The sequence below is a fragment of the Watersipora subatra genome, chromosome 5, assembly GCF_963576615.1.
Source record: "Watersipora subatra chromosome 5, tzWatSuba1.1, whole genome shotgun sequence".
Classification (NCBI taxonomy): domain Eukaryota; kingdom Metazoa; phylum Bryozoa; class Gymnolaemata; order Cheilostomatida; family Watersiporidae; genus Watersipora; species Watersipora subatra.
In genome coordinates this window covers 48,070,621-48,214,799 of record NC_088712.1, presented here as the reverse complement: position 1 = coordinate 48,214,799, position 144,179 = coordinate 48,070,621, and the positions used below count along the sequence as shown (strand labels likewise).

At 36.9% G+C, this 144,179-nt stretch overlaps 4 protein-coding genes and 1 pseudogene across 6 annotated transcripts in view; 3 read left to right on the top strand and 2 right to left on the bottom strand.

The window, feature by feature from the left end:
• Positions 1-32,235: 32,235 nt before the first annotated feature.
• LOC137397627 (alpha-mannosidase 2-like) lies at positions 32,236-71,857 on the top strand. Of its 3 annotated transcripts, XM_068083924.1 has the most exons (22): positions 32,236-32,286; positions 33,341-33,421; positions 34,107-34,231; positions 36,625-36,762; positions 37,301-37,519; positions 38,201-38,355; positions 42,927-43,115; positions 47,106-47,228; positions 48,682-48,848; positions 54,680-54,835; positions 55,498-55,677; positions 55,913-56,028; positions 58,766-58,910; positions 59,323-59,502; positions 62,423-62,548; positions 64,060-64,218; positions 66,760-66,996; positions 67,711-67,859; positions 69,809-69,969; positions 70,240-70,348; positions 71,111-71,177; positions 71,405-71,857. In XM_068083924.1, the coding sequence occupies exons 3-22, from the start codon at positions 34,145-34,147 to the stop codon at positions 71,434-71,436; spliced, it is 2,895 nt and encodes a 964-aa protein (XP_067940025.1). In that variant the 5' UTR covers positions 32,236-32,286; positions 33,341-33,421; positions 34,107-34,144; the 3' UTR covers positions 71,437-71,857. The 3 variants fall into 3 exon arrangements, with proteins under 3 accessions (XP_067940025.1, XP_067940023.1, XP_067940024.1); XM_068083922.1 differs by having other exon boundaries at positions 71,111-71,857; XM_068083923.1 differs by having other exon boundaries at positions 67,711-67,872; positions 69,819-69,969; positions 71,111-71,857.
• Positions 71,858-73,377: 1,520 nt separating this feature from the next.
• Positions 73,378-127,133, bottom strand: LOC137397629 (flotillin-2a-like). Its single transcript, XM_068083925.1, has 12 exons — positions 127,080-127,133; positions 110,114-110,192; positions 108,243-108,339; positions 106,242-106,359; positions 103,355-103,472; positions 100,233-100,347; positions 90,923-91,042; positions 86,769-86,899; positions 80,842-80,925; positions 78,109-78,292; positions 74,553-74,745; positions 73,378-73,514 (listed from the first exon to the last, which is right to left on the bottom strand). The coding sequence occupies exons 1-11, from the start codon at positions 127,126-127,128 to the stop codon at positions 74,581-74,583; spliced, it is 1,260 nt and encodes a 419-aa protein (XP_067940026.1). The 5' UTR covers positions 127,129-127,133; the 3' UTR covers positions 73,378-73,514; positions 74,553-74,580.
• Positions 91,659-93,028, top strand: LOC137396665 (uncharacterized; annotated as a pseudogene).
• Positions 127,134-132,532: 5,399 nt separating the features above from the next.
• LOC137397429 (circumsporozoite protein-like) lies at positions 132,533-133,054 on the bottom strand. The gene has a single exon (XM_068083717.1). The coding sequence runs from the start codon at positions 133,052-133,054 to the stop codon at positions 132,533-132,535; it is 522 nt and encodes a 173-aa protein (XP_067939818.1).
• Positions 133,055-138,265: 5,211 nt separating this feature from the next.
• LOC137397428 (uncharacterized) overlaps positions 138,266-144,179 on the top strand; it is a 19,993-nt gene continuing 14,079 nt past the window's right edge. The window contains exons 1-5 of the mRNA XM_068083716.1: positions 138,266-138,325; positions 139,641-139,807; positions 140,870-141,002; positions 142,957-143,108; positions 143,540-143,649. Of these exons, the coding sequence (XP_067939817.1) occupies positions 138,266-138,325; positions 139,641-139,807; positions 140,870-141,002; positions 142,957-143,108; positions 143,540-143,649 (622 nt within the window). The remainder of the gene's footprint in view (positions 138,326-139,640; positions 139,808-140,869; positions 141,003-142,956; positions 143,109-143,539; positions 143,650-144,179) is intronic.

The following is a 144,179-nucleotide window of genomic DNA, read 5'->3' as shown; positions in this document are numbered from 1 at the left end:
TTATTACGCCTCCGCCATTTGATGAGTATGTAATTTAAACAAGAAAGTATATAAGTATCGGCATTACAGAGTGCAACGTGCAAACAGGCAATAAGTAAATATTGAAGAATCTTTTGCACGTATCATATTGCATAAGTTGAGTAAAGTAATAACAACTCACAATTGAGTTACTCTGCTCCTAGACTATCAGGGAAACTCAAGGTTGTAACATCACTGTTGAATGATCAGGCCTCGAACTATCACCATGAATATTAAAAACGCAGAAACTCGAAAGTGAGCCATTTAATATGTAGCGTTTGAGAATATTGAGCATGTCACCAATATGCATCAGTTTCAGAACTTCTTCTTGCTTTGGAATTGAAGAAATTGTTGTGGTGCTCGCCCGCGCGACGGGGGACAACTCCGCAAAAACAACAGTTTGTCAAGACAGGCTACACTATTGCCCAGTTCACTTACAAACAGGTTAAGGTCCAGCTTATGTCATAGCGACGAAACAGCGACCAATCGTGTGCAAATGTTGAGGATTTTTGGATGGGAATCCTGGCTGACACTCAACCATCTACCGTGTATGAAAAGAAACTGCACTGCAACCAAACCTTTATGAATTAGCACAAATATACATATATCTACCAATATATAATGTCATTTGTTAGTTTGTCATCCATATATCCAATTATAGCAATTCAATTCGCACTAGCATTGAACTCTGAAACAACAGTTCTGCAGACAAGCGTGCTATCCACTACACCACACGAGCTACTTGCGATACTGGCCGATACTGTAGAATACTTGTGTACATACTTATTACATGTGCTGATCTTTAATGGCAATCGATTAACATACGCACCCTTAACATTTCAGTAGCACCCTTGAACTACTAAGTGCCCAAACCTCCCCATAACGCTATAAATATTAAGTATTTATAGCATAAACATAATTAAGTCGTAACACACACAGAAATAAATAAAAACCTTCATTTAAAAGTTACAATGGTGAATGTTGTGTATGTTGATTGAAAATAAACTTTCTGTGCAAGATCTTTTATTGCAATGTATTTCTTGTTTGATATTATTTAATAAGGCAGAATGGAAGTACAGAACATGTTTTTACATATCTGACTTTGTTGCACACTAGCAGCTTATCGTATTCAGCATTCACTTCCTGAGATTCAGAAGGTAGTTAGGGAATTCATCATGTATGTCATTGATGCTCTCATGGTTGACAGGCGTCGTTGGTTCTTTTGATATCTGTCCAGACTTGCCAACCCAAGAGTGGGGCAATGCGTGAGATTTGGTTTTGGGGCAATTGATGTATCAATGATAGTATATATAAAATTGTGGAAATTGGGGCAAAAATCTCACGCATTTTCATTTTTTCTTTTGAGTGAGTCTCACGGCCAAAGCGTGAGAGTTGGCAGGTATGTATCTGTCCCAAACTTACTTTAACAATTCAGTGAATCGAAGGCTCGATTCATCTAAAAATAGCAATTCGATATTGAAAAGATACCTTGGTATCTTTTCAAGAAAAGATACCTTGGTATCTTTTCAAGAAAAGATACCTTGGTATCTTTTCAAGATATGTATTTAGGTATTCAAACTGCAAACAAAATCTGTTTTGAGTTTTTGGAGGTAATCAGTGCAGAACAGAATTATATTGGGTAGAAACCTACAAACCGCTTAAATGGCACAACAAAATAGAGTGACAGAGGAAAAAAATGCGGAGTAATTTTTCATCTTGTGTGTCAATCGTCCCGCTTTAATCGAATGAACAGCAATTGTAGCATAAAACATGTTAGAATATGGCACCAGTACACCTTAATCTGTATCAATGGTAGTTAAGTTTGACATTGACAGTAAGCCATTAACACAAACATGCAAATGGTCCAGCTGTCAGTAACCTCACTATTCTCAGAGAGATCTCCCATCAAGTAACTATTAATTCAACCACCAGCTGTAACCCAATAGGAACAAACCAACAGTGGCAGTCAATTCTGGATTATTGATAAAACTCTGTCCTCACACTTAAACCATCTGCGGTTCAAACATACAGAAAAGAGCTGCAAACAAAGACAGTAAAATGTTCCCTAAAGAAGGGCAACACTGGCTAATCAAATAGCATGCCAGCAATAGCAAAGTAAAGAGCAAGGCTGAAGAAACTCATTACCTTCCAATATATTCTCAAACAATAGTTAAAAAGGAAAAGCGATGTATACGTAGTAGTTAAGTAGTACTAGAAGCAGTAAGTAATAATAATAAATAATAGTCATAATGATAGTGAAGAGACAGCAATTCCATTAAAACCATTTATAAAGTTTATGAATGAAAAGCAGATGAAAATAATGAACATTTGCAATGATAACTAGACACATTCTGCAGTGTTTAATATACGTATGTATTGAAGCTATTTAAGCTCTTTAGATCTGAATACAAAGCGAAAACAACAAACATATTAGTAGAGCAGGAACATAAACTTATCTTTCAGCCTTTTCCTTCGGAGGGTGGGCTACTCAAACTAAGATGTTTTATAGTCAGAAATTTATGCTGAATTCAATTATAATGTTTCTACACTTATGAGCTTGCACATTTCTGAGCTAGAGAGCACTTTCGAAATGGGAGGGGACAACTCCAAGTTTGCTTAGAAAACCTTACATATCAGACAAAGAAAACTATTTTATAATCTCGAAAATTAATAAATGCTTTTATTTGAAATTAGGTGAGTCAATTCTCAGCACTTCTTAACCCATGCCAAGGATGCAGCAAGACTGCTTGTTTCACCGTCTTGATCAGTCTGTGAATGAAACCCTAGTCAGAGTGACTAAACTTCAATATGAGACAGCCAAACAGTAATCAAACAGATGGTTGATATTGGATGAAAAGAGCATTCAATGTGAAGTTACTCAAAAAGTGCTTAGCATTGAGAACTTTGATGGGAGTTCAGACTTGTTATGTCATTATGCCCGTTATAAAAAGTATTGTAACAAACTCGTTATGGAAAGAGCTGAGAAAAGACATGAGAAGAAACAGAAAGAATGTGATACAGCAGAAGAGGCGAGACTACATATCTATTACTTTACAAATTCATGATGATTACTCCATGATGATGGTACTTTGGTGAGAGAAAAAGAAAACATTTTCATTTTGTCTACACATTTTGTGAGCAGCAAAACTAACTCTTTGCAGTTTACATGACGTGTTATAGCCTACAAATTGGACATAAATGTATAGATAAATTACATGTATGATCCTTCCTTGGTTTTTTGCATATGACTACACAAACTACGCTATATATGGCACGCTGTACTATGCAGAGATGAGTAATCTGAAAGTATCGCAAAGCGAGGTGTATGAGGCTCTTATGAAGAAGGAGTATTTTACTTACCTATCAACCACGACACCACTGTCCATTCAGCAAGTCAACTGTGAAGCAGAAACTAGATCTTGTAACAGCTTTTTCTCAAGAATGCCACTTGATCAGCTATGACCTTGATGGATTAATCGCTGTAAGCCAAATAGATAATTTGACATCAGACCATGAGGAGGCAGATACCACTTGTTATCACTGGCACGTTACCACTTATCGCAAAGATAATGGAAGACAAACCCAGCTCAAGATTTCTAATCAAGTGCCAGGACACAGATGTTTTCCTAAGCTGTCTATCTTTAGTGGATGAGCTGCTATCACAGAAACTCATTTACTGCTGTGGTAAGTAGAGGTGGAACGAGACAGGTCTTTTAAGCTCGAGACGAGACTCGAGACACTGTCTTGTAAAAATTCGAGACTCGAGACACGAGACAGTAAAATAATGAGCATTTGGTGATGATTTCACTACACAAGTACTAGCTACTTGGCAGATATAAAATTAATAAAACTCTTTTTAAATTGAATTTTCACCTGGTGTAAACGATTTAAATACAACATTTTAATAGTGATATTGTGATGGAACGTTAGGTTGCCATCCTTATGTATAAATTTTAGTGGGAGTTATATTCCCTTTTTGCTCTCTCTGTAGCCACGCCCCTAAAGAAGGCTGGTCCTTGTACTTCATTTACATAATCTAATGTATTTAAGGCAGGGCCTCGGCTCTTATTAGTTGTTCAAATATATGCATTGCATTTGGAACCATACTTCTTCCGTTACCTTGAGCGATAGCAGAACCACACCAAGCATATAGCTAACTCCATAGACCTAGTCTATGGGCTGTGCTGGGGTGATAAATTCATAGAAGCATCGTCGACCCCGTCGACCTTGTCGACCTGGTACAAAACCCACTCTGGGAGCTATCCCTTGTGCAAGGTGGTTGATGTTGACCGGTGGTGTAAGTCGACCTAGTCGCCTCCGCGTGTTGGTCACGGGCAACCCGCACACAGCCCCTGTGAAGGGTGAATGCAGACCGGTAGAATAAGCCGACCTAGTCGCCTCTACGTGTTGGTCGCAGGATCCAACACACTGGTGGCAGCAGTGGGATCTGACTGCGGTAATTCGGACTTATAAGACAAACCTTGTAACCATGCCAAACAGCCGACGGAGTGCTACCAGAGATCTGGCTGAGGCAGAGTTACAGCAGGTCGACCAGATTAGTCAGCTGACAGAGGCTATTACTAGAGCCTTACAAATGCCGAAGAAGGAAGCTAGCTTCAAGCCACCGAAGTTCGATGGGAATGAAGATGTGGAACTGTTCATCTCCCAGTTCGAGGAGGTTGCCGAAGCTAATGAGTGGAATGAGAAGGCCACTCTCCTCCACCTGCGTGAGACATTGAAGGAGGGAGCCAGAGGTTGTAGTCGAGGAGACTCGCCTGCCTCCATCTTCTCGGCCTTACGCACCAAGTACGGGCTCTCCCCGAGAGAGGCTAAGAGCAGGCTCCACCTCAAGAAGGAACCCAAGACTAGCCTCCAAGAACATGCAACGGAGATGAAGCGGCTAGTGAAGATAGCATACGCTGACCTTCCGGATTCCTACCAAGCTAATATGGCCATGGATGCGTTTTCCCTGACTCTGGGAAACACGCACCTCCAATGCCATCTTTTAGCAGTAAGAGCACAGAGCTTAGAGGAAGCAGTGTAGGCAGGGAATGGGTTCCTGCAAATTCAGCCCACTCTTCCTCGGTCTGGTGCTCGACCCATAGTAATGACAGTAGAGGAGGAGGAGACTACCCCTGCTACAGTCGCCCCCGTCCACTCAGATCCTCCATCAGCCACCCTGAATGACGTCTTAATGGCTATAAAAGGGTTAGCAGATGGACTAAAAGAAGGAAACCGACTGGGGCAACGGGGAGCCGAGAAAAGGGTCCCTAACTGTTGGGGTTGCGGCCAGACAGGACATGTACAACGCCGGTGTCCTCAAGTTATCCAAGGACAATCACCTCAAGCCATGAGGTCGAGAAACGGTTCCCATCCACAGCAGTAGGGAGAAGTGCTGACTGTGGATCTACCATACCAAGGCAAGGCCAGTGGCAACGGCCACGACGGACTAGGCGACACAGGCTCCCCCCCTGCTCGCCACCGGTCCCCTTGCATAACCAATATCAGCCCTTACCTGAGTGCGCAGGTCTCCCACCCTCAGAAACCAAGGAGGAAACATACGTCTGGCCAAAGCCATCTTGGCCTTCCCAAAAAGGCCCCCAGAGAGTGAGTAAAGCCAGACGAACTCATGGAGATGAATCGTGGAAGCCACATAATAGCAGCTATTTCTTGCCAGGTCGCATCGGAGGGCAGCCCGTCCAGTTTCTCGTGGACACCGGATGCACATCTAATCTGTTGGGACGGCATGTCTTTGAACGCTTACCCAAGGATGTCAAGAGCCGATTAGAGGTTCGAGAAGACTATGGGCGGATGGCAGATGGTACACGGCTGCAATTTCACGGACTCATCACTCTCCCAGTCAGAGTCAGGAGTGTCCAAGTCACTGTATCTCTAGTGGTGTGTGCCCTGAAGGAGGATGCCATCCTGGGCATGCCATTCTTGGTCGACCACCACTGTGAGATGAATTTTCAGCAACCCACGTTGGTGTTAAATGGGCAGAAATTGACTTGCACTGACAGAGAGGGTCGACCCCTGACAAGTGGGGTTCAAATAATGCGAGCCACAACACTTCCCCCTCGAACCGAAGTCCTGGTTGCTGGGCGTCTCACGTCCTCATCCTATCAGCCGGTCGGGTTAATCGAGGGAGTACGAGGTAGTTACATGGTGGCCGCCAGCCTACATCAACCCGGTAAAAAGGGGAGAGTGGCCATCCGCTGCATGAATCCTACCGACCATCCAGTCAGTGTCACGGCAGGGACGATTGTAGGACAATACACTGGAGTAGGACCGGACGAAATAGGGGTTCCCTGGACAGCGAAAAGGGATGACGAGACCCCTAAGGAACCTCCCCCTTCTCCTTCAAGCGTGCCCCCCACATGCAAGACTTGCTCCAACAGGCGGCACCACATTGCTCGTCCCCTACCGAGCATCGAAGGATGGAAGACCTTTTGGTCCGTTATGCGGATGTGTTCAGCCAAGGAAGCGAAGACGTGGGGCGTACCACCCTGGTACAACATGAAATCCCCCTTCTCCCAGAGGCACAACCCATCCGTCAACACCCATACCGAGTAGGACACGAGAAAGAAGCCGAAATCGAGCGACAGGTTTCGGCCCTGGAGAAACAGGGCATGATTGAACCCGCTCACGGGGCCTGGAGCTCTCCAGTGGTCTTGGTGAGGAAGAAGGATGGGGCGTGGCGATTATGTGTGGACTATAGAAAGCTCAATAGTGTCACCTGCCAGGACGCCTACCCCCTTCCCCGGATTGACGAGAGTTTAGATGCCTTGTCCGGCAGCAAGTTTTTCAGTACCCTGGATATGATGAGCGGGTATTGGCAGGTCCCTCTCTCTGCCGAGGCCCAGGAACGGTCAGCATTCACCACACGCAGTGGATTATGGAGATGGAAGGTGCTCCCCTTTGGGCTGACCTCCGCTCCGGCTACCTTCCAGCGGCTAATGGAACGCGTCCTCCAAGGGTTACACTGGAAAACCTTGCTGTTATACCTAGACGACATCATCGTCATGTCGGCAGATTTCTCTAGTCATGTAACCAGGCTGGCAGAGGTGTTGGAACGATTGAGGCAAGCAGGGTTAAAATTGAAGCCCTCTAAATGCAGTCTGTTCCAGACCCAAGTTAAGTACCTGGGCCACATAGTCAGCGACACTGAAGTGGCTACCGACCCTGAGAAAGTTCAGGCCATCAGTGAATGGGCAGCACCACAGGATGTGACTCAGTTAAGGTCGTATTTGGGTACCACTGGGTACTACCACCGATACGTACCTGACTACGCCTCGATCGCCAAACCTCTCACCTTGTTGACAAGCGAGGGGGTCCCCTGGAAGTGGGAGGAAGACGAACAGGAAGCTTTCCTTAAGCTCAAGTGGTCACTGACGCACGCTCCAGTACTGGCATATCCTGATCCCTCTTTACCCTACGTACTCGATACTGATGCTAGTAACGTAGGGACTGGAGCTGTGTTATCCCAGGTCCAGCAAGGCAAGGAGCGACCTATAGCCTACTATAGCAAGACCCTCTCCCCCGCCGAACGCAACTACTGCGTGACGAGAAGAGAGCTGCTGGCAGTCGTGCTAGCTGTCCGACATTTCTGGCCCTACCTATACGGCAGAGAGTTTACTATCCGGACAGATCATGCCTCCTTGGTTTGGCTGCACCGGAGGAAGGAACCCTCTTGCCAGGTGGCCCGGTGGTTGGAGAGCCTAGCCGAGCACAAGTATCGAATCATCCATCGAAAAGGCGTTAAGCACGGTAACGCCGATGGGTTGAGTCGACAACAGTGCATCGACTGCCGGCAGTGTGCTGCCATTGAGAAGCGGGATCGGGGGCCCACTAGGTCGCAAGTGTGTGACTCTCTAGTAACCCCTGGGACAAATTGGAAAACTACTGTACCAGTGGACCCAATTACGGTACAGCCACCAAGAGGCACAGGAGGACCCAATCCTAGCGCCCACCAGTTGGACGAGAACGAATGGCCTCGACTACCCAGCCTCAGACATACAGGGCCCAGTCTCCCGACTCCCACACCAGCCAGCCTAGTTCCAGTACGGCTGCCATGCGGTGCGGGGTCACCGAGAGTGCTGGACAACCCCCTCAGGAAGTCTCAAAAACCTCGGTTACGGGCCGCCAAGGTGGCAGGTGAACCAGGGCCTGTGGTAGAGACTGATGAAATCGCGGTACCAGCAGACGCTAAAGCCACGAATGTAGACCTCTCACCACCAGTTGTCCCAAAGGCCCCGGAGTTATTGACAGTGGTGCAAACTCCGCTGGATGAGGTACGAGCACTGCAACAGAGACCCGCTACCGACCTAGAGATAATTTACCAGGCCGTCAGGAACCGGCAAAGAATCGAAGAGGCCGTACTACAAGTAGGTAGCCCCGAGTTGCAGCGATTGGCCCGGATGTTCCATCAGCTCCAGATTGACGAATCAGGTGTATTGACCCTTCATCTCATTCAGAATGGGCGAGAAAGGGTGGTGGTGGTATGCCCCCAAACGCTGAGACAAGAGATTCTGTGGAAGGCCCACGAACAAACTCACTGCGGTGTGGAAAGGACCCTGAAGCGCGTCCAGCTGGATTGGTACTGGCCGGGCATGACTGGAGATATCACGAGGGCCGTTCTCTCTTGCGAAGTTTGCCAGCGAGCTAAGACGGGAAAGGGCCGGACCTCCGGGAACCGACAGCGGCTGTACGCCGGGCGGCCATGGCAGCGTCTAGCCGTAGATTTGGTGGGACCTTTACCTCAGACACCTCGAGGAAATAGCTGGGTGTTGGTACTCACTGACCATTTCACTCGGTGGTCGGATGCCTTAGCCATCCCTGACGCTACAGCCCCAGGTCTCGGATGAGTGGCCCAGGTCTTGGATGAGCGAGTATTTAGTTACTTCGGTCTGCCCAAAATTATTCACACCGACCAGGGGAGCCAATTCGAGTCCTCCTTGTTCCAAGAGCTATGTGACTTATGGGGAGTCGACAAATCTAGGACCACTCCGTACCACCCCGAAGGGAACGGTGTGGTTGAAAGAAACAATCGGGTATTGGGTGACTCCCTACGAGCCCTTTTACTGGACAGAGGACAAGAGGACTGGGATCAATTACTGCCACAGATCATGCGGACGTTGCGAGGGCTACCGCACTCCGCCACTAAGGAAACACCAAATTATTTAATGTTGGGTCGGGAGCTTCGTCTTCCTGACCAGTTGCTGCATGGAAACAGGATGGAATCATTTAAGAGCACACACGAGTACGTTCAGACTGTTCACGACCGGTTGATGCAGGCCCATACTCTCCTCCGAGATAGACAGAAGGAGATTGTATCAACCGATGTGAAAGAGCCTCCGCTATTCAATGAGGGTGACCTCGTATGGTTGCTAAGCAAGAGGCGAAGAAGAGGGGAAAATCCGAAATTAGCGGCCAAGTATGTGGGGCCCTATCGCGTACTAAGGAGTCACGAAAACCATACCTACGAAATAGAAAGATATGGACAGCGATCCACTCAGGCTGAAGGAAGATTAAGGCTCTGTCGCCCTAGCCCGGTGCAACAAGGACGAGCCCCAGCTGAAGTCGAACCTGTCCGACGTCCCAACATGAGAGGTTACCCCCGGAGACGAGTACCGCGAGAGAACGGTAATCCAGAGGCCGTTATTTCAGAATCACTTCTGCCTAGTCGACTGATGGAATTACCAATACCACAATCGTCGGGAAGATTGGAATCACTTCGGCTTCCCAGCGAGGATTTTTTGGTCTCTCCAGGGGAACACAACCCTAACTCGAGGGCTGGCCCCGACCCTGGTTGCGAATTGGCAACCGAGGAAGCAAGAACTACGGGGAACGTAGGAGCCCAGGCTAGTACCGCTGGGGCTGGGAACACCACACGGCCCCAACGAATCAGAAAGCCCCCTGCGTATTTGGCAGATTATGACACCAGTACTGTCCAATCAGGAGAAGCCAGAAGGGGTCAAGGTCAGAGGGCGGCCATTTTGGAAACTAAAGAAAGCGCGCTCATTGCTTGTTATCAGCTCGATACGCACACACGCACGTATCTACACCCTCCAGCCATGGAAGTGACCAAGGAAACCGTCAAGGAGGCCTCTCCAATTACAGGAGCCTTGCCTCTACTATCGGAGTTAGTGATCCCATTGGAGCTACACCCGGCTCCCAATGAAACATTAGACGATATGGAGTCCGACTCGATGAAGGAAGAGTCCTCCCCGAATTCTTGTCTGCCGACCAAGTAGATCTCAGAAGAAACGGCCAAGAGGATCCTGAAGTTATGCCGGGAAGGCGGTATCAACTGTCCGTTATGCCAACAATTATTGTCCACCCCCGACGGCGCCGGATTCATATTGCGCAACATTTTACCAGATTCTTTTGTAAATGCGGTAGAAACTCGACTTCAAGGGACACTATCGCTAAGCATCAATCCAGAATAAAGGATGTAGAAATCCGGAAAGCCCACGGTGGAACAGGCATTAAGATTTATGAGGTCGACCGCACCAGCTACCCCGCCTGGAGCAAGAGAGTCCGATTGGTCAAACCCCCGGCCTTCGATAAACCTACACCCTATGGTCCAGTTAGGACGAAGCCACCTGTGAGGAGGGGACCACAGGCATCCTTTCCCTCTCCCCCGAAGAAAAAGCAGACAGCTCAGAAAGGTAGTCCGCCCAAAATGGGGAGACCCATACCGGCTCCCAGAAAGACATTAACGATGGTCGGGAGCATACAGAGCCGACTGGGAGACGTTCGACCCCGAGTCACGGTAGATACCCTTCGGGAGGAGGCCTCTAATCTCCGACGGACGGCCCGTCGCCTAGAAGAATTGGCCAATCGAATGTCGACCCAATGAAGATTACGACCGAATCCGTTAAAGACATGGACTGTCTCCATTTTATGGTGTGTTCTAGTTTGTTTGTGTTTCCTTATATTACTTTATTCTTTTTTTTTTGGTTTGGTTTTTATATAGCCGATTGTCGTCTATAGGGGCGGCGTGTGTGATGGAACGTTAGGTTGCCATCCTTATGTATAAATTTTAGTGGGAGTTATATTCCCTTTTTGCTCTCTCTGTAGCCACGCCCCTAAAGAAGGCTGGTCCTTGTACTTCATTTACATAATCTAATGTATTTAAGGTAGGGCCTCGGCTCTTATTAGTTGTTCAAATATATGCATTGCATTTGGAACCATACTTCTTCCGTTACCTTGAGCGATAGCAGAACCACACCAAGCATATAGCTAACTCCATAGACCTAGTCTATGGGCTGTGCTGGGGTGATAAATTCATAGAAGCATCGTCGACCCCGTCGACCTCCGGTCGACCTTGTCGACCTGGTACAAAACCCACTCTGGGAGCTATCCCTTGTGCAAGGTGGTTGATGTTGACCGGTGGTGTAAGTCGACCTAGTCGCCTCCGCGTGCTGGTCACGGGCAACCCGCACACAGCCCCTGTGAAGGGTGAATGCAGACCGGTAGAATAAGCCGACCTAGTCGCCTCTACGTGTTGGTCGCAGGATCCAACACAATATGCATGTAGTTTTTGTAAACAAAAGTGACACAAACAGCTCTAAAATACCGAAGTTATATATTCTAAGAATTTTGAGCTTGATTGATCATAATTATTATAAACATATTGCTTTGTACATGTATATTTTTACCATCTATTGAATAGTTCTTACTTTTTAATGTAATGTGTAATGAAACCGATAGCCGTCACTCTACAAAGAAATACCGCAACTAAAAGAACACACGATAACACTTTCATTCTTATCGTTTCATTAAAGTTTTCTTTGTGTATTAGCTGTAGTATGTGAATTATATTTAAATTGTACTCATGAAATTATATTAATTACTGTATACATGCACATGTATATTCTTACATTGAGCTAACAAAACGTCATATTTAACCGAGCACGGACTATGGTCGACACGGCCTTTCGTTCGTTTCTCCGTGTCCGGGCAAGTTTTACCCGCGATTGGTAGTATATACGTAAAAGAGGCCCGAATTTTATGAAGGGCAGTTGGTGTTTAGACACGATACGATAAAATACAGACATTTTACCCGCAAGTCTTATTTATTAAATTGGATTGTCCGAAGAGTAATTAGATACGACCCGGTATCTGTTTTAACGACACAGAACCGAACTAAAAAATAACAGGGCCGTTGTCCGGACTACATGATTAGACTCAGTGGCCAACATAATCAGTAGCAACAGGTAGTAACGGACCGGGTATAACTTTAAAGGCAGTTGCCCGCAATCCATTACAATATATGGAGTTGTTGCTACCGCAAAAAGCCATGTTTTAACAACCGTGCGCAGGCGCTTTAATTCTACTTCCTGTCTCGAGTTTGGCAATAGTTAAGTCGAGACGAGACCGATACGAGACAGGTCGATACTCGAGACGTCTCGTGTCTCGTTCCACCTCTAGTGGTAAGGAGCAGTTGAGATATGTAAAAATAGGCTGTCTGTCTATCGTCCTCACGCCCGAACGATGCAAAGCACTGCTCGGGCACCATGTTCTAAGTGGATGCGACAGTGTAAGCGTATTCTATTCCAGAGGGAAGATAACTTTCTTCAAGCTGCTAATGAACCATCCTGAATTCTGTAACACACTGAAATCATTGGGAGCAGATTTTGAAGTTGATGGCGCAATAAGAGAATCTATTGAGACATTCATATGCAGATTATATGGTGAAGAGACAAATCCCATCAATGAAGCACGGTATAAGATCTTCTGATCACCGTCTCGCACATCACAATCAAACCTACCGCCACACTAGATGAGTTAAATCTCCATATATCTAGGGCTGCCTATCAGGTCGCAATATAGAGAAGAGCCAAGCAAATCATCATCAATGCCCCATCCCCCCAGCAACATGGATGGTTTATGGAAGGTGGAGAGCTTAAAGCTGAATGGATGACACAACAACCAGCACCTCCTGATGCGCTCATGGACATGTTTTGTCGATGCAAAGCTAGATGCCTGTCTCGTTGCTGTCAGTGCAACAACACAGATCTCAAGTGTACGGACATGTGCAGATGCAGCTGCTGTAGGAATAGAAATAAAGAAGATGGGGATGAAAGTAGTGATGCAGAAGACTCAGATGACTGTGAATTAGAAGGTTATTAATCGAGTGGTATTGTAACCAGAAGTGTGCTTCATGTTTGATTAGAATACATATGTGTCATACCGTATAAAAGACTGACTAATTGCAATTTCACTTGCATAATAAAGTACACGGTTCAACATAATAAGCATTAATGATGAATATATGTATATTGTACTCAAATATTATATATACATGGTCCTAGTCTTTAAAAATACTTTTCATTTTTTTTTTCACAAAAATGATTTTGTTTTGTAGATTTGTAATGATATAGGAGTTGTGGAATAACAAGGACAAACTGTAAAGCTGCCATAATATCAACCAAACTGGAAATACATATTATATAATACGCCTTTAATATTATTCTAATATTTGAATAATAAATATTTTAGTGTTATTAGAGATGATTTGCACTTAGATTATTGCTAATCATTTAGTATTTATATGCCATTTCATTATCACATTGTTGGCAGAAGCACATAAAACATTACAGACATTGATTTAATTAAAATAATATATTAATTATATTGCTCAAAAATGAACAATCTGAGAGGTGTAGAAACCAAATATTTGAAATCAGCTCAAAATTCGGACCTAGATACCACTCTTATCACATAGCCCACCTTCAAAAGGAATAAATCACCCTTTTGGACAGCTTTTTGATGCCCTGCTGCTCTACTATATGACTTACCATCTGAAATGGCGACACAGACGAGTATTGTGTTAGTAGGGAGAGTAGAGAGTATTCACCTTAGGTCGGCTCTGATGCAGGTCTCGCTTGTCGCCCTTCGTATATCCCAAGCCCCGTCGTTTCCGGTTTTTCTTGTCCTCCGTTTCCCTCGCCCGATCCTGTATCCGATTCCGTAACTATACACTACACCTCCTCACCAAGTCCCATTCAAGATCACATCGACTGGTGCAGTTACATCATCCTGCCATGACCTATGTGTATTTTTTTGCTGCAACAACGGCATTAAACCAAGTCCAAAACGACGATGTATCCAATCTCTCCTTTTGTGTATCTCCCTTTTCTTTCTTTTCCTTTCTTTTGTTTTCTTCTTTCTTTTACTTTTTTTTTTTTTAAACAGGAAAATGCTTCAAACTAAGGAACGTATGTACATTTCACTCAAAGATTACTAGCCACCCCAACACATGATACGACAAGAAAAACAAAAATAAACAGACACGAGATGAAGACATTAACATATGTAGTTTACAAGTCCAGCTTATCTGGAGCTTTGACCAACCGGCCACTCCTAGTTGTTTTTCTGCTGGTTGAAGGGCTCGATCAGACTCTGGAGGCCAGTACCTCTGGCGGCTGTCTAGAGGTAAGTACTTCTCGCAGTTGTCTGGAGGCAAGTACCTCTGTCGACCGTCCGGAGGCAAGTACCTCTCGCGATTGTCTGGAGGCCAGTACTTCTGTCGGCTGTTCAGAGGTAAGTACCTCTGGAGGCTGTCTGGTGGCAAGTACTTCTGGCGGTTGTCTGGAGGCAACTACCTCCGGTGGTCGTCCGGAAACAGGTATCTCTGGCAGTTGTTCGGAAGCAACTACCCCGGAAGGCTGTCTGGCGGTAAGTACTTCTGGAGGTTGTCTGGAGGCAAATACCTCCGGAGATGAGGGTCCCATCTTATGCACTTGAGATCGGTTCCTGCGAAGAATGTTCCCATTTTCAGTCTGAAGCAACAGTTCTCTACCATTCATTGCGACAATAGTAGCCTGCCTGGCTGGCTGCTTTGGGTCCTCCTGAATTCTGACAGTCTGTTGAGTCTAAAACGGGCTGTGGTCCCTGGCTGCATGCCTGGTATTATAGTTGAATTTTTGTCGCAGCCTTATAGCCGTTTCTTTCTTTTGCATGCGCTTCTCATCAACAGACCTGTGCGTGAATATCCCCATGAAGTTTAGCTCCCTGTTCATTAACAGCTGGGCAGGAGAATATCCATTTTCGAGTGGCGTGTCCCTATAACTGCAGAGGGCTGCTTGCAAATTCACGTTTTTATTCAGAAAACCCTTTATCGTTGCCACCGCTCTTTCAGCCGCCCCATTGCTCTGTGTATACCTAGGCGACGATGTGATGTGCTCGATGTCCCATCTCCTTAGAAACTGACTGAACACTTCCTCCTTGAATTGGGCTGCATTGTCACTCATGAATGTGTGCGGGATACCGAGCATGCAGAATATGTCCTCGAGCTCTCTGCAGACCAATTCCGCCTGAGAGTTGGCCAGCGGTCGAGCTACTATGTATTTACTGAAGTAATCGAACAGCACTAGGTAACGCTGATCATCTTTCTCACACAGATCGGCTGCCAAACGCCACCAGGCTCTCTCAGGCAAAACCGTAGTCTGCATGGGCTCATTCGGTATCCATCTAAACTCCTCACACTTCGGGCAACGCTTTACCAGCTCTCTTATCTCTGCAGTCATTCCAGGCCACCATACCAGCCCACAAGCTCGCCTTATACTCTTACTTTCACCCTGGTGACCCGCATGAATGTCCTTGAGTATTCTCTCTCTTTCCGCTACCGGAATAAACACTCGCTCATGAAAATAGACCAAACCACCAATCAGTGTCAGATACGCTTTGAAGGTATAAAATTTCTGAACTGCAAGGTTCACCCTCTTGTAGGCGGGCCATCCCCGTGTAATATACTCCTTGAGACAGCTCGCTTCCAGATCATCTACGGTGGCTGCTAGGAGTCTCGCCATTCTGCCTTTGGCAATAGGCAGTGCACAAACTAGTTCAGACACAAGGCTCTCAGTATCATCATCTTAGACTGGCACTGAAGACAGAGGAGACCGAGAAAGGGTGTCTGCGAGAACGAGCTTCTCCCCTGGTGTGTACTCGATCCAGTACTCTTATTCCCCCAGTACAGGCACCAACGGCTTATGGTCTGTCTCAATCAGGAACTCCCTTCCAGCTAGGTAGTAGTGGAATTTCTCCATGGCCCAACATATGGCCAGAGCCTCTTTTTCAATCTGGGCATAGCGAGTTTCAGCCTTGGTCATAGTGCGTGAAGCAAAGGCCACTGGTCTCCATTTGTCCTGTATTTTCTGAAGAAGGGCTGCCCCCAAGCCGAACGACGAAGCATCAGTACTGAGAAGAGTCTCCGCTTCCAGATCATAGGGGATCAGAGTGGGAAAAGACGAAATCCTTTCCTTGAGTCTCCGAAAGGACGCCTTCTGCTGTGGACCCCATAAGAATTCTGCATCCCCCATGAGTAGGCGGAGAGGAGTCGAGTCATCAACGAGAGGAGAAAACTTTCCCAGGTAGTTAACCATTCCCATAAATCTCCTCAGCTGCTTAGTTCCTGTTGGCTCAAGAAATTCTAGGATCGCCCTTGTCTTCTCACGGTCAGCGTGAATACCTTGTTGATCTATAAGGTGACCTAGGAATGTTACTTTCCTCACGTTGAACTCACACTTGTCAGGGTTAAGAGTGATCCCTGCCACACGTAACCTTTCGAGAACGGCTCGCACGCGGCTATCATGTTCCTCCTGCGTGTTGCCAACTACCAGCACATCATCCATCTGGCATACTACCCCTGGTAAATCTAACAACACCTTCTGCATCTCCCTGTTATAAATCTCCGGTACACTGGAGATGCCAAACGGCAAGCGTTTACACAGAAATCGACCAAAGGGAGTTATGAATGTGGTCAGTATCTGGGACTTCTCGTGCAACAGCATTTGGCAATACCCACAGTTGGCATCAAGTTTCGTGAAATGCTTTGCCTTTCCCAGCATGCCTAGTGTCTCTTCCGTTGTTGGGAGTGGATGGTTCTCTCGCATGATGGCCTGGTTGAGTCTCGTGAAATCAATGCACACTCTTATTTTCCCATTTTTCTTAGGTACTACGATGCATGGTGAACACCACTCTGTTGGGACCTCAACCCTCTCTATCACTTTCATTCTTTCCATTCGCTCCAGCTCTTCTTTGAGTGGTTGACGCCTAGCCGCGGCAACTCGTCTAGGGACTGCCTGCGCAAATGGAGTGTGATCCTTCTTAAGGGTGATCTTGACCTGCGTTTGCATTCTACCTAGACCTGTGAACAGCTCAGGGAACTTCTCTTGCCATGCCTCCACTTCAACTTCATCAGTGAATGACACCATTTCTAGTTTTGTGATCGCTGGCTTACCCAGAAGTGGAGTGACAAGGTCTTCCACAAAGTACACTGTCTCTTCAACAACTCTTTTTGTTGTTTTCAGCGCAACTTTGGCTTGCCCAGTCACCCTTAGTCTCTGGTTACTCGCTGCTCTGAGCACTTTGCTTGGCCTCTCAGGCTTGACATTTACCATTTTAATCATTGATGACGGCAAAGCTGTTACTGCCGCTCCTGTGTCTATTTTAAATCTGATGGGCCGACAATTTACTCTTACTGTTCCATACCATGCTTTGGTAGTTTCAGTGATTGAATGTAGAGCTTCTAATTCTAGTCATAAGTCTTCTGCTAGACAGAGACCTTCCAAATCTTCATCCGACTGTGAGTTCTCTTCTCTAGAGCCTACCTCATGAACAGAAGACTTCCGTTTTCCTTGGCATGCTTTCGCTTTAGCCCAATGACCCTTTTCACCACACCTTTTGCATACCGATCCGACTGCTGGGCACTTCCCATTTCTATGAAAGGTTTTTCCACACAATTCACATGGGTTGTCGCGGTTGGGGAACTTTGGTTTTTCCTTCTTGCTCCCGTACACTGCATCCATATTTTCATCTGCATATGTCAGCATGGATGCTGCTTGCCCATGATTGTTCACAAACTGCTTAGCTTTCTGAATGCACTTTGCTAGCGTGAGATTTTCTAAGTCAACTAGGTAGTCTCTCAATCTCGCATCTCGTACACCTACCACGATCCTATCACGAATGAGCTCATCCTTTACTAGACCGTAATCACAATTGTCTGCTTGCTTTTGAAGCTTCACGATAAACTGATAGATTGACAACTCTCCCTACTTCATAGAATTAAATTTGACCCTCTAAAAAATGACATTTTTTACAGGCTCAAAATAATTGTCAAAGAACCGCTTGGTGTTTTGTAATGTGCGTTTCGTCTCTGCCTTTCCTTCGTCGAAAGGGAATTGCTCATAAATTGGCACGCTCTCACTGCCCATCTTAACCAGCATATTGCATATCTGCTCCTCTTCTTCCATCTCGGAGAATTTCTTGGCAACAGCATAGACCCTGAACTGGCTCTTGAAAGTTTTCCAACTCGTAGCAACATTTCCACTGGCAAAGTCAATCTGTTTCAGAAATCCATCTGAATTGTCCCTGGATGCCATCGTTACGATTTATTCGAGGAAGAAAAATACAATACCCAGCACGGAACTCTGGCAATATCTCACCTGACTATACTCTTAGAGTCGACTTCAACAAAGGAGGAAAGAATGTCCGACTCAGAATTTGAAAGAAAACTCGTTGTCAGGTTTATATTAAACTACACTGGTGATCGAACGCAATGCAGGCACGAGTCAATTTCTGACACCATGTGTTAGTAGGGAGAGTAGAGAGTATTCCCCTTAGGTCGGCTCCGATGCAGGTCTCGCTTGTCGCCCTTCGTATATCCCAAGCCCCGTCTTTTTCGGTTTTCCGTGTCCTCCGTTTCCCTCGCCCGATCCTGTATCCGGTTCCGTAACTATACACTACAAGTATAACTGGAGTGGCTCATAACCTGGTCACGTGATGGGGGAATTTTCGGCCAGAATGCTAACATCTTAAGTCCATCTAAAATTCATCAGCAGAAATACACAAAGCAAAAATCAGAAAGCCAAGGAGGCAATGAAACTATATTCTATCACAGCAATATTGCAATAACCCACTACTAATAACCCAATACTGCTAGGAAATATAAGATAAGATATTATGCAAAAATGTGCATAAATCGTTGCAGAATCTTTCATAAGATTATTGTATTACAGAATAAGTATTACAGAAAAAAAACAAATAAGAAGATTAGTGCCCAAACCAAAAATGTTATAGAACCACTAGATAGGACACCCTGTACAAAAGCTTCATAAGGCTTTGTTACTCCTAATTACGAAAATTCCCCGTCACGTGACCAGGTTCTGAGCCACTCCAGTTATACTCGTCCTGGCGACACGCCCCTTCAACAAAAGATCTAAATCTGCCCGCTACCACGCGTAACGAATTCGCTTGGTTCTACTTCATCTACCTCTATGGAAAGAGCTATTCGAAGCTTGTTGTAACTTAGGCTATTGTATCGCTTTCTCTTATTTAGGAGAATCGTTTGACGGGTTATTTTTGAAAAGAAAATGTACCAATATTTTAATTAGTCCAAAGGAGAAGAACTAACATTTTGATTAGTCAAATCCTTTTTGTCATCAGACGTGAAATTTAGCAATTGGCCGTTCGTGTCACCTTCACTGTAGCGAGCTTGTTGCAGTGTTTGAGAACAAGTATACTCACCTATAATTCTCATGTTTTTATATTGCTTACTTTTTTTAATAGAATATGCAGTCATGTGTAAAAGTATGACTTCTAAGTAATTTTTATACAGTTGAACTATAGAATCAACAAGCCTAATATAGTAACCTAAAGTAAAATAAATATGCATCATTTTAATCTTTAAAGTGTACACGCTTCTGTGATGTTGTTCAGTGATATTGAACGTAAATTCAGTAATTTTTGCCATTCTAAGCCCTCATGTCTCAAACTAAGATATAGTAAAAACATTTACATTTAACACTGCTTAGCAAAGTAAATCCAAATTATTGCTTTAAAGATTAGTAAATAAGAACAACAGATGGAGGAGATTCGGAGCATTCAGATTCGGAGCATTTAAATAATACAAATTTTCTGCATTCTTGTCTTTTCTTAAGATAAATTACAGCTGGTAATATATTTCAGGAATATTAAGTTATTGTAGGCAGTCTTATACTTTTGGATATAATTGTAAATGTTTATTTTGTTTCCTTCATTCCTGTTTCAGAAACAAGGCTTAGGTAATCAAATTACGGTTGTGCTTGAATAGTGGATTAGTCATATAGCTTCAATGGCGTAAGTGAATAATAGTAGTGAGAGAAAATTACCTATTGAATGATATTTGGTTATGGTTGTTTTATGATCATTCATCATGTCTTCATTAGCTAGAAGAACGAAGAACTATCTTCAATACGCCCTTGTACATGTATACTTAAGGGCCTTAATAAGCTGAGGAAGTTACATAATCTGATACACCTGTTTAAGAGGCTTTGACTTCTAAATCCGATCTGGTGTCCTTAGCCCAAGTTCCTGAAACATAGTCTAGCGCGAGAGATGCCTGCATATACAACATACCCTTTTTTATTAAGTCGTTTAGACTGGTGTGATAACACACCGCATACACTAATGAGCATGTAGGACTAACATGCAGTGAAGACAAAGAAAGCACCTGTTTTATTCATTTGAGCTTTCAAACCATTCTTACCATAACCTTTAAGGGCAGTATTTCACTACCCCTCTTGGTCTTGCTTGTTCAGGGGCCTTTCTGCAAGGGCATCCAAGTCCACATCATGAAACCCTTTAGGAAGTTCTTTTAATTTGAAGCCATAGCCTTGCCGAAGCTTGACCCTCTAGGCATAGCTTCCGTTATACTCTCACCAGAATGAGAGCCCATCTCACTCTCACGGGAGTGAGAGTCTACTGTAATTGTTGCTGCAACCAGTTCATGACTACTAACAGCAACCATCAACCCCTTGGGATCAACCTCCCTGAACTGGTCAGCCTCCTGACCAGCATACGGATCACGGGTATCCTTAACCTCATCAGCGTTTTCCTTGATGCCCTCCAAGCTGATGTCTGCACCTCTGCTTTTGCCAGTGTTGCCACTTGCAATAGATGTGGTGACCGTAGCTACCTTGCCAACATACCCACTGGTTTCATCCTCATCACTGCTGACTGCGGTGTAGGAACATCGTATGTTGCTCATCATCTCGGTCAGGTGCTCAAGAGCCTCGTACACCTGGCTGTCCTTTTCAACCTGTTTGGAGAAGTCGTCCTCTTTCTCCTAAAGCTTGGTTAGAGTTCTTTTATAAGCTGTTCTCTCTATTGTCATTGGTCTCTTTCTGCAACATAGAGCCAAACTTAATGCTGCACCATATTGACCTCTGGCCGCCTCACCACATTACCCTTAGCTGCAGTTGAGTAGCTGGTGTTATGAGCAGGCCCTTTCACTTCTGGACCAGCTTCTTCTGAGCTGGTACTAACCCTCATTTATCCCTTTTCTAGTCTGGTCAGCCTTCGTTCCTATCCTTCCTATCTCCCGGAACTCTACCTTTTCCATCTGATTTATTTGTCATGTCTTGCGACTTGCCATCATCTGAAAGATGCCAACATAGACTAGCAGTAATAGCTCTAGGAGGCAACAATGTAACTAGCTTGAAACATTTCAGCTTATTCCCGAACATCTTTTGGTTAGTATTCAGGTCCTCCTTAACTGGCTCAAGTTCTCTTGTACATAATGCATTTAAAACAAACCATTATTTCACCTGCTCTAACACATTTATGCCTAAAAAGTTTTTATTCAGTTCTTTTACACAAGAACCTCGATTACTATAGATCTGTATTTACTTTCCAAATGAACCTCAACTTTACACACTACCTTTAACTCACAACCATCTACTCCAGTCAAAACAGTTGATGGCTTCCTAACTGTAAATATAACCTGTTGGCTGGTTTTTCGGTTACTGTTGAAATTTCATTCCCACTATCAAGCACAAAATCGATCTCATTACCATTTACCTTTAAAGTCTTTACTTTCTTATCATATAGCCATTTAGGACCAGATGAAAAAAATCTCCCACTTCTGCTAAGATGACGGGAACATGTGTAGTCCCTGTCTCTTCTACCTGAACATTTGCCCATACTCTTATCACTTTCGCTACTGCTACTTCCATCATAGTGGTCTCTGTTAAGATCTTGTCTCCGAGAGTCCCCAGAACCATTTTTACCAGTTAATACTAGTATGGCCTTTCCTTATGCAAGTAAAGCACCTAGCAGCAGAACAACTGGTAAGCCGGTGCTGCCAACTTACCACAGTTGTAACATTTATCATCACTCCTAGAAAAAAGTTCACCTTTAGATCTAGTACGCCAATTATCTTTATCAGTACTTGAACCTTTAGAAGACCGACTAGAGTTTCTATATCGGCTTCTACCTTCATGTCTAGTAGACTCACGACTTGAAGATCTACACCCAACCTTGGGGTACCTATCCTTCCACCTATTATCATAATGTGTCTTGCTTTCTTTTCGAAAAACTCTATGAATTTCGACCCTGTCACTGAAGTCTATTACTGAAAGTACCGACTAGCACTTCTAATTTTATTTTTTGATTGCCTAGAAACAATGGCCGCTGCTTCTAAAACATTACTACCATTAACTTTAGTCTTAGCACCTTTTAATATAGTTTCTAAATTAAGAGCAAGTTGTCTAGCTCTGAGAGTATCAGATAGCTTTGCCCAATCTAAAATCCTTTCCTGCATCAATTGCTTACGATTTTCCAAGTCTATTAACAGCTATCGCAAGAGCAAAATTTTTCCTGCTATCATCACCACCAAAGTGTAACTTTCTGATAAGTTTCTCAACTATTAACATATAATCATTTTCATCACATGCTTGAGAACAAGTAATAAATTTCGTAGTCCTAACATATACTCTTTCCCACCATAAATGTTGTAGGTGCTCCATGCTCTGCTCATAAGTAGAATCTGGCGACTCTAAACTAAATCCTGCAGATTATAAAGCCTCACGGCCCTCCTTACTTATAGAATTCACCAACGCAAGCAGTTTAATGCGACCACTAAAATTATTCTGACCCCCCCCCCTTTAGCCTTACCTATTTGCAGGGTGATAAGTTTTACATATAAGCCAAATTTTGTTAGCCAAGACCTATAAAACTGGTTACATCACTAGAGCTAATAGCTAACTTAGGGAGATCATTAACATTGAGCCTGAATGTGGCCTTCATTAAAAACAACGAAAGCGCCTTTATCTTGATCACCACACAAAATTAATCAAACACTTACCCTCGCTATCCCTGAAATGAATGGGTTTATAACACAACCACTAAACCTTATCTTTACACCAATCTCATGACACTTTCTACACAACAATTCAAGTACTAAACATTGTCAACACTGTCACTAAATTAACTTTTTCTCGCAAACCAAGTTTGCTTATGAGGCCATGTTCTATGATCACTAGCGGAAAGAACAAAGAACTCTTGTCAATACGCCCTCGTATATGTATACTCGGAGGCCTCAATAAGCTGAAAAATTTGCATAATCCTATATGCCTGTTTGCGAGGCTTTGCCTCCTAAAGCCGACCTGGTGTCCTTAGTCCAAGTTTTTGAAACAGTCAGGCGCGCGAGAGACACCTGCATGTACAACAATGGTCGGATTTTTATAGATTTGCTTTTAAGATTTGTTGAGCTGAGTCTACTCCAAAGACTATTCATCATGTACAGTAATAGTTTGTACACTATGGTATAGTGGTCATGATGCGCAAAATCATGCACTGTAATAAGAATTGTCACATGCACCTGTTTAGAAACAGAGAACTGATGACAACCGAAAGATACATGAACTTTAGTTCTGATAGAAAAATCCATTTTGTGGTTTCAGTTGGGTGCGAGTAGCCATGTACGTGTATTCGTAAAGCTATGTTTGACCCACGCTCCATTTTCACTGTCACCCTGTGCTGTGATGGGTTATAGCTGGGAATTTATTATTGGATTAGATACTTATATTTGTTATCAAAAGATTCTAGATATCTAGCATCATGGTGCATTTGAATTGGAACACATGTCAAGGTCAAAGCCACGAATAATAAAATAATAATAATGTAAATATGAATAATACTAGAAATTCCACTGTCATACAGCCCACGACCAAAGTGATATTGGAAAAAAGAAAGGGTACTGATGGTTGAGAAATGCAATATTAGCAGTCAAATGGCACTGCAGTGCAATAGGATAACTGCAATGGTAGCTGTAATGTACTGGGTGTGAGTGTTATTATATACAACAAACAGCAATAATGAAAGGAAAAGATTATATGTTTATATCTCTCCCCTGCAATAGGAGAAATGCAATATTGGCCAATATTAGAAGTAAAATGCACTGAGATTATTAGAATAGCCAATATTATTAATATAGTAATAATAGAAAACCAATGCACAATTTTGTTTACATTTCAAAACGTCCTAGCTAACAATATCAAGAGGTATCAAAAAGAATATCCAAGCTTAGTAATAGTAATACAGTAATAATAGAAAACCAATGCATAATTTTGTTTACATTTCAAAACGTCATAGCTAACAATATCAAGAAGAATATCCAAACTTATAATTAAATATCGTAATAATCTCATAAGAATCGTTAGAAAAAAATATCGTCATTTCCTTTACTTACACTGCATTGGACATCAGTTACAATACCGAAGTACTCAAAATTGTCTAAAATGTCAGTTACTTTGAAATCGGCAAAAATGAAACGATTTCAGTACTCCTACGTAAATTACAGAAACCTTCGGCAATTCGACAATGCTGTAGACTGGTGAAATGTGCACGTTATTTTTTCGTGAAATGCGCACGACTTAATCGTTCTATTCTCTGCCGCTCGGCGTTTCAATTTCCGGTCCTAAATTTTATAAAAGTAAGGCTTAGTAAGTTTTAATAACGATTTTCGTCCAAATAAATCTGTCTATTTGTGTATAATCCGATCAGATGGGTAAGTTTTAAGATAATAACGACGGTATACAAAGACTTGGTAACATATTTAAATGGGCTTATATGTGATTTGTATCGTTATTACACTTTAACGACTGTACAAAACGATGTTTAAATTTGTTGATGAAACTTCGAGACAAGGGTTCGTCTCATTGTTGATGAATAATTTTCGGAAGTTGTGTGCACATGTGCATTTATCATAAATCTCCCAACCAATCGCTTTGCTCGTGTTTGGTCGTGGGATAATAATGTATACGATATAAAATAGCCTTGACTATAGCAAGTTTGAATTTGTAAACAGCTATAAAAAACTATATATGGGAATATTCTAGTGCGTATTTAAATATTATATATACAGTATATGATTAACGATTCCGCCAACACATAGTAGGTAATCATGACATTGCAGGAACGAGTACTCCCAACTAGGAAACTTCAAACACAGATCTTTCGCATTAGAAATGATCTTGTATGCAGACTGTGCAATGATGCATCATAGACCCACCATCCACCACATCATCTGTGGGTGCAAATAGTTGGCAGACAATACATACACTGAGCATCATAGTCATGATGCACGTGAAGTGTACAGAAAGCTATGCGATGAGTATAGTCTCAATAAACCTCAACACCGGTGGAAACCCGTGATAAGGACAATGAATATGCTAAGCTCTTCTGAGAATTCTACATTTGGACAGACACATTTTGGCAAACCAGCCAGGTATCATTGTACCCGATGATTACAGCGTAACCAGTAAAGAGAAGGACATTGAGAGAATTATTTCCACTCAGAGAGGAGATTGAAAAGTGCTGGTACCTGGGGACAACTGTAATTGCCGTAGTCATTGGAGCATTGCTTGCAATAACACCTGCACAGCCAATGTGTCTTGTCCAGATACTAGTGTTACTACCTACACTAACTACAACTTAATTGCTTTTTCAGTTTACAGACTAGAACAACTGCATTTAGGTCAAGTTGTGCATTTGATTAAAGTTCTTCACCAAGCACATCACCACTCAGCCAATAAATTCACTTGTCTCTAATCATAAATTTTCCGAGTTGCCATTTGGACAGTGTTCAGTATTATACTGCTTGAGCTATTCTGTAGAACCAATCACTTTCAGAGACTATGTCTTACACGAAAGTACGCATTGAAAGCTGCTGGTACCCTCTTATGAATCTGCATTGAAAGCTGCTGGTACCCTCTTATGAATCTGCATTGAAAGCTGTTGGTACCCTCTTATGAATCTGCATTGAAAGCTGCTGGTACCATCTTATGAATCTGTTCAAAAGTGTTTTTACTGATCGTAACATCTCAGGCTCCATCTCAAGATTGTAAATGATTGTTTATGAGTTTCATAAGCCTGGTTTAGCTCACTGATATCCCGGTACCCTTCTCATCTAGTAGCCCCACGGTATTACTGGCCAGTATTGGAAAAGGCTATTTACAGGCACATCGGAAAAGGCTTGGACGATACATGGTCCAAGCTAACAATATGCCTGCATGTAAATGTAGTGACTAAAGAAGCTGATAAACCTTCATCTCTGTTGTTTTTCACTAACCTAGCAAATTAAGGTATGAAATTCAGGTCTGAATTTATAAGGATTTGATTTTTATCTCACATTTGAGCTGCTACGCTGTTTCATGGGTAACTCTTGGTATCAAGACCTAGCAAAAGTGTGTCATAATATTTGATTATCTTACTGCCTAACTGCTTCAGTATTGTCAGATCTGCTTGATCAATTGAAGTGCATTAATAATCTATATTAATAAATCCCAATTTGTCATTGTGTGTGTCTGTCTGTTAGTCTGTTGTGTCTGGTAGTATGCGTAAATGTTATATATTTCAACATTTTTTGACTGATTTCATCCAAACTTTACACAAATGTATGCTCCATGCCTTTTGCCAGTTGCGATGATGATGTTGCAGCTCTTATTCTGCTTACGTATTTGGCCTTAACAATCACACTGCATCTCGTGCAAGCTATCTGGATCAGGTTGACTTTGAGGTTATTAGTTTGAGATTATTAGTTTGAGAGTTTTCCCACGACCAAATGAGCAGAGCGAAGTTTGAGAGTTTTATGATAAATGCATGAGCACACAACTTACGATAACTATTCATCAACAACGTCGCAAACCCTCGTTTCGAAATCTCATCAACAAATTTAACCATCGTTTTGTAAAGTCGTTTAAGTATAATAACGATACAAAACACATACAAACCTATTCAAATATATTACCAAGTCTTTGAAAAGTGTCGACAGTATCTTAAAACTTACCCATCTGAACGGATTATGCACAAATGGACAGATTTATTTGGCCGAAAATCGTTAGTAAAACTTGCTAAGCCTTACTTTTATCAAAGTTAAAACCAGAAATTAAAACGCTGAGCAACAGAGAATAGAACGATCAAGTCGTGCTCATTTCACGAAAAAATAACGTGCACATTTCACCTGTCTATAGCATTGTCGAATTGCCGAAGGTTTCTGTAATTAACGTAGGAGTACTGAAATCGTTTCAATTTTGCCGATTTCAAAGTAACTGACATTTTAGACACTTTTAAGTACTTTGGTATTCTAACTGGTGTCCAACGCAGTGTAAGTAAAGGAAATGACGATGATATTTTTTTCTAATGATTCTTATGAGATTATTACAATATTTACTTATAAGTTTGGATGACTACAGAACAATGACTACGTAGTACAGATTTTCTAAAAATCTATATAAATATCACAACTTTTTGATATTGTTAGCTATGACGTTTTGAAATGTAAACAAAATTGTGCATTGGTTTTATATTATTACTATATTAACAATATTGGTTATTCTAATAATATCAGTGCATTTTACTTCTAATATTGCATTTCTCCTATTGCAGGGGGAGAGATATAAACATATAATCTTCTCCTTTCATTATTGCTGTTTGTCATGACCAAACATTTTTTTAAATAGATTTTCTAAAAATCTATATAAATATCACTTCTTGATATTGTTAGCTATGACGTTTTGAAATGTAAACAAAATTTTGCATTGGTTTTATATTATTACTATATTAATAATATTGATTATTCTAATAATATCAGTGCATTTTACTTCTAATATTGGCCAATATTGCATTTCTCCTATTGCAGGGGGAGAGATATAAACATATAATCTTTTCCTTTCATTATTGCTGTTTGTTGTATATAATAACACCCACACCCAGTACATTACAGCTACCATTGCAGTTATCCTATTGAACTGCAGTGCCATTTGACTGCTAATATTGCATTTCTCAACTATCAGTACCCCTTCTTTTTTTCCAATATCACTTTGGTCGGGGGCTGTATGAGAGTGGAATTTATGGTTTTATTATTTATTATTATTATTAGTTGCGTCTAACTTTTGAAGCACTGTGTTTTTTGAACATCTAAAATTAAACAAAAAACAAACAGATAGAATATGAGTAGCTTTTACCAAAGTCATGCGAAGTTATGGATAAATAATATTCACCACAGTGATGCTTCCATTCTGTTTTCTTCTAGTTATTAAGCTATAGTAGTAATGTTTATTTTATATTATAGTTTGCATTGTTTATATTTTATATTATGTCATTTTTAAAGTATCTGGATTTGACTTGCTCCAATAACCACTGTTTTAAAACCTTTTGCCGAAAATGTTTCCAACAACCATACTGATGACAATACATATGTGATTGATCGTTATGACAGCCTGGGTCATTTACTTGGCTCAAGCCTGTTTCAGGCCAGTACTAAACTTATAACATAGTTTTACTGGGTTCACAAATTGGCAGCATGCGATGCAATACCATGTTCAAGAAGAACTTACTAAAACATACATGTACCGTTAGTAGTTTCGTTAAGCATGTTATTGTATTATTTCAGCCATGGCTTATTGAAATGGTGAATCGCAAGACCGCTAAACTCTTCCGTCTGCTCATTGCAATTTGTCTTACGGTGGTAGCTTATCGACAAATCAGACACCTTTGGGAGAAACCGCATACAGAGCTTATACAACCCCTGTCATCTGTTGCTCAGCACCCTGCCCATGTTGAGAATGGTGAAGCGCTAATACCTCCAGTCGGTCAGTTGCCATTGTTTTCTTGTGCTATTGCTGTTATGGCAAAACTTGCTGTATGTTCATTAAATATATTTGAATAGCAAAGGGAAAAATTTGCATAAAGTGTATGACTCTCTCAGAAGAGATCTGGCTTGTCATCAACAACTCAGGTGCGAAAGTGACGTCTCAATTTATGAGGATTTGATTTTGCTTTCACATTTGAGCTGCCATGCTGTTTCAGAGGTAACTCTAGGTTTCAAAACCAAGCAAAAGTATGTCATATTATTTGATTATCTTACTGCCTAATTGCTCTAGTATTGTCAGATCTGTTTGATCAATTAAAGTGCATCGATAATCTATATTAATTATTATCTGTTAGTCCGTGTAAACATTAGTTTTGACTTCGTCTGTCAGCCTAAACGCTATAAATTTCTACAATTTTTGGCCGATCTCATCCAAACTTCATATGCATATTCTCCATGCCTTTAGTCAGCTGCGAAATATATTTGGTTTCAAAACTCCGTCTGGTTCCTGAAAACCAGCCTCCTAAATACCCATCTGCAGGCTATCATATCGAAAAGAAAAAAAAACCGTGCATCACCGACCTTACTGCTAGCCTGAAATATAGTCCGCTTGAAGTGTTTTTGTTCTCAAACACAAGTTGTTTTACAGCTTGCTGGTTTTAATTTCACATTTTAAATAGATTTTTTTAGTTTAGAGGTTGACTTTTAGTGAACAATTTATATTCATATACATGTCCTCAACTCACAATTGCTTATGTAGTGAAGCTGAATAACTTGCTCAAGCCGGAGAAATGGGCATTCAAAGTGTAATTTAAGATACATTGTCTGTAATTAGTTTAATTTAATCAGTAATTCAAAACACCATAGTCAATAATTAGTTGCTATTTCATACAATTCACTATTGACATAATTTTTGGGAAGTCTTGAGACTTCTATTTTTAGCGTAATAACAGCAATGCAGTTTTGTTGATTTTAATTTTAAAGCAACCTAACAACAAACAATATCTCAAATAGTAAAAAAATATCTGTACTTTTTGATAAAATCTTTTAAAATTTTAACTTTAATGATAAAGTTAAAACTTTTCATAACTTTAGTGATGAAATCTTTAACTTTTACATTGTAGCCTTCAGTTTTGGTAATCTTGTTAGATGTATATTGCTATGACAACGATATTGTGGGAACCACAAAAAATCAATTATAAGGAAAGTATTAAAATGCAAAAAACATCCAAATCTTAGTAGACTAGACTCGACTGAATATTAAAATGGTAACTTAAACATCTCAGTTAGTTTCCTATCTATTGAGCCACTGTTGGTCATATGTTGACACAAGCTGGCAGTTTCTCCATAGCTGATCCAAACTCTCAGCTTGTATGCTTTACCCCTTTTGTATATCCCTTTAGGGCTGAAGCAGACGCGTATCACGTCAAAGAAACTAAGAGATGGCCATCCAAACCTGAGAGATTCTGACACGGTATGACTGTGATCTTGCGTCTTGTAGAATGTTTTGTTTCCATGTATGACTATCTGCTCTCTTGTTGTCCTATACAAAATTCTTGGAATATCAAAATAACACTCATGTACAGCCCTTAATTTAGTGCATAATCAACATGGCTGCCATGCATATGTGCTAATAAACCGGCTTTGACAACTCCAAACACTTGGCAGTACATGTACTAGTAAAAAGGTTTTAAAGCTATAAAAATTGCTGACAGAACTCCAACCAACTTGTAAGTTTATACTATATACTAGGTGTGATGGAGTAAGATGCTCAGCTCATTAAAATGACCATAGCCTTTTATTGAAATTAATAAATTTAATTAAACAATAGAATTATTAAAATTGACCGTGTCTTTTATGAAATGACAGGCGCAGTATTGCTTGGCAATGTTTTAACACTTCTGCAGTTTATCATCTTTGTAACCTAGTTCCTCTGGCTGAATGTTGTCTTACCTAATAAGCTTCACATATCTTTTACTTGTCTTTCTGATAGCCGTTGTCACTAATGTAATATGTAGACATAAAAATAAAATGTTGGTGGTGGGTTCCGTTTTGGATTTTTTAATTTAATGAATATTTCTACAATGATCATCAGCAGCCCAACTCTAGACTATTTGTTTCCTAGGAAAGGCTATGTTACAGGCTTCAATTCTAAAACAACCATAAACTTCCAGCCGCAATCCTCAGGTTTTAATATCCTTCAGGCTTCAAGGCTGAATTAATCCTTAAGGCTGGTTCACCCTGTGTCACAGGATGTCGGTATTAACTCCATAATGTACTGGTGATGGTTTGTGATAAGGTTGTTTAGACTATCACAAACCCATCTGCGCATACATAGTGCTCTCATTATACAATGCGGCTGCTGAATCGATGAAATACTAGTCCCGCAGCAACTGTAACGAATGGAAATATCAATTAAGCAATCCGTGACAGCCAATCACCATCTTTGAAGCTGTTCACATTGCATGGACTGTTGTGGATGCTCGGCGAAATATCGTGCAAGTTTGACAGCTGGAACGATTTTCGATATATCTGCATTGCCTCGGATTATGCATATCGTGCATTGTCATCTGGTTACGGACACATAATCGATGAATAATCGCCAAGAGGGCAAGCCTGACATACGACGATACAGCGCGAACCAAGCTTTTGTACGGTACAGCATGAACTAGCCTTCAGCTATGACTGTATGCAACTTTGCAGCTCAATAGAAATTGTGTTGATTAACTGATGGGAGTTGGCCCTGAGGGAGTGAAGGGAGGGAGGAGTGAAGGGAGTGAAGAGAGGGGGGAGGGAAACGAGGGGGAGTGAAGGGAGGGAGGAATGAAGAAAGGGAGTGAAGGCTATGACATTCATTCTAGATCTTTCTACATCTCACCATTCTTGATATCATTCTAGATTCAGAAAAATTCCTCATGTCCAAAATATTGACAACCACTTAACAATCCCATGTTCAATCTTCTCTCATACCTGAACAGATAGAATATTTCTACTAACAACGACAGTGAAATCAGAATTCTGTTGAAAGGGAGTTTGTAGCTAAGACTGCAGTCAGTCCTGTGACAGTGCTATGGATAACTTGTTTGTAATGTGGCCCTTTCTTTTAATAACCCAATTGTTAGTCGTTGTTAAATTATGAACTTGGTAAACTGCGGGTCAGTCGAATGTTTGATATTTTACACTATAAACTTTATTATTATGTGAAGCTGTCTGATGCTAGGTTGATGCTAGTATTATAGTTTGTATAAGAATTCCTTCCGGATAATACTTATAGAAATGGCTGGAAGATCGAAGAAAAAGTGACCACAATAGAAGTCCAATACTGATACAGGATTTGGTTGACAGTGTTTGTGAGTACTTGAGTTCACTTCAACAGTATTTAAGCGGCTTTTTAGCTTATATTGTTGATATTATATATGCATATTTATGTTTAGCCATAGAATTACTTTTAAACAGGGACATAGGATAATTAACTATTTATATATATAAATATATATATTTCTCGAAGTTTGTCGTCGTTGAATATGTCCAGCTATAGCTATTTAAATTTTGGAATAAAGACACCATATTGAAGAAGATTATATGTCGTAACCTCCCGTTCGCCAGTCCGACAGCCCTGCAATTTAGCCACACGAGCTTGATGGATTCATTAGGCGATATATGTCGCTATACGGGAGCAAATACGTTACTGCTTTTGGTCATGACAAGCCGTAGCTCTTATTAATAAGCTTACTCAAATTATCTATTAGCATTGTGCCAGGCTAATAACAAGTGGCAGGCAATTCTCATTACCTCTCATTGTTTAAAAGCTGACTTTTAATACCCGGGCAATGGCGGGTAGCACAGCTAGTATATATATATATATACAATGGATATATGAGACAATGTATAGGAGACAATGTATATATATACTAGCTGCGCTACCCGCCATTGCTCGGGTATTAAAATATAAAGATATATATATTCATATATATATATATATTCATATATATATTCATATATATATATTCATATATATATTCATATATATATATTCATATATATATATTCATATATATATTCATATATATATTTATATGTATATAATTATATGTATATAAATATATATGTATATATATATAAATATAATATAATATAATAACTTATATAAATATATATATACCTCACTCTGAGGTCCAAACCATATATGTCAATGGTTTAGACCCTGAGTGAGGCCGAGGCATGCTCCACTAAGCTCTTATAAAACGATGTTTTAGTAGACCAGATTAGACCAGATTACACTAGATTGCAGAATATGTATCGTAAAGATGTCAGCCAACAGAATCATGTTTTCCACAAATAAGCATTGGTTTTGATTATATATACACGTCAAACAAAGCTGATCTGATGGCATTTGTGTTGCAGATAAAAAGGCTAAATCGAAAGAATACAAAGAGAAGTTAGCTAAAGTTGATAAGAACTATAACAGGTTTACTCATGGTCCAGGTGAGTGGATTGTTGGGCAGGCAGGGCATCAGTCTAAGATCTGGTTGGCTTACAGCCTTCTGATTTGAAATGCGCTTTACCATATCAAAACATGAAGAACCATTGAATTTTTCCTTGCTCCACCGCGAGGTTGCATGCAGAATGAACATGTGTTCAACTGAAAAGCTATGAAAGAATTCATGTTTAATGTTAAAGAAATGTAATGTTGCGTTCTGAATTGATCACTCACTGGTCTTTACAAGCATCAATGAAGCATGTATTTGTTGCAATAATAGCAACTCTTCAGATTGTATAAAACAGGTTTGTTCAAGTGGAAGGATTAAAGATAGTATAATTTAGTATATTATAAGTAGATATGGTGCAGGTAGAGAGAGAGTATAGTAGATATATAGTATGTAGTAAATATATGTATGTAGTATATATATAGTGATAGTAAAATGTAGCATATTATATATAGACCATGTTACTAGTTTGACCATATTTATCACATATGTAACATAGTTACTCATTGTGAACTACTATGTTGAGTGTCTTATCCCCTCCTCAGCAGCACTTGTCCTTGACCTCTTGGCTGATCATGTAACGTCTTTATGCTTCTGTAGCAGATGTAATTGCTTATCTTTTGTCTTTCTGTTGTTGTCAACTAATCAGCAATAGTGAGTCGAATCCTGGTAACTACTTGTAGAACACAACAAGTCAGAAGACGTGGTCACTGTCATTCTCATGCCTCACTCACACAATGACCCTGGCTGGCTATGGACTTATGATATGTATTACCAAAGCAGAACTCGTACCATGTTTGATTACCTGGTAAGTTGATAAATAGGGAATTAGACATGTTGATATCTATAATATTACTAGCGGAATGCTCGACATTGCATGGGTATTAAAATACAGCTTATCAACAGTGGTAGGTAATAAAGTTGCGTGCCACTTGCCATCAGCCTGGCACATTGCCAATATTTAATTTGAGTAAGCTAGTATTCGTATTGCGAAACTTACTAATAAGAGCAGTGAGAGCAAGCTTTAGTGATGTTGCGCCATAACATAATGCAGAACCACTATATGTATTTCAACCTACATGAACACTCATATCGCCCAATGAATCTAATGCATCTCGCGTAGCTCAATTGGTTTGGTAATCTCTTGGTGATTGGGATGTTCCGAGATCAAATCCACCGTGATACGGATTTGTCATTGATAGATACCAATCGCCAATCGCCATAGCTGGACAAACCGAAGCACAGAAAACACACAAACACTGAGATTTATATATTATTATTGGTTGTTACCTACCCATCTGTTCTCTTTTTTGTCGCAAAGCAATTGTTAGTTTCTCAATTGACACTATTATTTTGAGGTTTCAGATGATGAGATTAGTTAAGTTTGTTAGCACCTCATGTTAGCCAAGGTTTCACTCCTGTCATTAGTTGCATATGCAGAATTTTGTGATTGCGTGATAGTTCGTATATGTGAAACAACTGCTATCGTAACACAAAAAGAAAAGGCTTTCACATCCATGCTACACTTCATTATTTCTGATCGGTAACATCGATCCAAAAGTCACAGTTTATTAATAATAATTTTGTAAGTCATCTTAAATGAATCTCAAGTTGAAGCTGATTTTAAATAGAAAAAGTTACACGAAATTATAATCTGACCAGTGAGGCCCACTCATTTCAACGAATAAAGCATATGTATAAACTAGCTGTGCTACCCGGCGTTGCCCGGGTAATAGAAACGCCTTTTTGAACAGAAAATTGATTTGTATTTAACATATAACAACATTTGCCATTTTAACTTTCAAACTACATATCATGAGAACAGTGTTTTGTCTTATAAACAATGAGAAGTAATGAGAGTTGTTTGCTATTAGCCTGGCACATTGCCAACGGAAAATTTGAGTACGTTTAATAATGTGAGCCAACAGCTTCTCGTGACGTTATGCTATGACCTACGTCGTATGCAAAGCCATTGGGTACTTGGTCTCATATCATGACTTATATCAGCATGCTGCCAACTCAATCTCGCTGGCCTAATGGGTACTGCGTTGAACTGGTGTATGGTAGGACTGAGATCAAGTCTTCTTCGGTACGGATTCCTTATTCCAAGATTTTAAGATCTACAGTTGGAAGGACAGACGTACTTTCACATTTATATATATAGATTACTTCTCATTTGTCAATTATGAAGGCTTCCGAACGGAGAGAACGGTAGCTTTATTTTAAAATGACCAATGGTGCTAAAAAAAGTACACTACTTCGGATAATCTATTTGGTTTTAATTTTAATTATGAACAAGCTGAAGGATATACGATACAGGATATGAGATATTATATAAATAGACTTATTGATATGTACTTGCATAAAGAGATATGTAAGTTCATAAGCAAGCAGCAGGTGAATATAGATACTACAGTGCTTATTTATTGTTTTTAGTGCAAACATGAATTTTTTTTCTTTTTTGTTTTTCCGTAGACTTATCATCATGTTGAAAGCAAATGAATAACCTTTTCTACAGAATTCAATATATTTGTAACAAAATATATTTAGTTGCATCTGTTGTGGCATGCATATAGGTCATGCATATAGGTAATGCATATAGGTCATGCGTATAGGTCATGCATATAGGTCATGCATATAGGTCATGCATATAGGTCATGCATATAGGTCATGCATATAGGTCATGCATATAGGTCATGCATATAGGTCATACATATAAGATGTGTGTACAGATATTTTTCAGACATACATGTATATGCGTGTCCTATACATGTCTGTATACACGTCTTATGCACAGATGCACGCATGCTCTAAACACATATGTACCCATGTCTTACACACATGTGTGCACATGACATGTATACCTTTATGTACTATCCTTTACACTTGTACACCTATCCTAAACATATTAACACATACGTACATATGTATACATGTGTACAAAGTTGTACAAGACATGTGTACATATGTGTATAAGATATATGTACATATGTGTATAAGGCATGTGTACATGTTTGTCTAGGACATGTGTACATATGTATACCAGACATGTGTACATATGTGTTTAAGGCATATGCGTATTGGACATGTCTATATACTTGTACAAGGCATGAGTACATATTTGCATAGGACGTGTATACATATGTGTCTAGGACATGTGTACATATGTGTATAGGACATTTGTGCAAGCATGTGCTATAGATTACCTTCCTAAAAGAGGGGGAGAGTGACATGCCCTTCCACTGGAGTGAATCAGTGAGTCTTCTCAGGTGGTATAGAACGACATCAGAGGAATCAAGACAGCTGCTCAAGTCAGCCATCAAAAGTCGGCGGGTTCTGGTACGTTTTCCCTGAAACCTGTTTAACCCTGTCGTTATACAACTAGTATGAGCTGTTTACTTGTATCCTTCTGTAAGCATGATCTTGTGTTTATGGTTGTATTGTAGATGGTGCTACAATGTATCTGCTTTCATTGTCTGTCATATCTCTTCATATTATCTCTATTAAATGTTATGTTTCTTGTTGGGAGTTGTTCTTTCTTTGCGTGCTTTTAATCTTGACTGTTCCTGACTTGATTTAATACATTTGATTTTACTCTAAAAGTTCATCATTTTTTAATACACATTGTCTGGAAAATTTGAATGAGATCCTTACACGTGGGACACGTGTAAGGATCTCATTAAATGCCCCTATTACACTGTCAAGGAACTATTAAACGCATCGTCAATAACTCCTCATTCATCATATAGAATGAACATTAGCTCTCAGGGACCACAAACAGTGTTATGAAGTGGCATAACTGTAAATACTTGCCATTTAAAAATGTAATAGTGACCCAACTAATAAGTAATTTATTGAACCTATAAAACTCTTTTAGATTGACCATGGCTCATGGTCGATGCCGGATGAGGCTTCCACCACTGTCTACTCACTCGTTGAGAATCTCATACTTGGCCATACATGGCTCGAGCATGAGTTTGGGCTGTTTCCTGAGTACAGCTGGGCCAATGACCCATTTGGCCATTCGTCTACCATGCCATACCTTCTGAAGCAGTCTGGTCTTAAGGGAATGGTGATTAACAGAATAGACATGCTGGTTAGTTGTATACATCTGCTGGGCTCTGTATGAATGAGCTGGTTTATATGATAAGACTATCTCCATATGGATGAGTTGGTTTATATTTGAATAACTTGGAAGAGTGAATATGATGAGTTAGCACAGAATAGCAGTAGCTCATATTGTCTACCTGTGTGCACGTATATGTAGCTCATATTGTCTACCTGTGTGCACGTATATGTAGCTCATATTGTCTTCCTGTGTGCACGTGTATGTAGCTCATATTGTCTACCTGTGTGCACGTATATGTAGCTCATATTGTCTACCTGTGTGCACGTATATGTAGCTCATAATGTTTACCTGTGTGCACGTATATGTAGCTCATATTGTCTACCTGTGTGCACGTATATGTAGCTCATATTGTCTACCTGTGTGCACGTATATGTAGCTCATATTGTCTACCTGTGTGCACGTATATGTAGCTCATATTGTCTACCTGTGTGCACGTATATGTAGCTCATATTGTCTACCTGTGTGCACGTATATGTAGCTCATATTGTCTACCTGTGTGCACGTATATGTAGCTCATATTGTCTACCTGTGTGCACGTATATGTAGCTCATATTGTCTACCTGTGTGCACGTGTATGTAGCTCATATTGTCTACCTGTGTGCACGTATATGTAGCTCATATTGTCTACCTGTGTGCACGTATATGTAGCTGAAGAAGGAACTGAGAGAGAAACAAATGCTTGAGTTCTACTGGAGACAGGGAATGGAGGAAAAAGACAACTCTAGTGACATGCTCACCCATATCTTGCCCCATGCGCTCTATAGTACCAGAGAAGCATTTGGACCACAGCTTGATTTTGCAAAGTTAGTAGATCACTAAATTGCTTTTCGCTGACTCGTTAACTAATTATTAGATGGTTTTTATAAAATTGAGTTTTATAAAAATTGAACTTTGGTTTAAACTCGTCACCGCTGACTTTTCGATGACTTTAATCACAGTTGGGTCAAAATCAACAAATGGAACAAATGATTTTAGTTGATTTACTGATAGTTCTGTGATTCGCTTGGCTTGATCATAAAATAACTGGAATTCATTTGGTCTGCTTTGACTTTCTACTCTTCTTTTAGATATTATTAGGGTTATTATTATTACATGTGCATCACACTTACTCCAATTGCCTTGAGCTGCTCAAATCTTTTGATAGAATCTTATTTTTAGAACAGTAATAAGGCAATACAGCAAATCCTTGACATACGAAGCTGATCTTTTCTGATAGTTGCTGTTATATGTTCGAGCAAGTTTTCATATAAAAATACTTTGTTTAATTTACTCCAAATGTAAAAGCTTTCATGGTAAATACCTCAAATAATTATGCATAATATTAAAACAAATATATTGTATGATAAATTTAATAAGATGTATATCGTATGTATTATATTTATATACTTTATATGCAAAAATAAATTGTGTAGTAATAATCTATATTAATAAATCTGACTTTGTCATTGTCTGTCTGTTAGTCTGCATGGGCTATGCTTTTCCACATTTTTTGGCTAATTTTATCCAAACTTAATACACGTGTTCTGTAATGTTGGTAATTGGAAGTTGTGTCTAGTTGGTAATTGGAAGTTGTGTCTAGTTGGTAATTGGAAGTTGTGTCTAGTTGGTAATTGGAAGTTGTGTCTAGTTGGTAATTGGAAGTTGTGTCTAGTTGGTGATTGGAAGTTGTGTCTTGTTGGTAATTGGAAGTTGTGTCTAGTTGGTAATTGGAAGTTGTGTCTAGTTGGTAATTGGAAGTTGTGTCTAGTTGGTAATTGGAAGTTGTGTCTAGTTGGTGATTGGAAGTTGTGTCTAGTTGGTAATTGGAAGTTGTGTCTAGTTGGTAATTGGAAGTTGTGTCTAGTTGGTAATTGGAAGTTGTGTCTAGTTGGTAATTGGAAGTTGTGTCTAGTTGGTAATTGGAAGTTGTGTCTAGTTGGTAATTGGAAGTTGTGTCTAGTTGGTAATTGGAAGTTGTGTCTAGTTGGTAATTGGAAGTTGTGTTTAGTTGGTAATTGGAAGTTGTGTCTAGTTGGTAATTGGAAGTTGTGTCTAGTCGGTAATTGGAAGTTGTGTCTAGTCGGTAATTGGAAGTTGTGTCTAGTTGGTAATTGGAAGTTGTGTCTAGTTGGTAATTGGAAGTTGTGTCTAGTTGGTAATTGGAAGTTGTGTCTAGTTGGTAATTGGAAGTTGTGTCTAGTTGGTAATTGGAAGTTGTGTCTAGTTGGAAGCGATAATGGATACAGTGCAAATTAAATCATGTGAACTTCAAATTAACGTATCTTATAAATATATTTGTTTTTATATTAGATTAGGTGAATGCCCGGTTGCCCGAGTAATAAAAGTTTTTGCACAGAAAATATACTTTTATTTATCATATAACAACAGTTACCATTCTGACTTTCAAACCTAATATGATGATTAAAGTGTTTTGTGCAGTTTAAATAAATTAAGAGAAAAAATTAAACAGCTGTAAAGGTTTTTAAACTCTGTCAAACAACTGTACCTTTCAAACTTCATATCATGAGGAGAACGTTTTGTGCAGGTCGAATAAGTTAAGAAACAAAATAGAACAACTATAAAAGTGTTTAAATGTAAATGTGAAATAATTAGCAAGTAATATGCTAAATTAAGTCTGTTGTACTACGATTATAACGAAAGATGGTTTGGTAATGATACAAGTAATATGAACTGAGCAAACAATTTAAAAATCCTGATTGTTTTAAATTTATGATAACAAATCGTGCATAGAAGTGTGTGTGTATAAAAAGGGGTTACTGCTCCAGCAGATGTGTCCATCAAAACTTTGAATACGACGATACTGATACAAATGAAAACATAAGATATCGGGCTGTTTTTGTCTAGTACTTTGTCTGACCGGATGGAGAGAGAATGTAGAGGCTATTCCTACTCGATAATACAATTGTCCACTTGAAATGTATTAGCTTTTACCGATTCAGCGATCAAACCTTACGAAAACCGGAAATAGAAGTGTAACGGCTCATTTGAAATTGAAACGGCACATTTAAAAATTACAAATTAAACAAATAGGTAATGGTAGCAAAAAATTAGTTTTTAAACAATTTCAAAAAATAGCAAATACAAAAGGTAATATTAGTTTATAATCAAATGTGCACATTTTGTGTGCGTATACGGTATAGGGTATATAATAAGAGTGAGTAAAAGCTAAGGACTGTGGGCCTATAGCTCAGTGGCTAAATGCGTAGTTTACAACTTGCGGATGCAACCTTCGTGAGTTCAAATCCAGCATAAAGGGAGCTTTTCATTTCAAGATTTTAATAGCTAAAACTGGACAGGCACACTTCTGAATAGACGATGATGAACTTTGAGATTTATATATCGATTTTTTTAAAATGTCATCATTAATTAGCACAGCTCATTACAGTCATACTTCAACTTACGAGCTTAATGCGTTCCGAGACTGAGCTCGTATGTCGATTTACTCGCATGTTGGTGCAATTTATTTATATATAGACCAATTAAATATATATTAATTGGTTTCCATACTCTGTAAAATGCAAATAAAACACTCAAAACAAGATATTGTAACAGAAAGAACATGTTGGTTATTGTCCTAACTTACCACATGCTTTCAAAAAGCAACAAATAAAAAATAATGCAAGGAAATGTGTTAAATTAAAATGTAAAATTAAGTACATACAATAGCAGCTAACGCTAGCATTTGCCAGAGAGAGATATATAAGTTATCCTTCATTACAACAGTTGACTTTGATAAATTTGGATTTTATCAGTCTTAAAAGACAAACTTAGAAGCAAATCTAAAAGCAAACTTTCATTTTTAACTTAACGTAATTAAAATTTCTTCGGCGTTCATAGTTTGAAGTTTCTCGCTAGTTAGATAATTTTTCCTTTGTTTCGCTTTCACGACTAGCCGGCCGTTTTAAGATGAACCTATCTAAAGACGTTTGCCTTTGTCGTCCTTTCAACATGTCGCGATTAGGACGAACACAGGTGTCGTGACAAAGGTTTAATACACGACCACTAGCCAACTTGTCCGAATGTCTATTTTTATAGTTTTGATAGATAGCAACGGCCTTTTCAAATAGCTTTTATTAGCCTTTTCAAACGGCCTTTTCAAATGTTTATCTTATATCCAATGCCTGAGCGGTCTCTCCATCAGCGGTCATGAAGATCGCTGCGCTGTTTAGAAACTACGGTTAGTACTTTTGCGAGCTAAATGCCCTGAATATAATCCTTCTGTTTGATAATTGTGGATGTATTTCTGTCATATTGCTGACCTAACTCAATCATGCATACACATTTCGCATATTTTTCAATAATTTTCCGTTTAATATCAATTGTTATCATTTGCTTTTTCTTTGCATTATTTTTTATTTTACTGGCAAACTTTCGGTCTACGCACAGTACTTTTAATTCACATAATTCTGCACTGAAAAGCGTGCACAAAACACGGTACAAAAGTATAACCTGTGCAGTTGAAAAATACAGATTGATGCTGTTGGCATAAAACACCTCCAGCATGCTTGGCAACTGACTCACGAGCTCGTATCTCAAATATGGCTCGTATGTTAGTGCTAAAACTTGCTTAAAAGCTGGCTGTATCTCAAGTTTCTCGTACGTTGGAGCACTCGTAAGTTGAAGTATTACTGTACTGATGAAGCCCAACTTTCACTCATTACAGCTAATTAGCACAGCTAGTCGCCCAGCTTTCACTCATTTACACTTCTTTTTCTTCACATTAATTTCTCATCTTCATGTTGTTCCTCTCGTTAATTGCTAGACGCTTCAGGAATCATTAAACGATAAGCCTGAAGATGATTGATCACGTTTTTCTTTTTTTATTTTACTTTTGAAAGAAGCATTGCTTTCTTCCCGCTACCACTAGCACTAGTCTTCCTGGATCCTTGATTTTAAAACACAAAAAGAAGATATGAAGCACTGTTTATTATTATTATTAATTATTGTTAAAGCAGGAAAAGGCGAAACATTGTGAAGGAGAACTGTGTACATACTTGCACATACTCACATGTACTTATTTACTTGTACTTACATGCACTTACTTACATGCACTTACTTACATGTACATTTTTAAATGTACATACGTACATGTACTTATTTAAATGTACTTATTTGTACTTACATACATGCACTTATTTACATGTATTTACTTGCATGTACTTACTTACATGCACTTACTTACATTTACTTACATGCACTTACTTTCATGTACTTACATGCACTTACTTACATGTACTTACATGTAGTGTTGCAAGGAGGTGTTTATATATGAGCTATAGTGTTGCAGGGAGGAGCAAGGTAAACTCACTGGAGAAAACTTGTAATGGCCCATGCAGTCGCATAGCTTATGAATTTGCTTTTCTTCTAATTACAGAACGTTTGACTTCTCACCTAGTGAGATGCAGTACCTACCGCTGGTCAACATTGACATGGAAATGAGAGGGATAACCAATGGGAAGGCCAAGGTGGAGAGGAGGGCCTATCTGCTCTCTCAACAGATTCATCATCGGTCTGCCTATTTTAAGCACAACGTCCTCCTCTGTCCTATAGGTGATGATTTCAGGTTTGTGTGTTTACAGGTTATTGGCATTATTGTAATTAAAGCTTTGTCTAGCTAGAGCTTAGTCTAGTTAGAGCTTATTGTAGCTAGAGCTTATTATAGCTAGAGCTAAACTTGTTGTAGCTAAAGCAAGGCTTATTCTAGTTAGAGCTGGTCTAATCTCAGCAATAAATTTAGCTATTATTAGTTGGCTTACTGGAATTTTCCATTGGCATTGTGCCAGGCTAATAGCAAGTGGCAGGCAACTCTCATTACTCTCTTCTGTTTATAAGCTGATTTTTAATACCCGGGCAACGCCGGGAAGCACAGCTAGTCTAATCTAGCTTTGATTACTCAACTTTGAGTTAACAGTTTTCTTTTATACTGTATCTTCAGTTACCACATTCAGTCGCACCACCTTCCTCATTTTAGATTTTATTTCTCTTTGACCTCCTTTCCTTACAATCACTGCTAAATAATTTAGCCAATGATGTTTCTTCGTGTTTTTCAATAAATTAATGCTTTAACTCTGATTCCACAATATTGGAAAGGAATAGATTGACGCAGGGTTAGAGTGTAGGTTCCTAATCTGAATGTCGTAAGTTTGAATATCGTAAAATGAAAGATCTTGTTTTTCACCTCCAACCGTTGCTTTGGACAGATGGACAGACAGACAGACAGACGAAAGGGCTCTTATTATAAGAAAGACTAGGTGAATGGCCGCCGTTGCCGGGAGAATAAAAACAATCTTCGGACAGAAAATTTATTTTCATTTAACATATACGATATTTACCATTCTAACTTTTAAGCTTTATATCATGAAAAAAGTGCTTTTTGTGCAGTTCAAATGAATTAAGAGAAAAATAAAACAATTGTAAAGGTTTTCAAACTTTTTCAAACAACTAACTTTTAATTTCAGATCAGGAAAGAAGTGTTTTGTTGAAATAAATTAGGGGGAAAAATATAACTGTAAAGGTGTTTAAATGTAAATGTGAAATCATTAGCGAGTAATGGCTAAGTATAGTCTGTTTTGCTATGCTTACAATGAAAAATTGTGTGGTATACAATTATATAATGTTAGCACCATAGGACGAAAATATTGTATAGAGTGACCATATAGAAACTCGTATTAATTATCTAATGGTAGCACCTGGTAAAATCATCAAAATCGTCATCGTTAAAATTAGTAACAAAACAAAATGTTAACCTTAGCAACTATAGTTACCTACAATAACTTTAATGTATTTAGTGGTTATGATCTGCAAAAAAATGTAACATTACAGTGTACTACGTGCAGTCCGTACCGTGGGGAGTTCTTACCTTCAAGACAGATGTGTAACATAAACGCTGAATCTAACTTAAATGAATTTATTGTGCTGAACAGATACTTAAAGGAAGTTTTAGTTTATATTTAATTAAACATCAAACTTTTAACTAAAAATTTATCACTTATCGGTTTGCGAATCCGTTTTTACTATAATGAATAAAGCTGAACTGAGATGACAAGCAATGCATATCTCTTTACGACGTTGTGATGGTATTTCGGCGAATAGCATATCAATATTTTTGTTATTTCGTCATAATCAGTACAATCGCCAAATTTTGATTTCGAAAGAATTTTTTGTTGATATCTTATGGCAGAAAACAAATTCACCCTAGTATGGCGAGAACGAAAAGTCATCGTGCTTCATAGAGTTAGGGGAAAAATATTTTATAACAAGGGCATCGTAACCCGTGGGCGTAATGTATCATTTATACATCATTTAGCATGTGCAATCGGGAAAAGGGTATACGGTATATGGTAAGAGCAATGAAAAGGGTATACAGTATATGGTAAGAGCAATGGAAAGGGTATACGGTATATGGTAAGAGCAATGAAAAGGGTATACGGTATATGGTAAGAGCAATGAAAAGGGTATACAGTATATGGTAAGAGCAATGGAAAGGGTATACGGTATATAGTAAGAGCAATGAAAAGGGTATACAGTATATAGTAAGAGCAATGAAAAGGGTATACAGTATATAGTAAGAGCAATGAAAAGGGTATACAGTATATAGTAAGAGCAATGAAAAGGGTATACAGTATATAGTAAGAGCAATGAAAAGGGTATACAGTATATAGTAAGAGCAATGAAAAGGGTATACAGTATATGGTAAGAGCAATGGAAAGGGTATACGGTATATAGTAAGAGCAATGAAAAGGGTATACAGTATATAGTAAGAGCAATGAAAAGGGTATACAGTATATAGTAAGAGCAATGAAAAGGGTATACAGTATATAGTAAGAGCAATGAAAAGGGTATACAGTATATAGTAAGAGCAATGAAAAGGGTATACAGTATATAGTAAGAGCAATGAAAAGGGTATACGGTATATAGTAAGAGCAATGAAAAGGGTATACAGTATATAGTAAGAGCAATGAAAAGGGTATACAGTATATAGTAAGAGCAATGAAAAGGGTATACAGTATATAGTAAGAGCAATGAAAAGGGTATACAGTATATAGTAAGAGCAATGAAAAGGGTATACAGTATATAGTAAGAGCAATGAAAAGGGTATACAGTATATAGTAAGAGCAATGAAAAGGGTATACGGTATATGGTAAGAGCAATGGAATCGTTAGAACTGCGTAAACTTGTGGTTAGATGAGTGGTTTACAAACTTGGCGGTTGCAATCTTTGTGAGTTCAAATCCAGCACGAAGCAAGCTTTTTATTCAAAGAATTTAATAGGTATAACTGGACAGACAGATAATGACACCAAACTTTGGGATTTACATTTATAGGTTGGTTGGTCAAATTGATAACTAGCTACTTTCTTTAACAACAATACTTCCTGTTGCTAATTGGCTGGTACTACTACTGTTGCTTTACAAATGATTACAATTTGCTTAACGGATAAATTATTCCTGGTTTTAATATAGTTGTCTTTCCTATAATTCTTTTTGCTGTTTTTATACCTCCTTGATTGACAACTCATACTGTTTCTATGAAAGATTGCATTTAATAATTGAGTGTAATCTACGTCTGCTGAACTTTCATAGTGGTCTGCCATGCTCCATCCTTCGAAGGTACAGTTGTACTTATATAGGGATACATGTTTTAAATTCTTCTTTTAAAATTTATTTTAAAATGAGAACTTATACAAGTGATGAATTGAGAGATATGGTTATTGACCATGAACATAGCACTGAGTTAAAAAACAGCGATGCTTTACATATAAACAAGTTTAGGACAAACAAAGGGCAGAGATCAACGTTGCATTCAGCTGCAGTACTGTATCATAAACATCTTAAATATTTGACAAAGAAACATCTTAAATATTTGCCAAATTTGCCTCTAACTGCTCTGAAGATTCGACTGGCCGAGCGCCTGTAGGAATGTTACAGCTTGAATGGAGTTGCATGGAGTGAAGAGATAAAGAGAGCGGTGTTTTTTTCTACTATTTATAGATGCTACTGGTCTGCCTTGTCTCTAGTTTTAAACTATCTGGCAGTTCCTTTTGCTAATATTTTGTGTGTTTTTATATTTTGATGTATTATCTCATTGTAACACAGTAAACCCACGCACTCCCCATGCATATGCACGCACACGCACGCACACACACACACTAATGACAATTCACTGTTCAATATCTATTTATAGACCATTTTAAGCTGATAGTGTTTTAGTCTACCTTCATTGCTTGTCACGTCGCTCACCATATACCAGTTTTTCAAGCAAAAGTGTGCTAGTGCCATGGTAACAGGTTCCTCTTGTCATTTATCATGACTGTTTAGAAGCATCACAAGTAGCATGAAATAAAAATGTCGACTGCATGTCTGATAAGGGGTCATTAAGGTACTTGTGCTTACTTTGTGTCTGTCAGTGTGTACTTACTTCGCTACTTACTAGCTAGTAAGTCCAACTTTACCAGGTCTTTGTGTACATGACAGTTTTTAACTGCACATTGTATTTTCATGGGAGAAATTTTTATGATTGTCTGCATTTTCTTACTATCTGCATTCTCTTCGCAGATACATCACTTACGAGGAGTTTATTGGTGTTGACAAAAACTGGGGCTTCCTCAAGAAATATTATGAAGATAATCCTCAGCACAAAGTCCGACTTCAATTTGGAACTCTTGCTGACTACTTCAGGTTTGTGTTAGTTAACTATCTAGTTCAGCATACTTATCTATTACTACAGGTTTATGTTAGTTAACCATCTAGTTCAGTATACTTATCTATTACTACAGGTTTATGTTAGTTAAACCATCTAGTTCAGTATACTTATCTATTACTACAGGTTTATGTTAGTTAACCATCTAGTTCAGTATACTTATCTATTACTACAGGTTTATGTTAGTTAACCATCTAGTTCAGTATACTTATCTATTATTACAGGTTTATGTTAGTTAACCATCTAGTTCAGTGTACTTATCTATTACTACAGGTTTATGTTAGTTAACCATCTAGTTCAGCATACTTATCTATTACTACAAGTTTATGTTAGTTAACCATCTAGTTCAGTATACTTATCTATTACTACAGGTTTATGTTAGTTAACCATCTAGTTCAGTATACTTATATATTATTACAGGTTTATGTTAGTTAACCATCTAGTTCAGTATACTTATATATTATTACAGGTTTATGTTAGTTAACCATCTAGTTCAGCATACTTATCTATTACTACAAGTTTATGTTAGTTAACCATCTAGTTCAGTGTACTTATCTATTACTACAGGTTTATGTTAGTTAACCATCTAGTTCAGTATACTTATATATTATTACAGGTTTATGTTAGTTAACCATCTAGTTCAGTGTACTTATCTATTACTACAGGTTTATGTTAGTTAACCATCTAGTTCAGTGTACTTATCTATTACTACAGGTTTATGTTAGTTAACCATCTAGTTCAGCATACTTATCTATTACTACAAGTTTATGTTAGTTAACCATCTAGTTCAGTATACTTATCTATTACTACAGGTTTATGTTAGTTAACCATCTAGTTCAGTATACTTATCTATTACTACAGGTTTATGTTAGTTAACCATCTAGTTCAGTATACTTATCTATTACTACAGGTTTATGTTAGTTAACCATCTAGTTCAGTATACTTATCTTTTACTACAGGTTTATGTTAGTTAACCATCTAGTTCAGTATACTTATTTATTACTACAGGTTTATGTTAGTTAACCATCTAGTTCAGTGTACTTATCTATTATTACAGGTTTGTGTTAGTTAACCATCTAGTTCAGTATACTTATCTATTACTACAGGTTTGTGTTAGTTAACCATCTAGTTCAGTATACTTATCTATTACTACAGGTTTATGTTAGTTAACCATCTAGTTCAGTATACTTATCTATTACTACAGGTTTATGTTAGTTAACCATCTAGTTCAGTATACTTATATATTATTGCAGGTTTATGTTAGTTAAACATCTACATGTAGTTTAGTACACTGTTAGTAGTGTTCTCTCTTTTATTCAAATGTCAGTTTTCAAGCATTTCAGATACTTAGACATCTGAATATTTCATCAAGTAGAGTAGCCAAGGCAAAAAGCAATACACAGCTATTTATCCTATTATCTTATTGATCAGGTTACTGGAGGAGCATACGAGAGATCATGAGTATCCTGTACTTTCCGGAGACTTCTTTCCTTATAGCGACAACAGTGATTATACTTGGGTTAACTCAACCCCTTCTAACACAGACTCTGCACCTACATACTGGACTGGCTATTTTACTACAAGGCCGCTTATTAAAGGTATAGCTTTGTTAACACTTAACACTTAGTTAACACTTAACACTCAGTTGCTAAACTAAATTGGCTGCAATTGTTAAAAGGCCAACCAAAACAACGCTTTCCAACCAAAACAGTGCACACCAGGTAGTTTATATTACGCAACATAAGCTTGAAGGAGACAGTCGCCCGAGTCAGGGCTAAACTAAAAAATAAACATGGTTGTAGTTGTATCCTGCTTTAGATCTGTGTGATGTAAAGATGAATTTGCTAAAAGTATTGGTATTTTTCTATCATTTGTGATTGTTTTGATGTTTGAGGTGATTTGACTGCCAGGATGTTTCAAGATTAAAATTGACACAATTTGATCACGGTTAAAAAGCTCAGAAGAAAAATACGTTTCCAAAAATGATGTCATCAGTTCATCTTTACGCTGTAGTGGTTTGAATCACGATTGGAACTACTATTTATCAAAATATAAAGTAATTATGGCATTCGCTAATATTAACCAATCAAATGTCAGCTTCAAACTGGGCTAGTCAAGCTGGATTGGGCATAGCTGAAGAGAGGCACTTGAAACCTTTGGTTTGAAAGCAAACCAAACATTTTGGTTTGCTTGCTGTGTTGTCACTCTGTTGCTGTGTTGTTGTTGGGCTTCATGCAGCAAGTAAAGTTTCCAACAGTAGATGCTTCTGTGGATAAAAACAGTGGAAGTAACCAAAACCTAAACTCTTGAAACCAAACAACTTCAGTTGTGCTCAATCTTGGTTCTATCAGCACAATCAACACTCGTGTTCAAGTTAACAATTTTATTAGCATTTGCAATATTTATTTTCATTTCTTCTCAAATGACAGAAACTCTTTGTTCTCGACTTTGAATACAGATAAGGCAATAGTACCACCCAACAACAGCTAATAGCTATAAACAATTGTTTGAGTTTAATTCTGGCCTGTTAGACAGCTTCTAAAGGACTTTGGATGCTCTAACTTAGATATGTGCATTTCTGAAGATTAATTGTGGTCAATCATGTGACTTTCATGTGACCAAGACTCAACTTGCTTTGGAAAGGCACAACCGATGCTCGCATTTGGTTAGACAAGATATTATTAATGAATACAATATTTACTTTGCTTAGTCGTAAATCACTGATTAATTTGTAAATCAGACGAACATAATCCGATTGACCGTAACATAAAAAATAGCTGAAATGACGTCTATTTTTTCTAATTCGGACTTCTGTAGCCTCTTCATACAAACACCCAATGCTTTGGCCGAAATATGCCACTTTAAAAGCTTGTTTAATTTGCCATGTGGTCACAGCTTCCGTGTTCTCTTGACTTTAAAAACTTATCACGCGCTGAAATTTTTATCTTTCACCTTAATGATTATTTTAGACACCAAGTTTCTTGGTATATGTTTTTAGTTGTTCTCAAGATGTTATTAAAATTGTTATACTCACAGTGTGTAGTGAGTATAAGGGTAAAAGTGGTATACACTGTGGTACAGTGTGTACCACTGTGGTGCAGTGTGTACCACTGTGGTACAGTGTGTACCACTGTGGTACGGTGTGTACCACTGTGGTACAGTGTGTACCACTGTGGTACGGTGTGTGCCACTGTGGTACGGTGTGTACCACTGTGGTACGGTGTGTACCATTGTGGTGTGTACCACTGTGGTACAGCGGTACACACTGTACCACAGTGTGTACCACATTTTTTTCTTGCATGAGCTGGGTCACTTGTGATTTACTTATTTAGGCATAACAATAGCGATTTTCATTACTACAGCCTCAACTGTCGTATTCAGAGCTGTTACCGGCTCATCTCTAATCTCAGTGATCTGACAAACCAAAATCAACTTATCAAATACTAACAATCACTGTCTGCTTACTCCCATTTGTGACCAATTGGATGCTAAAACTGTTTTGTTTACTTATTTTATCATCGACTACATAAATCTTTTATCTAAAACTGTGTCATAAATTGCACTTCTGGTAATTGTCATCAAGTCTTCTGCACTTGATTGAAATGGCTTTTCCGAAGTGAACAACCAATAGTTGATAGCACCGGTTATTTGGGAATTAGAAAGGTTTTATTGGTTAATTTTCTTTTGCAAAAATCTTGAAAGCAATTTGGCTATGTTATAACAAACTGTGAAATTGCACAAATATATTGTGTACTAGCTGTGCTTCCCGGCGTTGCTCGACTAATAAAAAAATCTTCGGACAGAAAATTGATTTGTATTTAACATATAACAATATTTGCCATTCTAACTTTCAAACTACGTATCATGAAAGAAGTGTTTTGTGTAGTTGACATAAATTAAGAGAGGAAATAAAAACAACTGTAAAGGTTTTCAAACTTTTTCAAACAACTATAACTTTCAAACTTCATATCATGAGAAAAATTTTTAGTGCAGGAGAACTGAATTAAAATTAAATAAAACAACTGTTAAGGTTTTCAAACCAATGTAAATTTACAATTTCATAACTTTCAGCGTCCTATATCTTTTAATTTGTACAGTGGAATGTCGGTTTGAAAATGACTTCTGTCATATTGAAAATATGACAGAATATCATAGCATTTTGTAGTTGAAATTTTATTAGAACAATGTCTGCCCAAAATGGTTGAATGAAAAATTAATATTAGTAATAAAGATTGGAAACTAACCAAGTAATAATAACAGTGATGGGAAAATGAATAATGTTTAAACTTCAAACACGATACTCAAATTATGTTTAAAAGGATGCAAGTTGAAATAATAATGACGATGAAACAAACTTTAAAAACTTATATTATAAACTTCAAAAGTTATAAGAAGTTTATAAAAATAATAAGAGAGTGTAAGTTTATGTATCTATATATATTTTCCTCAAAGTACGTAAATGTATGTAAATATAAGAGAGTGAGGAATAACTGATACTTGTAATCTTACACAATAAATCTTTCAGCAATCTTACAAATGTTTGTTGTAAAATGTGAAATTAATTACGAATTACTAGTTGGTTAGGCTTAGAAGGAAAGATGTGTAAGCTAATACACCTAGCTGTACAACCCGGCGTTACTCGGGTAATAAAAAAGTCTGTGGACAGAAGAGTGATTTGTATTTAATATATAACAACATTTGCCATTCTAACTTTCAAACTACATATTATGAGAGAAGTGTTTTGTGTAGTTGAAATAAATAAAAAGAGAAAATAAAAACAACTGTAAAGGTTTTCCAACTTTGTCAAACAACTGTAACTTTCAAACTTCATATCATGAGGAAAATGTTTTGTGGGGGACAACTAAATTAAAAATGAATAAAACACTTGTAAAGGTTTTAAAACCACTGTAAATTTAAAATTTCATAACTTTCAGCGACGTATATATTTTAACAGCGTACAGTAGAACCTCGGTTCGAAAACCGAGTTGTTGGAGATCCGAAACAATTTTTACCATTAGAATGAATGTAATTAAATTTTAATCCATTCCGAGGTGGGAAATCAACTTCAGTAAAGTATTTTACATTTTACACCGTAAACTGTACTGTATACTGCATACTATAAATAAAAATGGGTAAATATCGATAAATCGGTAAAAGATCGTGTTTAATTTTAATGAAAGGGTTTCTATTTACTTTAATAAAAGGTTTTCTATTTATGACGATGAAAAAAGAAAACAAAAGTAAACATTCCGTATGTTTTGCTCTTAAAACATCAAAAAAATTTAGGGTTAAGATACACTGGCAAAAATTGCAGAAATTGATAATGAAACAGCAAAAACATGCAACAGATCAGTTACATCATAAATCGTAGAAAAAGGAAAATATAAACAGCAATGGCACGTTTACTTCACAACTTTGAAGGAGAATCCTCCTCCAAAACAATTTAGGGTAACTCGACTGGAGGGGTTATCTCTCTAGCAAGTCTATTCGGTAAATCTCTTCGTTTCAGATGGTCCTTCCCTTTTTGTAAAAGATTTTTGAAGCGTAAATTGCTTCTCCATTTGTTAACGGATGTTTGCATGCTGTTTCCGGAACTGTTCCAATTTCAATGGGCATACTCTCGAATTTATGTTCGAGATCCGAGACAAACAAATCTCAAAATCTTTGGTGTATAAGCGAGTTGGTCAAGAACCAAAGCATCCAAGAGCCGTTCCACTGTATATAATCAGTACACAAGTCGCCAAGTTTTAAGTTTACTTAAGACTTAAGATAACTTATTGTCTATATCGTGGGGCCGAATAAATTAGTCCTAATGAAAAAAAGACGAATAAGCGTCGCGTTGCATACACTTAGGTTCCAAAATATTTCTGAACAGATGCATCATAAATCGTGGATGCAAGGCTAAAATAATTAGCACGCGCAAGATCTATCCGTTATATGAAAATGTAACTGATTACTATGGCGTTTTAGCTCAGTGGTAGAGCGTTCGGATTACAAAATTGTCGATGCATTCGTCGTGAGTTCAAATCCATCAGAAAAAGGAATCACAATATCAAGATTTTAAGATCTATAGCCGGAATGACAGACAGACGACAGACATACTTTGAGAAATATATATATATACAGTCAAACATGGATAGCTCGCCCACGGATAGCTCGAACACATGGTTAATTCGAACGGTTTCTTTGGTCCGTTCCCACGTAATGATAAATTGTTATAGATAACTTGAACTCAACACTGTTAACTCGAACTCAACACTGTTAACTCGAACTGTTTTTTGCCCAACGGCTACCGAAACGGTTGTTATCGCTTTAGAAAATCACTTTATTCCAAGCCATAGAGGTAAACCTCAACTCTTCGTAATTCATAAGCGTCATTATTACCACCATCGGCAAAATATTTTTGTCAACGACTTTTCTAAAGGTTTGGTGAAATTTGAATTGTACCAAACATCCGCTTAGCGATCGCCCTTCGGAAGCGAGGTAATCTTTGCATAAACTTCAAGAAAAATCGGCAAAATTGATCGTGGGTAAAACGCTCAAAAGAAAAAGATGTCTTTTCTTTTGAGCATTTCAACAACGATCAAGTTTTGCCAATGTCAATCTAAAAAATGTCCTGGCAATAACATCACCTCAAACAACAAACCAATCTCAAGTGATAGAAAAATCTCTATAATTTTTGATAAAAACGTTTTAAACTTTACATTAGAAGCATTTAATTTGAAACAAGCCATTTGTGCTTTTGATTTATATTATACATGTAGTTTGTATATGTACATGTATCTACTAATGAGTAAATACATGGACTTGTGACAGTGCTCTGATAACTTGAACGCTCTGATAATTCGAACACTTTCGCTCTGTCCCGTGAAGTTCGAGTTATCCATGTTTGACTGTATATAGATAACCATTTGTTAGCACTAGGTGTTATATATTGGGTATATCCGTTTATTAACGTAAGGTATTAGATATAGAGTATCATCCTTTTTAACACTAGATGTTATTTATGGAGTACAACCCCTTGTTAGCAGTAGATGTTGTATATTGAGTATTACCATTTGTTAACACTAGATTTTATATATGAAATGTAACAGTAGGTAATGCTAACAGTAGGTTTTATATATAGTGTAACACCTACTTAACATTAGACGCTATATATTGAGTACAACCCCTTGTTAACAGTGGGTGTTTTATATTGAATATAACCCTTTGTTAACATTAGTTGTTTCATACAATAGACTGTTTGCCAATTCTAGGAATAAACAATATCTGTATAACCAAGCACTCATTTATTGCGCGTTCATGTATTTCAGCGTCTGCATGTTCTTGAAGGAATGATTTAACGGACATTTAGCATCTGATTCCTATTGTAAAGCAAACTAGAAGGTACTGGTATCATTATTACTTTTTGATGTTTATGGTTTTTTAGTTGGCATAAAGAGACTTGAAGTTTTACTCAGACAGGCTGAGATCTTGTATTCAGTTTACAAACTGGAGTCTAAGGATCTCAAGACTGTCTCTGTGCTAGGTTTAAGCAAAGCAAGAGAAACTCTTAGCTGGCTCTTGCATCATGATGCTATTACAGGTGAGTGAATAACTTGGTTGACATGAAAGGATAAGAGTTTGATTTAGTTACTTTGATGTAGCTATCAGGTCATACTAATGTTACGTTTAAGGATAAACTGACAGAAAATGTTAGTAGGTTTTACCAGAAAGTATCGGTATTTTTGTATCATTTGCGATTATTTTTGATGTTTGAGGTTATCTGACTGCCAGGATGTTTGAAGATTAAAATTGACGAAACCTGATCTCGGTTAAAAAGCCCAGTGGAAAAGTGTGGGCGAAATGGTGTCACTAGCCACTATCATTGTTATAGTTGATATCAGCTATTGCGTCTAAGTTGCATCGTTACCCGTCTCTATTCGATCGGCCTTTTCGCAAATATAGACGTCATAATCGCACTTTCACTTGATCTGAGTGTTTTAACCCTGATTGTGTTTTATCGATTTTAATCTTGAAAAAATCTTGGCAGTCAGATCACTTCAAGCATCAAAAACAATTGCAAATGATAGAAAAATACCCATACTTTCTGATAAAATCAACTAAAACCTAATGCAAGTTCATCTTCAAGAGACTGTTGAACCCTGTTAATCCCACCTTTACTATGATCTAGTCTTATCGACCTGTCAGCCAATAAACTCACTATACAGCTGCATCCTGTTACTTAGCCTTGGGGTTTTATGACAGGAACCAGTCCCACGGAGACTATTTTGGACTTCATGGTGCATCTGAAAAATGCTACATCCAACCTGGAAAATTTTTCTGTTGATCTCGCTCACACGCTTGGAACTAAGGCTACCGAGGTGCAGAGAACAACTGAAGAGTTGGTTTTCGACACGTCCCCTCACTCTCTCATCTCGTATGGAGGTTTGTTGGCTACGCGATGGACTCATTTTCAGCTGCAATTATATTGTTATAAATACTAAGCATCCAGAACAGCAGCCTTAAGGTACAGGAAACATCTGGAACGTACTTCATTAATTCCACATAAACTATTTGTCATAGTTGTTGCACATCTGACCGGCTGTTCAGGAAAACTACTTCTAACTATTGTATGCTGTCAAAATCTCCTTAATGCAGGTTTCAGATGCTGTGGTTGTAGATGACACAGAGGATGTAAAAAGAGTTATTTCAGTGGAGACCGGCTCAGACAAAGTCTTTACCCTTTACAACTCCTTGCTACACGCTGTTGACTCTCTTGCCCATATCAAACTGAAGGTATTCTTTGTTCAACTTATATCTATCTGCACATGACGTTTACGTCACAAGGGTACTTTTTCATTATCTTCATGTTGAGATATTAAAGCTATACTATGGCTTTAGTAGAATTGTTCTTTCTACAAAGGCAAGTAATGAGAGTTTGTGCTCATACATGGCTTAAACATCCTGAAATGCATATCCTTGGATGATTAGGTGGGCCTCTGAGTGCGTAGTCTGCAAGAATCTATCAGCCCGTTTCAGATGTGGTTTTGTTCTCAAGTTAGCTTTTACATATGATCTTTTTTTTAAGTTGCCAAACATTGCACACCTTACAAATGTTACATCATTAAAAATGTTTTGGTCTATCATAGAATGTATTAATGAACTCGCTACTGTAATTGCCCAAATCATTGGCTACTCGACATGCGCTGGTCAAGAGTCATATAGAAATAGTCAGCCAGAAATATCTTGTTAGCGTTAGTAGACTATTATTATCATTAATATAAAAAGGCATTGATTATTAATTAATTATATTATTAATATAAATACTTTGAGTTGAATTTTCAGCTTGATTTTATGTAGCTACAGCATTTCTTAGAGGCTATTAAAGCCGGTTTGCTATCAAGACCTCTAAATATATGTAAGTGGTATATCTATTACCATTTTACTGTACACTCAGTTCAGTGTACTAACGCATACTGGTATCTATGAGAATACGACAGTTAGCAGGTTAAAAACATGGAGAAGTTTTAGGTACCTTTACAATAACGCAAGTTTTAGCAGTATGCTGAGTGTGCTGAAACATTGGGCCATTCGCAACTTGGCTGATAAATATTTTCCTGAACCACATACATGTATCTTAGCACTCTAAAAATCTGTTAAGACATATACCATCGATAAATTGAATGTGAACTTGCACGAGGATTGTCCTGGCACCAGAATCTCTAGTATTTAGTAGCTGAATATAAATAGGTCTTTAGATGAATCAAATTGTAAACCATTTGCATTGTTGAGGCAACGCCGATATGTTTAGAAAGATTTGCAGCTGTAAAACTTTGCTGATTGTTTGCCGAGCATCTATGACAGACTGTGCAATGCTCACAATTTTGGTGATGGCTGTCGTGGATTGCTTGATCTACATTTTCTTTCATGACAGTTGCTGTTGGACTAGCATGTCATTGTTTGCGCTAGCGCATTATATAATGAGACGGCTATGCCCCGGACTATTCGCCGATGTAAACACGGATAGGTTTGTGAAAGTGTGAAAGTTGTTATCACAGACGATCACCGAAGTATTGTGGCATTAATACTGACATACACGGAGGTAATAATAGTATTAACCGACCTTTGCTCCTATTTAAAATGAAGATTGTAAGCCAACAATAAATACAGACACTCGTAAATATTTATAATTTATAGTGATGAATTTTTCCACTCTATTCCATTTTTTGGCTATATTGGTAGTTTTCTGATGCTTGGTTATTTACGCGAGAGGAATTGTTCGGGTCTGTTAAAAATTTTTAAACATGAAAAAATCTATATACTTGGAGTGGTAGAATTTATAAGAGTTCTAGAATGAAACTTATAAAGTACTGTGATCAAGTAAGTGTGCAAGTACAAGTGTAATAGATTCATGCTCAAACACTTCCCTATATATATAAATCGCAGTATTTGTTTGTCGTTTGCATGTTCAGTTATAGCGATCAAGTTATAGGAACGAAATGTCCGCTTTGCGTTTGGTTTGAACTTTGAACCTCCAGTTCTACAGACAGGCATATTATCCATTAGACTACAGGTTCAACTGGCTTTACCATGGAATAATTGTGGACATATTTATGCACCTATCAATCTTTAATGCTGATTGGTTAAAATATCACACATGACGCGACGCGTGTTATTGACGTTTTCTACGCGCGTGTGATCCTCAGCTAGGACGCTTGAAGATCATCATCGCATGAGAGATCATGATGCAATCTTTTTTCCCCTTACACTAAATTCAGAGAGAAGGACACGGCTCTTATTACTAGCTTAAGTTACTCAAGTTCATTGGGTAAAGAAACTTGGCCATTTGAAAATAAATTTTCTATGCAAATTTTTTTTATTACTCGTGCAACGCCGGGCATTCGCCTAGTCGAGTACGTAATACAGTAGCCAGATAACTACCAGCTTCAAGCTAGGATATTCGCAGTAATCAGGTGCATTGTTTTATGGCTGAGGTAAACAATGAGCCCTAGCTCCATTCTCACTTGATACCTTCATGAGGAGGGTAGTTGGAAGTCAAATGGTTTCTGATGGATTCAAACCTGTGGCACCTTTGCACTCAAGGTGCAAGCTACGGGTCTATGGAAAGATAATGAGTGTAGAAAGCTAGTCTTGTCTATAACTGCTCAACAGTTTTCTAACCAAACTTATGCTATGGATGAAATCAGTTAGTTTATATAGAAGTTAAATTTCATGAGTTCAATCTGAGAATTGAAACACTAAGTGACTTTTCTGGCCCTGTACTTGACTCTCTTGATGTCTTCAGCTTATTCTGCTGTGGTGTAATGAGAGATTCTGGTACCAGTTTATCTATAGAACTAGTCGTATTTTGCTACTAAATGCTAGAGATTCTGGTACCAGTTCATCTAAAGACCAATTCGTATTTGTTACTAAATACTATAGATTCTGGCAGGGGAAACATATTTATCATATCGTGGATTCTATAGCTGCCTGCATGTTAGCGATCGCTGTGAAATACTATAGCTTTTTGTAGGTTGCTGCTGGTAGAACTGAGCTCTTTCTAACTGACTCATCTGGAAAACAACTACCTTGTCAGATAAATCCCATTCTCAATCCTCGCTATGGGCTCGTGAATGACTACGTTGAACTGGTATTTGCCATTTCTCTTCCTTCAATGGGTAAGAGCTGAACAAGTACAGCTTTAATGAGCTGCTGTTAGAGACAGTTTTCCATGAAGAAACTGCAAAAAGATGCCCCTACCACGCATTATTTAGGTTGTCAAGGCGTCTGCTGTATGTCGCTATCTGACCAAGGTAATACAAAACGATAGCTTGACCAATACTATGTAACATGGTAAGATTTGCTGACATAGTCATCAAGGTATTTGCCACGGGAAATATGTCTCTTTTATGTACCTGTTTATACCTTGAATAATAGTAAAAATTATTTCTGCAAGCTATACTACCAAACACTAAATAACTCAAGGGGACCATATTTTATCTTAACATGAATATGTATACAAAATATATGGCTGCTAGTGTCAGGCAATTATACAAACTTCATGCCACCATAAGTTTTGCACTTCTACAGCTCGAAGATCTTACAAGCTATCAGCTCAGGGTCAAGGGTCGTGCAAGCTCTCCAGTGTTACGACCTATGTGACTTCAAAGTCTTCACTGGGTGACTTAAAAAGAGGCTTCGGAAAGTTTTCTCTAAAAATAAATGATTTTCATGAAGAGGAGGTGCAGCTGAAGACATCAATGAATGAGAGTAGGTTAACTGGTATTGTTACAAGACATTCACAATGAGATTTTCTAAAGGCTGGTTCACACTGTATCACTGTATGTTGGGGTTGTCCTCTCACCGATTATTCGTCAACTACGTGCGTCATAAACCATTAGCATTGTTGAGGCAACAAGGATATATCGGTAAAGATTATGGCTGTCAAACTTTCCCAATTGTTCGCCAAGTATCCATGACAGCCTGTGCAATGCGCAACATTTCAGTGATGGTGATTTGCTGTCATAGATAGCTTGATCTATGTTTTCTTCTATGGCAGCTGCTGCTGGATTAATATTTTGTCGTTTTCGCGAGTGCATTGTATAACGATAGCGCTATGCCTCGGGCTATTCGCTGATGTAAACGCGAGTAGGTTTTTGATAGTGTGAACATTGTTATCACAGACAATCACCGAAGTATTGTCCCATGACCAAACGAGCGGATGCGAAGTTTGGGAGTTTTTATGATAAATGCATGTGCACACAACTTACGAAAATTATTCATCAACAATGAGACGAATCCTTGTATAAAAATTTCATCAACAAATTTAACAATCGTTTTGCAGATTAGTTAAAGTATAATAACAATACAAAACACAAATAGGCCTATTTAAATATGTTACCAAGTCTTGGTAAATTATCGAAATTCTCTTAAAACTTACCCATCTGATCGGTTTATACACAAATAGACAGATTTATTTGGACGAAAATCGTTATTAGAACTTGCTAAGCCTCACTTTTTTCAAAGTTAAGACCTGAAATTGAAACGCTGAGCGACAGGGAATAGAACGATTAAGTCGTGCGCATTTGACGAAAAAAACCGTGCACATTTCACCAGTCTATAGCATTGTCGAAGGTTTCTGTAATTATCGTAGGAGTACTGAAATCGTTTCCTTTCAGTAAAGGAAATGACGATGATATTTTTTTCTAACGATTCTTATGAGATTACGATATTTAATTATAAGTTTGGATATTCCTCTTGATATTGTTAGCTATGACGTTTTGAAATGTAAACAAAATTGTGCATTGGTTTTCTATTATTACTGTATTACTATTACTAAGTTTGTGATATTTTTTTTGATATTGTTAGCTATGACGGTTTTAAATGTAAACAAAATTGTTCATTGGTTTTCTATTATTACTGTTTGTTTGTTTGTGAATATTATTTATTGAGGTTTTCATGAGAAAATAATGTTCTGTTGACCTCATAATTAAAAATTAAAGCTAATATAATGTGGTATAATATGATAATTGAGAATAAAATTGATAGTGGCTACAATAATATGATTTCTATAAGAGGATAATAAGATCGTTGATTGAGCTGAGTATATACATATACATATATATATACACACACACACATATACATATACATACATACATATATATATACATATATACATACATATACACACACATATACAGTGTACATACATATGCACGCTGAGTTACTATATTAATAATATTGGTTATTCTAATAATATCAGTGCATTTTACTTCTAATATTGGCCAATATTGTATTTCTCCTATTGCAGGGGGAGAGATATAAACATATAATCTTTTCCTTTCATTATTGCTGTTTGTTGTATATAATAACACCCACACCCAGTACATTACAACTACCATTGCAGTTATCCTATTGCACGGCAGTGCCATTTGACTGCTAATATTGCATTTCTCAACCATCAGTACCCTTTCTTTTTTCCAATATCACTTTGGTCGTGGGCTGTATGACAGTGGAATTTCTAGTGGTAGTAACACTGACATGTGGCAATATAGTGTGAAACCATCCTTTATTCCCATGTTAAATAAACAAGAAGAATGCTTGCTAAACTGTAAGCAGCTATGAATAGAGAAGCACTAGCTGAATGACCGACATCGCACGGATAGTAAAAAATGTTTTTTTATTATCCATACAATAAAAAATGTTTTTTATTATCCATGCAATAAAAATGTTTTTTTTTTTTACAAAGAAAATCAACGTTTATTTACCATCTAGCTTTTAAAAGAAGGCATTGGTTTATTGCTGTGTGTGCTATAAGTTCATTGGGTTTATGCTATTTCTACTTATACGTACATATATTTATAGAATTTTGGAGAAGTCTGAGCATGTATTTGTCTTCTAGTAAAATCTTTCCTCTAGTAAATTAGTTCAAGCGTGAAGCCTAGGTATTTTTACAAATCGGCATTAAAGATTGGCAGGTGCGTAAATATGTGCACAATTATTCCACAGCTATGTCAGTTTGGCGTGTAGTCTAATGTACAGCAGGCCTGCCTGTAGAACTGGAGGTTCGGAGTTGAAATCCAGTGCACGCAAAGCAGTTCTTTTCATTCCCAAAACTTGATGCTATAACTGGACACACGAGCGACAGACCAACAAACTGACAAAGACTAAGATTTATATATATATATAGATTAGCCGAATTCCCGGCGCTGCACAAGTAATACAATAATTACCGAATTAATTTTAGTAACTTACCTGGTAAGCTAGTAATCTAAATATTTACTAAAACAATAGCCTTACATATGGAGCCAGCTTAATATTCGTTACGTTTTGTGTAATGATCAACTGTACTAGTTAATAACCCCAAGCGCTGTAAGCCTGAGTATTTTAACTGATGTAATGAATTTCATCACAGTCATTCATTGCTACAGTCAGTTAGACACCGTAGTGTAGTGGATTAAATCGCTGGTCTGCAGAGCTGGTGGTGTCGAGATCAAATTCTCTGCGAGATCAAATCATCTGGATTTATCGTTGCTAGATTTTAATCTTGAACTGGACACAGGGATGACGGAAAACAAAAGACCAACAAACAAGACAAACACTGAGATTTACGTATAGATTATTGTTATTACGAGATGAACATTTGTTGTTAGGCTACCGTAGCATACCGTATATTTGCTATTTGCAGTCACTATATCTGCTGTTAACGGAACACTTTTGGGTGTGAACACGGCTGGGAGAAAAAAATTCACAGCTACTAGTCAGCAGTTTGGTATTTATAACGAAGGGGATGCTGATGATGACATAGAGAATGGTAAGCTCTTGTTTCTAGAAATGAATACATGATAAGAATACAACTTGAAACAATGCACTTAGGTGTGATAGGAAGTGAACTTATGGTCGATGGTACTACAGGCACCTACAACTGTTGTAAATTTCTAAGAACTACAGCACTTTATTATCACTAAATAGTAAAAACCAAGTATTACAGCATTTATCAATTTTTATTGCCTTAAAAACATACTCCAAAATGTCCTTTTTCTGTTTAACTTGTTAAAGGAGTTCTAACTTAATATATCGGCAGAACAAAATCTGTTTGGATCTAAAAAATGGATCCGTTAAGGTTTCATGGCGATCAAGCGTTGTTGTTTCATCAAACCGTTAGGTGATAGGATCGATATGATTGGCAGTTATAGCTTTTGAACTTCTTTTTTTGATCAACCTGATTCTGGTTTTTGAAGAAGTATTTGTATTAGCATTTGCCGACCGAATATGTCATTGGCTGAATAGGTAAGCCGGAACAAACTGCCACAAAGATTTCGGTGAAGTGCGAGTACCTAGAGCAGCTGTTTCATTTCGTTGCAGATTCATTCTTGTGTGAACTAGGGCTACGTTTGTAATTGGTTTAAATTCAATGCTTGATGTAGAGCTGGTTCTGCACGCCAGTATTTTCTGTAAAAAAGGGCGCGTTATGTAGTGCTTGTCATTACCCACTGAATATTTGTTAAACAGCCAATCAAAAATTCACAGTGGATATCTAAAATGAATTCTTTAGGAACAAATTTAAAAATCTTAGCTGAGAGAAAACGAATAGATTGCTGTTTTTTTAGACAAATATTCTTTTAGTTTGGTATTGGTGGTTAGCTTATCTGCCAGCATTGATTTTAAAAGATGTTATTGATATACCAGGTGAGCAGCAATTTTTAGTGGCGCTTTCATGAAAATACATTAGTACTATTAATAGTAGAAGTATATGGGTTGAATGATGGTCAACTATGTTGGCTAGGCTATTTATAGATATAAAACGATCCTGACATCTGGCAGCCATAACAGGTACTCTAGCCTGATGAGTAGCCTGCTAATGTTGAATTTCTCTGCCCTGAATTTCCTTTCACTTTACCCTACTTGTACTTGTTCTATAGCCAGGGATAGTGTAGTCAGTATTAGCTACAACATGAGTATTAAAGACCATCTATCGCTGTTTTTTTTCAGATGAGGTGTAGTTTTCGTTATTAAATGTTTGCTGTGTCCGGCTAAGCATAAACACATTTTCAACACCTATTTTATTATGGTAATAATTTCATTTTTATTGAAAATTGTGATAACTCTATAAAAATCCTCAAGCATACAGCAGTCATGTAAACTCACCCGAGCTTCCGTACACTACTGACTCAGTTTGCATATGCGATACTACATGGTAATGATTTAGAGCTGAACATCTCACAAGTCCAAACTGTTAGTAATGCGTTGACTTTGTTCAGTTATTTCCTGTAACAGGATTTATGATGTTTATACCGTTGCTATGGTTTCCCTTACGTTTTATAGGTCTTTATATATTCACGACACCCGATGAAGGTATTCCTCTGGTTTATAAAGCGGAAAGTACCCCACCTCCACTGATAATATCTGGAGACTTGGAGACCATAGTAGTGACCGGCCTTCCTTATGTCACCCAGTGTCTCAGAATAAACAGTATTGAACATGGTACGTATTATGGTCTATATATAGGCCAAAGGATTTGTTGAATAATTTTGAAAGCTATAGTTTCCAACAGTTACTTCAAAACTGATTTTAAAAGTTGTAGAAAAACCATAGGCTGTACTTGCTAAAAGTAGGTCGTGCAAGTTGCTAAAAGTAGGTCGTGCAAGTTGCTAAAAGTAGGTCGTGCAAGTTGCTAAAAGTAGGTCACGCAAGTTGCTAAAAGTAGGTCGTGCAAGTTGCTAAAAGTAGGTCGTGCAAGTTGCTAAAAGTAGGTCGTGCAAGTTGCTAAAAGTAGGTCACGCAAGTTGCTAAAAGTAGGTCACGCAAGTTGCTAAAAGTAAGTCGTGCAAGTTTTGAATCAGTTCTTGCTGTCACACTTGATCCTCTTTTGCCAAGTCTGGGCGCATTCTGTTGGAATCATTGTGATTATCATAAAAGTATAATTAGGTAGTTACACAGTGGAACCCGTACTTGTACTTACAAAATCCTCTAGATACAGAATTTTCATGTTACAAAAGTTGCTAGAAATTTTGCTCCGACTTGTAGATGATGTTTCTAGATACGAAAAGCCTCTTGTACCTTGGCTCGTTTGCACTTTGTTAGTACTACATACAACTCAGTTTCATCTTTAGCACAAGTCAGCTATCAAGTTTTTTCATTTGGTGTATATTTTGGAGTTATCACATATCACATTCAGAGTAGGACAAATCTTGTTTGTCGCAGTTGAAGTTCTGCGTTTTTTGCATGGTGATGTAGTTTTTAAGTTTGTGCCGATGCAAATAAATCTTTTTACCTACATTCTTAAAAAATGTTTATTCTGAGCAAAACAAAGACTACAATACAACATCCACCTTTGTTTACTATTGTCCTTCCACCTCCCTAGCCTCATCTAGACGGACAATGCCAAAGGTGAACAAACAAACGTACGGTTCAGTTTTTATTTGTTATTTCTATTTTCTTTCTATGTGTACTTTTTCTATTTATTATATATTAATGTGATTCTAACATGTATTTGGTACAGGTTGTAACCATCTATATATAATTACAATTCATAAAAATGTTGTCCGAGTTTTGTGGGGGCTTGAAATGGGAATTAAAGCATTTATATGGCAAAATCGGTTTCTACTTACGAAGTTCATCTACTTGTGAATTTAACTCATTCCAGAAGCCATTTTGTAAGTAAAGGTGTTACTATAAACCGTTTTATTATTTATAACAACCTCTAGTCTGTGCTGTGTATGTCCAAGAATTAAATTATGTATGATAATCACGACTAAAATATGTCTCATCACACCATACTAGTAACAAAAAGTTTATATTTTATTTCTTTAAATGCAAGAGATTCTTTTTAATTTTTTCTTTACTTTGATTTTTAAAACATCAGCTTTAGGGTTAAGTTTTGTAGCAATCATGTATACAAACAAGTCATTAGTACTCGTTAGTTAGTTTAACTCGATAGTAAATGATTTGATGCATAAGGCAGTTCAGAGAATTCTATAAGTCAAAATGGTCAGTCGTTCGCATTTGCTCACTGGGTGAAAGCCTGGCTATCCACACTACCAGAATGTGTAGCCACACGTAGCTTAGAGATATTCTGTAGCTGCAACAGGCTGCATTACTAAGAGTGATTAATGAAAGCTGGGCTGGTGAAAGCTGTAACTTCGTTTCCCTAATATTGTTGTTGAAGGATCTCGAGCTCATGAATTGTTGGTTACAAAACATATGTATAGGAATACACTGTACTGTCAAATGTTGACTTGTCATATGACATGCCAGTTTTCCGACCTGCGAGGTAAGATTTGAGTAAACAATTTTCTTCGCTCTTAGTGTTTGCATTGGCAAAAACGTCTGACCTAGTTAATTTGTCCTTTTTGGTCACAGTTGTACCTCTAATCACAATCACTGCAACACACAAATTTTCGAGCATACGATGTGATAGATGTTTAACTCTAATAACCTTATAACCTAAAAAGACATTTAACTATTAATCCAGAATAGTATAAAGCATACATATAATTTGTAGTTTTGTCGTTTGTAGTTTTGTAAGTAAAAGGGGCTGGCAAAAATTAAAAACAAAATGGGAAAAATGAGACAAACTCAAACTAATTTAAACTAATCTAGTTTTAACTTAACCTAGGTTAAGTTAGGGTAAGTTCAGCTGTGTATCTTTATCAATACCTCTGAACCTACGTGTTATCAATCTACCTCTGTTCCCATGTATGTACAGTAAAACAACATTTACATTGGTTTTCACTTTATTTCTCTAGCTTTTAGATGTAGGATAATGTAGTTTTTGCAGTTTTATGTAATGTATTTGTGTAATTAGGTGCAATATTTAAAAGTTGTTTTGGTTTTCCGAGCTCTGAAACAAATTGTAGCTTATTCTTACAGGAATATTTGCTTTAACATACCATGGTTTAATATACGATGCAGATTCCACAGTAAATCAATAGAGATTGGACTGTAAAATGTTGGACCTTCATATAATTTTGATATGAGTTTGTCTTTTCTAAATAGTTAATGATTTGGTTGCATGCTTCTCAGGTGTCTCCATCACTCAGCGAGCAATGCTCACGATGACTGGTGACCTATTTATGAGAATCGGGTCAACCATTGAAAATGGGGAATTATTTTATACAGACAGCAATTCCTTTACTATGATGGAAAGACGTAATCACTACCCTGAGCATTCATTGGCTAGCAATTATTATCCTATGACTAGTTCAGCGTTTATTAACGATGAGAACCAGAGGATAACTCTACTGACTATGCAACCTCTAGGTAGGTGACCAGCACAACTCCACACTCCGCTTACCTAGGTTATAGCAAGGATTTATTTAAAGGCTCTAAGCTCATACCCTAAGACACTTATGTACTCACGTCATCTAACTTTCGCGTTTTCGCGAAGAATCGCGCGTTTTCGCGAAAATTGAATGAGCGGAACTAAACTATCATAACGAACAAGCATAAACGCGAAATTAAATAGCTATGTTCATTGATATCCACAATAAAAGAGGGACCAAAATAATAAAGGGACACAAAATAATAGAGGGACCTAAACGTTATTGATAGTCCAAGAAACAAATGGCAGCAAGCGATCAAATTGAATTATGGATCTTGCCCACAAATTTCTACCTGCGGTTTACAAATACAAACTAGTCCCAAATTGAAAAAATTTTCTTACTAGCGAACTGGACCTGAGGAATCTAATCTGTTTGTTCCACTGCATTTATTTTCACATCACTATATTTTCGCACTCATCAGAGTGGCGAAATTAATTTGCAGCGAAATTTTACTCTTTGTGCTACTCACGAAACTAAATACATGTACTAGCGAAATAAAAGTATCCTAGGGTATATTTTGTCTATTTGTTTGGATATTTAAGTCTTGGCATCCAAATCAATCTATTTCATGTCACCACACTCGGTTTTTAAGACAATACAGCAAATAGGACTTGCTGTATACGCAAATCTATCTGTAACTACTGTTTGCTAGGGGTAACGAGTGTCCACAAGGGGGAGTTAGAGGTGATGCTGGACAGGATGCACGAAACGCATGACCATGGAGGAGTCAATGATATACTTCTGGACAAGCAGCCCGTCACTTTGCAGTTTAGATTGCTTGTTGAAGCAATAGATGCTCCGGTACGTTCACCATGTTTCTGTCTCCTAACTGCTACAGCTCACTTTGAATTATTACTGAGCTCTATGAGAACAGTGGCTCCTACATCTTTCATACAGTAATTCCTCACTTATCGTGGTTAGTAGGGACTGGGCATGCCCCGGGTTAAGTGAAAATCCACGAAATAGAAGCTAATTTTCTAAAGTATACGTACGCCAAATTTTAACAACAGAACAAAAGTACATTTAAGTTATGTCGATTGACTTTCAGTTTATATTGCAACTTCAGTCCCTGCATTTTAAAACTGCAAAAAGGTGAACCCCGAAGTAGCGAGGGTTTACTGTATAATTAAGACAAATTCTGGTAAAGATGACCAATCAATTCACTTTGGTTGCCCTTCACTTTTCCTCTAACAATTAGTAAATCATTGGTTCTCACTCACTCCCTTCATGACATATGGTGGGTGGTTACGATGATGTATGAAAATATTGGATATCTTTTGCTGTGTTGTGTGATAGCATTGGGGAAATTAGTGTTTTATTGCTACTCATATTTTCCCTGCTCATGTCAAAGTTTGAGAATTAAAAATTTTTAGCAACTACATAAATGATAAGGAACCATGAATATTGTCTGATAGCTGGCAGCAGGCACAATTTTGATAAGTTTTTGGGTATGGTGTAGAGCTATCTACTTCGTAAGTTCCAATTTGAACTTTTTAGGGTATCTACAATGTAGATTAACCCTATTTGCAAGCTGCACAAAATCCACAAGTAGGTGCATTATAGTACAGTATGAAAAAATTGTGGTTTGACGTAAGATAACAGGAGAGGCTCCTACAATGTAAATAATCCATTCCGAAAACGTTTACGTTGTATTTATATTTGAGATGAAATTATTGCCGTTAAAGTAATATATATATGAATATATAATAATTTTTTTTACGTTATGAACAGTAGAATACATGTAAATTGTCAATCTGTTCAAAGAACGCAAAGTCCCATTTCCTCTTCAAATAGAAAAAACTAAATCCAACTTTGCGGACATTGTATGTTGGAAATTATTTCCTATGTAGAGATAGTATTTGCTCAAATTCGTATTCAAAGATGATTACAAGTCAAAGTTTTGCTGCTTGACATGTATTGTTAACAATTATTTTTCTTTTGTAATGGTATGTTAATTTGACCTAAAAAATAAATGCACATTACAACTGATTACACCAACCAGATGACCACCCACTCATATGCTAGCTGCCTACTACAGATATACCTGAGTCTAGGAAAAGGTTTGGTGATCCAGGTACCCGGTAAACTCAAAACTAACTTACTTCACATAGTTTTCACTATTGATAAAATTTTTACATTACATTTTTAATTATGCTTATGAAACTGCCATGATTAAGAAACCGCGAACACCATATGTTAGAAATTAATTCAGAATTAAATATTATAGAATAAAATTTATAAAAATAAAAATTATTGCAGAATAATTTTAATATAATTTTATATTGTACAAATAAAAATGATGCTAGAATTAAATATTTAGTAAATTTAACATCATGTATTGAAAACCTTTGGATGTTGAGGTAATCATAAGTAGAAGGTCGACTGTAGATAAGCTTTAGATGTAGCAGATGACATTGACCTTTAACACATCACCACAGTGTCATGATAGGTCACCATGGGCTAAACATGACCAGTTGAGTTCAGTTGTTTAACCTGGCATTCTAAAGCGAAGTATCATCACAAATTCCAATAGCATAGTATGTCTACTATTGCCAAAGGTCTAATAGAAATACCAACTCATTGCTGTATTTGTACAAAAATATCTAACATATAATTTTAACACAAGATATAACCATCCTCAGTCTACTCTGCTAGAAATTTTAGACTCAATTCAGTGCAAAAAGTAACAATAGATACAATATTACACTTGCTTTTCATCTCAGCTTCACACTGTCAATGATTGCCAACAGGAGATAGTAGCTCTAACAACACTCGCCCTCCATTATTCCTTGAAGAGTACATACCCGGTGCAAGCTTATGCAGGCGACTTTTCTACGACTTCGGTCTCACTCTCACTGCCCTGTCAGTATCACTTGATCAACTTGAGAAGTCTTGATACACTACCGTTTGGGTAGGTGAACTTATCTCTCACATTTTAAAGGGCGATCTTTTTCATCAATGCTTTAGCCACATTTGCTCATTTGTCAACGGATGGGCTCAGTGTGGTGAACAAGATTCATTACATAAGTCACAGGAAATAAATGAATGTCTTGCAGTTTGCTAGTTGTTGTGTCTCTGTAAAACTTTGATTTTCAACGAAAATTCTAAATTATGAAACAACGCCAGACATTACCTGGCACACCATGTACAAATTCAAGATATAATATTGATTTTTTTGTAGGAAGGCAAATGCTACAAATAATCATAGCACTGCGCTAATCCTGCAAAGGTTTGCTACAATTGAAGGAGCTAGTAGCCTCGAGTCTCACATTTGTAGGACTGATGAAAAGGTAAGTAACACTCATCTACCATGTTGCTGAATGTCGCATACAAAGTATTCGGCGTACATTTCCCAAATCTAACAAAGACCATGGCGACCAAACCTAGAAGCACTTGAGGTATCATGATCTTAGCAAGTTTTTGCAAGTGTTGTAGTGTTGAGTGAATATTCATGGTTTGGTAAGAAACCACTCATTTAAACATTTCAAATAACTAAATACAAATTAATCCGTTCTCATACTATGAAAAGCCTACCTAAAAACAGGATATTATGATAGAAAAATGTGTTTTTAATTGTTGTAATTCAATAATACAAAATTTACATCGTGTTTTGTTATTATAAATATATTTCCTGAGGAAGGGCAGACGAATACAAAAATCTGTTTTGTAACTTGCTACATTTTACTATAAAAGTTTCAACGCAACTGACATTCAAATTAAGCATGCGAGAGTCTAAAAAATATATGAAGTATGGTCTTAATGCCGACTTTTCTCCAATATTTTAAAGCACATTCTTGTCAGACAACATTTGTATCACCTACCTCATATTTCACGCTAATATCAGCGATAAAGAGATCAATGACTTCAGATGATTTAATTTGTTGTTAGCCATTGTTGAATTAATTCAAATGACTTTTCACTCAATTTGATGTTAGCCAGGCAACATTCACATGAACAAGCATCACTCGTTTCATAAAAGCTGATTTATGCTTAACAGATATGCTCTACGCTAAAATCCTTAGAATTAGCTTTCGAGGTTACAATATTTGCAGGTTGGGCTGCAACTTCCCAAGGGATACAGAATTGAAAAGACCTCCTTATCACTGCTTCATTCCTACGGTGAGATTACATTAGATGAAATCACAGTGGACAAACCTAATTCAATACAAACATATAAGATATTCAGAACTTGAATAATATGCATCAAATCACAAACTAATTTTATATTAGTATTTTAATGTCTTATTTTTAGCTTCTTCACTCTTACAGTGCGATGATAAACTGAAACATAAGGATTATTGCCAGTTTAAATATTTTGCATTTATGTATCACTATGTATATTCCAGGCACTTTCATGGTTGATGGAAAATATGCCTGAGATGTAATAGCAGCTTTAGCTGAATCTTTGGTGCTGTGTATGATAATGTACCACATTTCATTTTAACCATTCTAACCTATTCTTTTTTATGCACTTAAACCACCATTCTAACCTATTCTTTTTTATGCACTCAAACCACCATTCTAACCTATTCTTTTTACGCACTCAAACCACCATTTTAACCTATTCTTTTTTATGCACTTAAACCTGGCTTCTCATTTTAATTTATCGTTTCGGCCAAATATCAGTGAAACTCAAACGAGACAATGAATACTTTGTTTACTACGGATTTTCAAGCCTTTTTTAACAATGCTATGTCTATCCTAGGCAAAATGCGCTGTCTTATTGTTTACTAATCACTCTCTCTGTATGTCTGTCTCAGTCATTTGTATTACTGTTCATACATTAAGATATAATAAACAATGAGAAATACAAAAACCATTTGAGTTTTCACTGAGGATTCAGGATAAGTAGAATAGAGTTGTGCAGTGTAAAGTTCAGCTGTTATGAAGGTTTTTAAATTTCTGTGAATCCATAGCTGAAAGGTCGCGTGCTATTGATAAGACATGTTCTGAAATATTTATGAATGTTAAAACATCAGCTCATATACAAATAAACACGCTTTGTCAATCAAGCATGCATTGTATCAACCATATATTGTATAAAACATTAAATTTGTTAATTTTATTACTGATGCATAAACAAGAAACCAAAAATTCAGTTGCGTGTTTATGTAGACACTTTGTAGGTGCTTGGGTTATGTAAGAACTAGCTCAATTTATGAAGAAGCCGTTCACACGTATAATCTATTTTGCCATTTGGTAATGTATCATTTGTTCGCAGCAGAGAAGTATCTGTAGATTAGCTTGGTTTCTATAAATTGTTCAGTAAATAGCAAATTCTAATACTTTTGATCTTATGTTTGATCAATGATATACAGCCCAAAAGGATAGCCGACGGCTATCATATGGGCGGGGTTTAATGATGGAGCTCTATTAGGATTGTGCTAGCCTGGGTTTCAAAGCAAACAACTCTCGCGGGGCGGTCGCAATGCCTTGTTAGGTTTTAGAAAACACGAATCGTTATCGTTTCATTAGCTTATTCAGCCAGTAGACCCAGCGGGTCACAATAGCAAACATTGAATTTCTGCAATGTAGGGGTAATACCTAACCAAAATAATGTATCTATTCAAAATAAAACATTTCAAATTACCTACTTTTAGTAATTTTAAAATTAGTAAAGGTCGTAGTATATGCCTAAAGTTGAATATAATTACCCGAGCAACGGCATTTTTTTTCTAGTTTTTGATTAATATTTTGCCACCCCTAATATAAAATGACAAAGTCTTTCATCGGTTTCACATTGTTTTACCTTGCCAATAAGATGGGACAGCGGGCAAAGCTGTGCAGTGTAGTTTTCATACTCAAAATCTAAATGCAAAACCGAATTTGAGCTATTTTACGATTGTGACTATTAATATCACGAATGCTTGTGAATGGCAACTGACTGATCATAACGTTGACAATATTGGGATACTATATTTATTTGACAACAAAATGAATTCAACAGATAAGTAAAATAACCACTATAGTTCATAATATTCGTAAATTTACAAGGTGCTTTATTCAGCATATTTGTTTGTTCGGGTGCCGTGTTCGGGTTAATCCCAACAGAGCTTCATCATTAAACCCCGCCCATATGAGCGCCGTCGGCTATCCTTTGGGGCTGTATATCATTGGTTTGATCTACTCTTTGACACCGCTATGAACCATTTGAGGAATCCTATCTGTGGACGCTTTTAACCAACTACTACCATTTGCACAACTTCATGGAGGAAAATAGCTCATACGTTGAGTGAGTGAAGAAATATACTATACATGGACTTGGTTTGTTAGTACAAGTGCCATCATTTGTAGATATTGGCTAATATATTTACAAATAGAGAAATTGTTTCATGTAAATATTTACACTTAAGGTTAACATTATAAACATTAAACAGACAAACAGTAAAACAAATGTTGCTAGATTTATCTATGTAAGAAGAGTTATTTTCTTTCACCTGTCAATCCTGCCAATAGCTACAAAGGATGAACACAGGGTATTAGACGTAAGTACTAGAGAAACCAAAGTTGCTCACCCCCTGTTGTGTGTAAAATGAATTGTACGGTGACTGTTACTACAAAATTACAATGATTAACCCTTTTATTATGATTATTTTAACATAAGGAATTTTCAACCTAAAACTCTAGCAAATATTTGACTGTTCACCTGAATAATTGTCAACTTCTAGTTTTTCAAAGCATTGCTGAAAATTGAAAAAAAGCCAAACATAATTTAAGTTGAGGTGAGTTAGGCTGCATATCTCTGTCACAACCTCTACCACTGTATCTATATGTACATGCCATTGAGTTCGCCCTTCAGTTTGCACATTTTTAAGGTACCGTAGCAATACTCTTTTGTTGCTTATGGCTTTTCTAATTTGATTTCATTTATAAAATTTAGTTTTTTGATAATTTATATAATGCAATTCTTTTAATGTTAAGAGAAATTACCTAACACTTTATTGTAAACCTTTGCGCCAAGGTACAATTTGAATTAATTACAACATATTCATACAGGACTATTTGCTCCAACATATGATGGTTTTAACATTCAACAAAGATCTCACAACAAACTTTTCAATAATTGAATTTGACAAATATGGTAATAATGAAGTCTAAAACTAGCAAATACCATACTAATTTGCCTCACTTAGCTTAGGAATACATGTTATTCACCAGTTCATGTGGCAGCAATTTAAATGTTCTTTGTGTATACTATACACACTATGATGCTTTTTTGTAGCCACTTTAGTTTAGCAAGCCTTTAAAAATGTTTCTAAATACCCATTATGGATAACGGTAAACGCAAGCATCGCAATAGAAGAAAAGAGGTAGTACGCAGTTTCTACAGATATAGGATACATGGAGTTCTACAAGGTATTATAGTTGAAAACAGAAGTCACAAATATGAAAGATTTGTATACATGTACTTGGAATGTACCCGGAACAACTGGACATGCACAGGCCTATTACAAATATCACACCAGCATAGATGTAGAACAATGGCGGACACACCTGAGTTCCACAGCCATGGAGGTAATTGCTACCATAAAGCAGTACTCGCCTCAGTGATATCCTTCCCGGTTAGGGCCTCCACAGATGGGGGAAGGTTGGAGAGGATTTTTGCAACCTCCATTGAAATCTTATCCTCGCCAATCATCACAATCTCATCAATCTTTTTAAGGGGTTGAGAAACCTCAGCTGCTATCTACAGTAGATACAAAGTTAACACTTACATAATGCTTGACTAGATATCTGTTAATGTGAGTTTATAGGTGTACAGTGTATTATGTAGACTGATTTGATGACATTTAAATGAGCAGTGAATATATTAGGTGTTTGTTTTCACTGCACGATTAATAGGATTAACAGATTGTGTATAACCAGGTACTGTATATAGCTTATATCTATTATCAAACGCATTATAACTGGTTAGAATAGCGGAGTAGCTTATGCATAAAGCAATGTAAGCATATTATTGTGTATACAATGCTGAAGCTTTGAACCCTCAAGAGTAACTTGGAAAAAGTGTAACTGTCTTTAATATCAATTTTTCAGGTATTTGCTTGTTAATGCTAAGTACTCGAATTTTTATGCATTTTTTCAACGGAGTTATATAGCTACACAAGCATCTTTAGAGATCCTTTAGGCTCTGAGACAAGAAATCTCAAACTATCTAAAGTGTAACCATTCTTCTCTCAATCGCCATTCTATTTAGCAATGCCCAAGCATTAAATTTGCATCAATGGCGAAGAAAGTAGAAATACAAAATCTTGGTCATTTTACTCGATGATGTTATTCAAAATAATCGGAAGCAGTATTTTGGGTAACTCACTCATATACAGCAATTCCTACCCATGAAATAGGAAATGCAATGAAATACAAACTTTTTTAAGTATGAACCATACTATACATGTAAGTACGAGTATATGTATACAATGATACAGTGTTCCTTATGGAATAGAAAATGTGGTGCATATACAAATCAAGGGCACCGCAAACCTATGCTACAACGTAGCCATGAAATAGGATGGATAAAGCACACTATCTTCACTAGGAAACAAACCAGTGTCACACTTGACAAATACCGCTTCTAAAAAATCAAACAGCAAATGCTAATACCTAATATTAGTCACAAAAAACCATTAACAGCCATCTAAAGCATTTAATGACGAAGTAGATCATGTGCCGATACAGGATATTCCTTCTCTAAATTTTAATGATCAAATTTTTCGGGATAGATGATAAAAAAATCGGAGAATGAGCATCAACTGTAAAGTGGTGCGAACACAAGCTCGTAATTGAAAAAACTTGATCAAACAATGCTCTACGAAAAAGCTTTATTACGTCTGCCAAAAAAATCACTTTTTACTTAAATGGCTATTTTGTCGCAACAACTACTCCTAAAATTAAAGCTAACAAAGTTCCAGCACCCAACAAGAGTAGTTTTATTACATCATATGAGTACAAACAAATGTTGGGTTTCTCTTTTGGATGCTCTAGGAGATTTTGTTTGTTAGCACCTGAGAGATCTGTGTAGATGTCTCAATTGCTATGCTATAGTAGAATACCACTTGTATTGCTGAGCAATGGTATGCATGGTTTCAATTGTTAGTGATGGAGTGAGGGCGGATGATACCTGCCTTACTGAAAGCTGGTAATCAGGCTACTGATGTAGCTTGAATAATGGTTAGTAACCTAGCACAACACCATGTTACTAAAAAGCTATCGCAACCTTGTTGAGTGAATAATGCTAAACACAATTGGTTGCAAGTTTTGATGTCAAAAAACGACAAACAACAACATAAACCTACATAACAGCTAACTAAGTTTGGTTTACACAGCTTTTGTGTAGCTATAATCTGCACCATCTTACAAGGGGACTAATTGTTTAAACTTGCTGAGGTTAAAATAGAAGTGATTAACACTTTCGCTACCAAATTTATTTCCTTACCGGAACATAATTACATTTTCGGTAAAACTTAATATTTGACAAGGCCATGAATTGTCATAACTTTTTAATCGCACAGTCTATGAAAATGTTTACCAAGTTATACCAAATTAATCAGCATAAAATTTTCCGCTGATACCATTAAGATACCACAAACGTATTGCAGAATAACTCTTATACTTCTTTTATGGCCATTTCCTACAACCGTGAGTTAACGATATCATTACAGCTTACGACATTATTATTACTGCTAAAAATAATCATTCTCAGTAATACTATTGTTCAATAAAAATCCCACAAAATCCATAGATCTTAATTAATTGTAGCTGTAATGCGTCTGACATGACTAGTAACTGCTAAGGAGAAATTGTGATACAAAATGAAGTATCAGCAAAGTAAAATTATGCTAAGGATGGGTTGTAAACGTATGTTCTATTGGCTCAACGAATGCAGATAATTGTTTCCTGTCGTTATGTACATACATGATAGGCTAATTAACTAGCTACCCTCTAATCGGAAACATTTTGTACAAAGCGGTTATTGACCATACAGAAAGATTTTGCCAGGCCCGTACTACGCGGCTTGCGGTAGCGAAAGAGTGAAGGGTTAAAGTTGAAAATCTAACAAAACCCACAATTTATTTTCATGGAGTACATAAATTTAATATAATTCATGCACTCCATGAATAATGTCCCAACAACATAGAGTCAACACAAAACACAATTATGAAACGGGCTGAGACAATTTCCTAATTGCACTGACATCAATTCAAACTGGATGAGCAAGCAACTAATGTGAAGACAATCACACAACTGAATGTGCTACTGACACAGTACTGTTGGTATGATTACGGTATGAATAATCGCAGGCAATGAAAATGAATAGTTTTGAAGCCAAAATATGTAATAGTATTTGCTACTGTTGACGCAATAATATTTTAAGCTGCCAATTAGCCTTAACTGGTCACTTAGGTCAGGCATCTTAAGTTTTGGTTACCTATAGCAGTAGCTGATCATCAAAAATGTTGATATGAGTCTGTTTGTACTAAATTTGTTGTGGATGTGTCATTACAGCCATGATGACATACACAATTATTTACATAACAGGGTTATTATTTCTGGTAAAAAATATTACTATAAATTATAGTCTCCATCTCCATAAATTCTACAGAAAACTTGAAAATGATTCAGGCACGATTAGAATCATACCATCCAAAACAATCAAGCCATGTAAGACATATACATGTACATATAGTATAACCATTGCTAATAAGTTGATGTAAACCAGCAAATACATAATAATCAGTAGCGTTGACGGTGAACACATTTTTCTGAAAAAATAATTTTTCACTTTAGTGTGCTTTGAAAAAGTGTTAATCTTTGAGCACAAAATTGCACAATTTGTTTTGATTTTGTCTATTGATGACATAATTTGTAACTGTCTTATTATGGTTTATCTAGTTGGGATTAGGAAAAATAAAATATTTAAGAAACAAATTTATTTTTTGTTTATGACAAACATCTAGAAACAAATTTTTTCCTCGGAATATATTTGCTTTGAAAATGAACTTTCCCTTACACCTCTTTAAAACAACAAATTATATGAAATGTAAGAACTCACCAAGGGTAGCTTTTCTACAATCATGGCTGTTATAGCAGCATTACCATATCGTTTGTAAGCTTCAGCCTTTAGCCTTAGAGCCTCGGCATCAGCACTTCCTACGTGCCCTATCTTTGAAGCATCAGCAACTCCTACTAGTTTTATGCCTTCTGCATCCCCTGAAGCAGCTGCTATCTTCTCAAACCTACAGACATGTGGTTGTGAAGTTAATGGCAGAGATTCTTATACATAAAAACTGAAAACCTTACAAAAGCGTAACCTGTATGCAACATACTGAATTTACGTGCACAAAATACTGTTATGTACATACCTTCAAACTGTCTAAAATCCAGTCACTATTATAGATAGGTTTAAAGCCCATACATTATTTTGAAACTATGAAAGGCAGAGATAAAAAGGTAGTTCCTTCAGAGAAATTAAAATAGAAATGTGGTGCTGCCATCCATATTTGGTATTGGCTGTCTGTGGAGTTGTCTGTTCAATACATCATGTTCAATGCAGTAAACCTCAACATGCAAAGTTGCTTTGTACCAAAAAATTTTTGTAAGTCAAAATCATCACATGTTAAAGCAAATATCATTAAACAAATACAGTATATTTATGTACTCCATTCCACAGCTCAAACGCATAATAGCAAATTGTTCACATAATTATATAAAACACAAAAATAGATACATTGTATAAACGCCATAAAAAATTTAATTGCACATAAACTGGAATAACAATGTAATATTCAAATTGATAATGTATATTTGTGTTAAAAATTGGCACATTGAAGTGTAGCCTTGGTAATTCAGTAGAAGCAGTAAGCAGAAGGAGTTGGTCTGACTTGAAGTACATACATACTTAAAATTAACAAATTATTTTATTACAGTTTTGCACTGAATATCAATTTTTTAACATTTCATCAAGAGCTACAATGGTAGTCTCATGCGCTGTGAGAGATTGTCATGTGCAATAAATATCTGCACAATTACTCTTCAAGCAAAAAGGTGGTTTAGTGGTGCAGCTGGTAGTGCACTTGCCTAGGAATACAAACATAGTTTCAATTCCTGTGTGGTGCAATATTTTTACCAACACTCTTGGGGGTCCTCCCATGTTTTGTGACGATTCTGACGACCCGACGACAGGGATATTTAAAAAGTGACAGACGAGACGACCATTTACCAATGTAGGTGACGAGGATTGCGTAAATAGGATTACTAAAGGTACGGCTGCACGTAACGAATTTTTCGTTGGTTCGGAGTTCTGGCCGAAATCACGAAAAACGCAGAATTAATCGGTCAAAATTCACAGAATTATTTGAGCTGTGCATGCCCACCGAGTTCGTCGACAAAACGCTTTTAACAGATTAAACAAATTATTAGCGAGCATGATTCTAGCAGCTTTAGCAATTAGTATAGTCCAAGACATGTACCGTGACACACAATAAAAATACGGAAGCGTTTCAACATAGAACACACGATGTAACTGTCTAAGTCGCGCTATTATTAGTTAGCAAACACGACTTTAGCAAATTTTAAGATATACGTAGTCCGAAAACATAATGCGACACACAAGAAAATTATTACAGAAAGTTATCATAGTAAATACGATGCAACTGACTTGTTTGCGCTAGATATGTCGACATTCTCTACCACAAAACTTTTGCTGCTAAAAAGGAAATATAATTAAAAAATAAACAAATTGTGGCTGTAGTGTCCAAACAATAAATACATTCAATAACGCAATTTAAGCAATTGCATCGTGTGTTCTATGTTGATTTGCACTTATACTTTTACTATTGTGTGTCATTATACGTCTCTTTGACTATACTAATTGCAAAAGCTGCTGAGATCGTGCTCGTTAGCACGATTCTAGCAGCGCAGAATAATTCTGTGTGTTTCAATCATTTCGTGATTTTGGTTAGAACCAACGGAAATTTTGTTACGTGTTGCCGTACCGTTACTAACTTATTATTTGTTCATAAATCACCACGGTCAACCGAAACTTCACTAGTTTTGGTTTGAAGCATCTGGCCCAGCATTTATAGACTGCCAAATAATTAAAGCAATGAAATGCCACGACATTGACAGCAAATCCGTTTCCAAGTCTGTGACTGACAGTGATTATTAAAGGCAATCTCGGTCTATTTTCCGTACAAGAAATATAGCTCTAAAAACCTAAGACGGCTGTCACTCTTCGCGGAGTAATCAGCAACGCTCCCAAACATCACTAATATGTTTGTGAAGGTCGCTGGTTGAGCCATGCTTTTGGTTAGCAGAAGTTCAAACCTAGCGAGTTTCAGATTTTTAACGCAACCCAGTGCCACCAGTATAGATATTTGTATTAAAATAACGAATGTGAAGAAAGAGGTTGTTTTGGTTACCAATTTGAAAAAGGTGACAGTGATTTTAAAAGTGACGACAGTGATTTTAAAAGTGACGACAGTGATTTTAAAAGTGACTATTCTGACGACAGCTTTGTGTGGTAGGACCCCCACTCTTAGCATCGCGGAGGACAGACAGATGGACGGAGATGGCTTATATTATAGTAAAGATTTCTATTAGCTTTTCCTTTTGTTTACAAAATTATAGTAATTTTACAATTTTGCATGTTGTATGCGGAAAATTACTATTATGCGGCAAATTACTATTAAGGCAAATATTCATTTAACTTTCACATTATACGTGGAGCAATTGGTGCATAAAGGTGATGAAACGTTAGGGTTTAATTATATTAGCTGTTACTGACCTTTTGCCCTCTGCTAATTTCTCAAGACGATATCCTTCAGCCTCGGCAGGCTTTCGTATGGTTCCCACTAACTCTTTTTCTTTTCTACAGAATAACCAATGACCGAATTAGAATATTTCCTTCAATCTATAAAACATTATCAATCAGAGAGAACTGAATGTTTCTCAAAGTTAATGGAGAACAACCAAGCAGGCTAATAGAGGAGACAAAACAGCTTCTACAAACTCAGTACAAACATTCATAAACTGGGAGTAATTTCCTCTTGAAACCATTTTTAATTACATGTATTTAAATTCAAATTTTAGTTAAATATCGACTTACCTTGACATATAAATTCTTGAACATCTATGGCATAAATTTTGAGAAAATATTTGTTTAAATTTATGTAGAAAATTTCAACATGAAATGTTCAGTGAGTGAAAATGTGCTGTATTGTAAACCCAGTACGCATACAGTTCTCCTTTGTAACTTGGTTTTAATACGCTTAAATGATATTAAACAGGCTTTCATACCGTCCTTTTCTAAATTTAAAACCATAAACTCAACAAGACTAGTGCAAGAGGTAGTGGTGAAACAAGGAAAGTAATGCTTTTGTTAGAACTAAAAGAATATGTAAAAGTCCTAGCGAACATCTTTGAATCAACTCTCTATCAAATATCTGAAGCCATCGAGTAGTTATCATCAGGAAAAAGTAAAAGTGATATAAAAAGAAGGTTGAAACAAGCGAACGCGACAAATCTGACCGTAATAAGTTTTTGACCGATTCTGTCTAAACTTCACACACATGTGCTCCATACCTTCCGCCAGGCCACCAAACATATTTTGTTTCAAAGCTCTGTCTTGCTCCTGAGTACCAGCCTATTAAACGCCTACCAACTATCTGATTAAAAATGGAAGAAAGCCTAAGCATCGCCGGGTTTACTACTGGTTATAGATAAAGACTGAGAAAGCATAAACGCAAAAATGCAAAAGAAAGTGCATTTTTATAATAATATTTTTCCAACGAAACATGGTTAAAAGAGATATTGAGAACGATTAACTTGGTATGACGAAATCTGACTGTGTTGTAGTCATAGTCATATAGCTTATTATACCTTGACACTTTAACATTTGAGAACCTTGTTTAAAATTTAATCAAGAAACTTAATTCTACTACTCCATATAAAACAATTTTGGTTCTTTTTTAACTCGCCCGACTTTTTCAAGTAAGCATTGTAAAAGAATTAAGTCAATAATGCGGAGATGTTTATCAAATTTCACAACTACCCAAGCTGGTTCTCTGCATTTCAAGCATGCCATAACTTGAGCACTCACAACTCTTGCCATGATAACTGGTTACAAGTTCATTAATGACGTTATTAAAGGTACAACAAATAACTCATGTCTCCCTACAATTTCCATGAACTTTTGTTCAACTTATCAAGTATGGCGAAAATGCAACTTTGTGCATACCGATAATATTTGCTTAACTATTCTAGCTTTGGTCGTCATAGATCCCAAGTATGTGATAGCCAACCTGCTAAAATATGATTGTTAGAAGATTGCAAGGAAAGAATTTGGATAAAGATTGTATATGCAACATCTTTTACAACTTTTTCATGCGTTTTGGTAAAAGCATACATCAGCCATCTAATTTTTAAAAATTCAATTTCTTTTAGATTGTATTATTTTTACATAGATTGCAGGAACTATGAAACTGTAGAACAGTGACTGGGTATGGCAATACCCATATATATGTTATATATGTGATAATGTACATGTATGTAATATCTATAATTAATGAGCGAACTATAATTATATGGAATCAATCTGGTTTTGACTAGAATCAATTTAGCCTCACGGGTCACTGCTCTATCCAGTTCTGAATACTACTGTAAAACCTTTTTATTCTCCAAGCCCTATTCTCCAAGGGTGGTTCACACTATATTGCCGTTTGTCAGCGTTTCCCTTTCGGCGTTCATCGTCGATTATGTGAACCATGAAGTGATGACATCAATGAAGCAACGCTAACACATTGACAAAGTTTGCAGCTGTCAAACTTTCCGATATTTCGCCGAGCATCGACGACCGCCTTTCAAATGTGAACCATTTCGGCGATAGCAATTCACGGTCGTGGATAGAGTGATTTATTCATATCCGTTTATGATAGTCGCTGCGGGACTAGTTTTTGATTCTAGCATGCGAAAACAAAAACGTTTCTTCGCGAAAATTTACAAAGATAAATAAAAACACTGTCACGGAGTTTTTCCTGATGCAAAGTCGGAAGGGTGTGTGATGGTGTAAACATGGTTATCATCGACGATCAACGAAGTATTGCGGCATCAACGGCGATATAGTGTGTACTAGCCTTTAACGCTTATTAGCAATTTTAAGCCTTAACATGCAATAAACAAGTGCATATGGACCCCTTGCTACTTCATGAGTCACCTTTTGTTCCTTCATATATTTTTTAAAAAGGCACAGTCGAGTATGATATGGGAACATGGGAGGGAAAAGAGGAGTGTATGTAGTTAATATAAATTCAACAATGGTTCAGATAAATAAAAATGTAAGTTATTAGCTTACGAGCATCTTAGATCAAAAACTTGATTTGAAAAACATGTTGGTAAACTAACTTGTATCTGAGAGCCAACAATGGTGAAAGCTACATGTATTTATATATTTGTTCTGGGGTGGCATGAACTCGCTGCAGCATTCTTCTCGGTATGGAAAAAAATGTGCAAACAAACCAGTTTAGACCACTGTTTTCCGATGAAGCAACACAATGAAGCAATACTTTTGGTAAGTTCTTTCTAATGTTGCAGAATAGGATCACATTTCAAAGCATATAGATGATTACTAGCAAATTCCAATTACCAAGTGTAATCTTTTTCATGATTAGCTAATAATGGTATGCATACAAGCAGCGCCTAGCTTTGTCATTTCTATCAAATCAAGTTAACTCTATGCTAAAAGCTTGCCACATCAATCTGTTATGAACAACTTGCATCAAATCTATGTCTTGTGTAACCAGCAAATATACTGAATCAAAAGGCTTTTCAAGTACGTGTGATGAATATGAACATTTTGTGCATCTAATCAAAAATTAAGCCAACCTATATGTAAAACCTAACTTTTTTCCCTCCTAAGAAATAGCAAAAAAATCCTAGCAACTTACCCATACAATCTAACTACTGAATTTTAGAAACATTGTACATACATTTTAGTAATATAACATGAAAAACTTGACAACCGAAGAATTTTAATGATAGCTATACTATTTTACATTATTGCACATGAACTATTTGCCATTGCTGGCTCAAGGAATCAATTCTCATGTAAAGTTCACATCATTTGATCCACAGTGTGCAACCAATTTAGTCATAAGATTTATGATTTCTGGAGCACAACATCTGTATTGCACTGAAATAACATCTGTAAGCATCTCCACATCTAGCACAGACCAGTTTTTTGGCACATTTAATTAATTTTAGACGGACGCCTATAATTGGTGAGAATCGTCGGATCAGAGCTGTAATTTCAATTATATTAAACCTAGTTGAATCCTACTAAAATTAATTACAAAATGTATTGGTTATTTCCATAGTTCAACAAAATCCCACATAACATTGAATAGGATCAACACTGGAAACAATATCACTTATGATAGCAATATCAGTTAATATGTAGGTAATAATTTAAACATCAATTAACATCAGAGCGTATGAATTCTTGAAATCTTTTGTAATACTGGTAGCAATACTGATAATGTCACCGATATAGTTGTAACTTTAATATTGTGGCTTATAAACTTGCTGTTATTGTTTATTTTAGCTTGCGGGAAGAGTTCAAAAAAGCATTATTAATTGCTATTTTTTCACCCAGGCCAATCAGAAATAGCAACATGAGTCAGTCACCCATGTGCCGGCACGTAAACAAAAATGTCTACTGTTGGTGTCTGAGTCAGAGGCAATATGTCTGCTAGGCATATTACTAGTACAATGTTTAAGATGGTGGTAGATAAAGACAAGAGAAATTACACACAGAGCATGTCATGTTTGTTGCCAAACAGGGACTAGTAATAACTAGAAGTTAACTAACATGAATGACTTGTACACGTATGTTTTATACAACTGAACTCTTTACTATTCCAGGAAAAGTAAGGAGTTCAGTATTATTTCAAGTTGAAAAGCAAACAAGATTATTCATACCTTGAGCGATATCATAAATGAAAACGTGAAATTTTATCAATCGATAAAAATAAAATGACATACCATCCAACTCGGATAACTCACCCTCGGATAGCTCGAACACATGGTTAACTCGAACGGATTTGTTTGGTCCAATCCCATGCAATGATAAATTGCTTTAGATAACTCGACCTAAATATCCTTAACTCGAAGTTTTTTGCCCAACGACTACCAAGATGGTTGTTATCACTTTAGAATATCGCTTTATTCCAAGCCATAGAGGTAAACATCAACTATTAGTAGTTCTTAGGCCTTGTTGTTACCATCATCAGCAAAATATTTTTGTTAATGACTTTTGTAAAGATTTGTAAAAAATCAAATTTTACCAAGCATCCGCTTTGCGAAGGCCCTTCAAAAGCAAGGAAAAGCGAGGTAATCTTCGGATAAACTCAAAGTAAAATCGGCAAAATTGATCTTGGTTAAAACGTTCAAGAGAAAAATATGTTTTTTTTTCTGAGCTTTTCTACCGCGATCAAGTTTTGCCAATTTTAACCTGAGAACGTCCTGGCAGTCACATCACCTAAAACAACAAACAAAAATCTCAAGTGATAGAAAAATATCTATACTTTCTGATAAAATTAAAAAAAAACTTTACATGAGAGGCCTTTTAACTTGCAACAAGCAATCTATGCTTTTGATTTATATATAGCTTGTATACGTATGTGTATCTCCTGATAAATACATGCACTTGAGACAGTGCTCTGATAATTTGAACGCTCTGATAACTCGAACACTTTCGCTCCGTCCGTGAAGTTTGCATTATCCGAGTTTCACTGTATATAGAGAATAATAAATAGTTGCTGTTCCTTATCATGCAGAGATTTAAGACATCCGTGAATTCAGACTTGGCTTATCCGCATGTCTTATGGGATCATACTTACAGAGTAAGTGTTCATGTTTGTTGTGTTACATCTCTGAGTGAGTTGTCGTGAAAGGGTGTTTCAACTGACTAATTAGCATTAATACGCCAAGCAGGTGTGCAGATTGCCAGACTTATGAATGAAGAATATTAGGTTGGCTCTCCGCATACACACTACGACGCTGTGTTACAATGAGTGTATTTCACAGATCAATCCAGCAATATAATGGCTATTCTTCATATAAGGAAATATCTTGACTGGTGACATTGATAACTGACAAGAAGAGAGACAGATACTGGCTATATCAAATTTGTGAAGGTGCACCAGCTGTATACCCTCACACTAATGTCTGGTTCACATTATATCGCTGTATGTCGGTGGTAATTCCACAATACTTTGGTGACAGTCTGAAATAAATGTTCACTATTATCACAAACCCATCCAAGTTTACATCAGTTTACCTTAGCCTGCAGTATAGCGTTCTCATTATACAATGATGTCACGGAAACAATGAAATACCAATTCCGCAGCAACTGTTATTAAACAAAACATAGATAGAGCAATGCACGATGGCTAATGTTCATTGCCGAAGCAGCGCACATTACATAGGCTGTTGTGGATGCCAGGCGAACTATAGGGAAAGTTCGACAGCTGCAAACCTTCCCGATGTATCCACGTTGCCTCGACGATGCCATAAGTTACGGAGCACATAGTCGACACATAATCGCTGAGATGACAACTCCTACATACGGCAATGTAGTGTGAGCCATGGGCATCAGCCCAACAAGAAATAGACAGAATATATGCCTGTATATATTGCAGATACAACAAATACTACCTTAAGATCTCTTTGTCTTCAACATCGACTAGTTTTCTCCTTTCTACGATGTCTATGTTAACTTCTTCTAATGTCACCTCCTGTTTAGTTTTTGCTGTTTGTAGAGCATACGCTAGCTCTGCCTCTGCTTTCTATTGGAGAGAGAGCAAAATGCTCTAGATGCAACTGCACAAAAACTAAACAGAAATATAACATAACACTTTTGAAAACTGGGGGATATGTGGGCAGTGTTTAAGTGAAACTTGTCACCATAAAATTAGGAATGTTGCCCAAATTTAGCACTTTCTAAAAATATAATCTCATCTGATAAGTGGGTATTATGAGAAAGAAAGTGACAATGGCATGAAGAAACAAATGCGTGAAGTGATTGAAGGTAGACAGGCCAGACATAACCAAAGAGAAAATACAAAATAATATCAAAAAAGAAAATACACAATAATATTGTCAAGTTTTTGAGCTGTATGATAAATTAAACATGCTATAGTGTATTCTTACAAGAATAGTTGCTCCAGCATATGATGGTTTTGACAAATGAAGCAAATCTTGAAGTGCTGATATTCATGCACTGATGTTTGAATATAGATAAAAGCAGCTTATTAGAAATTACTATTTCACTTTTTGGTAATACAATGTTGCGATTTGCTTCCATCCAAATTTCAGTACAAATTTTGCTTTATATTTATAATAAGCAATAGCTGGCCTGAAAACATCTGGACAAACATTGAGAAGTGAAAGTTCCCATTTGTTCTAGACCATTTTAATGAGGCACAAATTTCATACCTTTAACTGTATAAATGTAGTGACAAACTAATGCATCTATTTACATGTAGTTATCACCTGGCAAAATAGTAAATGATGAAATATTTGGAGAACGTAGCACTGGGCGATTGCAGCAACAAAATCTCAGGTGATAACCAATTAGTCTGCAGCTGAAGTCGTAGCAAGTGTAGTTTTATCGGATAAAGGACAAAATTAGCAACTGCCTAAGCACTATCGTTTGCATAAAAAAACCCTTAAGATAGATTTATGTTTTTGGTTGAACTAAAGTGAAATTTTTTATAAGCTGCTGGTTAAACAAAGAGATGGCAAATTTGTTAGAAGCTATAGTCAATAGTCAACCAAGTTCTGATGCAAAGCTGCCTAGCAATAAGCAATATCTCCTGCATAGCGTTATGATAAGCAAGTTGAAACAATTGTTTCTGTTATGCGATTATGATGACATTACTATGTGGATGGGCGCATAGGGACTAGTGCTGGGACGATATTACGATATTTCGGTATACTGTCGATACCACTTTCTGATACCGACCGTACTGAGTGCTTTCTACCCATATCGAAATATTGGATATCGTTGATATTTGACGATAACATATATTCTACTCGATTTGATACCCAATTCTTCAAAGAATTATAATGGTACATAGATTCATTAGAGAGTTGTTCTCTCATGGCAGCCTTACCTGGCAGATAAGACAACTCCGAATAACATATCCGATATTTTGATATATCAGTTGGCTACATCATCATATCGTACCGAAACGATTTTTTGATATCGTACCGAAACGATTTTTTGATATCGTACTGAAACGATTTTTTGATATCGTACCGAAACGATTTTTTGATATCGTCCCAGCCCTAATAGAGACTATGAAATGAGATGTTTTGAAGTTGATAGCTAAACAGTCACTAGATTATGGGTAGAAACCAGGGTTATGAACATTACAGAGAAATCCTAAATGTGCATTAATAAGTACTCACTGATGCCCAGACGTAAAATGCATTGCAGTAGCAGTATTTTTTGACTGGATATTTAGGCAGTTGCACTGGCAGTTCAGTAGCAGTAGCAAACATAACACAGTCATGCAGTATGCAAGATAATTGCATAGCATACTTATGCTGCCATGTACTACACACACTATGCTTCCATTATGCGCATGACTCACAAATTTGAGCCAATCCACAAGTTAACCGCATTATGGAAACAGCATAAATCCGCAAGCTAAGTGAGTTTGGCCAAGCAAAACTTGCTTGGCTTGCTTAACTGGAATCCATCTTGCTTGCGAATAATGGAAACAGCCCTTGAATGATGCGATTAAAATGCCTGGCCAGCTATGCAATTTTAAACAGTTTCAATACTAGCGTCATGCTTTCTCGATGGAGTTTCACGCATTTGTGTCGTGAGGAGAGCGGGTGCATCACTAACTACGTCGCTAATTATTAACTTATAGCGCATAATTCCTCACCTTTTTCAACAAGGGGCAGGAGTCAATCTGCATCATGTCAATGTCCATAGAAACACTTAATTCACACGGTAACGCAACTTGAACACAACTCCAAACCCGCATCATGCGCTTCATGCATGTCATGGAAACATAGTGACAGTATACACGCAGTACAGCTGGTAACTAATGTGCAGTAAGCAGTATTGGAATGGTGGAGGTATATTGTCTAGTGTACAGTGTGCAGTGATGTATGCAGTAGGAACTTTTCCATTGCATTGTACATTCATGCTCAAAACATCTTATAATCCTTTTTAAAAAGGATCTATGATGAAAAAGGTCTATATTGATCTCAGTCTGTTTCATAGTTTGGTAGTTCTTATTAAAGTATCAACACCCTCAAGAGACATAGGTATGCAAACGCCACCTATTTAGGCTCTACTGAGCCAAAGTCACCATCTCTACAGGTCAGCAGCTCAAAACTGACCAAGTTCAGAGCCACTGAAGTACATGTATTTTGTTATTGTGAAATATCATGACTCGACAAAATCCGAACTCAATTCATAAATGTATGGTCGTATATATTTTTTGAGCCGCAATTAATCACATCAAGGGTAAGTGAAGCTGACCAATAGTGAGCCTCCCTCGATTGCGTATGACTCTGGCGACATATTTCTCACAGTCAGTTGTATTAAGGAAGTCAGTTACCCTTCTGTTCTCCCCTATGACCTTTTTTCGGCCACCCACTTCATCAATGCTCATTCAGCTCCATTTGTCGCACTCATTTACTTTACACTGTTACTAATCATAGTAAACTTATGTAATACAGAAATAGAGATATAACTGAGTAAAAATGGAATGAACTTTGCTTTGCCTTGTAATAGTGTGTCATTTTCTTTCAGACTGCAAAAGGGCATATTCAAGTTTGGCACACTGCAGTTGCTGAAGAATGATCCATGCCACACTGCAACTTGTTATCATTAATTTTGGCATAAGACTAACCATTTGAGGAATATTATTTTTTGCAAGGTTTGCATGCACATTATCAATTAAAACAAGCAGTAAAGAAAATAAGCAAAGCAAAAATTGTCAATACATTTGTGTTTTTCAAATTTGCGTCACTACAAAACAAACGAGGCTAATCTATATATATATTTCTCAAAGTCCGTCTGAAAGTCCGTCCGTTGGAAATCCGGCTATAGCTATTATTAGAACAGCTGAGCTGGACAACAATACAGACTCAAAGTCATGGCTTACCGGCATTGGAAGCCTAACCTTATTAACTAGCTTAGTTGAGTTTTCCATTGGCAATATGCCAGGCTACTAGCTTGAAAGGTACAGTTGTTTGACAAAGTTTCAAAACCTTTACAGTTGTTTTTATTTTTCTCTTAATTTATTTCAACTACACGACACACTTCTCTCAAAATATGTACTTTGAAAGTTATAATGGCAAATGTTGTTATATGTTAAATACAAATCAATTTTCTGTCCAAAGACTCTTCTATTACACGGGCAACGCAGGGTGGCACAGCTAGTCTACATATATATATATATATACATATATAAATATATGTATATATATATATACATCTAGTAGTAGCATATTCTAAAATTTACAACTAAAAATTATCATTAACGATGTTGAACACACAAATTATTAAGTTCTTATGAAACATATGGCTGACATTATATAAAATTAGCATTAACAATAAAGTTTAAAACTGTCAGTAACATTCTACACAAATATTATTTGTGTAGAAATACATAAATACAAATATACAACTTTGCCAAATATCAAAATTCTATGTTTTGAATATCTTCCAGCAAGCCAAAGGAATGCCAGAGAAGGTAGAGCAGACTTGACCAGCAAAATGAGCTGACTCAATAGAATTCAAGAGAAGCAAACACCGAATATAGATGCGTAAAGATACTTACAGCAGCATTAACTTCCATGTCGAAGGCAGCGCTCTTCGTTTGAAACTCCCTCTTAGCATCAGCAACATGAGAGTCAGCTTTATATTTTTCATTTTCAGTCTGTTTTTTGCATTCTGATTCCTGTAAGAACGATAAAATGGAAGGTAAGAGGATAAATCTAGACAATACTGCAAGAGCTTTGACAGTGACTTCAGCAATTCTTCGTTTTTCCGTGACGTCATTCCGTGAGCGTGGGACTGTGAATTAGCGTGGTCTGCCATCTTTATACACAACTTGTACCGTTGAAAGCGCGAAGCTTTTGCAATTAATTTTAAAGTTAAAATGCCAGTAATTTATGGCATCTTTGGTTGCTCCAACCACAGCAACAGAGAAAGTCATCTTCGATATTTTAAGGTGCCAAAAGTTATTCTGCATCAAGGAAAAGAAACAAAGAAATTATCGGAAAATCGAACACGATTTTGGAAGGCAGCAATCCGTCGAAAATATATCACCTCAGAAGATAGATGGGATAGAACACGCATTTGTTAAACACACTTTGTTGGAGGTAAGTGCTTAGTTCATTTTATAGCAGGTAGCAGTTTTATCTCTTAGACATTAATTTGTATATGTACGTTTAATAATACTGATGTGTTATCCATCGGTGTGTGGATATATACGGTTAACGTATCATCTGTTTGCAGTTTGTTTTTGCTGTTATAGGTGAAAATGCATATTTGCATGACAGAAATAATCCGTCATGGCTACCAACGATTGCTTTGGGGCACGCAGATACTATGCCAGAGCCATCACACGCAAGGTACATTGTAGCAAACAACGGGTATGCAAAAGAAAAGAAGCGGATGCCATATCATCGCTGTTGGCCCTCAAAAACCCTCGCTTTGCCGATGAAAACATCGTCCATGAACATGACAATGCAACGAGTTCACATGCCTCACATATAAAAGACAATCTAGAATCACCTGCAGAATTGGTAACTACAACATGTGAAAGAGGGACACAAACTGACAGTTCTATATCTACTACTGAGGCAGCTACTCAAACAGATCTGACATTAGATTTTATTGAAAAAATTGAAAATGACAATAAGGCGCGTCCACTAGAGGCTGATGCATGCAAGCATAAATTTTCAAAAAAAGGACTTTATAGTATTTCTACATTAGAAAAAAATGATAGAATGGTAGTTTTTTTTATACAGGACTGCCTGATTTGGAAACTGTGAAAGTCGTACTTGATTTAATTAAAAACCAATTGAGTAATTTATCAAAATGTCTTTCAAAGGAAAATCAATGCTGTGCCTGATTAAGCTCAAATTAAATTATTGTTTTCAAGATATAGCGTACCATCTTGATTTATCACTATCGACGGTTCAAAAATGCTTTCATTCTGTACTCGATCTTTTGTATGTCAGACTAAGTTTTTTTGTGTGAAATGGCCTGAAAGAGAATGTTTGCGAGTATCAATGCCGATGTCATTCAGAAAATATTTTGCTAAGAAAGTCGCTGTAATTTTAGATTGTTTCGAGATGAAAATTGAAAAACCGAGTGCCCCACTCAGCAAAGTCTATACATATTCAAATTATAAACATCACTCTGTAAAATATTTGATTGGTATTGCCCCACAGGGTGCCATAACTTTTATTTCTATCGGTTGGGGTGGGCACACATCGGATAAACATATAACTGAAAAATCCGAAATTTTGGAGAATCTTTTGCCAGGCGATGTAGTGATAGCTGACAGAGGATTTACAATAGAAGAGAGTGTAAGCTTTTATCAAGCTGAATTAGCCATTCCGGCTTTTACTAAAGGCAAATCTCAGCTACATCCATCAGCTACATCCATGGCAGCTACATCTTAGAGATGTAGCTACATCCTATGGATGTAGCTACATCCTATGGATGTAGAGGCAACCCGTAAAATTGCTAATGTTCACACTCAGGTCGAACGAGTAATCGGTCTTGTATGCCAAAAATTTGGAATTATAGACAGAACAATACCTATAGAGTTTCTAAAGCTTAGAGATGGAGAAATTGTTTCCACTATTGATAAAATTGTACATGTCTGCTGTTTCTCACCAACCTGTGTCCATCAGTGGTCCCCTTTGATTAGTAGACAATTATTATAATTAAGAAACCTTTTACAAATATGTATGTTTCAATTAGTTTAACTATCTATTTTTCTTAAATTTTGTGTTATCTTGCATATTGACCAATAAAAAAGTACACATTATTCGCAGTTACATGAGACACTGACACAATTCTTAGTTCATTGGTTTAGTTTTTGCTCTGCTATTACCTACTTGCCTTCCATAAGAATTGCATTCATAATTGAACTACCAAATTATTTCATGTTCATATTAGATTATACATAAATTTAACCATTCGATTTGTAAATTAAAAGCATTACCAATTATAGTAACAAATTGAGTCCATTTTAAATTATACCATAAATTAAAAACAAATTTATTTTTTAAATGAATGCATTGAATAGCGATTAAAATGAATTATGCATGAAATTGTTAGGTAATAATTCAAGGATCAGAGTTATTGCACTTTACATCACAAGGAAATAAGACACTCATGATCTAACTGATATTGCATTGTGAAATAATTATAGTAGATTGTAGTAAGTCTTGGGCTGAAAGTCATCAGCATATCCTTCCGCGATCGTTAAAGCTGCGGCCCGTTTTCCATTTCGGTGCAGGCGCTGATATGCACTTTGCATTTCCTGTTTCGTGGGAGAAGGGAAGTTTGATATGTAGGGATTGCTTGTTGAAACTTTGCTGGTTTTTCGTTTCTTTGACGCTGACTGAAAATTAAAATTAAGAATTAACGCAAGAAATATAAAGCAGTAACAAATTTCTCTTTGTATTTCGGTTATATTCCATTAGCGAGTTAATTCTTTTACATAAATTATTTATGAATAAATTTTGCCGTGAATACTTGTAAATGTGACAAAAGTATTTCGTAAAATCCTATATACCAAGTCCAATTATTTTATATTCACATAATTCTTCATTTCACGGTGTACCTGAGTTGATGACGGCAACATCCAGTATGCTGGCACATCTGTGACTGATGCTTCTTGTCTAATTTTTGTCCATGTTTCAGCCGTAAACAATAAGGTGGCTATATGAGTACAGGCTTCCCCAATCCAGCCATGCAGGTGCAGTGACCACTCCTTATGCCCCCTTTGCTGCTAACAATAACCCAGGGCTTCAAAGGTTTCTCCCGGATCCGGATTGAATGATAGACCTAAAGCATCAAAATGAATCAACCATAACTTAACATCTAAACTCAACCTTAAATTTGAGAGATAATTTATCAATGTGAGAGCCTGAACATACATATATGCACATACGTGTACACACACACACGTGCGCGCACTCACTCACGCATGCACGCACACCAGTATGCAAAGCTCCTTTAAAAGTATACATTAGTTTCAAACAAGAACACTCTAGTAATTTTATAGTAACTTGTATAATGCACTTTTATAAGTACTTTTATAATGCATCACATCTTCATTTCATGGCCTAAAGGTTTTCCATTATAATTCATGCTTGCTCCGAAACTCGTACAAATGAGCAAACATTATTCTCACTAACGGCTTTCAAATTTAGATATGATCATTAAATAAAGTGAGCAAACGTAGGACATTTTTTTGTGTCAAGTCCTTTTGTTTGCTGACATGACCTATCAGTGTGACATAAAATATAAAAAATACTAGTCTATGCTGCAAGTGATAACTCATTATTTTAACACATTTTCAGGTCTAGTAAAATCCGTTTACTTTTATTACCATTTTAACATGTCAACAATTTTTCTTACCTTTGCTTTCAGAAAATGAAATGAGTTGATTTTTTTGTGTAGGATTTCCTTGATCCACCCGTCCTGAAAAAGTTGATATGCTTCCAGAAACTTGTAACTTCAGAGTTCATCTGTCGCATAATAAGACTTCCTAAATACTAAAAACTCCACTAAATCAACGGTGGTTATATGAGGCCAAGGCTCCTTGTCGTTGTTTAGATCTTTCTTCGCAATGGAATACGGATCCAATCCAGTTATGTCACTGGTTTTTTCATCATAGCGATACTGAACACTAGCTTCTAGAGAATCCCGATATAAACTCGACATGACACTAGAAATATTATTAAAACGTGAACGAGAATACGTAAAGTGAATGAGAATGTTGCTAGCTTGTCCACAAATATGGCGGCGTTTCCGCGATCAAGCGCATGTGCATACCAATCGATGACATAAAAAAACCAAGGATAAATGCAAAGCGTTGTGTGAACAGCACAAATATGCGAATGCTTGTGAAATTTTTGGGTGTCAGATAAATGGGAAAGGTTATTTCAAAGAGTATGTACATGTAAAATGATAATAGTGTACGATAGGCATACGATGATACATGGTAATATGAAAATGATAACAGAATAATTCAGTTGAAGTTTAGTTCACTAAAAAGCATCTATGAACGATGACGCGACTATCACAAAAACCTGCACACTGCTGAAATGGAGTGATAACTTGAGTGCTAAAGGCTGCTATAAGTGAGAGAAGATAGCAAAATCAGATAGAAACTGGAAATCTCTGAAAAGATGAAACTTCAATAAAAAAAGAAACATTCCAAAAATACTTGACTTGAAAATCTGTTAATGGATATTGTGTAGTAACAAATACGGAGGACATTTAAAAAGCTATAACCTCAGGCCTGAGTGTCCATGGAGCAAGTAGCTCAAGCCAATTCCTATCATGTATGTTTGCCTCGAAATTCTCTGCAAATGCACGTTTCAACAAGACAGTGGACCCGGCAGAAATCAAAATCAGCATTTGATCTTACTTATGTAAATGCAATATGCCATTTTGCTTATGAAGTTACAACGCAAAAATGAAACCGACAATCATAATAAAGAAATAGCGCTTGGTCTATTTGTTTGCAATAGAAAATTAACAACAAATGAGCCAGAATATGCGCAAATGGTGCTGCTCCATAGTAAAAACAAATAGGTAATGTGTGATAGCTGCAAAACCAAAAGGAATGGATATAGGTCATGCTAGAACAACAAATTTCAATATATTGGATACGTGTAGGCAACTACTGGTCATCACGAAATTGCGCTAGTTGCGCCTTTAAGAAACTTAAATCTACCTGCAATATGCTTCATGTATCTAATCAATATGAACCAAAACACACATATTTAGTATTGATGTCATTTGTTTATCAGAGATAAAACAAATGCAGTCTCCGCTACCAGAAGTTACACAACTGAGTTTTCTAGAATCGAGATGACAGCATGTATCTACCAAACCAAAACTCGTACAACGGTAGTCCTCTTCCACAGACTATGTACACAAGATGCTCGGCTATTCTTATGGCTGCCAAATCATAAATGGAAATTTTGGTTATGACTACAGGACTGAGGGTGGTAAAAAAAAATTGTTACAAGGGATCAGACATCTATGGATTAGCATTTGTTATAAATTTATTGTGGAGCCATACAGAGAAATACAAAAAAATACACGCAGAAATTATTAGACATTTTTAGTACAAATTGGTTCAGTTTTCTACAAGTGTCTGTAGATTTGTGATGGGAGTTGAAATTATTAGAATATTTTGAGCATGTAAAAGAGGCTGATTGTCAGAACCCAAGAAGGATAGTTACAATGTTGGAGAATACAAATTATACACTCAGTAGAAATATGAATGTTTGCAATGCTTATGGGGAGACAAATTGGGTTTTAAACATTTTATTGTTTGTACTTTGTGTAGTTAAAGTCTAATAATAGTTTACCAATCTCAAGCAATGCTACATTAAATAATATTTACTACATCAAAGGATGCATCACTTATCCGGAAAAAAACTCATGTGCATTAAAGTCACAAATATTCCAAAAACTATCCTTTTTTTATCTGTATTGCAATTGAGGTTTGCAGTGCTTTTACAGCAGCGGGGCCAAAATTGGGTTTGTTTTAAAAGTCTGGGGAGAGATACGTCATAGCAATCACAATAAAAGGTCATGCAGCGTGGTGGGATGAGGACAAATAACAACATTTAATACACTGCTATTTGGTATGTATAGTAGGCGTAATCTTAAGCAGCACTCTCAATGTAAAGTCATAAGCTTCCCCAAAGCACTATATGCATTAAATGGCTATTGTATTCTGGTCTGGCGAATTCTGTATGTTGCTAGAAGAACAAGCATTTGTTAGTACCTGTTTAATGACAATTTACTCACGGATGCAACGATTAGTCTCACCCATTTAGTAAAAACACAAGTCATGAAGGCAGTAGTTACCTCCATTCTTATTTGTGTGCAAAACAACTTAAAGTCAGAAGCTAAGTGTTGCAAATACAGTCAAACATGGATAACTCGTCCACGGATAGCTCGAACACATGGTTAATTCGAACGGTTTGTTTGGTCCGTTCCCACGTAATGATAAATTGCTATAGATAACTCGAACTCAACACTGTTAATTCGAACTGTTTTTTTGCCCAACGGCTACCGAAACGGTTGTTATCGCTTTAGAAAATCACTTTATTCAAAGCCATAGAGGTAAATCTCATCTTTTCGTAATTCATAAGCGTTGTTATTACCACCATCGGCAAAATAATTTTGTCAACGACTTTTCTAAAGGTTTGGTCAAATACTGCTATACGATTAATAGCACGGGCTTGCCGGGTCACGCGCGCAAGGATTTTCGCCACGCACATACAAAACTAAAATAGCATGTTGTTTTGTATGTGCGTGGCGAAAATCCTTGAGTGCGTGACCCGGCTAGCCCGTGACGAATAGTTTTCCAACGTTGATTCCGTGTTGAATCAACGTCGGAATGTTGAATGTTTAAAACGTCTTAAAATTGTTTTTATTAAACGTATACGTTGTCTTAGCTAAAAAAAACTATTCATCGTTTGACCTAAACACAGAATACGTGTGTACATTCAATAAGTATCCATTCAAAAAGCGTGAGTGATATACAATGTACTGTTAAACCTCGTAAAACTTTTAATTGAACTGCCTCGGAGTGTTGCTCTTAACGAATCCCAGGTAAAGTAAGGGATTTTTCTTTGGTAACTTTTTCTTGAAGTTGCATAAACTTCAAGAAAAATCGGCAAAATTGATCGTGGGTAAAACGCTCAAAAGAAAAAGATGTCTTTTCTTTTGAGCATTTCAACAACGATCAAGTTTTGCCAATGTCAATCTAAAAAAACGTCCTGGCAATAACATCACCTCAAACAACAAACCAATCTCAAGTGATAGAAAAATCTCTATACTTTTTGATAAAAACGTTTTAAACTTTACATTAGAAGCATTTAATTTGAAACAAGCCATTTGTGCTTTTGATTTATATTATAGTTTGCATATGTACATGTATCTACTAATAAATAAGTAAATACATGGACTTGTGACAGTGCTCTGATAACTTGAACGCTCTGATAATTCAAACACTTTTGCTCAGTCCCGTGAAGTTCGAGTTATCCATGTTTGACTGTATAAGGTTTAGAGAGGTCATTTACTACTGCCCAAATATTATATATTCTGCCTGAATACATAATATTTGGGCATAAATCACTGACTATTGAAAAAACATTTTACAGCCATTCAAGGATTCACACAATCGTTTTTATAAATATAGGTCAACTTTACAAGCTCATAGCATCAAAATTGAATTTGCTCCAACAAGGCTAGGAAACTTGTCTATCGAGTAGAAGAAACTCCTCTATCGAGTAGAAGAAACTCCTCTATCGAGTAGATGAAACTCGCCTATCGAGTCTTTCTATAAAGCCGCATGCAGAATTGGCCAGACCAAAATAGAATACTCATTTGCTTCCGATTACACAATGCTTTGGAACCGCTTCCGACTGCTCTAAAAGACTTACGCGTGCACGACATATTAGATGCAGAAAAATTAAGACATACAAAAATTCACCCTAAATGATGGATTGCCGTACCTCTAGTTCATAAGTCTTTTTTAATGTATTTACCGATGATATCATATGTTGGTATCAGCAGCTAGTGAATAAGAGTGAACAGACGAGAAATTTGTTAGCTGTAAGATCTTTAATGTGCTCATTTTTGTGTGTACACAAAATCGGAGCTTTCTATTTCTGTAGTCTAGCGCCAAATACTATTATACCTCTCTTTATCATAATGCACTCGAACGAAAATTTCATACAATACTTATGTAACATGATATCATAATAAGTGAGTAATTTGATTAGCAATTTGGGGTGAAAGGCAAATTAATTGTTCAGATTAACGTGATTGACCTCAAATTTGTTCCAGTACACAGAAGCACAAGTCTTCATTAAAATATTAGCTACATTTGGGTGGTCAAAGCCTATCAAAATTTCTCTGGCTATTTTGTCTGACTCATTAATTCGCAAATTATACCTCAAAGGCTATATTCTGCATGAGCCTGAACATAATTACTTTTTCACAAACAATTAACCAACAGCATCGATCTAACTTGATCCAATAGGGAGGTGATAAGAGCATATAACTAACCTATCAAATTGGGCTTCTCCCCTAATGAATTTATTACTTGATGGCCATAAAAAATTTAATAAGTGCATCATTCTATCCCAAACAAATTTCATTAAAAGCATTCTTCCTTGATTTTGCTGATGATTCGTGCCAGGTCATAGACTTTGAACCCGCATTTTGAGATTAAAAATGGATGAAATTTGTGTACAGCACCTGCATCCCAAACAACCCCTTATATAAATGAAGTCGTTAACAAGTGGTAATAATACATAGTCACCCTTACTATTTTCTACTGGACGAAAATATGTAGAATTAGGAGGACTGTACTGCTGCCCTGTACTGATGGTACTGTATTTTGTTTTTTTCAACTCAAGCTAGCAGTTGAGCAATCCTACCTACTTTGCTAGAGGCAAGAGGCCACATCATTGTCCCAATGCCATGTCACTATTCTCTATGTCATTAATGATTCAAACGGATCATCAAATTGTGGGTAAGTTTGCAAATGAAGCAAAACAAGACCTTTTTTGCGGATTGTTCTTTTGTCATTTTTCCAATAGACTATCAAGTAAACAGAAGGCTAGGAAAAGCAAAACTAAATCTTATTTTCGCCTACATCAGAGACAAACAATTTGCTCGTTAAAATTTTTTATTCTACGTCCTTTGATCTGAAACAATGTTATTTTCTACCCACTTTAAGATATAAAGTCACAGCCCGCTAAATGAATTCGGGTCAAAAAGCAAAATGATAACTTTGTTATCCTTAAATCTACTATCAATACATCTTGACTGCAGTTGAAATTTTAAAAATCCTTCATACTAACCCTGATAGTAGCATCCCTTTCTGCCTCAGCAATGGCAATATTAGCATTTCTAATGACGACTGCTGTCTGAGCTCTCCCCAGTGACGACAGATATTGCACATTGTCAGCCACATCTCTACAAGACAGACATGTATAAGCGCCTCGACACAGCTGGTTTTAAGTCAAAGAGATGTTTTTGTTGATTCCGGATTTTAGTATATAGATTAGCAACACGCGATTAAATGACTGAGTATGTCTAATTTTTACAAATGATTCTTCAAAATATTAGTTTAGGAAGGTCTCAATAATGTTAACAACACAATCTAAATTTAAAATATCCTAAAAAGAAATGATTATAGAGAAAGCTAATAAAATTAGCTTAAGATACATGAAATAAATTGAACACATTTTTTCCAAACCATTCTCAAATATGGGCCAGCAGACAAGCTGGATTAATAATATTACTTGTTAGTTTTTCAAATTAAAAAAGTTAAATTCAACCCCAAAAAATAAATTGTTCAGCGATATACAATTTCATTTTAACCTTTTTATGTTCTACTTTTTCACTATTTATTGATCTGACTAGTACTCGAGAATAATGAAATACAGCTTGAGCACTGGCCAACTAAACTTTTGCTCATCATTGCGATTGACAAAGGAAAAATATTTCAGAGCCTAAACTAGATAAAAAACAAGCATGGAAAACATCTTTAAGAAATCATCAGAGTAAGTAATGATCTAATTCATTACAGCATCCATGACTTGTACAAGAATATCCTTTGCGCTCTCAACATCATTATAATTCAGACATTTGTCAGTTATAGGCTAGATGATGCTGCTTCTCTTACAAATAATTCACTATGGGTACTGCCAGCAGATACCGTAAAACCTCTAATTGAACGCCACCTTTATTTGAACGCCACCTCCATTTGACCGCCACCTCCATTTGACCGCCACTATCGGAGAAGGGTTGACAAATAGAGCGCCACTCTTTAATTGAACGCTATCTCCATTTGACCGCCACCTCCATTTGACCGCCACCATGATAGGAGAAGGGTTGACAAATAGAGCGCCACTCTTTAATTGAACGCTACCTCCATTTGACCGCCACCTCCATTTGACCGCCACCATGATAGGAGAAGGGTTGACAAATAGAGCGCCACTCTTTAATTGAACGCTATCTCCATTTGACCGCCACTTTGACATTCTTTGATCTCTACGAACCTATAATAGCGAGTGATCAGTAGAAAGGTGTCCACAAAGTCGTGCTAATAATGACTCACTTACGTCTATAATGATTAATTATTTCGTTGTTTCTGTTCGTGTCGAAGTACGTTTTCCAACTTCAAAGCTTTTCATTTTCCGTTAAAACTTTGAAAGCAACACCATAGAAATAATTAATGACTGCCTCTATAGTAATACTGCTAATAGTAGTTCCTTGTTTAACGCGGTTTTGATATTTTGACGTATGTGAAAAAAAACGGCTTAAATTTACGATGGTATTTGACTGATAGTTTTAGGCTAAAAGTTGTGCTCAGCGTCCATAGCTAAAAGTTTATCATTTGTGCGAAATGCAGCACGTAAAAGTTTTGCTCTGTTCAAAAATTGGTTTGAACGCTAATATCAACTAGTTCAGCGGTATAAAAGAAGAGTTGAGATTAGAAGACACTGCAAAAAGTATTAAACAGCCAGAAGATGTTCGTTCCATTGAAAGCAACAATCAGAACGCAACTTGCTGAGCAAATGATGCAAATATTTTTGTTTCAAAAATGTTAACTTTTGTTTCTGTATGTATTATAAATAGGGTTTGTTTATGTCACTTGTTTTTTGTATATATATATTTGTAGCAATTGTATTGCAGATTTATAGCATATTATTTGATCGCGTCCTTGTGGTTCTCTTAACACGGCTTACAATGGATCGAAGCTCATAACTCCTCTTCTATTGAAGAAAAAAAGGGAGTTTTGGCTGTAAACTGTAGCTAACATATCGATGAGTGCAGTGCTATATTTAGCAATGTTGCAATAAGTTTTATGCAACATTGTTGCAATAAGTTTTATGCAACATTGTAAAATAAAAATATGCCTTCAAATTTAGAATGAAATAAAAAATTTAAGGCTCCAACAAATTGCAAAGAAGGGCACAGGCTATAATATTATCGCAGATTAATTGCAAGCAATAGATATAAACTGGTACAGATATTTCTCGGCTTCTCAATGCATATCTGTTTAGAGATCATTGACAAGTTAGAGGTAAGTTAGCAGATGTCAATGTCAAAAATGTAAATGATGTAAGAGTAATATAAAGCAGTAAGGTAATGATATAATGCAGATGTAAATGTAATAAGGGGAAAATCCTAAATTTGCAGAGTATTCCTATTTTTGTGATGAGAGGTCTCAGAAGGGCTCTTGAAATGTAGTCATATATGGGATTATAACTGTCTACAAAAATTTTATGTAAGACAAATTTTAGTACCGAGAAAGTCCATAATTGATTTCCACAAATTCGGGTATGTTATCTCCTTTGACGTAAATATTCCCAAACCAACTTTGAACTATAGAGTGCCTCCCTTAACATGACATTGGTTGATACTGACAAGATTGTAACACATGATATGGGTTATCTATGCTACCATAGAACACAAGTATTATTTAGGCGGCATATTTAGACCTAACAATAATCACATACATCTCTGTAACTCTTAGTGAACAAATCCAAGCAGTTATAAGTAGGAGCAATTTGAATAGTAGCAAAAAGCAAAATACGAAAATCGATTGTGAAACAGACAAGACCTAGTGATCTAAGCGCTTGATATAAGCGCGTGAGCTGCGATCAACAGGCTGGGGTTCATCTTCTTATAAAAAAGCCACAGGAAGGGTGTCCGACCTTGCAGATTCCAATAAAACGAATCCATGCAGATTAGTCTGCATACTAAAAGTTAATGACCTCGCTAAAGAATGGCAAAAAAAATTTCTTTCTCACACTTCAATGGATTTGAACAAAAATGACATCCGAAACTACCATAGCAAAGAAAAAGTGACAAAAATTGTAGATCTTATGATTCACAGGCTTGTTAATCAAAGTTATGATTTGGTCAGAAGCTGTCTTCAATGGATACTCAACAGTAAATTTGTCAGACATACTTTACGGTGAAGCTGAGAATTTCTATTCCCATTCGACCGAGATCAGGTGAGGCCACATCCCTTATTAACTTGGCAAACTCATCCCTGTCTCTGTACACCTGCTCAACTGTCAAACTTCCTACAAATACAGCAGTTAAACATTTAGTCAAATAAATACGACTAGTCAAGGGGTAGCCAGTGGGAAGGCTGATAGGAAATTCTCTATTCCTTGGATTAGGCGAGATCTTCATTGTTGCATCCTTCGCTAATGGAATCAAAGATTTACTTTATATCTGCAATGACTCTGTGGACTTACTATACACACTATAATGCTGGCAGTCATGTGCGCTGTGAGAGAGAGTCATGTGTAATAAGTGTGTGCATAATCAATCTTAGCTGTGGCAAGGTGATTGAGTGACGCAGTGGTGGTGTGCTTGATTTTAAATCTAAAAATCCGGGTTGATTCCCATGCGGTGCATTTGGATCGATGGACGGACACGGTTCTTATTATAGTAAAAATTATCAAATGATCAAAAAATCGATAAATTTGGACTTATGTTACAGACACTCATACAGTGCGCCATACGACTTTGACCCGCTCCAAGGTTGGCATCGTATAACGAAAATGTTGTAGAGTGGGTATAAAAACACATAGTGATATTATGCAAACATACCTAGTAAAATCATCAAAATTTTATATAAGTACTGTACATATTAAAAGTTAGTAACAAAATAGTATAAAAACCTTAGTAACTATAATTACCTACAGCAACTTTAGTGTATTTAGTGTATTTTTGGTTATGTTCTGCAATAAAATGTAACATTACAATGTGCTATGCGCAGTATGTATCGTAGAGGTTCTTACCTTCGAGACAGATATATAACACAAACTTTGAATTCAACTTCAATGAATTTAGCTTACTGAACACACACTTGAAGCTAAGTTTTAGTATGCATTTTTAACTATTTTACTGAACTTGAATGAATGAATGGTGCCTATCAAACAGACTCATTTTAAACAACAGTAAAACATTTCAAGTAGTTTTCAAAAATCCGTCTAAAAACACTCAAAATTATAATCTAAGCCTTTCTTTAAACAATTCTCAACTACAAATCAAAGATTCGACTCAATTTTTAGGTATCACGTTAGACAACAACTTGACTTTTAAAAAACACATCCAAAGTCTCATCAAAAAACTTAATTACATATTACTAATATTTCGTTTCATTCGCCCCTACCTAGACAAATCAACCATGATCAATTTGTACTACAGTTTTTTCTATTCTCTTTTAATTTATGGAATCGAGTTTTGGGGCCACGGCAACAAAACTGATTTAAACAAACTTTTAATCATGCAAAAAAAGGCAATCAGAATAATACTCAATTTTAAACCAAATCAAACAGTTTCCAAAAATTTTAAAATTTTAAAAATAATGCCAATTGAAATTTTATTCCAGTATCGCCTGCTAATGTTTTTAACAAATTCTTTCCCCATGGAAGAGTTGCAAGATTTTATGATAGATCATTGTCAAGATACCCGTTTAAAAAGTAAAAATCAATTAAAGTTGAAAAAGTGTTTGTCTTCTAAGGGACAGAGATCGATATTTTTTAGTGCAATGAAATTATATAATAAATTTTTGAGTGATTGTGCGGGCTCTGCTCCGGGTCAGCTGAAGGCGAAGTTGGTGGAGCGCCTGTGGGCGTCCTGGGACTGTCCTTCCTGACTCTGGTGCTCCGGAGTGTGCGCTTATCGCTGATTCTGTTTCTTTTCCTACTGCTTGCTGGGGCTGCCTTGACTCTAGCCTCTGGCTATCTGGCATGTCCTATTGCTACTCTGTGTATTTTTTTTTTACTCATATTGTCATGTTATTATTACGCAATAAAAATCAAATCAAATCAAATCAAAACTTCAACTTTTTCATTGCTAAAATTTTATCACCTGTGGGTTTCCAGCACTTTTTTACTATAACTTTCATACTCGACCTCATTAAAACCTTTTTCAACTTAATTTGACAAGAAAGCCTGAGGTATGTTGTTCTCTTAATGAAGTAAAATTTTATTAGCAGATTAAAGAAAGTTGTCTGATCCCTGACTTTCTGTTCAACTTCAACTTTGCTACTAGTTTTGAAGGGAACATATTATGTACAATTTTTCACACAAGGAATGCTGAGCTGAGAGAAATCGGTCATTGTATCTTTTTAAAGGGTTGTGAGGTTTTCGGTGAACAGCATACCAGCATTTGTGTTATTTCGATGTAATAAGCACACCGACGGCCAAATTTGAATATCGAGCGAAATTTTTATTAATTCATATAGAAATAGGATTCGTATGTCGAGAACGAAAAACATCCTGTTCCATTTCGTAAGGTGAAAAAATCGTGTAACAAGGGCATTGTAATCTGAAGGCACACTGTATTTTTGTATTATATTCATTAGTAAACTTAGACTGCTCCTACACACTAACATGAACAAATCTAAATTTGTGGAGCATAGAGCTGTCAAACCCATGTTGTACCAACACTAAGAGAGCGAGAGTTGATACTGTAAAATTCCTTACTTTTAATCCCATAAAACCTACTCCACTACAGTATTAAATTGGCTAAAATTTATGTGGCAGCCTTTTAATGTATTTAACAATCCCTTTGAAGTCCAACACAACATCATTAAAGTCAGATTATATATTAACAAAAAAAGCTAAAAAACATATTTCAGTTTAAGAAAAATCCATATATACAGCCTTTAAGACAAAATGACGTTTCACGCTCTAGAATGTATCCAAACGCCCATACATTGTAAGTCATTCTGAATAACGATTGCAGATGTACTAATCGAGTTTGAGGTAAATGTTGCCTGTAGTACTAAGACTAAGAAACAAGACTAAGAAAGAATTAATTCTAAATTGGTTTACCCAAAATACACCTAAGGTGTCCTTCGAGAGTGTTGAGTAAGGTCGATTTTATTTGATCGGTAGTTTTTCCAAGGAATTGTTCACATGCAATCTTCAACAACTCAGGTTCAGTCATTACCTAAACAAAAAACAATGCAAGCCGTGTGTACGTGTAAACTAGGCTGATGCGCTGAAAATCTAATTCCAAAAGCGCCACATGAATCGACTAAACAGCTGCCGAATAATTGTCCAAGCATGAAATTGTCCAATTTTAATATATATATTATAATGTAAAATATTCGTGCCTAGAAACTTTAAAAATGTTAATGTACATGTAGGTAGTTTCTCAAACAATAACAAAAATTTTCATAAGGTTATATTTTTTATGGTATATCTCAGAGCAAGCTGTTTTTTTGTTGCTATGTAATGTGACCTTGCACTTATTGCATAAATTCTTAGTAACATTTTTATAAAATTTGCTTCTATTCTTAGTGGCACCAGTTGTTTGAAAAAATTTATGCCCTATCACAAACTTTGAGGCATATCAGCTATTAGACTCTCTGTAGACTTTTATTAGACTTAGGCTGTAGTTATTATCCTTTGATTTTGTTGCTGTATCCAAAAGGTAAAGAGCTATTTTACATCAAAAATCAAAGTGATATAATGGATTTTATCTACATTGGCATGTAATTTCCAAGCTGCTCTTAACAATACCACAATTCTTTTACGCATAATCGTATGACTGATCAGAACCGGTGTTAGTTTTAAGCTGTGGACCAATATGCTACAAGAAAAATGATATTTCAAACGACTTAAAATTTAGTGATTGTACATGTGACAGCTTAACAACATGATTTATCAGATTGTTTCACTAGAACATGGACTAACAGGATGTTCAGATATTAAATGATTAAGATTGCATAGCAACACAAAGAAAAAAGGGAAAAAGTTAGTTTTTCTATGTTCAATTGTATCAGCAAAAATTTTTAAACCAGCATTGACATTAGCCATATTCAAAAAGTACAGTTCATGGTTGACAATATATTTGGCGACTCAATACTGAGCGTACAACACAGTGTAATCAAAAAGTATGTTAAGTTACAATATGCAAATAAAATTTCAGAAAGAAATGCAACTTAGAATCAGGTAGGGTTGTTCAACTCACTAGCATCTGCACTATACAACAATACCTTGAAATACCAGCTTAATGCCTTCCGTGACACGAGGTCGCGTGTCAATTCATTCCGCATCTCAAGTCAAACTTTACAATATAGAATAATTAAGTACAACTTAATTCATTTTCACCATCTAAATAAACACCTACAACAGTATACCACAATGAAAAAGCTTTTCAAATGTTTTAATTCCCTACCTATCTTCACAAAGTAACAAATATCAGTCTAGGGGTTATGATCTGCCATAAAATGTGACATTGTTATGCACAATACTGTATAGAGATCTTATCTTCAAGACAGCAGACGGGAGCGGCTCACAGCGGTGTGAGAGAGACTTGACGGCAACACATTTGGTATTTGGTATGCTACCCTTTTGTGACACTAGGTAACATATCACAAGCTTTAAATTCAACTTAAATGAACTTAGCACAGTATAAACGCACTTAAAATGAGTTTTATAATTTTACGTTAGACTAAACGTAATTCAAATTTTGTTGTCATTTTCAATATGTTACTTTTCTTCTAATGGCCTGTCTTTTTTTGCTTCTTTTTTTACTCATTTTCACGGTCACGTTTAGCCAGCCTTTTTAAAACTTTCTTAAACTGATCTGATGAGAGCGACCAAGCGATACTGTTCTCATAAGCGGCCTCTCGCACACTTGGCCACCTTGAGAACCGTCTCTCGTATCTCATATTTATCTCGTATCTCAAGGCAAAATTTGGCTTGGAATTTTCTTCGTATCTCATCAAATTGCTTGAATGTCGAGACTCTGGTATCTCAAGGTGTTACTTTATATTGATCAGTATTATAGAAACTAATACATGTAGTACTGTTCCTTAACAACACCTTGCATTGTGCGACACCCGTCACATTCAGTGGGACTCCCTCAGTTGTCTCTACACTCTCGCAGGTTGGTCTCATGGTCATTGTCTCCAATGTAATGCTAAAGGATACATATGTGTATCACCTTTCAGACATCTTGCCTATGTACACCCTACATACTCGACAGATCGCATGAGTTAATGTGATCATGTATGAATGCTGTTGATGTCACAACAGAAGTGTAATAAAGGATGCAAATGTTTAGTTAGTACATCGCGCCAATACGTTGATGCGCACATGCTTTGGTGAGAGAAGATACACTCTTCTATAAATATGAACACATTGTAAATATCATGTAGTCTATGCTTCATTGTGTCAGCCAAGGTCATTTGATCATCATACAGTAGATGCTCATGTAACGTAAACCTCCTATAACGTAAATTCCACAGAATGGAAAGGACTTGCGTGAAGTTTTTGCTTCGTACTGCGTAAGTCTACATAAGTAAGTCTCAATATTGGTCTGTCATCTGTCATTCGTGTGTTGAGTTATAGCGACACAGTTGTAGGAACAAACAATCTGATTCACCCTGGATTTGAACTCGGAACCTCCAGGTCTGCAGACAGGCGAGCTAACTCACTAACCCGCACGGCCTACTTGCGATATAATGGAATGATTGTGCACAGTTCTAACACCTGTCAATCCTTAATGGCGCTTGGTTAAAACACCTACGATTTTAAGCTGAGCTAATTTAATAAAAGAAGAATTTACTGGAACAAAAATATCTGCAAAGATTTCCCCAAAATGCTATAAATATATGTATATATATCATAATCTTAATTAAACTTATAGCACACACAGAAATAAACAATCACCTTTATTTAAAAGTTAGATGGTAAATAACTGTTGATTTTCTGTGGAAAATTTTTTTTCGTTTCAACGCTTTTAGTTTCAACAGTTCAACGCTAAGCATTCACCTAGTCATTTCATATAACATAAAGTGTCAAGTCAAATTGAACTTGAATAGCGAAACTCTGGTAATTATAAAATATTAATTTTTCTCTTGCCACGATTGGGAGAGAGAAAACAACGTCTAGGGGTATCTGTATTATTTTTATATACTACTATCCTGGAAGTTTAGTTTACCTTGAAACATCGTCAGGCGTGTCGATAAAGCACACCTTGCTTATCGAAAATAAGTGGCTGCGCAATTATTAAGAAATACTTAAATCGATTGGTGCAGGTGTTAGTGTTGATATACCAAGCTGAATGTCACGAGTTATAGTATCATCGGAAGGTATCTTTTATCCTAACCTCGAACCCTGGCGTTGGAGTGACGAACGGACACACACACTCTTATCATAGCAAAGAAATTTTTGTTTTGCTTTATTTTAGACATAGAAAATGTTTTCTTATTTTTAGTCTGAAAAATAGAATTTGCTGTTTTGAATAAAAATGAAAAAAATCAATGTTAATTGACATTGAAGGTGTCCGCTCTCCCTTAACCTATTTTTAAAGGTACTCTAATCATAGAGTAAAAACCAAGTGAAAGTGATAAGAAAAATAGCCTATACAAACCAAAAATACTATAGTTACTGAGCATTCATTAAACTAAAATGATAAGTCTAGTTTTTTCTTTTGGAAGGGCCAAAGGAATGAGTTTGGGAAGATGTTAGAATGGATTAGGCAATTCACATGTATTTCACTGTTAGTATAACTCAAAATCCCTATAATGTAAATGTTCTCGGAACGGATTATTCACATAGTAGGAGCTTCTACTGTATACTATTACGACATTCTCAATAATGTAAAAACATATTGCAGCTAAACAATGAAGAGATGAGGTTACATCTTCATCCACATGGAGAGATAACGGAATACTAAACAGGTAACTTACGCAGACACATCGCTACAAAACCACCAGGACCAAATCCATCCACCAATTATCGTAGCTTTCTCATTTGTACAACAGCCACCTGTAATGTAGTACAAAACACACAAAAATTTAATTTGTTTGCCTTTGCTACTGCTGCATTAGCCATAGCCATGCTAACAACTCTAATCTGCAATGTTAGCTAGGTCTTTGGTTTGTCGATCTATAACTGCAAGTTTATGACTTTAGGGCTACTATTATTATTGATAGCTTGATATTAACTGACAATCATATAAAAAGCTTTCCAGACCTATTAAGAGTACTAAGATGTAACTACAGCATTGAAACTGTGTGATGATAGCTCTACATGCGCATTGAGGTACCCAAATTGCTGTAATCTATCGAAACATCTAGAAAATAATAGATATTGAAGATGGTGCAAATAGTAAATATGTTGGTTCAAGTGGGTCATGAGCGTGTCCTAATATACTATCGGTTTGCACTTGATGATGGCAAAGAGTCTTCTGAGGATCGAGCAAAAACATTAACTAACACTATATGATAATTTGATAATTTGAACCTACCAAAAATGTTATTTACAAAATGGTGACATTTAATTCATTGAGGCAGGAAAATTAGTCTATACCTTAAACCATAACTATCACGAACAACTGTTACCGTTGTTCCTAGGTAAATCAGACACGCTGATTCCGATTTTGTACTCAAAATAAAGATTAGTCCACTAACCTTCAAAGTCATTTAGGCTTTTTTAAAGCGTTTCAATATCCGTTTCGAAAACAACACAATCGGCATTACAAGCTCCGCCCATAAATATGTGACGAAACCTAGCTTTTTCAGGAACGGAAGTTAGGAATGTTTAGTCCGATTTAGAATAATAGAGATGGGTGTCTTAAAACCCATTATTATCTAAATCCAGCCTGTAAAATAATTTCAGATTTTTATGAAAGGTATATAAACTATTTAAAATTGCTCATAGCTTGTTACATGACGTTTAAATGAGCTGGACGCCGAGGAAAATGAGCTCAAAAAGCGCGGTTTTATCACAAGCTAGCGTTGTTATCGCGCTTTTTTAAATATGCAATGTTAAATAGCTCATCTACATTTCAGAAAAGACTGATATTATTTTTAAGGCTGATTTTAGATATTAATGGATTTTAAAACACCCATATCTATTATTCTAAATCGGTCTAAACATCCCTACGTAACTTCTGTTCCTAAAAAGCTAGGTTGCGTCACGTATTTATGGGCGGAGCTTGTTATGCCGATCGTGTTGTTTTCAAGACCGATATTAAAACGCTATAAAAAAGCCTTCATTACTCTGAAAGTTAATGGACTAATCTTTATTTTGAGTACAAAATTGGAATCAGCGTGTCTGATTCACCTAGTAAATGCGATAAAAGTTGTTCGTGACAGTTATGGTTTAATTTACTGTAGATCTGCAGAGTCAGGCTGACCTAATAAGTTAAAGAAGTTAAAGGTTACCTCATCTTGGATCGTATAGCGATGAGTGTCAAATGATAATAAACTGTGTGAACGTTCGATTGACATCGTTAATTCTGACTTGAATAAATATATTCAAAAAGCTTATCAATAAATGGCTCCAGGGCAGCATGGACAAAAATGACAGACCAAAACAGCGCTACTTGACACCTAGGAAAAACCCCCGCAATGTATGTATAAAGACGTTTCATAAGAACAAGAAATTTCCAGCAGTTGTTTCAGTATGTTGTAAGTACAAAATTTGTGAACAATGAATGTACTCAGTAATTATGTATGGTATGCAGCTGCTGATGTCCTGTTTTGTTTCTTGGGAATTGTGCATGGCTAAACATCTACTGTATAAACTAGTGTTGGGCCGGTATTTAATTTAGTGCCGGATCGGATATCCTTGCACTTTTTTATCGGTTTTCCCGGTATCGGTATCCTCGGTATTTACTATCTTCGGTATCCTTTGCCAACTAAGAAAGTTCGGTATTGTCGGTACTTATTGTTCGGTATGTGATTATCAGTGTGTGTCTTTAATTGGTTTAAAGTTTAATGGTTTAAACTTTAAACCATAACTGTCTCGAACAACTTTTATCGTTGTGCAAAAAACATTCTTTAGTCAGCAGTATATTGTTACGGCAAAGAGACTCCTTGTTTTAGCAAGCCAAAAAAGAAGATGGAAACATAAGTTTCATGATAGATGCTTTTTATTGTTTATTCTATCAAAAAATATAGTTATTGGTACAAACGTTATGTATAATAGAGAACAGATAAATAATGGCAAGGGGCTCTCTTTGTTAAATATACTGAAACAGTTTACATAAATCTTACATCACATATTGTAATTAGGTAATGTAATCACATAATTATACGCAGTCCAATTAGAGTCCAGTCCCGCTAAAATCTTTATACATCCTCCCATCTGTGGAGAATTCCCAAACCTTCGAGGCTGGTGGTATTATCAATGTAACGTAATATAATAGTAGATACAGTAAGCGTGGAAATTTTCGTTGAATTTGTTCGCCAGTGCTGAGATTGGCATGTTTGTCAACGAAGTGTATCCGGATATCCGTATAACCATTTACCGATAGGTTTTTATGGATAAATACCGATCATATCAAACCGGCCGCGGATAACTAGCTGTCTCCGAAAATGATTGGTTTCCTCGGATACCAAGAATCCCTTGGTATCGGTAAGAGCGGATAACCCAATACCGGCCCAACACTAGTATAAACACAGCAGAGAATGCATGATACTTTTACATATCAATAAATTAGTCGCCCATCAGGTTTAAGGTGGACAACGGTGCAGCCATTTTAGCTGTCCCCTCAAACATAACTAACACTCTCCAGGTCAGTTTACAGCCTGAGAATAAAGTCTCATGATGTTACCTTAATAAAAAACTGAAGATTGTGAGCAAAGCTGAGGTAAACTTGTTAATAAAGAAAGTGATGAATGAAACAAAAGAGTTTGTGGAGCGTTTTATAATCCCACAACTGGGCAAGTCTGCAATATTTAAGCAGAACATAATAGAATTTCTGTGTGATATAAGTGTTGACTGGTGGGTAACCAGGTAAGATTTGCTTTCAGGTCGCGGGGCTATGAGCATGGCAGTGAATATTGCCTTAAAGGATGACCACAAGCCGTTTGGCCAGACAGACCAAGAATGGTGGTGGCTGCTAGAAAGTAACAATTAAAGGAATTGCTTTGTATATAAAAAAAACAAAAGTAATACAGAAGATGAGCAAGCCTACATAGTAGCACTAACCTTGTCCTGTTTTTTCAGAAACCTCATGGGAAAAGTTTAGTATGTATTGCCTTCACTAAACTAAACTAGGTCATATAGCGAGAGTATCACCTAATACTCTCTACCAAGGAGATCCTAGTCAAACTGGGTAACCATAGGATCGAGATTAAGCTTGATGCTAACTGTGGATAGTGATAGATGCCACTGAAGGAAAAATTACAGCAGTTGACTACATTCATAATCCCGTTTGAATGTAATCAACTTGTTTGCTGCAGATTAGCATTTGGGATCTGCTCTGCCCCAGAATCATTTAGGAGGAAGATCCAGAAGGTGCTTGAAGATATTGATGAGCGATGTCAAATGGATGATGTCTTAGTTTTCGCACACTCAAGAGGAACATAACATGAGACTGGAGGCCATGCTAACCACAGACTAGCAAATGCTGGCCAGACCGGTACAAACAGACATTACCTTAATCCATGAAAAATGTGAATTCAACAAGACATCAGTTGATTTTTCTTAAACATGATTTATCAAAGTGGGGTGCACATCGATCCAGAAAAGAAAAGAGCGATATGCGAGAATTTCCAGCTGAGCATTTCTTGCTGAGTAGGTTTCTCGGCATGATCAATTATTTGGGAAGCCTTTTGCCAAAGTTAACTTCAGGGTTTAGCTGCTTGCATCAGTTGCTTTACAAGGACACAGAACAGATTTAAGGACCAACCCCACAAGGATGTTTCATAAGTTGAAGTCTATTACAACCAGTGCTCCAATTTAACAGAAAAGCTGAGACAATGGTCAGCACTGATGTATCCACCTTTAGACTGGAATCTCCTTTGTTACAGAAAAGAGAGGTAGGATGGAGATTTGTAGTTTGTAGAAAGTAGATATGCACAGATTAAAAAAGCTCTAATAATCTGTTGGTTATATAAAAGGTTCACTACTACCGTAAAAATGGCAATCGAAGATTATTACGAACAGTAAGCCTTGGCTAGCCATTCTAGGTAGCAAAGAGTTCAAAAAGTCAAATTGCCCAACAGAGATCTAAGGTTTATTCAGAGGTCTACTCGATGTGCTAACTCAAGATGGAAACGAACTGTTGGTAGAACAAACCACAGATTTATTCTTTGCTCATTTCCAAAAAAAGATTAGCTAAACTACAACTTGGATAGATACAGAATCCGCTATTCTGGTGAAGTATGTCAACCAGGGCTGGTGAAGCTACCATCAAGTTGATCTCATGGTTTCGAACACAACAAACTTTTCATGACGGCAATTGCACATAGTATTTGCATTGGAGATAGTGTTTACACCGCAAGTGGAGAGGTGTAGAATGCTTGATGACATTCACACAAGACATCAGGGTATTACTGAAAGGACATATTAAGTGTATTCGCCGTCCGACTGAAATTGTGTGGTGGTTTGGGATGCGTTCAGAGATATGCAAAATTGTCAAATTATGTCCACTGAGCACAAAGTATTGGAGAGTTCCACGCAAACCTCTTATGCTACACCAGTTCCGAATAGACAGTGGTTTAGGGAAAGATGTGGTGAGAAAGATGCTGAGTGCATTAGTAAGTGTGAGATTATTGTAGGGTCAAGGCATTGGTAAATGAATTTTGCATGGTAGAAATATCACACACCTTGGTTAGTGACAATGCTACTTATTTTTAAGGTAGTATTTCATACAGTTTATGTTAAAATGGGACACAACGCATCAAAAAGCCAAAGCAATGAAGAGGCAGAGAGAGAGAGAGAGAGAGAGAGAGAGAGAGAGAGAGAGAGAGAGGGAGAGAGACAGCAGTTAAATTTGTTAAGGGTCTCCTTAATAACAACACCAACATGCGGACTGCTGGGTGTACTCCCACAACACATCATCAGAGAACAGATATTCACCAGTTTAGCCCAAGTTTGATAGAGGGCTCAATTCTATGGGTATTCATAATAATGCAGTGTAGATCAGGACCAGTTTCAGTCAGGTGATCACATGCTAAAACAAAGACAGGTGACAAAGCACAACCACAATAAAGGAGCCTGCTGTATCCATTGTTGGGCGTTAAAACCGCTGCGACTAATAGGTAAAAAGGTATTGTCATAAGTTAAGTTCACAGTATCTTATCAAGCTTGCAAAGATACCCTGAACTTAAAAAATGCATGTATAGCAATTATGGCAGAAAATCAATTATTGATTCTCGAGCTTGACCTGGACTTAATTAAAGTTAAAAAGGTACAGTAAAATATAAAAACTAAAACGAAAGCTAGCAAATGTTGTATTATAATTGGCTACAATATATGAACGATTTTAAATTATTTCATAAATACCACAGAATATTCTGATGAATTTGCAAAGCACAGCTTTATTGTAAACTAGCTGCATTACCCGCCTACAGGAACAGATTCACGTGCAGCATAAGGTTTATTGAGAGTTGTCTTTCATACTGTAAAACAACTTCAAATATGCAGTCTACTGAAATTGTTGTCTTGATCAAAGCATGCATGCACATATACATGTCAATGTTGGGGAGAACAATAGAAATCTGCAATGTGTCTTACAGCTAGATGCGTGTAAAATTTAGTAAATATTCTAGATTCATGTGTCTAGATTCATGCATCCGTTCATACACGTCTATATTTGCAGTTGACAATCGCGCGCTTGCACTCGCCTCGCAATCCATCGGTTCGCACTCTCAATCAATCGCCTTGCAATCAATCGGCCCACACCCGCCTCGCAATCAATCGCCTTGCACTCTCCTCGCAATCAATCGCCTCGCAATCAATCGCCTCGCATTCGCCTGGCAATCACTTCCCACTCGCCTCGCAATCAATCGCCTCGCACTCAATCGCCTCGCACTCGCCTCGCAATCAATCGTCTCGCAATTGCCTTGCAATCAATCACCTCGCACTCGACTTGCAATCAATCACCTTGCACTCGCAACCAATCGTCTCGCAACCAATCGCCTCGCAATCAATCGCCTCACACTCGCAATCAATTGCTTAGCACTCAATCGCTTTGCAATCAATCGCCTCGCACTCGCCAACTCATTCATCCGGAAAGCCGCGCCTGGAGACTCTCGCTCAACTCGGGGCGAAAAAGGTCTCCCGCGCATCCCCGAGTGACGCCACGGCCCCAAGCCTAGCTTTGCTACCCAGCGTTGCCCGGGTAATAAAAAAAGTCTTTGCACAGAAAATTGATTTGTATTTAACATATAACAACATTTGCCATTCTAACTTTCAAACTACATATCATGAAAGAAGTGCTTTGTGTAGTCGAAATAAATTAAGAGAGAAAATAAAACAACTGTAAAGGTTTTCAAACAACTACAACTTTCAAACTTAATATCATGAGGAAAAGGTTTTGTGCAGGACAACTGATTTAAAAATAAATAAAACAACTGTAAAGGTTTTCAAACCAACGTAAATTTAAAATTTCATAACTTTCAGTGACCTATATCTTTTGATAACGTATAGTGGAACCTCAGTTCTCGAACATAATCAGTTCCAGAAGTTTGAGATCCGAAACAACTTTTCCCATTAAAATAAAATAATGTAAATTTTAATCCGCTTCAAGGCGAGAAAACAACATCGGTAAAGTATTTTTTCAACATTTTACACCATAAGCTGTACTTGTAACCGGGTAATAAAAAAATCTTTGCACAGAAAATCTATTTGTATTTAAAGAATAGAGAAAGCATAATATTATTATGCTTTATTAGTTATCTTGAGGTGTTGACTGATGTTCTAAAAAAAGAATCAAGGAGATTGACCCACTAGAAGCTGAGATATAGACAGCCAAACACAGGTCTACCTAATAAAGAATCAGAGGAAAACCCTTCGAAAATCCCGAAAACTGTGACGTATAAAATCGACTTAATGGTCATGTGCCGGAGTTGCGCACCCTTACCGCTGTTATGTATAATGATTGTTTTGGCTACAAGATGTGAGACGCTTCTCGCGATAGTAAATAATTTACATACTAGCTCTGGTTTCTCAGGAAAATCATCCAAACATTGTGTGGTAAAGGCATTTGCCCACAACTCCTCGCCATGATTTTTTAAAGCAGAAGAGCAGATTTTGACTATTGTGCTTCAAATTTTAACTCGATCTCCACGGATATGCTCCGAAGATCATCTGTTCAACGAACGGCGCGTGTGTAGTCTATATGCGATATCCACGAGTTGCAGTTTGTTTAGAATAAGAAATAGGAATGGGACTTTTTGTTCCTTCATCATTTTTCTACTGTGTATCTACTGCAGCATTCTTCTACTGTGTATCTACTGCAGCATTCAGTTGATTTTCATGATTATCGTCACTATTAACAGACTGGAAGTTCACTACAGCCATAATCTTAAAAAGACTAACTTGACCGTGCTGCTCTTGCTATAAGAAAAGAAAACGATAACTTTTGCTTTGATTTTTCTATTGATCTATTATCTTATCTATGATTATTTTTTATGATTTATATAATATTCATAATGCATATTATACAAAATAATAATATAACTGCGCATAGAATAAATGATGTAACTAATATAATTTGTAGAAAATTCCAAATGATAACCGAGATTGATGATTGATTTAATTGATTCTATTTATTAGCTATAGTTAAAAAATCTGAACAACGCTAAAGATGAGTCTGAATAGGGAAGCTAAGTAGGAGAACAACAAAACTGAGCTGAACTAGCAAGATAGCGAAATGTTGCGAAATAATAGATGCGTGTAATTATTTTATGCTAAAACTAATCTACACGTCAGAGGGACTGGTTCGGAATTCTAGGAACGATGATTGTTAGGCCCAATTTGATTGTTCTATACTTCCAGGGATTAAACAAATTAAAACGCCATGATTGTTATAGGAGAGCGCATTAGTTGGCTTAATTGACCAATGGCACACAAGTCGATTTCATACGTCATATATTGATGATTACCAAAACACTTTTGTTTTTTGGTAGACCTGTGTTTGGCTGGCTATATCTCAGCTTCTGGTTGGTCAATCTCCTTGATTCTTTTTTTAGAACATCAGTCAACACCTCAAGATGAATAATAAAGCATAATAATATTATGCTTTCTCTATTCTTTAACATATATAACAACATTTGCCATTCTATCATTCAAACTACACGAGAAAACATGATAGGTAACCTATCATGAGAAAAGTGTTGTGTAGTTGAAATAATTTAAGAGAAAATAAAACCAACTGTAAAGTTTATCGAACTTTGTCAAACAACTGTAGCTTTCAAACTTCATATCATGAGGAAAAGGTTTTCTGCCAGTCTAATAAATTTAAAAAAATAAAACAATTGTAAAAGAGATTAGATGTGAATTTTAAATAATTAGCAAGTAATGGCTAAATTAAGTCGGTTTTGCAACAATTACAATAAAAGATCATATGGTAATGATACAATTAATGCAAACTGAGCAAACAAAATAAATTTCGTGAATACGTTGAATTAATAGTAGCAATTCTTGCATAAAAGTGTGTGGGTATAAAAAGGTTACTGTCCCACCAGAAACTATCCATCAATTCTTTGAATGCGACGATACTAAAAAATATGACAGAATATCGTAGTATTTTGTAGTTGAAATTTTATTAGAACAATGTCTGCCAAAAATGGTTGAATAAAAGAATAATATTAATAATCAAGATTGGAAACTAATCAAGTAATAATAACAGTGATAGGAAAATAAATAATGTTTTAACTTCAAACACGATACTCAATTTATGTTTAAAAGAATGCAAGTTGAATTAATAACAACGAAGAAACAAACTTTAAAAAACTTATATTATGAACTTCAAAAGTCATAAGAAGTTCATAAATGTAATAAGAGAATTTAAATTTATATATCTATATATTTCTCAAAGTATGTCAATATAAGAGAGTGGAGAATAACTGATACTTGCAATCTTACACGATAAATCTTACGGTAATCTTACAAATGTTTGTTGTGAAATGTGAAATTAATTACGAAAAACTAATTGGCTAGGTTTAAAAGGAAAGATGTGTAATCTAATACATCTAGCTGTACAACCCAGCGTTGCCCGGGTAATAAAAAAACTGAACAGAAAATTTATTTAAAAAATTGATTATTTAACATATAACAACATTTGCCATTCTACCTAAAACAACTGTAAAGGTTTTCAAACTTACTTTGTCAAACAACTTTAAAACTTCATATCATGAGAAAAATGTTTCATGCAGGTCAAATAAATTTTAAAAATAAAATGACTATAAAAAGGTTTAGATGTAACAGTGAAATAATTAGCAAGTAATAGCTAAATTGAGTCTGTTTTGCTACGATTATAATATGAGATGATTCGGTAATGATACAATTAATACGAACTGTGAAAACAAAATAAAATTCGTGAATATGTTGAATTAATAATAACAATTCATGCATAGAAGTGTGTGTATAAAAAAGTTACTGTTCTACCAACAGCTATCCATCAAAACTTTGAATACGACTATACTGGTACGACGATATGTTATGTAAAAATAAAATATTGTAGTGTCTTTGTCTGATTGAAGGTGAGAGCATCTAGATGCTATTCCTACTCGAGATAATACGATTGTCCGCGTGAAAAGTAGTGACCTTAACAGCGATTTAGCAATTGAACCTTAAGAAAAGCCAGAAATAGAGGTTCACAAAAACGGCATCGTGTTTCATAAAGTTAATAAAATTTAATCGCCAAATTCCAATATCGAGAAAGTCTATTGTCGATATCATTTTGCCGAAAACAAATTAGCCCTAATATGTCGAGGACAAAAAAGCATCGCAGTGTTATGAAGCTAAAAGAAAGCCATAGAGTTGTAATTATTACGTCATTTTTGTGTGAAAACGGCAAACGATGAATAGGTTATGTATAGAGGCGCACTAACCGGAGATTCCCGTAAATGCGCCCTAGATACCTAGTAGCGGCTAATAGTCTGAAAAGTACGGTACTCTATAAGGCGGACACATACACAGACAGACAACGATTGCCGTTTATATAGTAGAAGATAGCCAAGTGCTACAAAAGGCAGCTTACATAAAAAGCCAATCGATTAACATGCAGTTTGCTATATAAGCAACTGTGCTCCAGTGTTAAGAGAGAGAACAAAGAGCACAGAGCGAGAAACTGCAAACTACCAAGCCAAGAACTGCAAGGTGAAGAACTACATTCCATTTCACCGTAAAGGACAGCATGGTAACATTAATTAACCTCAGCACAGCTTTGTATATACAGTAAAACTTTTATTTGAACGCCATGGCGTTCTATTTTTCAACCTTTCTTTTATGATGGCATGTAATTAGAGGTGATATTCAATAAAAGGGTGGCGTTAAGTTTTTCAACTAACTGCTCAGCGTTTTGGGAAGTTAAATTTCATTTAAGAAATAACGAACGATAACATAACATCCAACATAAAGTTACAAGATAATTTTACAAACAATGAACGATAAAATAACAACCAAAATAAAATTATTATACAAGAAATATAATACAAGACATAATACAAAATAACATGGTGATTTTTGGTATGTAATAAAATGTTTAATATTGAAAATCACATGATACACCGCTATCGCAACGGTTCTCGTCATTCTCTAGAACTTGCTCATCACCGTCAAATAGTGGAATGTCATTTCTATTGGTAATGCTAGCATTAGCCTGCACTTGCTGTAGACATTCCGGTTCAGTCTTAATGGGGCCAGCTGACCTGAAATGATGAATCTTAGTTATCCTCAGAGCCGTCTAAAGTGTTGGTCAACCCACATCCCTTGAATAACTTAACGATTAGCATCTTCGGATTCATGCCTACTTGGCATGTCTGACAAAGTTCATAGGTACGTTCTCGTAGTGCTGTGAAAAGGTTTAACACACAACTTGTGCAGTAGGCGCGTTTTAATTGAATGCCATGGCCTCAATGTTTTTCTCTTGCAGTCACTCGAATCAACCAATACCGTATTATGGCTGTGGCTTTCTTTTGATTGGGCTCTCAAGGACAGTATGGTGTCTGCAGTTGTTTGACAACATGTTGTCTGAATGTTTCTCCAGGACATGTTCCGTTTCGCTACATCCTTGAAGCTAAGTCTAGGCCTTTCCCGGTGTTTCCTTCCCTCAAAGAGCTGTGAGCAAAGCAGTTGTCTGAGGAATCCGTTTTTCTCTATCCTGTGTACATGGCCAAGCCAATGAAGGTTCTTCTTGACAAGGATGTCGGCCATTGAAGGCAGGCTAGCTCGTCCAACCATATTTCATAGAACTGCATTGCGAAAATACTAAGTGATTCTTGGCTTTCACCATACCAAGGAAACTCTCTCAGCAGTTCGGGAATGTAGTCAAACGGGCAAGAACAGGTTGAAACATGTTGCATTCCCATCCCGCTGCAGTGGCTGGCCGGATGATAAGCCGATCTATCACCACCCTTGCTTGCTGCCAGAGGGCACCAGCTGGAGTAACCACAGACCTTTGGCAGATATTGCATTTAGTTCCACCTGAATGACCAGCTATACCCTCCCCAAATCAGTCACGGGAATGGAGGTCGCCGGTTTAATTGCCGAACAGACCATCCCATGTAACAGGTGTGCTGAAATGTGCTGTACACTATATGACTTTATTGTACCACTGCAAGAGAGAAGTGAGTGCCTACTCATACCATAATCTCAAACAACACAAGATAGACAAAAAGGGCACAGCCAATGACATAAGAGTAAGGCTTACTGCCAGTAACGAACACATTCCAAAGGCAAACCACAACTATGTAACAATGCCCACTACAAGCGCAAGCTGTATGTCATGACTCTCTTCTTTCACCACAGCTCCCCCTGATCCTATAGATCACAAAACCCTTCTTTCCTTTTATTCTACGTAAAAATCTGCTAGCCACTTTGGCGGCCTACGATCTCGTGTTTCACTTCTACTGGTAACTGTGTTATCTACCACCGATAATGGCGGGTGACTATTACTGCGTACGGCCAAATCACTATGCCTTTCAACATTTACCAAATCTGCTTCTATACATTCATCATTCTGGATAATCTCAATTTCCCCGCTATCGTCGTCCTCACTTTCTCTGCAAGCGTGACGCAGATCTGCAACATGACGAGTCATCTTGTCAACTTCCACAGCAGTGTTTGATACTAGTGCAGTCACTGTACCTAACTTCCATACAGATGTGCACTTTACATTTGCTGGCTTGACATATACCTGATCACCTACTCTAAATGGGTTACAGGTCACGTCTCGCTGTCGTCGCATACCATCTCCCTCTCCAACTAATCTATGCAGCCTAGGCACATACGCATACAACTTCTTTGCCGGCACCACTCCTTCAGCATTAGGTGAATTGTTGTAGTAGAATACCATGTCACTGATACTACCACCCGAGCGTGCAGCCATACGCTTGATTGTCCTGTGGATTCTCTCAACTATTCCGTTACCAGATGCACGATATGCACAACTATATATGTGTTCTACTCCCCATGTTTGCAACAATGACTCAAAACGATTGCCACGAAAACAGGGTTCGTTGTCTGAAAGCACTTCGACAGGAGGCCCTCTTTCTCTAAACACGCGAGCTAGCTGTAGTGACACTGCATCTGCTGTCTCATTTTGTAGTCTTACCCATATTGAAAATCTGCTTGGACCACAATCTATAATAGTTAGGTATGGTACATTCCTGTAGTGACATATATCTGTAGCAAGCCGTTCCCAAACTCCTACCTCTAAATTTCCCTTAGTCCACCGCATGGGGGCAGGGTCCACCCTTTGACATGCCGGGCAATTTTCAACAATGTTTTTTACAGCCTTCCTGCTCACCCGTTTACCTAACCTTTGCTCCGCAATATACAAGGTTCTGTCGATCCCAAAATGGTGCAGGTCATGGGTTTTCCTCACATCGTCATAACTAGCAGCATTATCCACTACTGCTACATTGGCCACTTTAATAGTATTCACTAACCATTTCTGCCTCACCCTGGTTAACACGTCAGCTTTGTTGTTGGATGAGTTAACCAATTTGATAGTTAACTCCACCTCATACTCATCAATCAGCTGTGCAATTAGCCCCAACCTACGCCTCACTATCATTTCGCACAACCCGCTAACCTTCGGTCGATGACTATCCGTTATAACAGACTGCACCCATGCATAAACTACTTGGAATCGGTTACTACAGTTAATCTTTTCAGGTTCCATTTCATGGCCAAATTTAATCCCTTTACCACAGCATCCAATTCTGCTACATTTATGTGTGCTCCATCATCCTCTTTCCTTAACCAATACGCATCCTCGACCACAACATCACCTACTTCTATACAAACCCCAGCAGCAATGCTACTAGCATCACACCACACTGTTCCATGGTCACAGCTTGGTACCGTCCATACACCTCCGACGGGATCATGTTCCTCTGTGTATTTCAATGTCTCATGAAGCATCCCTACCACATCATTTGGTATGTCGCTATCCCACTCAACTACATTTGCTAAACGCTTCATATAACTGCATGACACGCGCAGCCAGCCCGCTACTGGATAATGGCCGGTTAGCTTGCCACAAACAGAAAACAGCTCTCGTTTTGTAACTTTAGTGCCAACCGCTGGCAAGGATCCATCTCTCGCCCATCTCACTTTAGCACCATTTGTAGTCACCCTTAACCCTAATACCCGTGCATCAGACAATGGTACAGGTTCCTTTGTGACTAACCCAAAACTTGACAAATGGTGCTGCACTCGCTTTGCAGACACAACAGCCTCATTGACAAAAATGTCGTCGACATAGTGATCAGTACCTTTGGCCACAATTTCGTCTAACGCTAAAACCTTTTGTAGTATAACTGACATAATTTTTGGAGCCACATTTAACCCAAACCCCATTCGAGTCATGACATACAACTTACCCTTGTAGTTCACAGCCTGAAACCTATGAAGGTCTCCATGTACATGTAACTGCAGGTAAGCTTTCTTTAAATCCAAAACACATGCATTGTCACCAAGTTTACGCCAATTCCTTAGTTTATCCTGGCACAGTGCCACATCACACCCTGGATGATTGCTAATGTAACTGTTTAATTCTTTGCTATAGTCCATCACAGGGCGAACTTTGGTTGGTTTGTTTGACTGGGCGGCAGCAATTAGCGGTATGACTCCTGTTACCTTTCCATGTAATTTCTCATTGTGAGGCTGTAGCCATCCATTGTTAATCCATTGTTCTACTTCCAGCTCGTACGCCTTCAGTTTGTCTTCAGCGACGCGATACTCGGCACAATTGTTTCGCAACACAGGCTCTTTTGCTAACCACTTCCAGCTTACTGTCCACTTTGAGCCATCGAAGACAGCGTTAAAGTCTTTGTCGCCGATTACTACTGTTTCCTTTTCGTTCATAAGTAACTTTTGTTGATTTTCAACTACTCCAACATTGATCACTCTGGTAGATGCCATAAAACTCACATCACAGCTTTGGGAGACCACCATGCCACCAAGTCTTATAATGGCATCCATACCGAGAATCATGGAACAGCCACACACCAAATACGGCGCCACGAGACACTTAGCTCAATTGTTTGACTCTCGGCTGTCACTTGTAATAATGCTTCTCCTGCACATTTACCAACATGTCCGTTTAGCATAGTCACTAGCTGAGGTGGCCCTTGCAATTGTAACCCTAGTCGGCGAATCAAATCTTGGCGTATAACAGACTGTTCACATCCGCTATCAACTAATGCCACATTGTCATGTCCTTGAATTTTAACAGATTTGAATGGTAACATTCTGCTTACTTTAGGGCAGGGGGAGCATCCAGCAACAATACTCCCCCTTTGTCGTTTCCCTGTTCTTGTTTACAGTGTCGGCTGATGTGACCAAATTGCTGGCATCTGTAACATTGAACTTGCCGCCTTGCATTGTTGCGGTTGCTCGCACCACCCTGGCGATAGGTATGCCCAACCTTAGAACATCCATAGCAAGTACTGGCCTTCTTTGTATAGCCAATAGCACAAGAACCAGCATCTGTTGCTTTGCTGGACATCATCATTCTCGCTCGGTTCACCAGATCCGTCAAGCTTAGCTTCTCCACAGATGCTACAGATTTTAGCTGGGTAGTGATCTCATCGGGTAGCCCAGCAACAAAAGCGCATTTTAAGAGCGGTTCCGGTTCTGTCTGGCCAATTAAGGCCACTAACCTTCGTAAATCGGCCAAGTACACATCCACAAGTACACATCGGCCAAGTTTCCCCATCGACCAATGTCCGTGTTCGTAACTGTTCGTATGCACTAAAACTATTATCACTGAATGCTTGGAGTAGCTCTTCTTTTAGCTTTGTATAGTTGCCTTTAGTACTGTCATCTAGCTGTTTATAGACAGCAAATGCTGGCCCGGAAAGAAATAACGGCAAGAATGATACCAAATCCTCTACTTTTTGGAGCTTTGCTATCAACTCGAGTTTGTCGCACCACTCTCCAAAGTCTCCACTAGTTTTATCTTCATAACGCTGTACTAAATCTGAAAGCTTCACTGTCATAATGCCGAAATAGCTTGTGCTGAAATGTGCTGTACACTATATGACTTTATTGTACCACTGCAAGAGAGAAGTGAGTGCCTACTCATACCATAATCTCAAACAACACAAGATAGACAAAAAGGGCACAGCCAATGACATAAGAGTAACGCTTACTGCCAGTAACGAACACATTCCAAAGGCAAACCACAACTATGTAACAATGCCCCGCTACAAGCGCAAGCTGTATGTCATGACTCTCTTCTTTCACCACAACAGGTAGTACAGGGTTTAATGGATTATCAGTAGCAGACAAGCTAATGCCTGACCTGACCTCAATGGAGCAGGCTCAATATTCAAGCGCCATGATCCAGATGCGTTTAGTCATGTGTTTGATGCGCAGTCAATTCATTTAATATTGGCCCACAAATCTCTAAGTCCATCGAAATCGCACGGGTAGTTTAGAACAATATGCCTCATTAGGGAACTTTTGTTACTAATTAGCGTGATGAATGTCAAAGTGTTTCTCAAATATAGGTGACCTTCAAATAACGGGTGGTGCTCTACTTCTCAACCCTTCTATAGTGGCATTCAAATAGAGGTGGCCTTCAAATAAAGGTAGCGTTCAAATACAGGTTTTTGCGGTATATATTTGGCATTCTTGCATTTGCAAGAGTAACTGTTTGGGTACTTATTATTTGTAAACTCATTTCAACATTACGCTTGATCGAATTGTATTTGAATGTTCAGTCTTTTCATGCTTAATGGGCTTGAGTAAAAAAGAGCTGAACTTATTAACTAGTAACATTGTTTGCAACAATTACGGTTGTGTATGAGAGTTATTACCTATTCCGTGTAAGACAAATTGCACGAAAACCCCACTTGCAAGTGGCCAGTCAGCGCTGATGTCCACAACAATATTATTGTGAATTGGAATACCTATCATATGCGTAGTAGGATTAGGTCTGTCATTTGTAATTGTTTTAGCGCTGACTCACACCCCATCATCTATTAAAGTAATCACCATATGTTTTCGTCATTAGTTAGTCTTGCCTAAGGTATGTTATGGTATGTTATTATAAAGCAATTATGCTGTGGTTTTCGTTGCTGTTTTTGCTGTTGATGAGTTATGCTAGGAGCATTGTGTTGCTGGAGTTAGGAAGCTACGTATGCTTGGCGAATAAAGGAGAGTATCACAACAGAGCTGAAGTTGAGAGGCATTTAGTAAGATTAGTAGACCAAGATTCAGAACTTACAATTATCTTACCTGAAACAACTAAAGCCTGGTTTGGTCCAGTTACATTGACTTGGCCCATTAATAATTTATACTATATAATACTCAAAACGATAAAAAGGATAGAATCACAACGCACTCTGAAACGATATTAAATCTCAAAGTTAGAACTAGTAGAAAATAATATAGCAGTTTGTCTGATTCGCAACCGGCAAGTCTGCTAAGGAAACAGATGTTACCTGCATATTTTTTCAAGGTTACTAAAAATTCAAATTATATTAATAAATAATTTTTTTCTACATTTTAAAAAATATTTAAATAATCAGTAGTACCGTCGAATGAAAGTTTCAGCGCTTGCGTTAATACATGCGTTGTAACGAAATTCGTAATATTTTGTTGGAGTTGTGTGCACGTTAAGTTGTGAAAGGATAACTTCATCATGTTAATGTGGTACAAACCATGAGTGGAAAATCAAATTGACCGTGCAAGGAAAATAGACACCAGAAAAGTGCCTATTTTATTTATTCTATTCTTGTACTCGTGGCAAAAAATTTTAAACGTTTCTTTTTTTCTCACTAGTTTTTATAAAAGTATTTTTCAAAATTGTTCTCTTACTAGTAACTGTCATTATGCAAGTAGTATTAGAGACTACTTGTTTACTAGTTACTATGGAAGTATTATTAGAGATTACTTGTTTACTAGTTGCTATGAAAGTATTATTAGTGACTACTTGTTCACTAGTTGCTATGGAAGTATTATTAGACACGACTTATTTACTACTCACTATGAAAGTATTAGTGAATATTTCAGAGTTAATAACTAGTTACAGTACTTCTAAAGTAGTATTGTAGGTCGATAGTTAACAGTTTAAATGATCACATAAATACATCACAGATCTGCATACCAATAGAACATCAGCCAGTATAAACAGCACCATCGGGAAGCCATTGCCTAGTCAATACATATAAGCAATACATTGAAGCATACAATCTAACTGTCACCCACTGAAGATATTGACCGTGAATATAGTTGAGCAACTTAAATACATAACAAAGTCTGCTAAAAGTACATGATGTAAGACTTGTTTAGAGTTATGCATCACGTGGATTGTGTATATAAACATTTACGTTAAAACCAAAATTACCGCCGATAGTAGAAAAAAAACCTGATTGCATCTTTTTAATTAGTCAGTGTAAAGAGTGCGATCTAGAAACCATCGTCTGATAAATGCATACAAGCACTGGATGGAAGCAATTGAAACACAGGGTATAATTGTCACCAGCCACCATATTCACAGGGAATATTGTGCTTGAAGACGCTTGAATGACTGCCTTGGTAGGCCTGAGTCTATGAAGGAGATGATACCATGATATTCACTCCTGGTAAGAACTTTTCCAAAAGAGTATTTTGCCATAACAGCTAAATAACTGATTTGTGATTTCTATACATAAAACAAATGGATATATTTGTTATAAATACAGCAATTGGGGCAATAACAATGTCAAGGCGGTTATGGGTTTGTAACTTACATCTATACGGAATATAAACTTTCTTGGTAGCAACATATATGTAGAAATGATATGAAATTATATATATTTTAGCTTATTTGTTATGGCAGCATTTTTGTAAAGATACTAGATGAATGCTCAGAGTTGCACGAGCAATAAAATAACTACCCAATGAATTTGAGTAACTTACTTGGCAAGCTAGGACTACTTATAGCAAGTATTATGTTAAGAGTCATGGCAGAAGCTGGCTTAATAAGCATTACACGTAATTATCTAGCGTGCTAGTTAATAAACCCAACCACTTTAAGCAGAGTATTTTAGCTGATATAAGACACATAGCACAATTAATCAGTTGTAGTCTAATGGATAGCTTGCCGCCTCCAGAACTGAAATTTGTGAGTTCAAATCCAGCACGAGGTGCATTTTTCGTGCTAAAACCTTATTGCTATAACTGGACAAACGACAGACCAACAAACAAACAGACAAACGCTGAGGTTTATATAGATGAACGATGATGGAGTCATTAATATTCGGAGATCATTATACTTGTGTAAGTGGGATTCTATGTGCTACTCTGTCACTAGCTTTATACAACGAACAACGCCGATAGGCTGTTGCAATATAACTAAATTTATTTGTGTATATGTCTACGTCTCAGCAAAATATTAAATAGCTTTATTGAATAACTTTTGCCGTATGATTGATCTTTACTGCCTGCTGATAAACAATTACAAAACTTTTAGAAAATTCTTGAATGGACATGTGCATTCCACATCAATCATGAGAAATGCTTGATGAGTCATGCAGTGGTCAGCTGAAGAGCACATTCAAATAAACTATGCAGTAGTCACAGTAAGCCATGCTATATGTCCACATACAACACAAAGTGCTAGCAACCCACAAAACAACTATCAGAAACTAAAGCAAAGGTGAATAATAATAAAACTACACATCTATATATTTCTCAAAGTTTGTGTGTTTGGGCATATGCGTGTCCAACTATAGCTTTTAAAATCTTGGAATAAAGGATTTGTAAAGCAGAAGATTTGCTCTCAGTACCTCCCTTTCTCCAGTTGACTGTCTTACTAACTGATCCACAGAGCTTTATCAATTTACTAGGCAATACATTTTGGTAAATGGAAGCAAATAGGCTAGCGCTTTAAGTCATGGCATAAAGTCATAGCGTAGCTTCGAAAAAGCTGTAGCTCTTATTAGTAAGCTTACTCAAATTTCCCATTGGCAATGTGCTAGGCTAATAACAAGTGGCAGGCAACTCTCAATACCTCTCAATGTTTATAAGCTTATTTTTAATACCCGAGCAATACCGGTAGCACAGCTAGTACATCTATATGTACCAAATGTGTACAACCAAGCTTATAATTTCAACGAACACCTTATCATGCTAAATGTGCACACGCTTTTCACACGCTTTCCGTTCAGATATTGTTGAAGGTAACTCATAAAATGGAAAGAAATGGATCAGCAACACAAGATCACAGAAATCTAAGCATTGATTATTGATGCGGTAGTTAAGCATACGGGTTATCTACCTCCTTTTTTATCAAAATGTATTCAGCTCATTGGTCAAATTTATTTTTGCTGCAAAGCTAGTCCGCTGAACAGAATGTTTGTAAATCTTTTACGATTTGGGGCAACATACGAGTTCACTTGTTAGAGCAGTCTGGCCCGTATTGCAGTTTATGCATGGAATTGTTAAAGAATATGATTGTGAAGACAACTCCCAAATCACAATCAACAATAATTACTTGTTCTGTACTACTTTTTGAAATTAAAGCTTAACTGAGGATTGTTGTTACTTAAACATACAGACTGTCGGTTAAAATATTACATTTTATCGTTGTCATTTGTTGAACGCAAAAAAAGTCTTTACACATCTTTAATACGAAATACGATGCTATACACAGTTCTAATACAAAATGCTAGTTACCATCCACGATGATAATTACTGGTACTGTACTACTTTCTGAAATTTAAGTTTTACTGAGGAATACTTGAAAATACAGACTACCTGTTACAATTTTGAATATTATATTAAAGTTTATTGTTGTCATGCGCGTAAAATTTCTTTACACAGTTCTGATATGAAATACAAGTGATCGATTAAACCAAAACTACTTACGAATATTTAGAATAAATCAAATAAGCGACAAGAATATAAAGTAATTAATTAGTATTCACCAATAACCAAAATTTATTTATTTATCAATATGAGACCAAGTAAAAAGGCTAAGTAAAGATTAATATGCCAATATTCGTCTGTGACAATGATACTCTGTATTTTATAAACAGAACAGCCAAATATACCAATAATAAAATTGTACACCAATTATAGAAATAGCGAAATGTAGAAAAATAGCTAACAAGACTTGCACCCTTATATAAACAGCTGCTACGTTCTTAAGTCCAGTTCTCAACATGTCAACATCGTATCAGATGAAAGATAATATGCTACTGGAAACTGTTGCTTTTTATAGATGTTTAGAGTAGCCTATGGTATGTTCAAATATTTAGATTAGAATATATTTAGTGTTGCAGAGTGGGCTCATTAGGCAAAACTCAGGCTATGAATCCATTAAACATCGATTGATAAGCATTTTTATACAGTTCAAGTGTTAGTTCATACTAGTCTGTATGGCTTTCAATATTCAACTAGAATTTAGATTTAGGGAACGTACCAATCTTAGTACTATTAGTGTATAGAAGACAACTCCTACTGTCCTTGTTAAACTCATAGCAGTAGCAATGCTCAGCAATACCTAAAAGCTGACAATCAAGTTGGCGAAGAGAAGCATTGATTATGAGTTGGCCATAGCAGCTGTCATCGTTAGAGATCAGTTTAGCATAGCCATCCATGCCTGCCTGTGCTATGATGTGGTACGTCTTCCATTCCTTCTCTCCGCTCGTAAACTTTGGCTGCGCTGAAAGCAAGAGCACATATTTATGTCTATGTCAGTGGTTCTTAACCTTGTAGGACATACTGAACCCCGTCGGTTCATCTGCGCTTTCACTAAACTTTTCCTTATTAAAAAAATAAAAAGTAAAAAAAAACTTCCCACTCGAGTCAAGTATATGTTTGACTAATGTGCAAAATAAAACTGTGCATTAACATCACTGCGTTCAGAGACAAAAGCCAATACAATGCATGACCTAGCAACAAACTGCCTATCTTGTCATCAAAGTCATGACTTTGCAAATCAGTGTGACTGCTGCTGCTGCCTTTGAGAGACCACTTACATGTATGTGTCTTGACCTCCCCTTAAACCCTGATTCTGACTCACCGAACCTCAAGGATGTGATTGAACTCAAGTTAAGAGCCACTGGTCTACATGCATAACTGCTATTTGTACAAAAAAGGTTCAAAACAAAAGTCATATTTCTACTAATTTTGTTGACATTGTTACGAGTTTGTTGTCGTAACCTTAGACAAACTTTCAGCTTCTCAGTACGAACCTGAGGCTAGAACACAGTTTCTAGTGTCCACTGAAATGACTTTCACAGCACTTGATCTGTTTTTCTTTCCACCTCAGGCCTAACACAAGTACCGCAATCACAACCTCTCCGCAAGTGCCAGGTAAAAAACTGTGAACAGAAACCGTGTCATAAGTGGGATTAATATGAACTGCAAAGTGTTTACTTCATTTTTCAAAAAATGGTTGTGATGTTTGTGCGTACTTGTTAAGGAAGTAGTTGGTGCTCTCTGATCTTCCACAGTAACCGAAGGAAAAATCTCATTGTCTGTAGTACTTTCATATGTAATAACCTCAGTGTTATATGTGCTCCCCTCGGAGGGTAGGACTGCAGGAGAAAACGAACACTAATGCAAGTAAACTTAGAGCTTAGGATGTTTTGTTACGGGTAGCTGTAGTTGAGCACGGGAAAATAATAATCTGGAAAAGGGAAGGTTTACTCAAATTATATTTCCTATTGCTAGATGTTATCTATTATTTAATTTTCATATTAAAAATAGATAGCATGGGCATTTGCATTGGCAATAACATTGGCAATAGCATTGACATTGGCAATAACATTGGCAATAGCATTGACATTGGCAATAGCATTGAAATTGGCAATAGCATTGACATTGACATTTGCATTAGCAATAACATTGGCAATAGCATTGACATTGATATTTGTATTGGCAATAGCATTGACATTGGCAATAGCATTGACATTGACATTTGCATTAGCAATAACATTGGCAATAGCATTGACATTGATATTTGCATTGGCAATAGCATTGACATTGGCAATAGCATTGGAATTGGTATTTATATTGGCAATAGCATTGGCAATAGCATTGACATTGACAATAGCATTGACATTGGCAATAGCATTGACATTGACATTTGCATTGGCAATAGCATTGAAATTGGCAATAGCATTGACATTGACATTTACATTGGCAATAGCATTGGCAATAGCATTGACATTAGTATTTGCATTGGTAATAGCATTGGCAATAGCATTGGCTATTGCCATAGCAAATGACAATAGGCAAAGACAATGCAAATAACATTGCTATTGCCAATGCTATTTGCATTGGCAATAGCATTGGCAATAGCATCGACATTGGTATTTGCATTGGCAATAGCATTAAAATTGGCAATAGCATTAAAATTGGCAATATCATTGACATTTGCATTGGCAATAGCATTAACATTGGTAATAGCATTGGCAATAGCATTGACATTAACAATATCATTGACATTGGTATTGACATTGGAAATAGCATCACCATCAGTTTTTGTATCAACTCTAATATTAGTAATATTATTTGTTTCTTTTTCTTTTAATTTAGTTCCACTAAAGTTGCCATAATCCATGTTTGTCATCTTTTCAAATCATCTCTTTACATTCTCTATAACCCAATGTCTTCTCTAATTCTTAATCTTTCACTGGTTCATGTCTAGTTGACGATAAGGTAAAGTTTGGGGTAGGGTGATTAAATAATCAAATTCCTACCTTGACTGTGATCCCTTACAAAGATGTAAACAAGCAGAAGTCTCCAGAAGAAAATAATGCTCACACCCATATCGCTTAATTGTGAGAACTGTAGTAGTTGTCTTCCCTACAATGACTGTTCAAGTTTTAGTGATTCTCTGTTTAACTTCAGTTATACAGAAGTTGTGTATCCCTGACATAATTTAGTGAATATTTCTATTAGTAACTCACAACTACAAGCACTAAATATTCTGGCTCATTGATTCTTTTAAACTACTGTATATCAAAATTTGTTTTTTAATGTTATCGTTCTAAATATCATTGAAAAAGGGTAACAACAATGTATTTAAAGGAAGTCCAGTGTTACCGTAGCTAGCAAATACGTACACTTACAGCAAAGTGAGAGTGGTTCAGCCTTCCTGGCTCCTAATCTGTACAAAAATGAATCTGGTGAACATGTCACTTAGCATATTGGATAGCCAAGCATGGAAATCAATAGTAATAGTGATTTGTTTATGGATCTGGTGGGGTTACTGACAGTACTCAATTACTTAACAAGTCATTATAAAACCTGCATAAGATGGATTCACATATTTGCAGAATTAATCTGTGATTAAGCTGAAACCTAACAGTTGTGTCAACATAAAGCATTGTTAGGAGTGCCTTGCGGAGAGGCTGATCAAATGTTAACGATCAAGTGGTATGAATGTCACACCAAAACTTTGTTGAAGCCTCAGGTTCTCATGGAAGGCTGAAAGGTTGTTGGAGGTACTGACAACACACCAGTAACCGAGGCAAGCGAGTTGTTAAGAACCTTTTCTGCATATGGTATATTGAATGTATTGTACTACCTGCGATTAGCTAAAACAATGTGAAACTCCTTTGTATCGTTCTGCTTAACTCTCCAAGTTTCAATAGTATTCATTGCATTATAAGTTTTTTTATTGTCACCTTGTCGATAAGATGAGCAATCGCTATTTGTTGCTAAAATATAACTGAATTTATTTATGTATAGTGTTTCAGCAAAATATCAATTAACCTGATTGAATAACTTCTGAAATAGGATTCTTACTGTAGAGCTTATATACATAACGTCTAAAAAATCCCTAAATGGACATGTGCATTCTACATCAATCGTGAGTCACGCAGTGGTCATGTACAGAACATGTTCAAATAAACTATACGGTAGTCACAGCAAACGAAGTTATATGTTCACAAACAACACAAAGTGCTAGAGACACAATAAAATAACCAGAAACAAAAGCAAAGTTGAATAATAATAAAACTACATACACATCTACTTGCACCAGACATGTACAGTGAAGCCCAGAATTTGTGACTTACATACATGTACGTGTTTCATGGTAAACATTGGTTGTAACAACTAATAGCAAGTAGCCTCCATCTGTTACAACTGTTTCGTATACAACACAATTACACTAACTAAAGCAATGTAACTAGTGATAATAACTTCGATAATCTCTACAAAGTTGCCATCTTGTTTTTTTCATAATTTATTAAAATTAGCCAAGTTCAAAAAACACTGTAAGGTCTGGTCATCTTGATAGTTGCTATTCTCTGTTATACATGACAATTGCATCAGCGTTGTGATGACCTATTCCGGTTTGTTTCTACATCTTGCCAATATCTTTACTATAATAAAAGCCGTGTGTCTGAAGGTATGGTTGGAGGTTTGAAAAAAGGTTGCATCATACAGGATTTTAACCTACAACAATTGCCGCGATGGTCTAAGACTATGAAAACTGTGCCAATCGACTACCCACTTGCACTGCCAAATAGTTGTACATACAATTATTACACCATAATCTCTCGTGGCACTAGACAGCCAAAGTACTAGGATAGACAAAAGCAGGTGAAACTGTTTTAACACTATACATGATTCCTTAAGGACCCTATTGTAACAGATGTTAATCACACAAGAAAAAAACAATGAGATGATGAATAACAAATATGATAATGACACAAATAAACTTGGCAAGTAACTTCATTTTTGTTTTGAGAGCAGACAACTCTTGCAGTGATTAATGTGTAAGCTGATACAGTATTACTGATACAAAAGACCTGCAATGAAACTATAGCAGCTTACAGAATATTAGACTAAATTCTAGACAGATGAGTGACAGGAAAGATACAGAGAGCAGCCTAAAGCGGTCTTGGGCCTTGGGTTACCGCAGAAGAGCTATGACATTAGAAGAAGGCAAGGAAAGGATATAGCGTTGTTGCTAGTCAGGCAGCAAGACAGATGCACAGCAGCTGTTCAAGAGAGAAGGTACAACAGCTTGTAGAAAGAGAAGATAATTACTGAAACGTATGATAAACACACTGGTAAGAGATTCAACTTTTTAAAATATTTTTGTTTGATGTCTTTGATGATACTATTAATTACTTATCAACTCACTAGCTGACAATAGCAGCTCTAATTTTAATAGACCTCAACATGCTTTCCTATGTCAGGCACTTATGATTCTACTTAGCACAAATATTAGCTTTGCAACAAGATCAGCTGTAGACTGCAAACATTTTCATAAACTGGTACAGATATTTTTCGTGCTACAGAACATCACTTAGTATACCTTTAGTCAAAACCATAGCTTTAACTAAAGCTATTCCATTTGACAAGGCTATAACATGTGTTAATACTATAACACATGTTAATCGTATAATGAGTTAATCCTATAACATGTGTTATTCCTATCACATGTGTTAATACCATAACATGTGGTAATACTATGCTTTGCGTGAATATCCTATATGTCCACACTATAACATTTAATAACAATATAACATGTGCTAACATACATTAATACTATAATATTTAGTAACAATATTACACTTGCTAACATGTATTAATACTATAACATGTGTAAATAGTATAAACCAGTACATACTACCACATTGTAAATAAAGAATGCTATGGCTTAAGCGGTAATAACCAATAATAAATAATAGTTATCACTAAATTATATCACAAAGCAGCAGTAAATGTTGTCATATATGCCGATGTCATTACAAAGATTAATACCATAACACAGTAACTTTACACCATAAGTTATGTCAATACTATTCTCCGCATTACTACAGCAATACACAATTACAGGAAGAGTGTTACCAAAACCTTGAAGTACATGTTAAAGGAGATGAGACAGAGATCAAATCTACATACTGGTGAAAAAGAAAATTAGAGTTTACATATAAGATATATATAATATATATGTTTAGTAATGCATATAAATCATAATCTTTTCTATAATCTATTAATATAAATCCCAAAGTCTATTGTTCGGTACGTCCAGCTATAGCTATTATAATTTAGGAATGAAATACCCCCATCGTGCTGCATTTTGATCTCGCAACTTCCCATTCGCCAGACAATAATTTGACCAATTAAGCTACGCAAAATGCAATGATTTCATTAGGGAATATGAGTCGCTATGTCGGTTAAAATATCCATAGCACTCTGCGTTACACAGTATCACTGAAGCTCGCTTTCATGGAGGCGTTTATTGGTAAGTTTAGCAATATGGATAGTACCTTACTCAAATTAGTCATTGGCAATGTGCCAGGCTAATGGCAAGTGGCAGGCAACTACATTACCTGTCAGTGCTTGTAAGCTGTTTTTTAATACTTGTGAAACACTGGGCATTCGGCAAGTCTTTACTATAATAAAAGCTGTGTCCGTCCACCAGCCTATCTAAAGATACGCATAGAAATTAGCAAAATTTCCACCACTTGGGATTCGAACACGTAACATTTGGCTTGGTAGTCCAACACTCTAATAACTGCACCGATCAATGACTCTTTTGCTTGGCAGAATAACAGTACATATCGTTATTGCACCTGACGATCTCTCACAACACTTTAGACTGACACCTGATCCTCTCTCACAACACTTTAGACTGACACCTGATTATCTCTCACTACACTCTAGACTGCCACCTGAAGATCTCTCACAACACATTAGACTGCCACCTAACGATCTCTCACTACACTCTAGACTGACACCTGACGATCTATCACAACACTCTAGGCTGCCACCTGACGATCTCTCACAACACTTTAGACTGCCACCTGACGATCCCTCATAACACTCTAGGCTGCCACCTAACGATCTCTCACAACACATTAGACTGCCACCTGACGATCTCTCACAACACTTTAGACTGCTACTTGACAATCTCTCACAACACTTTAGACTGCCACCTGACGATCTCTCACAACACTCAAGACTGACACCTGACGATCTCTCACAACACTATAGACTTCCAGGATACTAGCTATTTAATCACAAACTGTTCAACTTAGATATGGGATGACTGTTGTACTAAGGCATGAAACTTTCTAATGATCTGATAGAGAATATGAAACACTTTTATCATGCTGGATATATTTATTTGTGCCAATTGTCACAAATTATGTCATGTCTCAGTTTAAAAACTCTAAAACATTTGCATTTTAGAAAAATAAGTTGAACACCCATTCAAAAAAAGATGGAATTTTTGCTATTAGCGCATCCTGAACCATAAAAACAGACAGACTTTTTAATGAACTGTTGTAAAGTTTTAGATGAATTACTACACATGCTTTAGTAAAAGATATCATTGTAAAAAGCAAGCCAAGGGGAGGCAAATCTATACTTAGTTTGTTTTATTTTACATTAAAATGATTAAATCATAACATAACAAGATTATAAAAAAGTAAGGTACAATGAGGACCCATATGCACATTAGCATGGCTATTCGAGGGGCAGAACCCGAGTTAACAGATGAGATTGTCAATGAAGAAAACAAGGTTGTCTAAGCAATAGAAATCAAAGCAAATTTATCCCAGAGAGTGCAGCAAGTACTGCTTCAAAGCAGCCCTAAAACCATCATAACTATCAATTTTCCTTAGTCAAATTGGCAAGGAATTCCACGCTGATGACTCCCGATAGGCAACCCGTCTATGGCCACCTGTAAAGGAGGAGGGAGGAAGAGGTAATGAAAATAAGGAATGACGAGTCTTGTAATGTGTTGACAAGTTAGTTTAAGATTTAAATTGTGTTAAATTGGTTAAAAGACATATTCTTAGTTGGTATAGTTGCTGTATAGTTAAAGCATACATGTAAATCTGACAATGAGGAGTTGCTGATCTAGAAAAATTAAACTATATTCTAGTCACACTTTTAATAGTGAACGTTAAATTAAGTTAAAATTAAGTTAAAATTTAATAGTAAGCATGAACTAGTACCAAAGAATGATAATAACACAACTGTGTGTCTTCATGAGCAATTCATGTTGATGCTAAAAGGTATCTTTAAATAGCTTGTAACATTTATTCTGATGGAAAGGTTGTCCTGGCCAGTAATCTTTGATAGTGTGTAATCAAGCACTGTCTCACTTAGCAGCAGACAAATGCATATGTGTACAGGCATGGTTTTCATTACCACTATCTTTGACACATAGCTTAAATTCTTCATGTTGGCAGAAAGAGGTTCAGATTACAGGCTATATATTACATTAAAATTTGGTTAATAAATCTTAATATTATAAGTAAGGCATCAAATTTACTGATATGATAAGGTTGAAGTCTGATGTACACATACATGTATGTTATGTACAGTGTGAGCAATTAGCTTTGTCATTGTCATTTAGTATTGGTATTTGCATTGGTACTGTCATTGGCACTGGCATCATAATTTGCATTGGCGTTAGTACCGACATTGTCATTGGTATTACCATTAGCACGGGCTTTAGCATTGTCATTGGTATTGACAATGGCATTTGTTACTGGCATTGGTATTAGCATTGACAATGGCATTTGTCACTGACATTAGCATTTGGTATTAGCACCAGTATTGGCATTGACATTGACATTGATATTACCATTGGCGTTAGCATTGCCATCAACAATGGAATTGCAGTAGCATAGGCATAGGTATTGGCGTTAGCATTAATGTAAACAGTCAATCTTTAGTTGCCGCAAATTGTCTGCAATGAAATATTTCTTCAGCTTCACCACGTTGATCAAACTTGCTTTTTCTTGTTTTAGCTTCAAGCACCATTCAAACTATCTCCTTGTGACGGCCCCATAAGTAGAGCTCATCAATGAATTTGTTTCTATAAAGAGGCAGCAACCAACAATGAAATATTCAGAGTGCCTTATTCTTGAACTGCTGACCACTCTGGTACAACCACTGCTGTCTACGCTGCCAGACCAGCTGAAAGACACGAGTAACTTGCCTGACGTAGTAAGAGAGTATCCAAGGCTTGAAGGACCAAACCACGCTGGAAGGTAGTCTAATATTCTATAGTTAGTTGGTGTGTTTAAAAAGTTGAAATGTTTCTCTGCGCCAATAGTTGTCACTGTCTCCTTTTAAAATAATTTATCCATGACATTTTGCAATGCTTGTGGTTCGACTGGAACTTCAAACGTTGGAAATTTAATCGTCATAATCTGGCAAGTGATATTAATAATTATATTCTGGCCAATCTTTCTGGATTAGACATTCTGTCTCCGTCTCTAAATTAGCCGTTGCTGCCATATAAAATGTTATCTTTGCTATTAATCTATTTGCATCTAATCTGAATTTGGCCTTTTTAAAATATAATTTACTTTCTCTACATTATGAAGTGGAATTTTGCCAGTGACCTCTATTTTGTGGCATCGATTACTAGTTGTCTGACCTTGACTTAGACTTAGTTTTCATATATAAAAGTGGCTGAAGCTCTGCAGGGGTCACTCCGGGTGTTAATTGCGTGTTTCTCCTTGTATCCTAGGCACTACAACTAGTCTATAGGCAAGAACACGACAGCTATAAACAAGCAAAGGCGAATAGGAGCAGTATAAACAATTAAAATGATGCAGTTATTCCTATGGCACAATCAGATCTGTATTTTAAAATATCTAGCAAATGCTGTACACCAAATTACTGCTAATGACAATTCAGTACAAGCTTTAGCTTACAAGTAATATGCAATAATTATATAAAGAAAAAAACAAACGAAAAAGCAGGAACACTTGGTCACTACGAGCCACAATACCAAAGGTGTGTGTATTAATAAAAACTAACATAGGGTAGCACTGAAATTTCTTTGTTGCTTCAGCGGTACATTTCCAAAAGAGGAAGCTTGTAACTTTTTTGCTAAAGATTATTAATCCCCAGCAAGCCAAGAAATGACAAGCCCTAAAACCACAAACTGACCACCTGCACAGCTAAGCCCCGCAGGCTATCTTCACGAGTCCATAAACACTTTTCTACTGCAAATTCCTGTAGATTCAATAATACAAAACCTAACCTACAAATTAGTAGTAGTTGTAGCATTAAGTTTCCAATTTCTATTTTTCTGTTTATAGAGATTTCATATTCACCTTCGGAGATAACCGGCCTCAGCCCACTCCTGTGCTGTTCATAGCACCTTACTACGGGGTGGCAGCCATCACTTGTAACGTCACATATTATGTTGGTAAAGAAGTTCTGACAAACGAGGTACGTTACAAGCACTGTTAGTTATCAGTGTAAATCACTTCAGTTTATACATATTATATTATGTTATTTATATATTATGTTATACAAGTTTTCTTTCTTGTCTATTCATTTGTCGTCAATAAAAAGTTTAATTAAACAATCTGTCTGAAGTTTTGCATGCGGTGTTCTGATACTTTCCCAGATTTCCTGTCTAAAAGAATTTTGGAATCACGACCTGTACGATACTTTAAGGTCGATAAAGACAAGTTGGGGAATGGAAATTACACGAAATACAACTTGCGAGAAAACGACTAAAGCGTTGGTAAATTTAGGGCTTGGAGCCGTGACACTTCACTTATTAGACTAACACCCTAACCAACTGAGCTAATCAATGATCTTCAGCTTCAGAATAATTGTGTCAAACAGAGATAAAGACTGCTTATTTATACTTTGGTTTTAAAAAGTACTAGAATAGACAAATGAAAATTAGAAATGAAAATTGTATTTTTTACCCCGGCAATGCCGGGTTTGTTTGTACATAAAATAACAAAACTTCAAGTCATATCTTGTGAGTTATTACTCAGTATTCTATTTCATACACAGAGATCATACTTCAAGTCACATCTTGTGAGTTATTACTCAGTATTCTATTTCATATACAGAGATCATACTTCAAGTCATATCTTGTGAGTTATTACTCAGTATTCTATTTCATATACAGAGATCATACTTCAAGTCATATCTTGTGAGTTATTACTCAGTATTCTATTTCATATACAGAGATCATACTTCAAGTCACATCTTGTGAGTTATTACTCAGTATTGTATTTCATATGCAGAGATCATACTTCAAGTCATATCTTGTGAGTTATTACTCAGTATTCTATTTCATATACAGAGATCATACTTCAAGTCATATCTTGTGAGTTATTACTCAGTATTCTATTTCATATACAGAGATCAAACTTCAAGTCACATCTTGTGAGTTATTACTCAGTATTCTATTTCATATACAGAGATCATACTTCAAGTCATATCTTGTGAGTTATTACTCAGTATTCTATTTCATATACAGAGATCATACTTCAAGTCATATCTTGTGAGTTGTTACTCAGTATTGTATTTTATATACAGAGATCATTCAGCATTTTCACTAGTTTTAAAATTTTACTAGAATTTTGGTGGAAGTTGGAAAAGGTAGAAGTTTTTTGAAAACGTTTTTGTAAATATTCTAACTGACTAAATATAATCAGCTAGAATATTTACAATATTCACTAAAAACATGTGGGGATAATTAATAAATGATTAAGTAGTGAGCAAACTACGGTTGCTCACTGGCGAATCTTTGCTATGATGACACAGCCATAAAGTGTGTTTAGCGTTTTAGTAACATCATTTTTAATTATTGCACACAATTATCTTGTTGTAGGCCAATGTTATGACAACATCGCAATATTCTGAGAAGTTGTCTTTTATTTTTATATAACTTTGCATACTTGTGTGATGAAAGTGTTCCTTTTTTATTGTAAGCTGTTTGTTATCCTATTAAAACTGTGGGAGAAGGCTAATAACAAACATTACTGATAGTTCTCTTTGTCTTCTCCATTATAACAGTACCAGCTAGCTAGTTGATAAGGAGTACACTTTGAGTATCACTTCTCTCGCTATCAAGGATATCATTGCTAAATCAACACAAGTGTGTCATCCGTTTGTTTATGTTATTTTAAAATGACATCATAATCACACGGTTTATAATATTTTGACACCTTCTCTTTTACATTGATACTGCTATTGTCTATAAAATGTCTCAAATGGTTAACTCTTATGCCATAATGTGATATACTGTATATATACATCTCGCACTAATTGTCATGAAGCTGCCACTTTCACCATTCTGATGCATTTACTTTTACTTGTTCAGTTACGAAAGTTCTAAGGCTATCTTGTTATGCTTGCAGTTGTGTTTTCTTTACAGATTTTGGTTGACAGTGGGGGCGTGTTGCTGGACGCTCCTAAAGAGCTTGTAATTCGACTAACGCCCGGTGAACTCACCAATCTCACAGATTGTAAAAGTGTTCACATAACTGCCGATGCTGAGATTGTTGTCTATGGATTTTCTAACGCTATGTAAGTGTTCATATAACATGGCTATCCAGGTGCTCTAAATTGACAAGGATCGATTTACTGATGTCACGGTTCAAGCTTATCTAGCCTTCAAAGGCAGAACAATCACTGATTGGTTATTTACATGAGAGTAATAAGTCAGCATGTACCACGTTACTTATACTATGTTAGTCATTCACTCACTGTCTACATAGCCGTATTAAACACCGTAATAAATTATACATTCTGTATGTATAACTTTTTATTGGCATTGGTAGTCATCAACAAAATGATGTTTTTTATTCCATGCCAGGAAAAAAATTAGACAAACACAGAAATCAAAAACTATTAAATGAGTTTAAAAAAACGTGTTTTAAAAGTTGAAGGAGTCAGCATAGTGAATTGAAGGTTATTTTATGTATAATTTTATTATTTATTATTAATTTTTTGTTCAGTTTTAGTGCTGATGCCTTTACCGCGCTGCCAACTGATATTCTTGGAACCGACTATGTCATTCCATCTTCTCCACACTCATACACAGACATTGAAGTCACCTCTATGATTGGTGAGACAGAATAAGTTTTTTAATCATAGTGTCTGCACAAAATATAATTGATGATGCGTAATTAGTTATGCGTGAAATTCTACTCTAGACACCTGCTGACAAGTGTCACCTATAGAGATTGACAGTAGTGCTATGAAAACAGGTAGATCAGAACAGAAACTCACAGCATTAATTTTATAAAATGTTGATATGCGAGAATACAAAATTTAGTAGCGTTATGTTATGATAAAGATATGAGCAGTGACATACATGGAAATGCACAAACTTGCTGTCTGGCAGAATAACTGGACAAAAATTTTAAAACTTTTGTTTTTATGAATCTCACGGATCTGGACTTCAATGAATCCCGTCATTCAAACTAGTGGGTACTCAACCTAAACCCCTCCTATTCATCAATGTCTCCATCTTGCTTCAAATTATGAACTTGTAAAATTATAGTACACATTAAGCACTACTCGAGACTCCTCAATATGTATGTCCCTGTTAACTAACTGCCAAGACACTAGTTCAAATGATGCCTTCGTAAGTGG

What these genes read in the sequence shown, in the direction of transcription:
- LOC137397627 (XM_068083923.1), top strand. Translation starts at nt 34,145, where the DNA reads ATGCCTCACTCACACAATGACCCTGGCTGGCTATGGACTTATGATATG. An exon ending in TCAAAAGTCGGCGGGTTCTG is followed by an intron (nt 36,763 to 37,300) that starts GTACGTTTTCCC and finishes AAACTCTTTTAG; the next exon opens with ATTGACCATGGCTCATGGTC. An exon ending in AATAAACAGTATTGAACATG is followed by an intron (nt 64,219 to 66,759) that starts GTACGTATTATG and finishes CATGCTTCTCAG; the next exon opens with GTGTCTCCATCACTCAGCGA.
- LOC137397629 (XM_068083925.1), bottom strand. Translation starts at nt 127,128, where the DNA reads ATGGGCCAAGTCAATGTAACTGGACCAAACCAGGCTTTAGTTGTTTCA. An exon ending in CCAGGCTTTAGTTGTTTCAG is followed by an intron (nt 110,193 to 127,079) that starts GTAAGATAATTG and finishes ACTACATTACAG; the next exon opens with GTGGCTGTTGTACAAATGAG. An exon ending in AAATTAGCAGAGGGCAAAAG is followed by an intron (nt 78,293 to 80,841) that starts GTCAGTAACAGC and finishes ACATGTCTGTAG; the next exon opens with GTTTGAGAAGATAGCAGCTG.
- LOC137397429 (XM_068083717.1), bottom strand. Translation starts at nt 133,054, where the DNA reads ATGGCAATAGCCAATGCTATTGCCAATGCTATTACCAATGCAAATACT.